Genomic DNA, 121,896 nt, shown 5'->3' with positions numbered 1-121,896 from the left:
TCTTAAAAAATTTTACTTTGTTTTATCATCTGCTTCCAAATCATGAATATAATACAAGAAACCTTAATTTGAATTTCTCACTTCACAGATTGTCTCGAATAGAGAGAAGTCCATTGTATGCATGTGTTAAATTTTACAATCGTCTACCATCAAACATTCAACAGAAAACACACTATAGAGCTTTTAAATGAAAGGTTTTTAACACCTAGTTAACATTGAGCCCTATACTGTGGTACATTTGTAATGTTAATATATTTTAATCTGGGATTTTAATATATATTTTTTAATCTGTGATTAATAATGTGATGTTTATGCAAATAAAAATTTAATCTACTCTATAATAGTCGACTCTATGGAAGGAGTGAGGGATGAAGACTTAGATATCACCTGTGAAAAATACTCACGCAAGACTTACGCTAAACCTGTATTTGCTAAATTACAACTGATCTCCTTTTACTGAACTACAGAATAAATTACTACATTTCCATTTCCCATTATAAAGCAGTGGCGAGCACGACTCTGTACTAAGGTCATGAGTTTATTAAAAATGTTATCGTATAATTTTACTATAGTTATTCCAACATTTTTAATTGTGTTTGAATCGAGTAAGGATGTTTTCTAAACCAAAATTGGTTTTAAAACACTTTATATTAACGAAAAATGTTTGTAAATCGTCGACAAATGTCTTGAAAACAAACGTAGATGTTCATTCTCAACAGTTCACGGTAGGTTTTATTTAAAAATTGATTAAACTAACAAGTTTTTATACTAACAGTTAGCCTTGAAATAATCTAAAATCCATGGGTGTAAGTGAGAACTGCATTAGGTAAGAATCAGTGGCGTTATTTTAAAATTTAATCCAGGGATGCCTTAAATAAAACAAATAAATTACCTACTTGACTTATTATACTGGAATAGAATTGTTTAAATAAGAGAGTTTACAAAATAAAATTCTTGATTGTAGGAAAATCGTGAGCGTATGATCAAACTAGTTGAAACTCTCAGAAGCAAAACCAGCGATGTATTGCAAGGGGGAGGTAAAAAATCTGTCCAAAAACATACTGCTAAGGGCAAACTATTTGTTAGAGACCGAATAAAATTGTTGTTGGACCAAAATACTGCCTTTTTAGAACTATCTGCTTTAGCTGCAAATAACATGTACGAAGGAAATATTCACTCAGCTGGAGTTGTGACTGGGATAGGAAAAATTCATGGGTAAGAATGTTAATAATTTGTTTATAATTATAATGGTAATGCAACAGAGGGTCGGTTTCTTATGGTACTATTTAGATGCTGATATACAACGTAATAATGAAACCCCTTTGGTCATATGTTTCGCAGGTCTGGGATTTACTAGCAAATCTAATGTTATGAAAATACAAAGTTCTATGAACAATCGCTAATGCCCCTTAGTATTCCTAGAGTGATGCCTTGAATAGATATCTGAAGGTACTTTAAAGAGTGAAAAAAAATTCTGAATATATATCAGTATCAGATATCAATATCAAAATAGGTTATGTGCATCCTAAAACCCTTTAGTAATCCTCGCGCAGTCTCAGACAGGAACTTGTGGTGAAATTCTTTAGTATTTAATATCTGGTTCTTCTTCTTCTCGTGCCACTAGCCTAGCGGAGATTGGAAATCATCATGGCCACTGTGACTTTGTTAGCAGCGCGCCTAAAAAGTTCAATCGAACTACCTGGTTACATAGTGTTAATAGTACACGACGGTATACTACTAACGATCTGCTTGGAGGCAGATAGTCGATCAGATCAAGGTCCATCTTGGGCTCTAGCTTCTTGGAATAAGTTATAGCTGAAAGGAAGAACGACTTAACGGAGGAAGAAAGGCTTGAAGAAAAAAACAAAGTTAATCAAATGTTAATCACATCCATATATTACTTATTTCAATATTTTTTTTAAATATGAATCATTAGTATTTTTATATATTTGTTGAATAACTTAATCTTCATTTTCCAGGCGAGACTGTATGATAGTAGCTAACGATGCTACAGTGAAAGGAGGCACGTACTATCCCATGGGTGTTAAAAAACACCTTAGGGCCCAAGAAATCGCAGATCAAAACAATTTACCCTGTTTGTATTTAGTCGACAGTGGGGGTGCTAATTTGCCGCATCAGTCTGAGGTTTTTCCAGATAGAGACCACTTCGGAAGGATATTTTTTAATCAAGCTAATATGTCTTCTAAAAACATCGCACAGGTAATATTTTACAGTTTGTATTAAACTCTTCTCTAAATTCATCGCTACTTGTAACGGTATGATGTGTTTTGGGAATGTTGAGAATTACTGCATGCAATTCTATACCATTTGTATACAATAAACTATGTGTTGTCAACAAAAAATAATCATTAAATTGAAATAAAGATGGGGAAATTATTTAGCCTTGATTCTAGAGAAGGTCCACAAATGGCAATCTCGGTAGTCAGGTTAGCGTAGACTGAAATCTATTGGCAGGTTACCAATCGAAATAAGGATATTGGCGGTGAAAATTCGTGGAGCACCGGTCGAAATTAAGAGCATTGTCGCGAAGATTTACAGAGCATTGGTCGAAATTAGGACCCTGAGGATATGAGAAATGCAAAAATAAAACAGGTATTAGGTTCTCTAGACGAACAGAAATGAATTATATTTTCTTCAGCAGCAGACAAAAATGAACAGATTAAAAATTTACGTATGTACGTACAGCGTTAACAGGCCTATTAGTCCCATTCCTGGATGGATAATTTATATCGTTTTCTGTTCTTAGCTATTAGCTTTCAATCTCTGATTCCCATCTCTCTGACATCTTCCATCACTACATCTCTCCATTTCTTTCTTGGTCTTCCTCTCTTTTTTGCCCTCAAGTACTTTCCAAGCAATATTCTTGACTAGTCTATTACCTTGCATTTGTTCTAGATGTCCGAGCCATTCTATTCTACGCTTTTTCACCACTTTTGTTATTGTAGGGTTAACATACAAATGGTACACTTCTGCATTAGTTCGTCTTCTCCATTCTCCCTCTACTACTTTTCCACCGAACATTCTGCGAAGTATTTTTCTATTCCATGCTTCCAATCTGTTCTGTATGGTTTTGTTCATAGTCCTATAGCATCGTGGGCCTAATTATAGTTTTGTATACTCTTATTTTTGTATTATGAGATATATCTTTGGCCTTAATTATTTTGCTCATGGCTCCAGCACACCTGTTGCTCTTGGTCAGTCTCAGATTGATTTCAGTTTCTTCCTTACATGTCGGATCAATGAGAGTACCTAAGTACATATATTCATCCACCTGTCAAATTCTACAACTGATCCATCCTCCACCTCCAATTTAAAGGATCCCCTGGTGTTTATACCTTTTTTGCTCGAGATTCCCATGTACTTGGATTTATTAATATTAACTTTCAGCCCCATTTTAGAGCTTTTCCGAATGAGTCCTTTTGTTATATTTTCCAGTTCTTTTCCATTTCTTGCAATGAGAACCACATCATCAGCGTATGCTAAGCATAGGTGCTTCTTATATAAAATAGTGCCGGACCTATTTATCCCTCTAACCGTTGATCGTTGTTGATCTTCCCTTGCGAAATCCTTCCTAGTATTCTCCTAGATTCTTCTCCACATATATTTCTAATCGTTTTTTAATTAGTATGGCGAGAACTTTATGTATTACCTCTAATAAGGATATTCCTCTATAGTTTGCGCATTCAGTTCTTTGCGCATCTTTTTCGTATAGGAATTATAATGTAATTCTTCCATAATTGAGGTATTTCTTTGGCATCCCACACTTCTAGTATTAGCTCACTATAGTGTATTTTTATGTATGAGAGAGTAATAAAACAATAAATTATGTATGCAAATCCCTAAACTGTTGATACGGGTGACTCAATGAAAAACAGATATTTGTCAACAAGTTTACAGAAGTATATAGGAAAACAATTTTAAATTGAGTATGACCACCAGGTATAAAGGTTGGAGCAGAATAGAATACAATAGTTGTGAGGATTACTAATCCCTAAATAAGGTTGCCAGTGTCGGAGTGATGGGGGTTAACAGGTACTAATGAATTTGCAAGAAATGTAAGATGTTTATTTTATTGGTTATATATAACCAATAAAAGTTTAATAAGTACCTACCTATTTGCAAAATAAAGTTTAATTCTTTAGATAAAATAAAACGTTTTATTTTATCTATTTGCAAAATAAAGTTTAATTCTTTGCCTATTTGCAAAATAAAGTTTAATTCTTTAGATAAAATAAAACGTTTTATTTTATCTGAAATGAGTGCATTCCACGAAGTAAGGGTTTCAACAATCAAACATTTAATTCTTTAATTCCAGGAATCTACGACAGTAATTGACTAGATAATTACCTTCTAAACTTATTCCACAGAAAATGTGATAGTGGGTATTTCCATTTTGTATATAGGAAGGTCCAAGTGGCGTATTCAAAATTCTTAACAGTTCACTAAAAGTAGGTACTTCAGTTGCAAGGTGCAGTTTATTGTGTATACTAGTGTTATGGAAAATTTGGAAGTGCCGTGTAAACGCCGAAAAATTGGTCCTCTAACAGTTAATGAAAAAACATTAATATTTAATTGTTTTAAATCATTTACAGACAAACGTTTATGTGAAAGTGTTGATGAGACCGTTGAGTTAGTTAGCAGTACACTTTGTGTTGGGAAATCTACGATTTACAGAGTTATTAAAGAAGAGAAATGTGGTAGTTTTCAAATGCCACGTAATGCTCCAGGGAAACCAAAATTTCAAATAGAATATCATTTTAAAGAAGGACTTCGACGGAAAGTGCATGAATTCTTCTTTAGACAAGAATTTCCAACATTGGATAAAGTTCTTGTCTCAGTTCGAGATGATAAGGATTACCCAGAAATGAGTCGAAGTACGTTATGGAAACTTTTAAAAGAAATAGGCTTCCGCTGGAAAAAGAATCCCAGAAAGTCTATTTTATTAGAAAGAAGCGATATTGTCATATGGAGAAGACATTTTCTAAGAACCATAAAGGAAATGAGAAACCAAAAAAGAAAAATATTTTATCTTTATGAAACATGGATCAACGAGGGTCATACACCAAATAAATTTTGGCAGGATGAAACTGTTACAAGTCAAAGGCACGTTTTTGTAAATAACTTATCTACTGGTTTAAACCCACCATCAGGAAAGGGACGCAGGCTGATAATAGTACACATTGGCAGTTCAGACGGTTTTGTTGAAGGTGGTTTATTAACTTTTGAATCAACTCGTACCGGTGACTACCATGAAGACATGAACGCTGATGTCTTTCAAGAATGGTTCGAACAAATGATAGATCTTCTTCCTAAGAACTGTGTAATAGTAATGGATAATGCAAGTTATCACTCCAGACTTATAGAAGGACTGCCCACAACCAAGTGGTTAAAAAAAGACTTGCAGAATTGACTGAGTTCAAAAAATATTACGTACCATCCCAGATCTATAAGAAAGGAACTTTATTCGTTGTGTGCCCTTCATAAAGAAAAATTTAAAAAATACGAAATTGATGAAATTGCCAAAAATCGTGGAATGACAGTACTTAGATCCCCACCATATCATTGTGAATTAAACCCGATTGAACTGGTATGGGCACAGATAAAGAGTGAAGTTTCAAGAAAAAATACCACTTTTAAAATTCATGATGTTAAACAGTTGTTTTTGGAGGCCGTAAATAATGTAAAACCTGAAAACTGGTAAAAGGCAGTAAATCACACTATTAAAGAAGAGGAAAAAATGTGGAAGCTGAACAATATTACTGATAAAATGATCGAGCCAGTTATTATAAATCTTGGTTCTGAAAGTTCATCTTCTGAATCTGATTTGGATTTGTAACAAGTAGCTGTAAGTTTTATATTAATATTTTTATTCATCTATTTAACATACCTTAGACGGTTTTAAAAACTCTTTTTCTCTTTTGTAATTTTTAAAAATTAAAAAAAATGTGAATTTTTTAAAACCCTTTTTAATGTAGGCCAGTCAGTTCTAATATAGTGTGTGATAAAAGAGGTCACTTTTGTTTACATACACATAACACTTTATAACACTGAAATAATTCATTTATTTTTTACAATTATTCAAAGTAATTTTTCAATTAATCTTGAGCACGCCCATGGAGTGGTCGGAGCTACCAGTTAAAATTATGCTAATTACTCTCTCGTTCATAAAAATAAACTATAAGTTGGTTTATTAAAGCCTCTTCTTCATATTTTAAGTTCTCTGCCACAATGCCGCTCTCCCTGGGGCTTTTTTGATTTTTCGATTTTTTTTTACTAAAAAAAAATTACGTAACTGTATTAAATGTTGACGAAGAAATTAGTTTGAAATAACAAGTTTTTTTAAAGCAATTGGACATTGTTTGTAAAAACCAGATCTATTGTTTAATATAAAATTAATTTTTGGTGTAGCACGTCTATACTTTATTGTTAAATTTTGCTCTGTTTTTGGCATTTAACTCAACTTGCAGTTATTTTAAAAAATTAACTTGACTAGATGTCTTGTCATCGACAATGAATACATTTTTTGTTATTGCTGCTTCTTTGATATCGAAAAATATATATATATTAATTTATTTTTTGAAGATAGCAGTTGTAATGGGTTCTTGTACAGCTGGAGGTGCCTATGTACCAGCAATGGCAGATGAGTCTATAATAGTCAAACAACAGGGAACTATATTTTTGGCAGGTCCGCCCTTGGTCAAGGCAGCAACAGGTGAAGAGGTAATCATTTACAAAGAATTATTTGATTGATTATTCAGCTCAACAAAATGAAAAGCAAATGGTACAGGAAAAGTAATAACAATTTAAAAAAATTTTACTAACCGATTTTAAAAAGTCTTTATTTTTTCGTGGTAGCTCTAGTTTTTTGGAATCGATTGTAGGGTTTTAATAAAAGGTAAGAATAATGAAAATCGCCATGATAGTTAAACTCAAATTTCCTATATCTGTCGAATCCTCACGATCGACTTTATTTACCCAGGCTTTATTTAAGTTAAATATATAGTCAATTAATTTAATTTATTAAGATAATATTTATAGATTCAAATAGACAATTTATTAATTACAAAAAAAAATCATTAAAATAATTTTATTTTATTCTGGGTGGTATTAGATTTTATTATATTTCGCATGTGCTCTAATTTCGGCCTAACTCAAATTTAGCTTGACAAGGTATCTACAAAAAAAGACTCAATTATTCACATTTGATTTTTTTTTCAGGTCAGAACTAAAAAGCTTAAGCCAATGCAAAAAAAATATTCACAATACCTACTGAATCCGGCCCTAAATGACATGAAAAGTGGCATGTCTGCCTATAAAGCATCCAAGATGAATGATATACCAAAAAGTACATTGAAAGATGTGAATGCAAAAGTATGTGCACGAAAATATTGGAAGACAACCAGTTTTAATTCTTCTTCTTATAGTGCCGTGCACCTATAATGCGTTGGCGAATTATCTTAAGGCCAGACCTCTGTCTTTTGCGGCATGCAAAAGATCGCCAGTGTTATTTATGCCTGTCCAGTTCTTTATGTTCCGTAGCCACGACATTTGTTTGCGACCTACTCCTCTCTTGTCTTCAATCTTTCCCTGGATGATTATTTGAGGGATTGCGTATTTTTTCCTCGCAGAATATGGCCGAGGTATCCAATTTTTCATACCTTGATCAAATTGAGTAGTTCTCTCTCAGTATTTGCCTTTCTTAAGACTCCCTCGTTTCTCATCCTATCTGTCCATGGTATGCGGAACATTCTTCGCAACGTCCACATTTCGAAGGCCTCCAACTTATTAATGGAAGGTACTCTTAACGTCCATGTTTCCATGCCGTATAACAATATGGACCATACATAGTATTTAACGATCCTGTAGCGAAGATCGAAGGAAATTTTAATTAGTGATGAGGAAAAACTAATCGTAAAACAGATTTTTTTGGGCTGTCGCGGATTTTTCCGTGACACGCTGTCAGCTTATTAACACCGTAGCAGTGCTCATTAAAAGTCTAAAGAGAGCCAATCCATTAAAGAATGGAATTTCTGGCAATAGATGGTACCAACATTTCTTAACACCGCATCCGAAAGTAAGACCTCGTGTATCGCAAAATCTGACAGCTAGCCGTTCCTTCGTTACAGAGGAAAGGATAAGAAATTGGTTCAAGAAAGTATATAACTATTTCAGTCAAAATGGCATAACAGATGTGTTGGAAGATCCAAGCCGAATATTCAACTGTGACGAGACAGCCTTTTTCATGTCTCCACAGGACAAGCAAGTGTTAGTTACAAGATGGTTTAAAACTGTATATAACAGAACTGCTAACGAAGAAAAAGAATGTCTGACCGTATTAGCAACAATATCCGGTAGTGGAGATATCACATCACCAATGGTTTTGTTTCCTTATACAAGGCAACCAAAACATTTAGTTCTAACTATGCCAATAGGTTGGGGTATCGGACAATGAAAGTGGATGGACAGAAACGAAAAAACATTAAGCGACCTGTCGTGTTATTTTTTGATGAATATGTTAGTTATATATCTCTGGCATTGAGCCAGTTTTGTCGTGAAAATAGAATTGTTTTGGTAGCACTTGTTCCAAATTTCATACATACCATGCAGCCGCTTGATGTTCCTATAGTCTTATCTGTCAAAGCTACATGGCGCAAAATAGTTCATGATTTCTGAAAGTATTTTGAAAATCAGTCTCCCATAAATTCTACTGAATCCTATTTTGTCACTTCTTCAAAATTTCCAACGCCATTTAAGAATGCATTTTATTTCCCCAGAAAAAAATCTCAAACATCAAAAAAAAAAGGATACAAAAAAATTAACACCTGTAATAACGATTGCTGATGATTTCGTGGAGTACCAGAGAAGAGCAGGAGCTGAAAAAAATAAAAAGGAAGTAAGGAAAAAACAAGAAAAACAAAACAAAGAAAAATGCAGAATCTGATGGCAAGAAAACAGAAAAGATTAAAATTTTTGAAAGCTGTCAAATTAAACCTAAATATTGAGAATGAAGAAAAACAATGAGGAGGGGTAGATGGAGCAAATAAAACAGAAAATGAAATTTAAACAAAAATGTTGGTTCTGGCAGAAAAACCGGTGAAAGAACTAGAAAGCCGAAAGTTAACAATTCTATGGATTTAGAGGTGGGCGACTACTTGATTGTAGTTTACGAGGAGAAGCATTTTCCAGGAGTAGTAGGAGAAATAATAGAAGGTAAATTCAAAATCAAAGCTGTGGAAAACATAGGATATCATTGGAGATAGCCAGAGGCAGATTATATTATTTGGAATGATCCAGAGGAAATTCTTTGTTTAATTGCACCGCCTCAGTACATTAATAATAGGGGTCTTTTTCCTGTACCTCAGATAAATAATTTGTAGGTCTTTCATAGCTCTTTTCTTTTAAGCAATAAGTGGAAAAAAAGACTAATGCTAAGTAACTTATGAAAGTGTTTTTTTTAGGTCAAAATCTATTACGTATGTACATCTTTTTATTTTATTTAGTTTTTCTATGTATTTTTTATGCCTCATCATCATCCACCCTCAAGAGTCCACTGCTGAACATAGGCCTCTTCCTCATGTTTCCAACCCCGTCTATCTTGCGCCGCTCTCATCCAGTTTTTATTGAGTCTTCTTAAATCGTCAGTCCATCTTGTAGGTGGTCGACCGACGCTTCTCTTGTCTTCCCTTGGCGTCCATTCCAATAACCTCTTTGTCCATCGCCAATCTGTCATTCTGGCTATGTGTCCTGCCCATCTCCATTTTAGTCTGGCTATCTTCTCGATGTCTCGATGTCAGTCACTCTTTATGCCTCAGTCAGTCATTTTTTATGCCTACTTTGAAAATATTATAAATATTTACATTTTTTGATACGCAGGCCGAAATTAGATTACCATTAGGCCGGAATTACCACTTATTTTTTAACATAGGCCAGAATTAAAGTTTTTTGCATTTTAGTGAAAATAATTTTTTTTTGGCGAATAAAAAACACATTTTTTATTAGTTATTTTGATAAAGAAAACGTCAAGCTATCAAATATACTTTAAATCCGTTTTCTCTATTATTTCGTTTCCTTAATATTTACGTCTAAAGTCAAAATATTCCTTAACTGGGCCGTAATTAGGTCGGTTTACCTTAGCAAAAGAATATATATTTACATTTAGTTCTTACTTCTTCGATACCAAAATGGATGTTGTGCTGTGTTATAGTTGAGTTTTTGACAAAAATATTTTTAAAATCCTTTGTTTTGAAATTGTAGGTTTCAGCTGAAGATTTAGGAGGAGCAGATCTTCACTGCACAACATCTGGAGTCACCGATCACTACGCGCTTAACGATGAACACGCCCTAGATATCGCCCGCGATCTGGTGAAAAATTTAGGTCAAAAATCACCCGTTTTATTTGACGAACCTTTCGAAGAACCACTATATAATCCAGAAGACTTATACGGAATTGTAGATACTGATGTAAAGAAACCTTTTGATGTTCGTGAAATTATATCAAGAGTATTTGACGGGTCAAAATTTACGGAATTTAAGAAAAAGTATGGTGACACTTTGGTGTGCGGGTTTGCGAAGTTGTATGGGAAGACTGTGGGGATCGTAGGGAATAATGGAGTGTTATTTTCTGAAAGTGCTATGAAAGGAGCGCATTTTGTACAACTCTGTTCACAAAGAAAAACTCCCATTATCTTTTTACAAAATATTACAGGTATTTTTAAATAATTTTTTCTTTGTTTAAGTTAATCCATATTTACTTCGATTTATACCAGTTTTTTTTTAAATAATAACCTAACAACATTAGTTTTTTGTTTTGTTCCATTTTTTGCTTTCTTCATCTATTGAAGTTTTCATTTGAAGTTGCACTTTCTTCATTTTACGAAAATCTTAATTTTTATTACTGTTCAATTATATCTTAGGATTTATGGTTGGTCGTCAAGCAGAAATGGGCGGAATAGCCAAAAACGGAGCCAAACTCGTCACAGCTGTGGCTTGTGCGCAAGTTCCGAAACTCACACTCATTGTGGGTGGTTCATATGGAGCTGGTAACTATGGAATGTGCGGAAGAGCATACTCTCCTAGATTCCTCTATATGTGGCCCAATTCCAAAATAGCTGTGATGGGAGGACCTCAAGCTGCTGGGGTCTTGTCACAAGTTGCTAGTCAGGGGAAAGGATGGACTGAAGAGAAAAAGATGGAGTTTGAGAAACCTATTAGAGAGAAGTTTGACCATGAGTCGTCCCCCTACTTTAGTACTGCAAGGTAAGACTATAAACAGTTTATTTTTTCACACAAAACAAACAAATGTGTGTTGAAATTTCAAATAATTTCCAACAGATTCTACCCTAATCTTCTTCAAAATTCTTTACAGTTTTATAATTTATACGTTATTTGCCAGCAAAACATTAAAGATATACGCCATTCATTACTATTATCATCATCTCAAAAACTTTTCTGAGATCATTTAGAATCCTATTTTTAATTCACTGTTCCTATTTAGAAAACGCTGGCTTCTCTAAAACTTTCATCTCTTCTTGTGTCTGTTCACTCTCGTCTGCAGTGTCATCATGTTTCGATCTCGGATCGTGGTTCTACATTCTTCTCTCTTTTGGACTGCCACATTGTTTTGTAGAGAAGCTTCCTATACTATACACCACAACCAATTATTTCTATGAATTGATTTACCCAGTGTGTGGAAGATCTTCCTCGCTGTTGTTTGCCATTAGTTTTACTTTCGACGATGAGTTTTTCTATTCCTTCAAATACCAATTGTGTTCTTTAGAATTTTTCTCTTCTTCTTTTTCTTCCTTCTTTTATGTAGGCTTTAAAGCCTGTTTCTTCTTCAATATTAGCCTCCTAAATTGTTTAAATTATCGCACACTTTTTCTTCTTGGTCTGCCAATACTTCTTCGTCCATTTGGTTACTTATCTCGTGCTATTCGTACTATCTTATCCTCTGCCATTCTACTAATTTGTTCGTTCCACTCCTGTTTTCGTTTTTTTCACCCATCCATTTATGTCTTCTATATTGCATGCTCTTCTGTTGCTCTTCTCTCCCTATCCAATAGACTTTTCCCTGATATTCGTCGAAGTATTTTCATCTCTGTTGTTTCTAGTAGCCGTCTCGTTTCAGATGTGCCAGGTCTTGTCTCCGACGTGTATGTTAATATAGGTCTAGTTACTGCTTTATGGATTCGTGTTTTTGTGTCTTGTCTTAGGTGTTTGTTCTTCCAGATTGTGTCATTAAGAGATCCCGCCGCTTTACTTGCTTTTAAACTTTGTTGTCGTACTTCTTCTTCAACATCTAAACCTTGCTTCCTGCTTTATTATTTTCCATCAATTTCGATTTTACATCAAAGTGGGTATTTAGATGTTGTCATACATTTGGTTTTTTCTGCTGATATTATCATATTGTATTTCTTTTCTGTTGTATTGAAGATTTGTGTTAATCTTTGGAGCTCGTCTTCTGTCTCGGCGATTAATGCGGGTCGTTTGCATAAAATAATATTTGGATTTCTTTGTTCCCCGTTCTGTAACCATGACCTTTACGTACTACTTGTATTATTTTACCCATTATTATATTAAAGAGAAGTGGGCTTAACGAGTCACCCTGTCTGACTCTGCTTTGTACTGGTATACACTGTATTAGTTTTCCATTTATCTTTGCCTGTATTCGATTATGGAAGTAGATGTTTTCGATGGTTTGTATAATATTGATTGGTATGTTTCTTTTATACAGTAGATGTAGGTAAGACATCTTCGACTTGGATGCGATCGAAAGCCTTTATTAGGTCTATAAAACATAGATATGCTGGTTTATTGTACTCGATGGCCTTTTTTATTTTTACTCCATTTTATTCTACCTTTTAAAACTGCAATTTATTGGGAATAAAAATACATCCATCCATAGAGGTGGACTATTCATCTACTCTTGAGATATGTCCTATTACTTAACCAAACATCTATTTCTTTTATATAAACTTATTGTAATAGGTACTGATAAAAGCCAATGTTCATAAAATCAATTTTTTAGGATATGGGATGATGGTATTATAGACCCAAAAGATACCAGAAAAGTACTGGGACTGAGTTTGGCGGCAACTTTGAACAAAGCAATAGGAGATACTACGTTTGGAGTATTTAGAATGTGATAAATTTGTTAATAGTTTTCGATATTTGTATTAAAATGTTTTATAAAAATGGTTATATGTTATCTGGTAGTGATTATCATTATTTTTTTGCCAAAGAAACAAAATACCTTGGGGTATATTTTGATCATAGGCTTACATGGAATACTCACATTCTGAAAACCACACAGAAAGCTACTATGTCCCTGGGCAGATGTAGAAGAATTGGGGACTTAACCCCAAAATGACTCTATGGTTATACACAAGGGTTATTATACCCATGATAACCTATGGCTCGGTGACGTGGTGGACAAAGACGCAGCAAGTGGGATCAATAAGGCTGCTAGGTAATACACAAAGGCTAGCATGCCTGCCATGAAGCCAGATCAGTGATGCACAGATTAATCCATAGTCAGCGACATATAAGCCAGATGCATGGTACTGACAATAGAAAGCTAATCGAGGAGCTAAAAGCCGATATTGTGATGGGGAAACCTATCGATGCAACAGCTAAGAGATATAGGTTTAACAATAAGTTCACAATTAAGATACCAGGCAGGGGAGACTAGAATAAAGGTGTTCCATACAAGCTGCTGCTACCTGGTACACGGATGGCTCAAAAACATCGGAGGGTGTGGGAGCCAGCATAGTAGGGACAAATCAAGAAAGAATGTTCTGTTCAGTTGCCATCTTCACAGATAGTCAGGCAGCGCTTAAGGCACTCAATTCTGTAAAGGTCAATTCTAAGCTAGTATGGGATTGCGTGTGTGCCCTAAATAAACTAGGAGACCGTAGCAAGGTTACGGTAGCCTGGGTACCGGGGCACGAGGGTCATAAGGGCAATGAAAAAGCAGATGAAATGGCCAAACAAGGCTCATCAATGCGCCATTCATTGGAGCGGACCCTTCTGCGGCGTTGCAAAGTCAGTAACAAGAACGGCTACAAGGAAGAGAGTAGCTCACAAATCTCTGGAATGGTGGAGGAATTCACCAGGACAAAGACAGGCGAAACAGTTCTTTACAGAACATTTTCCAAAGCTATATTTACGGCAGACCTAATAAGCAAAGACAGGAAAACAGTCAAAGCTATAGTATGTCTTCAAACAGGGCACTGTAAGCTGAATAGGCACTTGAAACTGATGGGATTATCAGATGATGACCTGTGCAGATTCTGTAACCTCGAAGAAGAAACAGCAGAGCACATTTTATGTCAGTGTGACAGTCTGGCAAATGTGCGGTTCTTTGCATTAGGAGAAGAACATCCACTGGCAAATAGCTACATGAAAGGTACAGTCTCGAAGCTACTAGACTTAGAGAATGTTATCTAGGACTAGAGGACCACAATATATCTGAAAAGGTCGCAGTGGAATAGGCCGAAAGGCCACCTCTCTTAATCTAATCTAATCATTATTTTTTATGTAGGAAAATAGCAATAAGTTACTTTGGTCTAAATTAAATACAATGGCAAATAGAGACATAATAAAACCAATTGACAGACTAAATAAAGAGAAGAGAGAGAAAGATCCGAAGATACTTTCTTAATGGTTAACCACCAAAATATTAAGAACCAGTGTCCAGTGTGTAATGAAGAACTACCTATATAAGAGGTAAAATCTAGAAAAGACGACAATTAAAGTTTACCATCATTTACATGCATTTTTGATTAGTAGATAATGAATCCATTATCAAAATTGCTCTAGCTATCCTAGTTCGTGAATAAATATGTTTTTTCTAATTTAATTGGAACCAGAATTAATCTTCCAGTTTAATATTTTAAACTGCATAACCTTTAACAGTAAATCAAAATCCATTATCAGTTTTTTCTCTGATATAATGCAGTCATTTGATGAAGTATATGTATACACCACGTCATTATGTACATTGCAGAAATAAAGCCTGACACAAGTAGAGCACAACAAACAGTACAAACAAATGATATAAAAATATTAAGAAGAATACCAAACACAACTTTATATAATAAAGAAAGAAGTGAAAAAGGGAGTACAAAATAAATCCAGTTGATACATAGAAACAAAAGAAAAAAATAGAATGGAATAAACATATTGATAGAATTGCTCAAATTAGAATACTAAAAAGAAAATCTTATGATATATCACCCATTTGGGCGCCAACGTTGACGATAACTGGGATATGAACAAAAAAATAAGAATATACATTGAAAAAGCCAGAGCCACCGTCTATATACTAAAGAAAATTCTCATTAATAGAGTTATTATATTAAACCTTAAATTCATATTAATACAATGCTATTTGCTGTGTATTCTTCACATTGCTGTCTGGCATGGAAAGCTGGACAGGGTGATTTGAAAAATGCTGGTGTGATTATTTCGATATTTAGATTTCAAAGCAACAGGCACTTTGCATATTAAGAATAACAAAGAAGATGAATCAATATATCAGAAAAACAGTTAAAAGCATCATCAAAAATGGAAAAGAGATGTAAATTAGTTAGATATAATGAATCAAATTTAAATAAATATATCTATCCAAATATAAGGTACACACATACAACAGACTATGAATCTACTTGACAAGTTGTAAAAAGTAATAAGGTGCATAAACCTTGACAATAAGGAAATGATCAATTAATAGTCTTCTAGGAGAAAAAAAAACTATTATAGCTGCTAATAATCTATCTTCATCCTATTTATATATTTAGCTACATTTTATATAGTATGAAAAGAAAGATAATATTCAGTTTTGTCTGCTAAATGTGCACAATCATGTAGGCATTCCCTGCTTTTGCTAACATAATTGGTTCTACATAAAACTGCAATATTTGAAAAATGTTTCAAACTTTTCTATATTTAATTCAGTAAGTCCATTTTGTACAACTCACCTAGTAAAGCTGTATGTAACAAACATTTGATATTATTGCAAAACTTGCTACTTAATTCAACCTACAAATATTACTAATATAACAAAATATTTCTTAAAGAAATGCATACCATGTGTTCAGACTGAAAGAGAAGAATGTAAATATAGAAAGACAATTTACATAATCATGTATGAATCCAATGTGTGGCTCAAACTGGAATTAAAATGAAGTAGGTATGAGATAAGTATATTAAAACTGATAAAACTACAAATAATAACTAGTTTTATAGTAGATTGTATGTACATCAAAACACTAAGTGAAGAAAGATCATAATTGCTTAGACTTACTCCTTAGATTATCAGAAGGCAAATGATTATGGGTCAATATAGAAGAATTCTTAGTATTTCGATGAGCAGTAATTTCAGGAACAGTATATTAATGTTACATCTTAATCCCTACATAGAGTCAAAGAAGGAAAGAAAAGCAGTTGAACAATTTTGACCAAACAACACACTGATTATCTAATTAGTTTTAATAATTAAGTAAACAAAAATATACATTCTTCTATACAACTTATTTAGACACAACAGTAGTATCTCTTTTCTCAATGTTCCTTAGGTGTTTCTTCTTCGTTTTCTTCAGTTTCTTAGTATTTGTGATCACTTGTACCACTTCCGATTTTAACCTATTCTCTTCCTGCTTCTTTAAGTTTGCCCTTCTCCGTTCTTTTTTCTTTTCCTTTTCTTCTTGTTTTGCTGCTTTCAAGGAATTCGTTAATTCTTTCACTTGCTTCAATTTCTGTCGTAGAGCTTCTTTCCTTTCAAATGAACTTTTAATTCCTTTAGTTTTTATCACTGACGAGAATTTTTTTCTTTCGGATTTCCAAATTCTGCCTGACTTTGGTTTACCTCTTGGAACGGCTTCCGGTTTGGACCCACTTCTAAAATCATAGGAAGATATGTTTCATATAACAGTGAACATAATAGTTATGGATTTTTGCTACATTAATGTTCATATTCAGGAAACAATTTATGTGAAAAACAAAAACGTACATACCTGGTTTTTCTCGTTTTTGCACTTAAATCATTTGTATTTATAGCAGTAGCTTCTTTTTGTTCCGATTTAGCCATATTTTAGTAATATAAAACACGTTTAAATATATCAACAAGATCAACAAACATACCTAAACCTAACCTAACTTTCGCTTCTTTTTTATTGTAGATTGTAGGTATTGTAGCCACAATCCTCAGTTGTCACTATTTTTTAAGATCCCTTTTGACTTAATTTCATACACGTAGAATAAAATAAGCAACAAGAATATAAAAATAATTGTTTCTATTTTTTTTATAGTATAATTACACACCCAGTTGGGTGGTGTATTCTGTATTCTGTCCTGTGGTTTATTTTACATAAATTTTTAGATTGATAGAAAGATAACACGTTATAAACAGAAGGTGATGTTCTTAGGAGAGTGTCGGCATATTTTTTTATATTGAGAGAAATATTTAACTTTTTTGTGGGTTTAAACGTCAAAACACAACAAAAGATGTAATTTTTATTACAATTTATTCTGGTTTATTCCGATTAAAATAATATTCAAAATTGCGTGTCTAAGTTTTATTTTTTATTCAATTTTCTTTTCTACTAATTTGCTTCAATTTAAAGAATTGAGTAAAAGAAGTGCCGGAACCTGAGTACGAGGCCCAAAAGGCATAAGAATATGGCAAGAAGTCCAAATTCCTTATAACAAAACGAGCCTATGTACCAAGCTTCAAGGCTCTAGAACTTTTCCAAGGAACAGAATAAGAAAAAATAAATATGGACCAAAATTAAAAAAGCGAGAAAATATGAGGAGAATCTCTATTCCCCTAAATCCAACAAAGTTGTTCTTTTTCACTTTCTTTCTATGTACCTACCAAATTTCAAGATTCAAGTTAAAATACCAGCAAATATCATGTAAGGTTTATCACACCGATTGACAGTTCAGATTCTTAATAATTACAGTTTAATAATTTATCAGAACTGAGAAGAATTCATGAAAAATGAAAGAGATTGTTAAAAAATAGGTAATTTATTTTAATAATTAAATAATCACGAAGTTACGCGATTTGCGCCAAATGTAGGGAACTTATATTACAATGTGTACAAAGTTTAGGCTGACTCCATTCCAAATTGAGATATTGTCCTTATTTAAAAAAGTATAGGTATTTTTTAAAGTCTATTAAAAACTGAAAACAACACAAACACCAATGCGACGAAATTCGCTTGCAGTGTTACTGGGAGATAAGATTAAAAATACTGAAATAAAACGGAGAACAAATTCAAGGCTATCGTGGAGGAGCTGCTAAAAATGGAACGGTGATGGACCAGCCTTTTAGTAGATCTAGATACTATGATAACAGGCAGACACGAAAAATCCTGGAGTGAGGAGTGGAGATCGAAAGAGAAAGACACACGAAAAGTAGCTTAGGGATACCTCATGTGTATACAACATAAAAACAGTGACCGGTAAATAGTGAATAAAATTGGCACATGATAGAGAAAGATAAAAGCAATCGGAGGAGGCCTACATTTAGGATTGGATGGATAAAGTTTGATTTTTCAAGACAGAGATTTTTCTTAAACTGTCTTTAGAAGCTTTCACTTTGAGAAGAAAAAGGCACAAAAGAAACGTGTGGTAAAAACGGTATGAACATAATTTCATTTATGATGAAAATACAGTACACCTGCCAAAATATTATTTTTATATTTTAATTTATTATATTTTGAGTTAAATTAACTGCGTATATAAAACCACCCGTACGCCAATGAATGGTCGACTATAATCGTGAAATGTAAATGAACTCCTGACTCATCAGAGGAATACTTTTGAACCTGTCACAACTCGAACTCACGTCACAACTTCCTAAGTTCATTATTGTTGTGTTGTAGTTATGTCCGTAGTCCGTATGTTTCGTCATTTCGTCTCGCTCTTTTAACACATAAGTTTTCGTCCTCACTTTTCTAATTTCTGAAATGGTCCAGACTTGTCGTTGCGGAGGTATTTCATTCTTAGAACTTGAAAGCAGTGAGAAGTCGCGATGAATCACCAAAACGGTGTTATTGTTAAAAAATGTATTTTCTTATGTGCTTAAATGTTCCTCTCAACCTTTTGTAGTTCTTTTATTTATAACAATATTTATAAATAAGTGAAGATAGTGTTTGAATATTATGAAAAAAAGAACTAAGTGCAAGGACAATATTATATGGGCACTGCATGAAAAAAATGACCATTTTGTATCAAACCAAGATGTGCAACTCTGAACGGGACGAAGTCGATAGGATACCATCCAAAGATAGAGCTACAAATTGGGATGTTGCAGGGTTTGTGTTTTCCATTATCAGCCACATTGCAGATATAGTTTTCGACTGTAATGTAGCCTACAGATATTACGCCAACAAAGAATTAGCCTATTTCTTTGCCACTTTATCCTTCATTATAATACCTGCCATCATCAACACAGCTTTTAGTGTGCGAATGTATGTTCTAGACAACGGGAATGGAAATAGGGGAACGAATTTAACCAAAAGATTTACTAGGAAACGAATGTGTATTATTTTTGTTCTGATATTTCAATTGGCACCTATCCTAAGGTACTTTGATGCCTTAAAATATGCCTTAAGATCTCAGAAGGCGGAAAAAGATCAAGATGTAGAAAACCAAAGGAAATATTATGAACTTATGGTCAAAGAAGATTCAGATGTAGCTTTGTTAAGAGTCTTAGAATGTTTTTTGGAAGCTGCCCCACAACTTATACTCCAGTTAGCCATTATATTTCAGAGCCATGGAAGAGAAATAGAGGGGAATACATTTACTAGTAAGTGGTATCTATTACTTATTGTTTTATAAGTACAAATATTTTGAAATTAAAGATTGTAGGTGATTATTCAAGTTTGATTGACAGAACATATGATTTTTATTTTATGAGTTGGATTTTTCTATTTTTACAATCTCTGCAATCTTAATGTTGCCAAATTAATTGGCTTACACATACTTGCAATTACAATCTAAGTTGATTTCCTGGAAAGTTTATCAGTTACATAAGGCTTACATTCAGTAGATTAAATACTTTTTATTTGTATTATTGTATTATATCAAATTTTTAGACTGTTAGAAGCTTTCTAATATTATATAAAACAATTTTTCTCAGTTTACCATATGAGTTATCCTTGCAATTATTTTTGACAAATATTGTTCTTTTGTTTTATAAGCTGCACTCCAAATTAGAATCAGACAATTTCCTGTTTTTAATTTACTGTTATCTCAGTTTAACTTAGATATTATTATGTGATATTTTTTGTTTAATATTTCTCTCATCATTGTATCATATAAATATGTCAATTTTATAGTTTATTTTATATTTATTTATTTTTTCCTTATTCCTTCTTTTTCTTGTATGTCACTCTTATTAAATAAAATTTTATTTTTTTCTTACACTTAGTAGTGTTTTGTGATATTAAAGTTTGGGACTGAATCCTAGAATTTTTGAGTTGAAGTGAAAGACATTTGGGTGATGAACTTGCTGTCCAGCCAGAGATAAAATTTAAACCTATTTCTTACTAAATCTTGGACATAAGGTATTTGACCTTCACTAATGTAAAAAGCAATATTTTATTGTGATGTACAACTTTAAATTAGGAAATCCACTTTTGGATGTTTAGGTGGTCATTTTAGAATTCTTTTATATAGCTTATTTTTTTTAAAAGCCCTTTTTTAATCATCTACTTGTCAAACTAGAAATATTATTTGTGTGAAATAAGAAAATCGATTCTGCATTTATCATACCACTGCAAAAGACAACACACATTCAAACTGAGCAAAAAACATTAATTTATACTGCAGAAGCTTTTGCCATCATGAAAGCTATAAAATTTATAACAGAAAGTAATATTCCATACCCCGTATTTTTTTCTGATTCCCTTTCTGTGTTAAATAGTCTACAAGAACATTTACAAATAATCAACTCCACATATCTTCATCCTTATCTGGCTAAAATAAAAACGTTTCTCCTCAAAATTCTTCTTTTGGTGCCTGTTCGTTTCGAATATTGGCGATCATTCTGGCTATAATTATTTTCTTAACTGATGCTTTAAATAGATTAGTTGTTGTTGTGGAGAATCATTTCCTCATGTTTCTAACCATGATATTCTTCTTCTCCCAATTCCTCACTTTCCGAATACTTTGCCTTGAAGGATTATTTTCAATAATCTGTATTTAGTGCCGTTTCCACATCTCGAAGGCTTCAAGTTTTTCCTCCAACGCTTCAGTAAGTGTCCAGGATTCAACTATGTAGTATAATATCGAGAAGATATTATAACATCGTAAAAGCCTTACTTTTATCACCAGATTAAGGTTGTGGCTTTTAAACAGTTTGGCCATGTTGTTGAATGCACTCCTAGCCTTCTTTATTCTACATTTTACTTCTTGTGAGTGATCCCATTGTTCGTTTACTACTGTTCCAAGATTATTAAATTGTTTTACTCGGTCCACTGGTGTATTCTTGAAAGCAGTTGGATGCCTTAATTTTATTTTTGCTGATGACCATAAATTTAATTTTTGATACGTTTACTTGTAGTCCAAATCTTTCACTTACTTCATTTACTTTGTTTATTAATTGCTGTAAACTGTTTAAACTGTCTGCAAACAGTGTCATTTTGTTTTCGTTTTGTTTTGTTGTCGTTTTGGCGTTCTCCATTTAAAAGGATTCCATGTTTGTAATTTTTTAAGGCTTCACTAAATACTTCCTCTGAATATAGGTTGAATAATGTAGGTGAAAGTATACACCCTTGTCTAACGCCTCGCAGAATCTGGATCGCTTCCGTCGGTTCATCTCCTAGATTTGTTCTTATTGTGGCTGATTGGTTCTAGTATAAATTTTGTATTATACACCAGTCTTTATCATCTATTTGGGCTTTTGTTAGAACATCCATCATTTTTCAGTGTTTGTAGTCCACAAAGTAGGTGTTAGATATCGCAAGTCATATCTCTGCATTTTTGGAATAATACCTGTAGACTAAACAGTGCATCTCTCGTACCTACGCCTTTCATGAATCCAAACTGTGTGTCTTGTATTCTCTCTTCGCATAGCTTGTATATTCTGCGATGTATAATTATAAGAAAAAGTTTTAGTGTATGGCTCATTAGACTTATTAGCCTATATCGTCCACACTTCGGCGAATCTATGGAGCGGTAAATGAAAATGGTGTCTGGAGAAGATGATACAACTTCGAACTCTATAGAATATACCAGGAACCAGATATCGTAAAACACATTAAGATAGGACGTCTGAGGTGGGTAGGCCATGTAATGCGGATGGAGCAAACCGACTTAGCTAGAAAAACGCTCCTTGATAGACCTATTGGTCAAAGAAGAAGAGGAAGACCCAGAACAAGATTCCTAGATAACATAGATCAAGATATGAGAAATATGGAAATTATGTGCTTGACGGAGGAAGGCGATGGATAGGGACGACTAGAAAAAAATTCTTGGGGAGGCTAGGACCCACACAGGGTTGTAAAGCCAAAATGATGATGATGATGATCCTCCGCACTTTTTCGCTACCTGTTTCTTTGGTAACGTGTCATAGATATTATTGAAGATTGTACATAGTATTCTTAAAGATTCAACATCAAGAAGTTTAAGAAATTCAGACTGTACTCCGTCTGGTCCTGGAGCTCTCCCTTCTTTTAGCTATATTATGGCTGCTCTTATTTCTGCCACTAGTATAGGTGGTCCGGTTTCCGTAGGTATTGGGGACTGGTTCTCCCTCTCACCAAAAAATAAATTTCGTATGCAATTTTTCCAGGTATTATCAATACTCTCTTTGTCCACGATTACCTCTCCATTGTCATTAACAAGGTTACTTACTATTCTGTTTTTCTTTCTTCCATCAGCTGCAGAATCTTTGTCGTCATCTATGCCTTATTCTTACATTCTTCGTTCTTCATCAAATTGTCTTTAATATCGTCTATCGTTTTATTAAGGGATTCTATCTTCTCTTCTGTGCTTTCCGTTGTATTATCGATTTCTTTGAATTTTCTATTTATTGTTTTGCTGACTATTTCTTTTATTTCACTTCATTTCAGTTTTCTCATGTCATGTTTTTTTACAGTTTTTCCGCGTGTTTTCTTTAACTTGGTTCTATATACACGCCCACTAAAGGATTGTGGTCAGATTGAATATCAGCGCCTGGGTAGGTTTTAACACTGTTGAAACTATTTCGATATCTTTTGTTAACAAGTATATAGTCTATTTGGTTTCTTATAATAACGTCTTCTCCGTTGTCTCGTAAAACACCAAAGAATTATTTTTTTTGAGCAAAAGTGCATTCGGGCATACAGTCAGGAGAAAATGTTGCATCACTGCAAGTAATAATCATTAATATAAAAAATGATCTAAATGATATACAATTCTGTTGGACCAAGTGTACAAGATATACTTTGTTAGAACTCAATAGACAAAAAAACTATTGGTTTGCAAACTATAACTACCTATAAGTTCCACAAAACTTCACAACTTCAACAAACTTCTATAGCACATCGCTCCTAATTCCTTTTTTACACCAGCATTAATCAATTTGGTATATTATAGCAGTGCCATTTAAAATATTGGAAGAGCAATTTTGGGAATATGCCTCAACATTAAAAATAGCCTGTAAATGGCCTTGCAAAGAAAACAGTTTCTTTATTTGTGTTGTAAATGTTTATGCTACACACTTCTTTGGAAATCACGCCCCATATAGAGGAATCTTGCTAACTTAAATTTCAAGGAAACTGTAAATGAATTTTCAGCTTAACGAGTATTTTGAAATACAATTTATTAGTACCTTTTTGGAGTTGTTAAGTAACATTAAAATAAACATTTGATTTATCAAGAAAATTTATTTTACCAAATTAAATAAATGACATACAACTTACATATTATATTATAATGGATTCTTAAAAATACATATAAACACTCGGTTATTTGTTTTATAGTTAGAATGTAAGGCTGTATAATGAATCTCGCTTTACTTTTTTATATTTGGAAGTTTAAAGTCAATTCAATAGCTGACTACATCCATGCTTCTTATTTCTTAAGTCAGAGTTTCCCAAACTTATCTAAACCGCGACCCCTTTTTGCTAAAACATTTGTTCGCGACCCCCCAATTTCCCCCCACTCATTTATTCAATATTATTTGACAGAAATAGCGTGCCTAATTTACAATTATCTGATGGTTTCTCAAATTTAATTTTACTTTACTGTTTAAGTTTAAATCAAAAACAATTATTTTATTTTAATACAATTATTTTAATGATTGCGATCTGTTCCACTAGTAATTAGTAGTAGGTACTTCTGCCAGAATAGCATTTACAATAAAAATAAATAATAAGAAGTCGACTGCACATTGTACACCGCGACATATTAGCTTGTGTCTACATCGCAAAACTCTTCCATGATAATCGCGAAAGCGCTCGCTACTAGATGGCACTCTGGAACGTTCTCGTAGCCTCGTTTTGGCTTTATATAAGCGTCGATGCGCAACGAAACCTCAGTTGGAAGTTGGAATCCAAACAGCCTATGGTGGCGAACGCGGTATTGAGTAATGAGTAAATATTTTACGACTTACGTATTCCCGTTTACGTATTTACGTCTACGATAAATTATAAATTATGGATAAGTTTTTAAAAAGAAGTGCACAACCATCTACGTCTGAAAGTGGCAGTAGCACAATAAAAAGAAAAACAGATTCTACATTGATGAATATCTTAAATATGGTTTTACCGTTATTTCCAATAAACCACAATGTGATATTTGTGGACAAGTCTTGTCAAAAGAAAGCATGAAGCCATCAAAGTTACTTCGACATTTAAATAGCAAACATCCAGATAAAAAAGACAAGCCCGTAGAATTCTTTGAAAGAAAACTGAACGTCCTTCACAAACAGCAAGACAGTTTTCCCTTGGCAACCACTACTAATAAAAAAGCCTTATTAGCAAGTTATAAAGTTGCTTATCGTGTTGCCAAAACTAGTAATCCGCACACAATTGCTGAAAATCTGATTTTTCTAGCAGCTGTTGAAATGGTACATATCGCCCTTGCGCGTGCAAACGGAGATAAGTCCAAAATTGCCATTTTGAGATATAAGCGTTTAAAAATTTTTATGAATTTATAAGCAAATTTTAAATAAAACAACTTAAATCTAATTAAAGATGAATTAAAAACTTTATTTAATTTTACAAACTAAATGAAAATATTACCCTGTAATTTTGAAAATCATTATAACATGAGAGAAAAAAATAGTTATCTCCAAATGCACAAAACTTTAGCGTACATAACCCTATCTGCACTAATCGTCATCTAGTATATCTTCTTCTTCTTCTGAACAGTAGTCTGCAACATCGGTCTGCGTAGGTAAGTTTTTATAGAAATCGTGAAATACGTCATCTATGTATGGTAATAAATCCATTAGATTACTTTTTTTTTCTGAAGAAATTGGATTTGGATATTTACATTTTGGTAGATTTAATGGAGGAGATGAGAAACCTCTTCTAAGAAAATTCATTGTTTTAAATGGTTCATCTTCTTTGTAACTATTTTTATACGAAAACAGTCCAAATTCTTTTTGATATCTAATCCATTTGACATCTTTCCAAATAAAGCGGTTACCGTCATTATCTACCTTTCTTACTTGTAATGAACTCTTTAGTAAACTTGCAAAATCAATAAAATCATTTCTAGTCATTTCTTGAACCTTAAAGGGATATCTTTTACCACACAGTCGAACAAGTTGATACCAGTCTCTTGGATGTTCAATTCGGCTTTCATATTTTTTCTTTTTTTTTTCAATTATCGAATGGTCGCTATCACACTCCATTCTTGTGTGTCCTGGAATTAAAAATTTATGATCCAATGTATCGAGACCAGAACTAACCATTAAGACCATAAACATTGCAATGAGATGAGAGTTTTTATTCTGCCCTCCACAAGTGTCAGAATACAATGTTATTTTTCGTACTTCTGGTGGGATTTCTAAGAGCTCTTTATACAAACAAGAAGCTATTTGATTGGCTCCACGACCAGAAATCGTTTCATACCACATACAACAAGTAGTTTTGTTATTACCACAATCATGAATTGTAAGGTTGTACGTCCAGAGTTGCCTTTTATAAAAAGCTATTGAAGTGTTTAGGCTGGGCGTGGGTAAACACTGCTGCAAATCAAAAGCAAAAACTCTCTGGGACTTGTCATCTTGACAAATTATTTTATCTTTTCTTTTTGCTGCGTATGCAGCTTCTGCTTCTTCTTGATGCCGATTTAGTTCTCTTCTTATTTTTTCCTTTTGTTCTTCTTTCTTTTCATTCACTATAGTGTTATGTAACTTGTCACAAGTTTGACATGTATCCTTACTATATTTTTTTATTGAAATGTTCATTGTATGAAAAATAGTCTCATATATCTTTCTACTTACGGGACTTTGAGGTTGGATCCAAGCTTTATATTCATCATACATTCTGGTCAATGTATAAAAAGAAGGCAAAAAACGTCTATCTCCAGTTTTTTCACGACAATAATGACTTTTGTATGTAGGTATAAGACCTATATGTTGCTTTATCATGTCAATTCTGTCTGAATTTATTTTATTCGCAGGTATATGGCTTCCTCTTTTATCTTCTGTTGTTATACCGGAAAAGCTAGTTTTTGTAATAACATTTTCTATAAACTTATTCGACAAATCAAATGTTTTTTGAAAGCACTGTTTACAAACTTCAACGAGCTCACCTGCGATCTTGAAGTGATACTGATAGCTACAAGCTCTTGTTTTTGATGAATTAAGTTTCATTGTCTTTTTTTCCTGCCTCAAAATAAGACTTGAACAGTAAGCAACCCTTTTATTATAATCCCCTAACTCCCAAAATTCTGTAAATAACTGTTTACGTACTTCGGTATCAAATTTTTTACCGCATCCTTTTCGGCAATCTCCAAGTACCTTACATTTTTTGCCTTTCATCAACTTATTTTTTAGAGTCATGTATTCTTTACCTGCATTTCTTTCCATTTTTCTTTTTTTCCTCATTGCTCTAGTATCACCTTTTACCGATTTTCTTCCTTTTTTATTTTTATTCAATTGATTTGGATCTATTGTATTTTCAAACGAAACCAATGGAATACTATTCGAGTCATCTGATTCAGGAAGTTCATAATCTGGATCCTTGTCACTGTCGTCGATATCGCTTCCAAAGAACTCAGTAATCCTTTCACTAGGTGCATCTGCAAAAACATTTAGAATAAATTAATATTTGTTATTTTCTAAAATGTAACAAAACTGACCTCTGCTACAACCAGCTTCAGAAATATCAGCTTTACAAATATCAAAACGAGAATCGATATTTTCTTGTTTTTTTTTCCTGTTTTCTCGTTGTTCACATTCCAAATTCGAAAACATGGCTGTATCACTTTCTGGTGTAATGGACTGGTCAGTATTTACTTTGAGCTCAGCTGAAACAATAAGAAACATTGAAATATAATTTATTTTATAAAAAAAAATTCTAAAATTTCATTAATTTATTTATCATAATTTATTTTATAAAAAAAAATTCTAAAATTTCATTAACCCCCGACGAAATATGAGCTCAACGCCTTAATATATCTTCATAAATTATAGTTAAAAACCATCTAAATAATTTATTGTGCCGACATCAAACAAAAAAAAAACGTATCATAATTTGGTTCATTTATTGAGGAGCTACAATGCCACAGACAGACACACAAATACACAAACAAACAAATTATACCTAAGAGCTGTCTCGATTACGTCAGCGGCAGCTTTAAATAAAAAAACACATCTCGGCACAATCTTTGATGAGCTACGATGTCTTAGACACAGACACACACATATTAAACGTATAACTGGTAGTGATAACACTTCTGTTTTTGCGTCGGAGGTAAAAAATAGTTATTACTAATTTTAAACTAAAATAGTTTACTTACCTTCTGAATTTAATGCCCGTTCTTTCAGAGCGGCAAGAAATTCTCGTCTTTCTGCAAACATTTTTACTTATGATATTAATGATATTATTCTCTAATACGAGTAGTAGATCTCACAATATGTGCACGTCTCACCGTAAAGAACGCAAATGAAAACAAAATACCAATAAGCCACTCAATGTTATTCAGCTGCGAGTCGAAAACACGTGATGAGGTGATGCATCGTGTTTAGTGCAGATTTAGGCAAGTTCCGAAAAATTGGCGCATTGTAATACAACTAGACTTAACTCCATTTGCACTGACCGACATTATAGTGTCAACAGAGTCTATTTGACATAAATTCCTTTAACACATTTCAAAATGAGTTATCTTCGGTATCACTAATAAGTTTTGCTCGTAAACGTAAACAACAGAGATAAATCCTTTTGCACAATAAAATTTCGATCTAAAACGTGTTCATTTATGAAGTTATCTCGATTTGGACATTTTCAGACTTAACTCCGTTTGCACGCGCAAGAGCGATATAATGTGTGGGGAAAGAGAGGCTGCAAAATTAAATACAATACCTCTGTCAAATAATACTATCCAAAGAAGAATTAGTGATATGGCAGAAGATATTCAAGCGCAAGTTGTGGAAAATCTTAATAAATACACGTACTTCTCTCTTCAAATGGACGAATCCACAGATATATCTAACTGTGCCCAATTCATTACGTTTGTAAGATATGATACAAATAATGGCATTCAAGAAGATATTTTATTTTGTTCCCCATTGGAGACCAATACCACTGGAAAATGTTTACTCGACACTTTTGTGAAACGTACAAGTAAATGTGATATTGACTGGGGTAAATGTATTGCTATATGCACAGATGGCGCTAAAGCTATGACCGGACATAAATCTGGTCTTGTCGTCAAATTACAAGAAATAATGCCAAATGGAGACATTGTTTTTTACATCGAGAAGCTCTTGCGTCCAAAGCTTTACCTCCTGAAATGGACTGTGTTATGAAAACCATCATTAAAGTTGTAAATTCCATTAAAGGAAAAGCTTTGCAGACCCGTATTTTTAGAAAAATTTAAGAAGACATGGGTGCTTTATTTGAAAATCTTCTCTATCACACCGAAGTAAGGTGGCTTTCAAGGGGCAACGTCTTAAAAAGAGTATTTCACTTAAGAGCCGAGCTTTTAATGTATTTGAAAGATGAGAAGTCCCCATATGAAAATCAATTTTCCGATCCTATTTGACTTCTGAAACTAGGTTTCCTTGCTGATATTTTCGAGCAATTAAATATTTTGAACAGTAATTTACAAGGTCGCGACATTAATATAATTACAGCCACAGATAAAATTAAGGCGTTTCTAAGAAAAATCGATTTATGGTCGACCTTACTTGGCAAAAAACAACTCGATTCATTCTAATAGTGCCTTCAGGAAATTATGGAAAATGTATCCAATTACAGTGCTACAAATTTTGAACAAGTTTTTGCTGACATGCATGTTACTTTGCTCAATTTAAAACAACAGCTCTGTGATTATTTTCCCGAAGAAATTCAAAACAGTTACGACAGTTGCAGATGGATACTAAATCCGTTTTTAGCCGATTCCTTTCAGCATGTTGAAATACAAATAAACATGAAAGAAAAACTTATTGAAATATCAAGTGATGGAATGTTGAAGCTCCAATTTTTTTCCCAGAACTCGGACCAATTTTGGACCGAAAAGATGCAGGAATACCCCCAGTTGGCGAGTGAAGCTGTAAAATGTTTGGTTCCATTTGTAACATCATATTTGTGTGAGTTAAGTTTCTCGTCTATGACTGCCATTAAAACAAGAGTTAGAAATCGTCTCGTACTTGAAAATGATATAATTGTGTGTGTCTCAAATACACAGCCTAGATTTGAAAGATTAGTTTCACAGAAACAGGCGTATAGCTCTCATTACGATTATAATATTTGACTTTGTTTTACTCTTTTATTTTTACGGACTTTAATATTTAGTTTTATATTTTGTCTGATAATTAATTGTTAATTTCTATTTACGGCGTTGTTAAAATAAAAATACATGATCTAACAAAGTGGTGCTTTTGTCTTATTTTGGAAATGTTCGGCGACCCCCCTAGTACCTCATGGCGACCCCCACTTTGGGAAACACTGTCTTAAGCCATAGGTTGTCAAGGCTGAAGACACGAGAACAGTAATTATCTGTTTTGGGGGTGTCATTAGGTGGTAACAGAAGGTGTCATTCATCAGTTGTCTGATTGGTCCTTTCCATGGATTTGTGTGATTTTCTGTGACAATTGGAGCTAGCAAAACTGGTGTCTCTAGAGTTTTTTTTAATTTTATTCTGATGTTAGTCTGCATGTTTTGTTCAGGATGATATTAACATTTCTGGTATGGGTTATTTCTGACGTGTTTATCTTAGTGGTATCTCTATCTAGCGTGACACTCCAGTAGATTTGTTTGTCTGTGTGTTCGAGAGTAACGACTTTCCATCAGAATTGTTGGTCTGCTGTTTGCTTGGCTGGTACGGACATGGGGAAGGACCTTCGGGTTCAGTTAAAGTGAGTTGTTTGTTAATCCTTGTTACTGCAACTGTCTGCATTAGAATCTTCTACTGTTATTGACTACGATATTTAATCTACATGCCTATAAACACATGCACTTGTTTATTTAAATACAATTTTTAAAAAATGATCTTATCTCATAGATACTTATTTTTTATTACAATATGAATATTAAATTCTTATCGTTTCATTAGAATATTTCTTTTGTCACACAAATTAATGTTTTGTTTATATCGCAATTGTTTTATTTATTATACTTGAGAAAATTTGACCTACAGTAACAATATATGCTTTAATAATACGCATTTATATACAATATGCGTCTAATAGACATTTTTTCGTTAGCATATTGAGAAACATCCACAGATTTTGCCAAAGTATAATAAGTTAGATGAGCCATGTATTAAAGATCTTTCTGTACATTATACGATAGAATATATTCAATCCTCGAACACCATCGGCACGAATTTCAGTTTGGATTTAGAAATGGACTTGGAGCTAGGAAAGAGCACTATTCAGTCTACAAAAGTGTTATTGATTCAAAGAGCTAGAGACGTAAATAATGATATTTGTGTCAGGATCATAGGAAATTTATATATACAACAAAAAGGCAACGATAAGTTAACGATAACAATTATTCCAAAACATTCAAAATCCAGAGAGGAGTTCGGGAGGATTGTGTCAACCTTAATGTTCAATATTTCCGATACGCTGACGATACTGTTCTTCTTGCTGATAGTGCAGAAGGCCTTATAGTGCTAATTAACCGAATGGAAAGAACTAGCAGAAATTTCGAAAAAACCTAATGTAAACCACCATTTATTTATACACGATAAACTAGAAAGAGTCCAAAATACACATGTCTAGGGTGAAACTTAAATGAGAATTAGGATCACTCTAGAGAAATTCATGTTAAAATTAAGAAACGCAGAAGTATGTTTTATAGAATGAAAGCTGTTCTTTGCAATGCGGGCCTTAATATATTGGTTAGACTTAGATTACTTAACTGTTATGTATTCTCTCCTATATGGAGTAGTGGCATGGACCCTTACAGAAACAAGCAGTAAGAAAATAACAGCAATCGAAATGTGATGTTATACTTAATTAAAATTAAATTTAGTTCAATAAAGTCCAAAAGGATTAAGTTTAGAACGTTTTTAGACAAATCAGTACATCTTTAGTGAACTTTTGTAGTACTTGCAAAATAACCTCAAAACCAAACAGTGGTTGGATCAAGATAATGTGTATCTCGTGGACGTATCGAGTAACCAACGAAAATGTTTTACAAAGACTAGCTGATCAAGACCTGTGAACATTTGCTCCTGTACTATGCATTCCCTGAGCGCCATGGTGTTATATCTCGGGAATGGGAGCGCAGTAGTCGCAGCTCAAATCTTACCGTGTGACGAGTCAGTTGTGGTCCGGCTGTATGGAGATATGCCTATTCAGCATGGGTTAGGTGTGCATGGATATTTTGTGTTTGGTTGTGCGTGCGCGCATTTTTAGATGAGACCTCTAAATCAATAAATTTATGTTTAATAAAATTTAGAATGTGATCTCGTTATATGCTTTTATAAAGACAGAGATAATATAATGACGTAAATCTCACGTATTGACATTTTTAATTTTCGAAATGGATGAATTACCAACCAACATCATTTATACAATGATAAACAACTCTACTCTAAGTTTGCTTTTCACGGTGCGCGGTAGCTCCATACATTTTCACTCAAACTTTTATTGCAATTAGGCATGCTACTGCATTGTTTTTTGCAAAATGATGTCAAGATAAATCAGTTGAAGTATCTGTTATCTCACGATAACTATTTTAGCTACTACAAGAATGCTTCATTATTATTTGAGTTTGTTGAATTTAAATTTATTAGTTATTTATCGGAACTGCAACAAAAACATTGAGTATTTTAATAACCAAGAAACACTTGAACGGCCTAACAGTGATAACTTTATTTAATAAATGCATGGATGAATGAGGCAATCTTTTAAATAGCAGTTCTACGATAAGTTCGTACTGCAGTTGAAAAACATATGAAACTAAATCTCTTAAGAGAAGCAATGCCTCTTTACATCCAGACATAGTTAAATTGCACGATGATGATATAGAATCCATGTTCCTGGCCTCCAACTGAAATCTGCACTACATACAACTGTAATGTGTATATTGATTTAAGTTTGAATTTATTGTCTTCTGTGGTGTATTTGATAAATCTTCTCCTCTTCTTTGTCAACCATTTTCCATCCACTCCTGAATGTAGGTCTCTCCCAATTGCTTCCATCTTTCTCTATCTTGCGCCAATCTAATCCACTGTTTGCCTGCCACTGTTCTTATGTCATCTACCTATCTTTTTTGAGGTCTTCCCATGCTTCTTGTTGTCGTCCTTGGTCTGAATTCTAGAATTCTCCGTGTCCACCTGTTGTCATTATATCGGGCTACGTGACCTGCCCAGCGCCATTTCATTTTTGCAATTTCTTCCACAATATCCCTAATCTTCGTTCTACGTCTTATCTCGGTGTTTCTAATCTTGTCTCTTAGTGATATTCCAAATATGGGTAGCGGGTAGGAACTCCTCTGGATAGTCCTATCAGGGAAAATCAATAAATCCCTGCCCTCCGCAGATTTCAGGGGTTTCCTGACCCGGGAAACTAGTACCTGCTTAGGGTCACTTATCCAGGGTCACGGATGAAGTCCACAACTGCAGGCACGGCGGAGAAGAATACCTTCGGTACGGCGTGGATGGCGGAAGTGGCAATTCCCTGATTTTAGGGATTGTATAGAATCACTAGCCAACCCGCTCGGCAAGCGTGGCGTTTTAAATATGCTAAAACCTCCCAAGTTGAAGATGTCGAGTATCAATACGAAATTACCCCAGGTGAGTAGAGTTAAACACTCAGAATCTCACACTGAACAATCAGTCAGACAAATGGATTCTGGGGGAGGCAAATATTCGACTGAATCAAATAAGAAAAACTACCCATCATTGCTTCGTATAGCCACTTACAATATAAGAACTATGAGGACCCAAGAACACCTTGACGAACTAGAACAAGAGCTCTCAAATATCAAATGGGATATAATTGGACTGTGTGAAACTCGCTTACCAGGAGAAGTATGTACCATCTTAAAATCTGGTCACCACCTATACTAGAAAATCTGCGTAGAAAATCATTACATAGGCGGTGTAGCGTTCCTGATAAACAAACGAGCTTCCTATAATTTGATAGATAATACAACTTAACTACCGCTTTCGGGTCCACATTAAGCCGGGTTTGTAAGACTCTAGTCTAACACAAAAAGTATCAACCAGTATCCATTTTGTTCATAGTAGCATGTGGATGCATGTTATTTAAAAAGCTTTTCTTAATTTAATGGTATTTTGAAAAAAATAGGACAGATAAAAATTTTGTTATCAAACGTTGAAACGTCATATTAAAAAATGGGACGCAATTCAAAGGTTTAATGTTGAATCATTCCCTCGTAATAAGACATACGATAAACCTATGTCATATCTCGATGCAAGATTATAGAGTAAACAAAAAAAAACAAATTAATTCTATAAAAAATATCTAATATCTGTGTACATAAAATATCTAATATCTCGAAAATGTTTATATAAATATATACAAAAAAATGCAAGTAGTTTACCCTATACGATACGATAAATATATTTATACATAAAATACACAAGATCGTAACTAGTTTTGAGAAGGTCACGAACAATCCGTTCACAAAGACCGAATCCTTTCGAAGACCTGTGATTGATACAATCACGTTCGGTGACTCTATCGTTCGAATGACCCTATGAATGACGCTGTCTAGTGTTTACGAATGAACGTTTGTAATGAACGAATCTCCATGAACGGGTCCTGCATTATCATTAATTCATATACTCTCAGAAAGATTCATAAACAATATTAAACTCACACTTGACCTTTACACAATAAATTTAATTAGTCGTTCATATGAACGGGTCATTTTAACGATTGATCTGGATCACCGAAACGAACCAGGTCTTCCCATCACTAATCGTAACTGAAATGTACTGTACGTACAGTACTAAAAAAAACAAATGAGCATTAAATCTGAGATATTTCTTGTTAATTAATACTAATCACAATCCATATCTAAATCGTCCTCATCCTCTGAATATCTTTCTGCAAACTGTCCACCGCAAACATTTTTTCTTCAACTTTCTTGACGTGGTTCACATAATAATTATGCCACTGCTCTTTAGATACGCGTTTGTAAGCTTTTTTTATCAACCGTTCTACCGTTTTTTCTTTAAAATCGACGTTGCTTGAAGCCACATACCTTTTCACTTGACTCTATAGCATCTCAATCGGGTTTAGCTCGTAATGGTAAGGCGGCAGTCTCAAAATCTTACGCCATATTTTTCCGCAATTGGTGGTTGGCATATCCACAAAGGAAATGTGTTAGACTTATAGTTTGACTATGCACAAAAACTCCATTTTCCCGAAATTCACGTACAAGATCTCTTTTATTTAGTCAATTGACTGTAAACATATGAAATATTCAACATTTTAAAAGCGATGAAAGTTTTTTTTGCATATAACTCGAGGACAACGGTAGTAAACAAACGAACACTTTTGCTGCACTATATAAGAAACTATGTATCAGTTAGCGGGGAGGAACTCATATTATTTTGTGACAATTACCTTGGCCAAAATAAATACAATATAGCGATTAGGATATGCTTGACGTTAGTTGAAACAATATTTAAAATAGTAGAATATATTTATCCCACTCGTTTTTTCTCTGCCATAAGCATTTTGGCAGTGTAAAAAAAGTTGGAGGCGCTTCGACATAATTTTTTCTGTAAGAGAGGTCATCAACTTGATAATTATGTCAAGTGCGAGTAGAAAAATCCTTATAACGGAAGTAGAAAACAATGACATCTGACTTTTAAGAATTGGTTGACCAAATTTTATAATTTTATTATTTTATATGAAGAGCATCGTTTCTGTTGAGACAAGCAATAGAGGCACACCACGAAATGGAAAACATTTGTTAGTTTTAACTTTAAGCATGATGTTTCTAAACTTGGAAATGTTAGTCATTCTCTCTTTGTCAACGGCCCTTTAATGTAAACATTTTTCGCCTTAAAATTCTTAATGCTGGAAGTGTATGATGGTCTTCAAATAAAACACAATCAAAGCAAGATTATAATCTATATCAAACTTGTGTTTTATATATTTTCTTAAATATTCAGGAAAACCATAAACAGTTTTATACATAAACATAAATAACTCTTACTCTTACATTTGTGTTGAGTTTGTTGGCAATAATGACCATAAGTGACATATAACACAGCTATCATGGGGCCATTATGGCTAAATTCAAGGGTGTAAAATGTCAATTATATATAAGCAAAAATTTCAAATTGTACAATATCTGTTTCTTGTCAAAGTATAAATCTCTTTTTTTTAATCTAGGCTAACTTGATAAAATAATAACAAGCGGCTAATTTTAATCTTTATACAAGATCTTGAAAAGCTGGAAAAATCATGCTTCATTACTTTAAATGAAATTGCTACATAACTACTCAAATTCTGCATTAAATCTTTTACATATGTTTTATCGAGTCAATAATGCAGCTCATTGTTTGTAAATAGTAAAATATTGTTGACTAACTATAAAAATAATCAATCTGCGTTTTTATTTTATTTATATTGATTATATTTCAATCATAGTTGTAATAAATATAAATAAAGATATTATTTTTTGCTGTAATTTTCCAAATTAATTGCAAAATGTTTTTTTCATTACTTAATTTAATCAAGACGCCCACTTCGTGGGTGCTCGGGGACTCAAGCATTCAGGAAAGGCAAATAGTGAACTCTATTCTGATTTTAAAATCCTGTTCGATGTATATTATTGGATATCATACTTACAATTGTAGATTGCAGATAAAGAGCTCGTTTGGTCTCGCGGACAATTCCACAATGACCTTATTATATTTCCTCTTATAGGGTTATGTCAAAAGTATTGTATAAAAAACTAAATCCGTCGACTTAGCTGACTTAGGAAGACGAAAAACACTGGCGATTTTGACGACGAATAACACATAATATCCTGAATTTCCGCAATCAAATAATTTTCTTTATTTAATATTAATTTTTACAATAAATCTGAAAACACGTATTTCCGAAATAGTTAAAGCTAGGTATGGGATATTGAAGAATGTTCTGAAAAATTTAAACATACTATGGAAACCAAAAGTAGCAAATACAGATACGCAGATTGACCACAAATACTTTTTTTTGTACTGGTGCGGAAAAGAGCTCGCATTATAAGATCAACATCGTGATGTTGCGATGGAACTAGCTATATTATTTGGATTTTTATGACTCATAGTTTAATGTCATATGAAGTAAGTTCGTAAACTGCTGAGGACTGCTTGCGTCCCATCTTTTTCATGGACTGAACACCATTTTTTTTAATCAGTTGTAGGGTCAAGGCTGAAATCCCAGAATTCATCGAGACTTCGTGTGTCATCTCTTAGGTAACACTTTTCGTCCTGTGCTACGCATCTCCTGGACAAGATGATCATCATCATTTGGCTGTAGACTCTATGTGAGTCTTGGTCGCGTTTACTATTTCCCTTCATTGTTGTCGGTCCTGAGCAGCTATTTCCCATTGTTGTATTCCCATTTTGCGTAGATCACTGGCTACTGCATCCTTCCATCTCTTTCTTGGGCGACCAACTGACCTTCTGCCATCGGGCCTTTCCCAGAATGTGGCGTTTAGGAGTCTTTCGTCACTCGATCTTAGTACGTGGCCCGCCCATCTTATTCGGTTTGTTTTAATGTAGCGTACTATGTTTGCATCTCCATATACTGTCTGGAGTTCATCATTGTGTCTTCTCCATTCTCCCGTTGTCTCTTCTCTGCAAGACCCGTAGATAGTCCGCAGTATCTTTCTTTCCAGTACCACTAATTTTGTCTTTTCCCGCTGGTTCAGAGTCCATGTCTCGCTTCCATACGTTATTGTGGGACGAATTATTGTCTTGTACACTCTTATTTTTGCTGGTATTGAGAGTATTTTTGATTTAAGTACGGTCATTAATGAGTAATATGCCCTGTTTCCTGCAATGATCTTGGTTGCCACGTCATTTTCATATTTATTTTCAGATGTTATGATCGCTTCCAGGTACTTCAATTCTTAGACGACTTCAAAGTTGTATTCATTGATTGTTACGTTTTGTCTAACCCTTGGTCTTGGGTTCTTCGTAACCACCATGTACTTGATCTTGTCCTCGTTGACTTTCAGACCAACTTCCTTGGCTCCGTTTTCGAATAGGGTGAAAACTTCTTTTGCATCTCTGGTGGATTGTGCAATTGTGTACACGTCATCCGCAAACGTCAATGGTATTTTTGATCCTTGGGCGGCAAATCCGTTTGTCAGTTGTGGTTGAGCTTTCCTTACCGCATGTTCCAGTGCAAAATTAAGTAGCAGGGGGGCGAGAGCATCTCCTTGTCTATGCCCGGTGTCAATGAGGAATTCCTCCGACGTGGTGCTGCCAATTCTGATCCGTGCGGAACCGTTCTTTGTGCTCACCTGTGCTAATCATACCAGCTTTCCAGGTACTCCCATTTCTACCATGGTCTCCCACAATGCTTCTCTGCTAACAGAATCGTAAGCTCGTTTAAAGTCCACGAAGATTTGGTGTACATCGCGGTTGAATTCCCAGTTTTTTTCCAACACCTGGCGTAGGACGAATATCTGGTCTATGGTCGACCTTCCCGGTCTGAATCCGCTTTGGTAGTTGCCTATTTTTTACTCTGTGTATGGAGTTAGCCTTCTAGACAGTATTATGGATATAATTTTGTACGTTGTATTAATTAACCATATTCCTCTATAGTTCCGATATATTTGTTTGTCTCTCTTTTTGTGGATAGGTACTATATGGCTTTCATGCCAGTGTTTCGGTATTTCTTCTCTTTCCCAGACTTGTCTTATAAGATGATATATCTCAAGGTGGAGCTTTTCTCTCCCTTATTTTAGTAGTTCCGCCTGTATGCCATCTAGGCCTGAGGCTTTATGGTTTTTTAGGGACGAAATTGCGGAATTTACTTCAGCTAGTGTGGGCCCTGGTATTTCAGGTTCGGCTAACTGGTTCTGTCTTTGTTGCCCTGTCGTTGTGGGTTTTTCTGTATTTAGGAGTTGCTCAAAATACTTTCTCCCTTGGCGGCTTATCTCCTCGTCGTCTGTGAGCAATTGTCCTGCATCGTCTTTTATAAATCTTGGGCTGTTGGTCGTGTTGCCCTTCATTGTTTTTAGGTCCTTATAAAACTGTCTAGACTGACCGATGTTCCTCCTCCAGTTGCTGTATTCGCGCTTCTAGGTACTGTTTCTTTTTTCTTCTTAAAAGTCTTCTCGTTTGAGCCCTTACTCTGTTGTAGTCTTCCCTGTTCTCATCTGTAGGGCGTGTTAGTAACTCTAGCCTGTTGATTGCTTTCTGATGCAAGCTTTTTTCGCACTCCTGGTCAAACCACTGGTTTTTCTTCTTGTTATTCCTTTCTTTTCCTATAGTTTCCGCTGCGGCACTTTCTATGGCGTTCGTTATATTTTGCCATTTCTGGTCTATGGTCAATTCTGGCGTTGATGTTTATTCTTCTTCCAGTGTCTGCAATTTGTTTTGGATCAGTGCCTGATATTGGCGTTCATTATCAGGTAAATCGAGCCTTGAAATGTCCCATCTGTTTCCTTGTTGGCGTTGCTTTGGCTGTCTGGTCTTTAGCCTTGTTCTCATTTTTGTTCTGACCAGGAAGTGGTCAGAGTCACTTTCTGCTCCCCTCAGACTGTGTGCGCTGATGATATTGCTAGAATGTCTTCCATCGATAAGCACATGGTCTATCTGGTTTCGTGTGATTCCGTCATTTGACTCCCAGGCTACTTTATGTATATCTTTTCTTTGGAATTGTGTAGTTTTTACTACGATATTGTTGGCTACATCGAATTCTGCCAGTCTTGATCCGTTATAATTAGTGTTATCATGTAAGCTATGTGTGCCGATCACCGCTCTGAGATGGTCCTTTTTACCTAGTTTGGCACTGAAGTCTCCCAGTATGATTTTGACGTCGTATCTGGGTGCCGTTGTGTACTGTTGTTTTAACATTTCATAAAAGGACAAGATGGTGTTCCGAATCAGGATTGGGGAGCGCAGTAGTAAAAAAATGTTTATTTTGTCTCGTGCTTCATGTAGAAAATATTGTTTGCAAAATGTTGGTCCTATTGGTTATTTATCTTTGAACACATTAAGTTTTTTATATATCATTAATTTTTTAGTTAATTACGCTAACAACAAAAATAGTTCTACCTATGTACTTTAGACTAATTGGTTCAATAATTTTTTTCAACATGTTAATTTCGACCAATTATTTTTTTAAGTACTCGCTGATCTTTGCTATTGCAGGTGAAAAATACACTGTTATCTTTTTATATATGTAGTAGATGTTTTATACAGGATTAGCTCTCTCGGCATTTATGTAAAATGTCTATTTTACTACAAATAATTCATTTACGCTCTTAAATTCTGACACAAAACCTTTAAACAACTTAAAAAAAAGTGTGTGGGAATCCTCTCTAATGCAAAAAAAATCCTAATTTTGATTTCGCTAAATTCTAAAGCATCGTACAAGCGTTGTACAGAAGTTACCGAGCCTGTGGCATTTTATCAAACAGAAAAGTAAATACCGGTGGGTTCGGTATATTAGTAATGATTACTTTAAAGATAATATCAATTTTACAATATTTATTTTTGGTGTTTATTAATAAATATACAAGATAAAAATAACAATTAAAATGTAAACAAGTGTATAAAGTAATTTTCGTCAGGCGTATATATCGAAATGAATTCATTTGGGGTAGGTTATACTTTGATCACCTAAGGCAACTTAAAACTTTTTTTCTGCAATAAAAATACACTATCTAAAGGAACTGCAGGTGCCATTTAGCATTCTCTCTCTCTTGTCGTTTCCTCATTGCTGAGGATCGTGATTTCCTACAATGCGGGCTGTCAATTCTCTCCATCTCTTGCGATTTTGGGCTGCTCTCATGGACTCGGAAAACGTCTCTCCAGTGGCTTTCTGTACTTGATCTGACCATCGGATAGGTGAGCGTCCTCTGCCTCTACGTCCTTCTACGTTTCCGCATACAATTAGCATTTAGCATTAACAGACTTAAATTTAGTCTATGTTTCTATAGCGGCTTAAAGATGATTTGAAATTAACGTATAATAATAAATTGGGGAAATAATTTAAGAACTGTATTATTATCATCATTCTCTTCTTCATCTCCTACTCCTTATCCTGATATTTATCCTGGTTTTGTACCAATTGAGTTTTTTTCAAACATACTCCATAACTGCCAAGAAGAACTTACGTGACATCGTGTATCCTTCATTATCACCTCTTTCCAAAGGGAACTTGTTAGTTTTTTCATAGAGTTGCACACCTGCTGTTGATTTTTATCCAGCACTGGGTTAGATGCCTGATTATTCCTTTCGATTTTATCCTATCGAAAGCCTTTTGGAAATCAACAAAAACTAGTACTAGTATCCCGTTGTATTCTTTGGTTTTCCCTATTAAAGTTTTTAACGTTATAATATGATCATTGTTACCGAAACCTGAGCGGTAGAGGATAGATCTACTACAGGAATAGCAAACCTGCCCACGCGACCTCATGGATTTCCCCAACCACCCATCCCCGGGGAAACCATGTCCAAAAACTCTGCATCCTCTCCTCCCTTCACATACAAGCCAACTAGCCAATACGCATTAGGCAACCGTGGCGTTTTAATGGCTAAAACCCCTCCAACTGGTTCTAAAACAGAAGTTATAACCCAAGTAAGTAGGGCGATTTTTTTAGAAACTCGTCATCGCCAAAACTGTAATTTTAATTGCTCAATATTCATTGCTTTCCACCGGCCAAAACTGTAATTTTAATTGCTCAATATTCATTGCTTTCCACCGTAGATGGTTTTACGAGAGTCTTACAAAATTTACCTTTTGGTTTCATTTGGATTTGTCTTTCATATCATAAGACACTTGTTTCCGTCAATTTTGTCCATCCATACATGAATAGTAATGCAATTTTCAAATGAGCATTCTAGACATTCTGTTTTTGTTCCACTAGGTTTTACACCTTTTTCTTCAAGGGCCTGTCTCCATTATACCATTTTTTCTTCTAATTCAATCCAATATCAATCCGTTTTATAGATGTTATGTCGTAAGATTCTCGTACCAGGTCTTCGGTCTTCTGTCCTTACACCTTCCAGGAACATGCAACTTAACAATGGTCCTGTAGTATCTGAATTGTTGAACATCCATGTTTTTGTACATAAATACTAAGATTTTAAGGCTTATTTACTCTATAATTCTATTAAATACAATGTTCTTTTGTAACAATGTTTATAACTTTTGACTTAGTTTTTTATAATATAAAGTAACTAAAATGCGTTTATTCTTTTTCAGTTATCCATCAACTGTTGTCTATAGGCAGTTCCTTTGTGAGCATGGCCTGGGCAATGGCATCTTACCAAAGACTTCTGAGGGTGGCGCTGAAAACCAAAAATAATATTTCCTGGGCGGGAACCTTCGTACAGTTCATGTGGCACTTCTTAGTCACCGGTGAGTGATAATATAATTATTCTATTCTCATTTATCTATATGTATAAAAACGAGTGTTTGTCTGTATGTCCTTTAGAGAATCGTAAACTATTCATTCTGACCAATAAAACGGTTCAACTGGCTGCCTACGCCGATGATATTAATATTATGAGTAGAACATCAACAGGGGCACAGGAAGCATACGCAGAGTTAAAAACACAAACGAAAAGGCTAGGTCTGGAAATTAACACAGAAAAAACAAAAATAATGGTACAGACGAGAAGAAATATAATCCCACAAAACATTATGCATGAAGATGACATTGAAACGGTTGGAAAGTTTACATACCTGGGAGTAGAAATATATGCCGATGGAGCAGAGGATGGAGAAATACGAAAAAGGATAACGCAGGCAAACAAAGCTTATTTTGCCCTCTCCCATATATTTCGGTCTAAAAGTGTCCACCGAAATACAAAGATGAGAATCTATAAAACTTTAATTCGGCCAATAGCATGTTATGGCAGCGAAGCATGGGTCCTGAAAGAAACATCCAAAAACAAACTCGACACATTCGAAAGAAAAGTACTGAGGAGAATACTAGGACCTGTGAGGGGAACCTTCAGAATTTCCATATAACAACGAGCTCTATCAACTGTATAAGGAAACACCCCTGTCAGACTTCATTAGAATACAAAGATTGCAATGGGCCGGACATGTGATACGAATGGGAGAGGATAGGCTACCAAAACGAGCACTGAACGCCAGAATGCAGGGAAAGAGACCAGTTGGAAAGCCAAGAAAGCGCTGGGAAGACACAGTAAGCAGCGACGCACAAGCACTTTTAGGAGTCCGTGTATGGAGAAGAGCAGCCACAGACAGACAAGGGTGGAGGCAAAAAATAAAGGAGGCCAAGGCTCATTTTGGGCTGTAGTGCCGTAGAAGAAGAAGAAACTATTCATTCGAAATATATTTTCTTACATTGAAAATTTGCGTACCCTCAATTCTTCTTCGAAACATAAATCCACCACGGCTTTGTAACGGAACCCGGCTCTCAGTCAAGAAATTGATGAACAATGTTATCGAGGCAACAACAATTTTGACTGGAAAATTCAAAGGTGAAGACGTACTGTTGCCACGTATCCCAATAATCCCGACATATATGCCATTCAAATTCAAACGTTTACAGTTACCAGTGCGACTCACAGTGCAGGTTTAAGTCACAACGCAAAATTTGCCAAGTTGTGGTCAGAATACCTCAGATTCTCCTGCATTCTCCACGGACAGTAGCGATGTTTTCGGCAGATCTCGCGTTTCATCGGCGAACGGGTGTTGTTTGATTGATTACTACTAAACTAGTGGACTTACGTTTATCCTCCACACTGCGATAGCATGTCTTCTCTGTAGAACGATTATGAAGGCCGTAAAATGGGCGAAGCCCGCTGAACGTTATCCGAACAGAATAGACATTTCTATAAAACAATTTTATATCCATCCATGGTGATTTGGTAAACACAACTAAAAAAAGGACAGCCAATTTGACAGATAGCTGCAACAGTATAGCTGCTACCAACTGTCAAAGTTCGGAAGTCTGTATTCTAAGATACCTGCGAAAAATGAGAAGGTGTTTACTCTTCTATATCAATTCCACGTTTTCTAATACTGAAAATTGACTTCTTGTTTTTATTTTTTCTGAAATATATTTTTATCGAAAATTTACGGTTTGTGGTAAAGCCGAAACCTCAAATTTATAGAAATATCGGTTGTAACTAATCTCAATAATACACTAGAAGATTGGGGGCAAACCACATCCATACACTATAACTGAAACCAAGTATGTCTTAAGAAATACCACAAAAGAGATACATTTTCGAAAATTACGATATAAACTGTTACAGAGAAAATAAAATTCGGCATAAATACACTAAATCGTAACGAATATGCATCATCGAATTGAAATAACACAACAATTATTTCTTTTGTCGATGGGCAAAAGAATTAATTTATAATTGGAAATCTATAAGCCAGTCCAGTGTGCTGCAACAGCACACGACATTATTTTACTAGGCTTGTACGAGGATGAGACAGTATTTGATCACAATACTGTTGTAATACAATAGTTCATACTACACTGGAGTGCAAAATTAACCGGATACCTAGATTTTTCCTAAAAACTGGCGATTCAAGCAGTTTAAGTTTAAGAATTTAATAATAAACAAAATTTAAAAAAATAATTTATTAAAAATCAAAAATTTACCAAACAAAAATAATAAAAAGTTCAAGAAGTTTGAAAATCTGCAAAGAAAAACAAAAATTCTTTTTTTTTTAAACATTTTTTAATGAAAAACTATATTTAGTAGAGTGTATTACCTCAACGAGTCCTAATTACGGCTCCCATTTGATCAGGCATAATACAAATTAAGGCAGCAAATTCTTCCTGAGGAATTTTGCTCCCATTCGTCACGAACTGCTTGCTCCAAGTCATTAATCATTTGAAACACAGTTACGTCGAACAGGTCCCGGAATATCCCATGCATGCTCTATTGGATTTAAGTCTGAACTCCCTGGTGGCCATGGTAATAAAATTTCATCTAAGTAATCCCGTCTTATTCTTGCTTCTTCTTCCTACTTTATAAATAGGCAAAATGCCTGTTTTACTTCGGTTTTTAGCCTCAATTGACGTTGTCTGACCATCTTTTCCTCGGTCGTCCCAATGATCTTCTTCCATTTGGCGATTTGTCTCTTGCTATTCGTACTATTTTATTTTCTGTCATTATTTCGATGTTTCGATTCCATTACACTTTTCTTCTTTTGGTCCACGCGTTTATTTCCTCTATACCACATCTCTCTCGTATTTCCTCACTTCTTACTCTGTCTCTTAGAGTTTGGTTTGTTATTTTTCGTAAGACTTTCATTTCTGTTGTTTCCAGTAGTCTTTGTGTTTTCGCCGTATCTGCTCTTGTTTCCGCTGTGTACGTCATTATCGGTCTTATTGTTGATTTATATATCCTGGTTTTCGTTTCCGTTGTGATGTATTGGTTTCTCCAGATTGTGTTGTTGAGGCGTCCTGCTGCTCTGTTTGCCATGTTCACTTGTTTTTGTACTTCTTCCACTTTTCCGTAGCTTGACAGTTTTATTCCCAAGTATTCAGTTTCCATCACTTGTTCTATTATTTTGTTATTTACGACTAGTTTACATCTTCTCGGTTCCGCTGATATCACTATCGCTTTAGTTTTCTCTGTTGAGATCTCCATGTTGTATATGAACGCCGTATCTTCGAATTCTTTAATTGATCTTTGTAGGTCATCTTCATTTTCGGCTGTTATTATGGCGTCGTCGGCGTAGCATATTATTCTTGGAGGGATGCCGGTTTTCAACATCCCTTCAGGTACATGCTTGTTTGCTAACAGTGTCTCTTTCAGCGGTTTGTACTTGCTAAGTCCAATTGTTCCGCTAGCCTTCGAATGCTCAGTAATAGAAACTTAAGTGGACTCTTAAATGTGATTAAGTAGTGATGATAGTCTGGCCTGTTGAATAGATTGATAGAGTGAAATAAAACAATAACTTGTTTAGCTAGAACTGTAATTGAAAAAAAAAGGACAAGAAATAGAAACTTATAAACTGTGAGTGAATAACTAATCGTAAGGAACCTAATTAGAAAATTACAGTTTACGAACGAAAACACCATAACACTTCACATTACGGGTTCCCGATATATTGCGTAACTTGCGATTGCGAACGTGAAGAAAAACTCTCCGAAACTTGAAAAGTAGGTCTAAGCCCTACGACGATCGCTAATTCACTGGCTTCCCCTAGCCCCTCCGAAAGACTTGTCTATGCATTTTGAAGGATCTACCGGTTTAAGGTCAATATGGGCGGAGATTAACATTCTAAGAAATAAGTCAATGCAGACAAGGGATTTATTTAAGTAACCGATGCGGCGGAAATATTTTTATTTGTTTTTAAATAGAATTATTTGGTTGGAGATTATTGTTCTCCAACAATCCTCATTTCCTTTTCTCCCATTCTATATCCTCTTCTTTTTTTAACTTTCTTTATGATTTCATCCATTATCAGATTAAATGTTAATGGGCTCAGGGAATCTCCTTGTCTAATGCCAGTGTCATATTTGATAGGTTGCGATAGTTTTCCTTTACATCTTACCATAGCTATGTTATCTTTATATATATTCTCAATGGTTTTTACTTATTCTTGCAATGTAACGAAAGTTTTCTCCAACAAATGAAGCAAATGCCATTCTATGATTTTCCAAGCATTATTCAATATACCTCTCAGTATTTAAATTGCCCACTTGAATTGTAACAAGTTCTAAATGAGCCTCTAGGAAAATGTTTGATATCTCCACAAAATTGAACTCTGGGAATAAAATAACATTCATGGTAAAACGTTACCATCAATGTTATTTGCTCTTCTTTACCAGCTCTTCTCCAAAGCCTAGGCCGATGATTATCTGTTAAATCTTGATTCATCTGTGAAGAGCACCGCACCCCATTCTTTAACCCCCGAATTAAAACGTTTAAGTGTAAACGTTGCCTCCGATGATCTGCTATTAATAGAGCTTCCGTGACTGGAATAACTGTTTTACCAATTGGTTTGACGTATGCAAAAGTGTATCGATCTTGGTGGGATATATTTTGAAAAGTAATAAAGTACTTTAAGCCTATATATTTTTTGTCTTTATGGCTATATGCAAAACTAAAAACACAAACCTCGTATATGAATATTATCGTCTATGTCACTATCGTATTCATAACTTTGCTCAATCTTCTGTTTCTTGCACTATTTTTTTTGTATTTTACAATTCTGGTGGATTTACGTGAGTATGTCGATTGAATCGTATACTATGGTACTCTACCGATTTCCAGTTTATAAGAAAGTTGTCAATGTACATGTTGAAGCGGTGAAGAAAGGCAAAGGACCTTTCGTCACTCCTTGGTGGGTTTTTTTTATCTAAAAAAATCGTTGGTTGGTTTTTCAACTAACCATCTTTTTTAATTTTGTGTACATCTGTATATTCGTACATATAACAGTAATTTCTGTAAAATATTCTGTTAAGTAAATAAACCTAATAAAAAAATAAGATAATTCATTCAATTTGTTTCACATCTTCGAACAAGTGTCTGGATCTGTCAGGTGGCGAGCATACGTCATAATGTCTACCGCATATGTGTAGTGGTTAATGCAAATTTCAATTTAATAATTAATCTTGTCGTTGTCTGGCAACTAATGTGTTGAACTTTGTGCTATAAACTGATTAAGACAAAAATTAACTCCATTTACGTTCATTTTGAAGGCTAAGCGTGTAGGCATACCTTAGACTAGTGTGTTCTAAACACAATTGTAAGGCGGCAATTTCATATTTTTAACAAGCTGTAAACTCTAAACAAACATTTACTTAATTTACGAGGACTATACTGTAAATGCTTAGTAAAAAACTGGAACTGAACTTTTAATTTTTTAAGTGATGGAAATTCATTTATCTAATAATAAAACACTGAAATCTTTTGTTTTCACAAACACTTTCACAAAATTTAATATAACTTCTTATCACTACAGCAGTTTCGGCCGAGTGTCTTTTTCAAGTGATCTACACTGAGGGTCACGAAAAAGAGGCCACCTACAATTTTTGCCATTTTTTAATTTTTAAGAATCATACCCCAAAGTGATTGTCTATAGATGTTTGTGTAATGTCTAAGAATATGTTCTAAAGCAGTATGCAATCATTTTTTATATAACAAATGTCAAACAATAACTTCTTCCAAAATAATGATTTTATTGAAAAATAAAAAAAAAATACAATTAAGTCGTGCTTATTAATACTATGTATTAACCATTAACCACCTCTATTGTGAATTACACTCCTCATTCGATTTGGCATTGAATTGATCAAATTCTGCAGGTATTCTGTTTTTTACCCTTCGTTTGAGTTGGTCCCAAACATGTTCAATCGGGTTCAAATCTGGACTTTGAGCCGGCCAGTTCATTTTTGGCACACCGACAGTTTCCAGATTATTGCGTTTCATCCTGGCTACGTGTGGCTGCGCGTTGTCTTGCATAAAAATAAAGTTTTCGCCGACCAACCCAGCAAAAGGCATTACATGCTCGTCTAGAATTTCGGTAATGTATCTGTGTGCTTTCAATGCTAATCTATCAATAAATACGAGATCAGTACGGCCCCCGAATGAAATGCCTGCCCAAAACATTACCGAACCTCCTCCAAAAGCAACACGTACTCGTCGAACACAAGCAGCGTGTCGTTCCCCACGTCTTCTGTATGTTTTGATGCGACCATCTGAGCCATAAAGAACCATCCTGGCTCATCACTAAACAAAACATTTTTCCAATCTTCTATCGTCTAATGCTCGTGGTCTCTAGCAAACTGTAGTCGGCGTTGTCGATGTGCTGCTGTTAATAAAGGTCCTGTTGCTGGACAGCGAGCCCTTAGACCAAATTCCCTCAACCTTCTTCTCATGGTAGAAGTGCTTAAAGTCCACCCGTGAGCATTTTGAAAACGGTTTTGGATTGATATAGCCGTAAAGAACCGATTTTGCAAAGAAGTGCGTTGTAAAGAACGGTCTTCTCTGGCTGTCATGATTCTTCTGGGCCTGATCCTGGTCGTCGTTCGTGAGATCCAGTCTGTACGAATCGTTGGTAAATTTTTTGGACCATACAACGACTGACTCCAAGCTGTTGTCTGGTCACTTCTCTTTGACTCATTCCATTATTAATCAAAGTAACAATTTGAACAGATCTAGGAATTTTCTCAGCCATAGTTTTAAATTTAAAAATTGCACAAGTTTACTCTTCGAACAACTGTACACTAGTGAAAGGTTTTTGAAAAACAGAATAGCCATTTTCCAAGAAAAATAAGGTACAAAAAACACGTGCATTATCCGAAGTCGTAAAACTGATATCAATTCTGCAAACTTATTACCCTTAATTGACCTGTCGGCGCCGTTTGTTGGTGCCTAAAAGACGCTAAAAGTGTTTCTGCATTGTGGAAATTTAGTTACAATAGAATAAATTGTATAAACTTAAAGTTATTGAAAAATTCTTACAAAGTTCTAGGTGGCCTCTTTTTCGTGACGCGCAGTGTATTTTTGGTATGCGTTTACGAATAATTTAAGGAGGGGAAACTGTTTGTTTTAAGTTGGTCATTCAGAATTATATCTGTATTTTTTAATTTGTTAATTTCCATAGATTCTAACAAAGAGAGCTTAAGGGCTTCATTTTTAATGTGAAGAATTTGAAATTGGTCATTAAAAGAATCCTTATGACCTAGAAGGTGAAGTGCGTACGTAGAATATGTTTTTCTATTATTGAAAGCTCTTTTGTGTTCAGCTATACGGTTGTTAAAAGTTCTACCAGTTTGACCGATGTAAGTTTTTTGCAGTCGCTACATTAAGTTTTTATACACCAATCTGTAAGTGTTTTTTTTCTTTTGGCTCTGTTATTCTTAATATAGTCGGTCTAGAAAGTACTTATTCGGAAAAAAGAAAGCAGAATTATAATTTTATGATATTTATTTCTATCACTTGAAATATAAAATTTCAACAAATAATTCATCTCATTTACTTATACAACCTCCATTTAAATCTAAACACTTAACTAAAAGTCCAGGTACACCCGAAACTAGGTCAAGGCCATAATATTCGGTAATGGTGTTCCATGCCTGTAAAACTGACCGAATCAAATCTTCTTTATCTCGTGGCGCTGCTCGTTCCACTTCAATCTTCATCAGTCCCCATATGTTTTCAATGGGGCTAAGATCTGGAGATGCTGCTGGTCACGGAATTGTTGCCAATTCGTGTTCTCGTGCATCCAAGCTTGAGTATAAGCAGAAGTATGGCATCTTGCATTATCTTGCTGAAAACGCTACCCCTCTGGATATAAAACATGAGCCGTTTCAAGAAGAAAACCATTTAGGATGTCACAATATTTCGCACTATCAACAGTACCATTAACTATACAGAGAGGTGTAGCACCACGCTGAGATATTGCTCCCCAAACCATTATTTTAGTGGGAAATTTTGAAATTTGAACGGTAACATTTTCTCTTGATAGGACTTTTAGACGATTTGCACCAAGCTGAAAACAACTTTCATCAGATATAAAGACATTATTAATATTATCTTCTCGAAAACGTTGACAAAAATCTATTCTTCTAGACGGACTATATATTTGCTTAAGTTGTTGTTTATGTTGTGTATGTATACGAAGTATGTACTGTATATGAAGACGAGCAGAAGGTACTTGGTTTTTTTCTGGTGGTGGAAATACTAATTTCAGGGCTTCCTTGTGTAGTTTTTGTTTTAAAATTTTGTTTATTGTTTATTTTTTGTACCCATTGTTTATTTCTGCTATTTCTTAATGATATTCAATTAAATTTTTTAATTGATTTAGAAAAACTGAATCATCCCTCTCCAACGCATCCTCTTCTTGTAGATTTCGGTCCAATCTTTATGCTCTTTTGACCATCTTATTTTTCCTTTGTTGTAATGTTATAAGTGATTGTCCTTAGCCTATAATAAAATGAAATTTATTAAAAACAATTCGTACTAATTTTTTCAACTATAAAATTTATTTTGTAAGTACCAAATCCTAATTTGTGGGCCTTTCGGTGACATGTTGATCTAAAAACGTGTATTCCAATAACGTCACTTCATAAAACGCTTAACTCCATATAATTTGCTATAGATAAAGTCACGTTGAGATGGCAGTGTACGGATATAGGATAACAGCGTTGCCAATTCTACTGCCATTGTAAGTTTTGCTACTTTTGTAAAATAAGCAGGGCCAAACTCACGGTAAACTAAGATATGTTTAGGTAAGCTAAAGTTGTTAATAGAAAATTCGTGAATGAAATAAATGGTAATAATTCCTAAAATGCTTTTATACATAATACCGCAGTTAATAGGGAAAAAAATATAAAAAATATTCTACAGGTTTTTTAATGTTCTAAACGGTAGATAAGGGATAACTGATGATAATTCCTTGAAGACTTACAGCCAATTTTGCTTTGTTTATTTTTTAAAGAAAGATGAAGTTTGGAAAAAATCATTTTTTTGCCTATTTTGTTCCTCGTGCATTTTAGGGAAAAATGTTTCAAATAAATGTTGCAGATCTTAAACAGTTTTTTAATTTTTTAGTTTGTAAATTAAAATACATAAACAAATGACTGAGATAATTGCAAAAAACCCCTAATTGAGTCCCCTCGAACACAAAGGTGTAAGTGCAGTTGCTTATCACTTAGCAACTGATATCTAACAACAGGCACGTACTTTTGGCTTCAAACTTTCTACATTAACAACAATAACACCATCAAAAATTACATGTCATTGAAAACATGCTGAAAACTGAAAAAGTGCTACCTAGGTTTTTAAATTTATATCGAACTTTGAACAAAGATTTTTCAAAACTTTGTTTTTGGCACTTACACCCCTTGTGTTCTAGGGGCCTCAATTGTGCACTAATTTATTAAATGTTCATAACTTTATTTTTTGCATAATGACGTCTAATATAACTACTTGAAATTATGTCGATTAATGAGTTATTTAAGTGTGCTACATTTCAACCAGATCAACTAAATATTTTATTACCTTTACTGAGAAAAGAATACCCCCGAAAAACAATTTTCAATCATCTTCATTTTCATAATCTAGTTGATCTTCACAGTCATCGTTTAATGAAATTCTAATAGGTTCAATGTCATCTTGAATGTTGTCTACTGTCCAAAAATTATTCTCCAATTTTATAACATGGTTGACGTAATTTTTCCAATGTCCATTGTTCTGTACTTTATCATAACCTTCATAAATCAATGTTTTAACGTCGTTTTGTTTGAAACTTGAATTCTTAGAGGACACGTACCGTTTCACTTCACTCCACACCATTTCTATTGGGTTCAGTTCACAGTGATAAGGCGGAAGTCTTAAGATATGTACATCTACGCGGCATTGTTCGTCACTGTGATTCCTGTATTTTTCACCAATACAATCAATTTTGTATTTGTCATAAATATTTTTAAATACATTAGCAGTTTCCAGAAGTTCATTTTTTAAGTAATCTTCTTCAAAATAAATGTCCTTTTCATAGAGCCACTCCTTAATTTGACGTTTCACCCAATATTGTTTGGGAAAATTTAATTTCCTAGAGTGATAAGATGCATTGTCCAAGATAATGACATTCTTTTTATTTTTTGGGAGATTCGGTATTAACATCTCTTCAAACCATTTTTCAAATAGATCTCCGTCCATCTCTTCATGGTAATCTTCAGCACCTTTTTTGGCAAGAAAAGTGATGTCAGCACCTTCAACAAATCCGTCTTTGTTTCCTGCATGGACTAAAACAAATCTTGGTCCTTTTCCGGTCGGAGTTTTTAAACCTGTGGTAAGTCCATTTACGAAAGCCTGTCGGCTATTTTTTATTGTTGTATCTTGCCATACTTGCCCATTGGTTATTAAAGTATTAACCCATGATTCGTCCATATAAATGATATTGGCTCCTTCGTTCCTCAGTTTCTTTATTTCCCGGAGATAGTGACGCCTCCAAGCGACTATTTCTTGTTTTTCTATTAATATTGAATTTCTACCTTGTTTGCCATATATAAAACCCATGTCGTGCAATAGTCTTCTCAACGTACTCTTGGAAAAATTCGGAAGATGCTCCATTTGCTTAATTTTTTCTAGTACTACGTCAAGGGTTGGAGGAGTATTGTCCATAAAAAAACCGTGCACTACTTGTCTTATTCTAGACCGAGTTGCTTCATCATATCTATTCTCACGACTATTCAAATAACCGGTTATTTTTTTTCTTATAGGAGTTACGAGTGGACCATTTTTACTTTCACTTCTATATCGGAATATCGTTCGCTCAGAGACTCCAGTCATAGCAGAAACTTCCCGCACTATTGTTGATACACTTTTATCATTATTACTGTTTGATAAATAGTTAAAAACATTTAACACTATTTTTTTGCATTCACTATTTAACAAATTACCGTTTTTGAATTTTATTACACTCGCGGCCATTTTGACACTGACACGACACAAACGTCTGATATCAACTGAAAATTCTTTTAATGACTCTCAAGTATTTACCTGAATTTATAATTGCTGGCATTAGACAATAATTTTGAATTTATAAATAGGTATATTTTTTTAATTCTAAATTATTTTTTAATGTCTGTATCTGTAAATGCAGGTAGAGAAAGTGTGTCATTAAAAGGACATTAAGATCAAAAACGGATTATACAAATAATTATTTCATTTCCACGAATTGTAAACAATTTTGAACAGAAGATATAATTCCGAAAAGACCAGATTTCCGAAATATAACTTTCTATTTTTAAAATACCAACAGAAAAATTATATAATTAAAAAAATGTAGTATTTTTCCGTTTCACATTCATAAATATTTCCGAAATTATAATTCTTTTATAGGAGCCGGCCCATAACGTACGATTGTAGGTACGATTAAAAACTGACAACAATGTAGTTATTTCTGGCATATAGAAAGTACAGGCCTATCTCTGGAACGCTACCATCTGAATGTGAATTTATCTATAGTCGATTTTCACTGTAATGCGTCTTAATGCCCTTCTATCTGCTTCGGTTATTTTACCTTTTCGTACATTTCTAGGTTTTGTGACGACCGAACCTGTAGTTTTGTATCTTCTGACTACATTTCTTACACTATAGCGTGACAATTGCAACATATTCGTGATTTCCGAATTGGATTTTCCAGAATTAAAAAATCTTGTAATGATTGAACAAATTTTCTCATCGATAACTTTACCTCGACCCATTGTATATTCCACAAACAGCAAAAAGCTTTAGAATACTACAAAATACATTTAACATTAACTGAGAATATTATTGTTTTGATGTTATTTTTCCATAGCTACCTCTGGATTTAACGTAATTATGAAAAAATCAACGTATGTTGACATAAGTGAATGCATAGCCAGGGTTTAGTGAAATTTTTTTTATTGTTGAAAATAAATAAAAAAGCATAAGGGTAATGTTTTTAATAAATATTAATAAAAATGCCATATTAATTAATACGGGAACTTAAAAAAACATGCAGAGTACAATTTGTTTATGATAATCGACTTAAATTGCAAATTCCACAGGTGAGCCGACTGATATGGGAAGGGACTCGTATGCTTCAACTTTGGACTTAATTTTCCCCAAGTTTTTAACTACTTATCGGAATCAATCAATAAAAACCAAATAGGAAATACATACTCATCAAAAACACAATAAACTCTTATTGTTTGTCTTATTCGGTCTAGTCTTTTATCTTATCTTAATCCCCATGTCTATTATATATAATCCGATCGAGTAAACCTGAACCCAAATGCAAATTTATGTAAATTGTCCAAACAAAATTCCCATTGTGATTTAATTCCTTTTGTTTTTGTTGAGATTTCTGTTTTATTGAAGGTTTTAGCGCATTAAGTTACTGTTGTACCACGTGCCAGTCGTGCGAAAATGAAATTTTACAAAGCTATTAAGTAATTTGCGATTTCAACTGAAAGGTTTCCATTGTTTGCGATAATTATAGATATAATTAAAATCATCATAACTGTTTCAATATTTGAGGAGCGTTATTCCAAAATGTGATGTTTGTTGTGTCTTATCTATCACAAACAAGATCTTCTTCTATCTTGTACGATCGTGTACGATTTTAAATTCTATAAATATTTTTACTGTAGGCGGCAATATCCTTTTCTATATTTGTATTTTTCTATCGCTTGGGTAGCGCAATCTACAGCATCTTGCTGCATGTCTTCGCTCATATCAGCATTTTTAAGAACTGCTTTGCGGTCAGTCATTTTCTGTCCCTTAGTATCTGGAGAATTTGACGTGAATTTTACGTTCGTTCACAAACGGAGAAGTAAAAAAAAAAAATTATTTTATTATTTTGTTGAATACTATTTTTAAAAATATTAATATATTATTTAGAAATATTTTTACGTTGTAAACATAATCCAGATAAAAGTGCAGTTTTTACAGGATGTCCTACGGGACAAAGCACCAGTTCCGTTACGCAGCAAAGTCGCTATCCCGTCACGCGTGCATCCCTAATCCTTGCCGTATACCTTTTTTTGGAAATCTCCTTCGACATTTTGCTTTCCACAATTACTTAAGCAATCTGATGCCAATACAGTGCTGTTATGATTCGAAATTCATCATAACCCGTTGCTCTGAGTATTTCTGATAGTTTATGGTGTTGAATGTAATCAAAAGCTTGTAAAATTTATGTCAAGAGCTCTCTGTGACAATATATTGAGTGAGAATAGAGCCTAACAAGTTCCCATTCCGTTTATGAAGCCGAATTGGGTCTCGTCCACTTGCTGCTCGGACTTCTTATATACAGATTGAACGAATTTAAAACGGAACATACAATTTAATATATGTCTGTTTGAACTGCATTTGAAATAGTTGACCAATATAAAACTTAGACAAAAATAAATCCATACCCAGTGATAGACATTGTATAAAATATCGTTCAACTATCTGTCTCCTTTAAAGGAAAGAGGAGCTTGCCTAATAGTCGGAGAGATAGAGCCGAAATTTTGAACTGATCAGTAATATGACATTTCTCTATTGGAATATATTCATTGTAACTGGGTTAAGACTTTGCCTTACAGGCGGACGCCTCTCGTGGTACAGGGGGTGGCTATACAGGGATGAAGTTGTAATTTTTTTCGGAAAAACTAACGATCGATAATATGGCTGAAAATTTGCCCAGAGTAAGATCTTGGTATAACTAGACGAAATCCCAAAGGGCGGACGCGAGAGTGGATACATAAGGGGTGGCGGACAGGGGTGAAATTGCAATTTTTTGGGGAAAAATTAACGATAAGTAATATGTCCGCCATTTTCATGGCTCATTATTTAGCCCCTAAAAACTCTAAATCCAAAAGAGCGGACAGCTGGATTGGTACAGAGAGCCATAAAACGGGGTCAAATGTACCACTTGCCTGCGCATTTTAGGTCTCGGTAACAATTTTCAAACTGATTTTATTATGATATTTTTATACCGATTGATTTGAAAATTTGTATGCTCATTTCTGTTACTATTCTGAAAAGCGTCAAGTAGAGTTTTCCTCAAAATTTTCCAAAAAAATTTCCGTTAATGAAAATTTTCGTAATTTTTTGAGGTAAAATCTAATTTGTAGAATCCTTTCGATTTTCTGTCAGTTATACCATGATTTTTTTCCAAAAATTTTCAAACGATTTTTCCGATAAGAAAAAAACATTAGAAAAACTTTAAAAATTTCGTCATTTTTCTCACTCTCATTGATGTCATCACATTCATCATCTTCGTCACTTTCACTTTCAATAATATCACATTCATTATCTGCTTCATTTTCAATCACTACTTCTCGAACTGATTCTGGCATCTGAGGTCCACTAAACCATTTGAATTTATATGTTTCATCTTAAAACTCCCAACCATGTTCTTCAACAATCAATTCTGTTGGTACTTTTTTATAAGCATTTGTCCAAATATTTGAAATATAATGGGCTCGCAGTAGATGTTGGTGTAATTCATCTTGACATGGTGGTAAGCTTGAAGCATCGAAATTTTTTAGTTTTTTTTAAAGGCTCGTTTACATCATGCAACTTATACTGCCGGTTAAATAGTGAAAATCTGACATCGTTTACTTTTCTTTTTGGAATTGTTCTCGTCAGTCCTGTTCCATATAAGTGACATATGAAAGTTTCTAAGGTTTCAAAAACTTCATTACAATCGAAGTCAGTTTCACCAAGTTGGATAAAAGCATCTTGATACTTATTACATTTAGCGCATGCGTCTAGAATTACTGATCTAAATGGAACGCGCATCATTATTATTTTAATATTTTAAAATAATAATGATGCAAAATTAATGTCCAAACAGAATTTGTAAAATTATAATTAACTAATGAAAAAAAATTCAATCAATTTAAAAGTTAAAAAAAATATTGAAAATATCTACAAAGTAAATTTCAAAACTTAAAAAATTGATAATTCCACTATTAAATTGATTTTTATTAATAATTATTTGTAAAATGTTAAAGGAATTCTACAAATTGAATTTTACCTATTGATAAATAGAAATAATATATTTTGTATTTGATTATTAATGTAATAATAAATCAAATTTTTCTTATATCTGAACAACCATTATTTATGCAATATAAATTTAAAAACCTTTTTATTGTAATAAAAAATAAGTAAAATTACTATTTGTTATACAAAAAATATTTAATAGTTAACATTATAAAATTACTTTAATTTAATAAAATATCAAATATCAAACATTTATTCAATTAAAAATTAATTCGTAAAATATTTATATTTAAGAAAAAAATGTGATTTGTAAAGTAAATATGACTTTAGTTTAAAAAAAAACATTATCATAATATCATTTTAAAACTACAAAATATTCTATAAAAGATTCAGACGATGACGTAGAGTTTTATCAAATGTTTTAGAAAAGTTTTTCTAAATTTTTTTTCTTGTCGGAAAAATCGTTTGAAAATTTTTGGAAAAAAATCATGGTATAACTGACAGAAAATCGAAAGGATTCTACAAATTAGATTTTACCTTTAAAAATTACGAAAATTTTCATTTACGGAAATTTTTTTGGAAAATTTGGAGGAAAAATCTACTTGACGCTTCTCAGAATAGTAACAGAAGTGAGCATACAAATTTTCAAATCAATCGGTATAAAAATATCATAATAAATTCAGTTTGAAAATTGTTACCGAGACCTAAAATGCGCAGGCAAGTGGTACATTTGACTCCGTTTTATGGCTCTATGTACCAACCCAGCTCTCCGCTCTTTTGGATTTAGAGTTTTTAGGAGCTAAATAATGAGCCATGAAAATGGCGGACATATTACTTATCGTTCATTTTTCCCCAAAAAATTGCAACTTCACCCCTGTCCGCCACCCCTTATGTATCCACTCTCGCGTCCGCCCTTTGAGATTTCGTCTAGTTATACCAAGATCTTACTCTGGGCAAATTTTCAGCCACATTATCGATCGTTAATTTTTCCGAAAAAAATGACAACTTCATCCCTGTATAGCCACCCCCTGTATCACGAGGGGGTCCGCCTGTAAGGCAAAGTCTTAACCCAGTTACAATGAATATATTCCAATAGAGAAATGTCATATTACTGATCAGTTCAAAATTTCGGCTCTATCTCTTGGACTATAAGGAAGCGATAAGTGGTTTGACAGCATAATAACTGCTTGTGTAGTCTAGTTTTTTCAGTGATTCTAGGCAACCTATTTGGGTGGAGTTTTAACTTGTTCTTGAATGAATTCAGAATCCAGCAGCCTGCTGAAGTATTGGATTTTTATAATATAATTATTTGACAACCTTTTGTTGGCCAACCATCTAGAGAGGAGTTGAGCCGAAATACATTGATTTCGTATGTTCCGTTTTAAATTCGTTCAATCTGTATACTGGTGTGTATGACTCTCAAGAACGTTTATAATACGTGAGACATCAAGCTTATCATGCGGTAATCACATTTAGATCCATCAGCTTTTTTGGGTAAGATGATGAAAGATCATTTTAGCTAATCTGAAGGTATTTTCCATATCTGTAGATAGTGCAGAACAAATCTGTCAGAAGGATTATCCCCAAACCGTCTTCGTTTACCAGTAGCTTTAGAGTTTCTTCCTATGGCTTTACAATCTTTCTGTAATTTGACAGCATGTTGTACCTCTTCTTTAGTGATGACAGGATTCCTTTCATTGATCTAATTGGCGTGGGAGGGTGGCTGTGGTTGTTCGTCGTTAAATGTGTTCATAACGTTTTCTTTGCAGCAATTAAGTTTGTTTTCAGTTCCTAAAACGATGTGATTTTTGCTATTTTTCAATATTACGCTGTTCTTTTTGTAATTTCTTCCTGTCATTTCCTTGATTGTTTTATGTACGTTGTGGAAGTCGTATTTTGCTGTAGTTGTTCAATTTCTCAGCATCTCTGTGTCATTCATTGCTCTTTTGCTTCTCTGCACTTTCTACTTATAGTTTTATCGAATTCCCTGTATATATCAGCATTTTTTGTTTTTTCTTCCCCCCGTTTTGTCATTAAATTTAAAATGTCGTCGGTCATTCAGGTTTGTTTTTTGTCTGTGTTTCAAGACCAATATCTCGCTTCAGCGTTTTATGGAGTGCTTCTTTCATCGGTATCCGTTTGTCCTCACCTAATGTTTAGTGCATTAAAAAGTTACATTGAGATTACATTTTTGAAAGGACGTAATTTTATTTTTTTGATGTGTTGGGGTGGTTAGTATAAGCTTAGGTTTAAGTTTGTGGTGTCGCCACCTTTCATCTTGTAAAAAGAGGGCAAAGGGTTTTCGCGCTGTATCTCGTAAGTTAACAGCCGTACAGAAAATTTTCAAAAACATTATTTGTAGCAAATTAAATTTTCTACAACTTTCATTCATCGATTTTTCTAAAGGTTTCCTTCCCTGCTGTTTCTAGCTTTCTCTTTGTTTTCTCTGTGTAAGGTCTTGTTTCTGCCGCGTATGTCATTATTGGTCTGATGACTGTTTTGTAAATTCTGCCTTTCATTTCTTTCCTGATATATTTATTTCTCCATATTGTTTCATTCAAGCAGCCTAAGGCTCTGTTTGTTCTACTTACTTGATCCTCTACTTCAGTTTCGAGCTTTCAGTAACTATTCTCCGTTCATAAATTGTTGAGAGTACGAAATGTGCCTCAAACTCATAAAACGGTCGTAAACCATAGGCGTTCCTGAGGTGTTTATTCATTAAATAATAATATAATATTTTTTAATACTGTTATATATATATATATATATATATATATATATATATATATATAATATTAATAATATTTTAATACTAATATATTTAGCAAAAAACAATTAAAACTTTCACGGCTAATGTTATGTAATTATATTATATTAATAAAAATAAGAATTTAACCATTAACAATTTTGTAAATAAGAATACCTTATCTCTTTGGATATTTCAATACTAATCTTCGCGTTTAATCACTTTACTAGAAAACCTGGAATTCATATCCGAAGGTACTATTCGTTGCAAGATAATTAGGATGGAATTCCCCAGATTTTTAATAATATAATGGGTATGCTTTGGCCACGTGCCTCGTTTGTTCAGTTTATATTCGAAACTTAACTTAAAAGGGTGAAGTTATTACGAACGAAAACAATTTTTTTGTTTAGTACGTTTTTGATTGCATGTAATTTACGGCTCGTCGGTGTGTCCGCGTCTACGGCAGTAGCGCACCTAGAATTTGCCTCTGGGGGGGGGGTTTTGGTTGGTCACCAAAATTTTTTTTATGGTGTTGCCTCCATTTTGAGTCCTTAAAATGTGTAAGTAATAGTGTCGGAATAGGGTCCTGGGGGGGGGGGGTTTAACCCCCAAAACCCCTCGGTGTGCCACTGGTCTACGGCAGTAATTAGCGTCTCGAATATTTCTTTTGCGAATTATATGCAGTGCGTGAGTGATTTTTTATTTCTTATACCTACGAACATATACGTACCTTTCGCTCGTCCTCGTTTTGTTGGATTGTTTGTGATGGCTTCATCATCAACATCATCAAGTTTTACACCGGTACTGTTGCGTACAGTCAGTAAGTCTGTCTATTCACCAAGAGAGAAGACTATTGTCCTGAATGTTCACGATGCTCTGGTTTCTCAGAATCCCACAAACACTGTTCGCAACATAGTCGAAAGTTGTGCCAACATGACTGGCGTAGGAGAGTCAACTATATATAGGTTCCTATCAGAAAGAAAAAAACACGGTATAGCTAACCCAAACACAAACGAATACTTAAAGAGAGGGAAAAAGTCTATTGAAATTGATGAATTTGCCAAAAATGGTATTCGAAGGAAAATTCATGGATTTTAATATTGTTCTGAAGCTATTTTCTTGTGGCATTTTAAATTAATCAATATTTAAATGGGAATAAGCCACAATTAAAGGTTAAAATACATTTATTGACGTTTCAATTTCCACTTCGGAAATCGTTCTCAAAATACAAACATTAGTTTGTATTTTGAGAACGATTTCCGAAGTGGAAATTGAAACGTCAATAAATGTATTTTAACCTTTAATTGTGGCTTATTCCCATTTAAATATTAATTAATTCATGGATTTTTTTTCAAAAAAGAAATACCAAACCTAAACAAAATTTTACAAGAAGTTAGAGACGACCCGGATTTGCCTCATATCGGACGAACTAAATTGTGGCAAATTTTAAAAGAATTAAATTTCCGGTGGGAGAAATCAGACCGAAAATCACTTTTGATTGACCGGGAGGAGATAATATGTTGGAGAAGAAATTATCTAAGATCCATACGAAAATTCCGGGCTGAAGGAAGGTCCATCTTCTACCAGGATGAAACGTGGGTATACTCAGGTCATACTCTAAAAAAAATTTGGTCAGATAAAAATATATTAAGCTCCAGGCAAGCCTTTATGGAAGGTTGGTCTACTGGTATCTCCCCAGTAGATTAATAATTTCTCACATTGGCAGTGAAAAAGGATTTGTTAAGCATGGTTTGTTGGAATTTCAGTCCAAAAGCACAAAAGACTATCACGAGGAGATGACAGCTGATGTTTTCGAAGAGTATTTTGAGCAGATGATTGAACACATACCACCAAATTCAATTATAGTATTAGATAATGCACCTTATCATTCACGACTAGTAGAAAGACTTCCAACGACTGCGTGGAAGAAACAGGATATTCTTGACTGGCTGCGAAATAAGTATCTGCCTTACGAAGATGGAATGGTAAAAGCAGAACTTCTAAAAATTGCCCGGCAACACAAATCTAAGTTCAAGGAATACGTAGTTGACAAAATGGCGGAAAGGCGAAACATTACAGTCCTTAGACTTCCACCCTACCACTGCGAAATAAATCCAATTGAACTTTTTATTTTTGAATAAAATAAATAAGTTTTATTAAAAAATACAATTTACATAAGTACAATTTAAAAAATATATTTATTTAGTTCAAATAAATGTTTCAATCATATACTCTACGACACTGGTCGGTAATCTGTTAACCATTCAAAATACCTTCGTAATAGGATTATAAGGTATTGTATTCCTTCAGATACAAGGTGGGTTAGTCGAAAACATCTTAAACCGTCAGTTTCAGGTTGGTTTTTACTATTATATCGTATTACCTATCCTCTCTGTATTTCAGGTCCCTAATTAGGGTTAAACTTGTAGTGAGCTATCAACAAATTGTGAACCGACTGTAGATAATATGATGCCACATTAAACGGTTAAACTCCATCATTTTTTCTATTATCTGACTTTCCAGCTCAAATTTACATCTTAGTAAATTTGCTTTTGTATCCATGCATTTGGTCTTTTTTTGGGGGAAATTAACATGTTAAAGTTTCTGGTGGTTATATTAAATTGGTGCAGCATACGTTGTAAATCATCTTCACTTTGAGAGATTACGTCGTCTGCTTAGCTGATTATTTTAACAGAAAGTCGGTCTTTGACAGAAAGATGGTCTTAGATTTAATTTCAATGCAGGGCATCTGCCATCCGCTTATACGTATTTCAACTTCATTAGGTGTCATCAAAGCAACATATGCTGAGGCTCGGAATCGAAATTAAATCTCTTCCGTCATAGTACAATAATTATTTACAGACTTTACAATGCCCTCTAATAACAACATTAGAAATCCTAAGATTTGAAATTTTGAATTTCATTTTTTCATTCAATTTGAAAATTTGAAATTAGTGTCGTCAAGTAGGAAATCTTAGGATTTCTAATGTTCAGATTATTTAAATTTGATTTAACGCTCCAACACAACATGGTAATTTCTACAGAAAAAACCAAACCGATGATTATGTCAGCGGAACCAAGAAGGTGTACAATGGTTATTAATATCAAATTAATAAAGCAAGTAGTGGAATGGAGATATTAGAATCTGACAATGAAATAATTGTGGTCAAACGATGACTAACTAGAATGCATCTCGATTTTTATCTTTTATTAAACTGCAATTTATTGATTTATATTTATATTGTTTTGGCTAATGAATAAATTCGTAGTTACAAATCGGGAGGAAAAAATTGTGTCGTCGTCACTGTCATCTGGCGATGTATACAGGATATGACCGCACAAGGACAAACGAGCCAAAAATGTAATTTAAATTTTTATGGTCTCTTCTCATTTTGATATATGTATTTTCTACTTAAATAGAAATTATAAATTTAGAAACCTTTCTCCGTTTTTTTTGTAATGTTTACGATGAGTTAATACATTATTTTTAATTTCGTATCTAATCTTAATCCCGCGTCTTTTTATAATTCAAAGAAATAATTATATTTTTAATATCAAGCGAATCATGGGTTCACGGTTTTTTCAACAAAAAAACTTGTCCAATTGTTGTTAAAAGTTGAAAAAAAATATACAAATTCTAGTGTTTCTAAATTGTAGTGGAAAGTACTTACTGAAAAAATAATAAAAGTAACACTCATATTTTTTCTGAATGAGAAAATTAAAAACATTACTTTTACAGTGTAATCAAGAATTATAGTGTATCTTTATGTATGAGAGAGTAATAAAACAATAAATTATGTATGCAAATCCCTAAACTGTTGATACGGGTGACTCAATGAAAAACAGATATTTGTCAACAAGTTTACAGAAGTATATAGGAAAACAATTTTAAATTGAGTATGACCACCAGGTACCAGGTATAAAGGTTGGAGCAGAATAGAATACAATAGTTGTGAGGGTTACTAATCCCTAAATAAGGTTGCCAGTGTCGGAGTGATGGAGGTTAACAGGTACTAATGAATTTGCAAGAAATGTAAGATGTTTATTTTATTGGTTATATATAACCAATAAAAGTTTAATAAGTACCTACCTATTTGCAAAATAAAGTTTAATTCTTTAGATAAAATAAAACGTTTTATTTTATCTATTTGCAAAATAAAGTTTAATTCTTTGCCTATTTGCAAAATAAAGTTTAATTCTTTAGATAAAATAAAACGTTTTATTTTATCTGAAATGAGTGCATTCCACGAAGTAAGGGTTTCAACAATCAAACATTTAATTCTTTAATTCCAGGAATCTACGACAGTAATTGACTAGATAATTACCTTCTAAACTTATTCCACAGAAAATGTGATAGTGGGTTTTTCCATTTTGTATATAGGAAGGTCCAAGTGGCGTATTCAAAATTCTTAACAGTTCACTAAAAGTAGGTACTTCAGTTGCAAGGTGCAGTTTATTGTGTATACTAGTGTTATGGAAAATTTGGAAGTGCCGTGTAAACGCCGAAAAATTGGTCCTCTAACAGTTAATGAAAAAACATTAATATTTAATTGTTTTAAATCATTTACAGACAAACGTTTATGTGAAAGTGTTGATGAGACCGTTGAGTTAGTTAGCAGTACACTTGGTGTTGGGAAATCTACGATTTACAGAGTTATTAAAGAAGAGAAATGTGGTAGTTTTCAAATGCCACGTAATGCTCCAGGGAAACCAAAATTTCAAATAGAATATTATTTTAAAGAAGGACTTCGACGGAAAGTGCATGAATTCTTCTTTAGACAAGAATTTCCAACATTGGATAAAGTTCTTGTCTCAGTTCGAGATGATAAGGATTACCCAGAAATGAGTCGAAGTACGTTATGGAAACTTTTAAAAGAAATAGGCTTCCGCTGGAAAAAGAATCCCAGAAAGTCTATTTTATTAGAAAGAAGCGATATTGTCATATGGAGAAGACATTTTCTAAGAACCATAAAGGAAATGAGAAACCAAAAAAGAAAAATATTTTATCTTGATGAAACATGGATCAACGAGGGTCATACACCAAATAAATTTTGGCAGGATGAAACTGTTACAAGTCAAAGGCACGCTTTTGTAAATAACTTATCTACTGGTTTAAACCCACCATCAGGAAAGGGACGCAGGCTGATAATAGTACACATTGGCAGTTCAGACGGTTTTGTTGAAGGTGGTTTATTAACTTTTGAATCAACTCGTACCGGTGACTACCATGAAGACATGAACGCTGATGTCTTTCAAGAATGGTTCGAACAAATGATAGATCTTCTTCCTAAGAACTGTGTAATAGTAATGGATAATGCAAGTTATCACTCCAGACTTATAGAAGGACTGCCCACAACCAAGTGGTTAAAAAAAGACTTGCAGAATTGGCTGAGTTCAAAAAATATTACGTACCATCCCGGATCTATAAGAAAGGAACTTTATTCGTTGTGTGCCCTTCATAAAGAAAAATTTAAAAAATACGAAATTGATGAAATTGCCAAAAATCGTGGAATGACAGTACTTAGATCCCCACCATATCATTGTGAATTAAACCCGATTGAACTGGTATGGGCACAGATAAAGAGTGAAGTTTCAAGAAAAAATACCACTTTTAAAATTCATGATGTTAAAGAGTTGTTTTTGGAGGCCGTAAATAATGTAAAACCTGAAAACTGGGAAAAGGCAGTAAATCACACTATTAAAGAAGAGGAAAAAATGTGGAAGCTGGACAATATTACTGATAAAATGATCGAGCCAGTTATTATAAATCTTGGTTCTGAAAGTTCATCTTCTGAATCTGATTTGGATTTGTAACAAGTAGCTGTAAGTTTTATATTAATATTTTTATTCATCTATTTAACATACCTTAGACGGTTTTAAAAACTCTTTTTCTCTTTTGTAATTTTTAAAAATTAAAAAAAATGTGAATTTTTTAAAACCCTTTTTAATGTAGGCCAGTCAGTTCTAATATAGTGTGTGATAAAAGAGGTCACTTTTGTTTACATACACATAACACTTTATAACACTGAAATAATTCATTTATTTTTTACAATTATTCAAAGTATTTTTTCAATTAATCTTGAGCACGCCCATGGAGTGGTCGGAGCTACCTGTTAAAATTATGCTAATTACTCTCTCGTTCATAAAAATAAACTATAGATCCATACTCATGATTAATGTCGTTGGTATTTTTATTTGGATTGTAAATGATGATTGGGTTAATTGGTTCGATGAGATTTTCACGCACCCAACAATCTTCGATTAACTTTTCACATTTTCTCACACTTTTTTACGAAATTGTAGGAATAGTATTATTCGATGGTTCTTGCAATGTTTCCAAAACTGCTGCGTCACTGTAACTGTTAGGTAGAATATAATAGTTATCGTAGTAAGTTTTGCATATTCCTCAAATATGTTCAATGGAATTGAATTCACATAACATTCACATCATGCTCCAACAACGGAACATCCGGATGAGCCGATTGAAGAATTCTACGATGATATCTCAACGGCACTGAAAGAAACACCAACACACTACACGATTATATGCGCCGACTTTAACGCAAAGACCGGTCTAAAGCAGGATGAACAGGAAACAGCACTAGGTAAATTTGGATCCAAAGGCAGAAACGAGCGTGGACAAACAATACTAGAATTTCTATTACAACAAGATCTATACCAGATAAATAGTTTCTTCCCTAAAAAAGACCACAGAACATAGACACGGAAAAGCCCAGGTGGCAAGATCAGAAACGAAATAGACTACATAATCAGTGACAAAAAACATATATTCAACGATGTCACAGTCCTTAATAGCTGTACCACAGGCAGCGATAATAGAATGGTAAGATCAAAACTAAAATTAGACTTAATAACAGAAAGATTCAAAATGATTAGGAAGAAAGCAAACCCTATACGGAACGACCCAACGAATTTAAATGAATACCAAGACAATATCAATAAAATCCTACAAAAAGAAGGAATGCATAAATAATGTAAATACCCTAAACGAAAATATCGTAGAAGCTATTCGGGAGGCTCAAGTAAAATGCTGCCTTAAAAGACGCCAAGACGAAAAAAATAACCATTGCAACCAAAGCAACTAATGGAAACTAGAAGAGAAATCAAAGGAAACGAAATCATTGATGAAGAAAAACTATGAAAAATAAATAAAGAAGTATCAAAAGCTATAAGGAAAGAATTAAGAAAATTTAAGAATGAAAAGGTCCACCGAACTATAGAAGAGAATAAAAGTCTGAAAGTCTTGAGAAGGCGGCTAAACAATTGGAAATGTTAAATACACAAACTAAAGAACAAAGAAGGAGTCCGTATATTAAATAGAGAACTACTACACATAGTTGAAAACTTTTATCAAGAACTGTACACAAGTCAAAGACAAGACCAAACGAACTTGGAAGCCGCCGCATCACGTAAAATCATCAACCAGGGTTCAGAGCTAATGCCAGAGATCACACTAAGCGAAATCCAAGACGCAATGAAAAAGATGAAAAACAACAAAACACCAGGAGAAGATGGTGTTGCAATAGAAGCTATAAAGATGGGTAGACGTGCCCTTTTCAACCAAATAAAAATTTTGTTTAACCTTTGTCTAACAGATTGTTGCATACCGGAAACAGAATAATGCAGCAACAATTTTTGTTACGTCCCTCCACACATATTCTTAGTTTTTATTAATAATTTTTATTATTTTATTTTTATATTTAATTCTTTTATTAACGTGTGTATATGTCTTATAATCGTGAATTAATACGGCCCTGTACACAACGCCCTATGAGACTTAAGTTAAGGGAAGCGAAGCTACGAGACGACACGCACTTCACACAGTCTTGTATAAATCAGCGCGCTAAACACTTCAGTATTTTTTTGTGTAAACCTGACGACGCGACTTTAAGAAGATTCTGTCCCATCTGAGTCAACCCCAGTGCACTGTGGAAGAAGAAGAAGTGTTAGATCAACATCACAGGTACCGTAATTTGATTACATACACACACAGTATTTATATTAATTGATAAATTTACATATAACTTATTTTCATATTAAAAATAATACCAGCACCTAAATAAACAATTATGAGCGAGTGTTACTCTTATAGAATTTACAGCCTGTTCAATTTTACTACACAAGAAAGGAAACAAGGCGCACCTAGAAAACTATAGACCAATCAGCTTATTGAACAACATCTATAAAATGTTTACCCGAATAATTACAAGACTAGAAAAAAAGTTGGATTTCTACCAGCCCCGAGAACAAGCTGGCTTCCGCTCAAAATTCGGAACAAACGATCACCTAAAAACAGTAAAAACCTTAATAGAAAAATCGATAGAATATAACAGATCACTGGTACTTATCTTCGTAGACTTTCACAAAGATTTACCAGACGCCACAATGCGTGTAAAACTACATGATACCACCAGAGAAATTCATATTAAGCGAGGTGTGAGACAGGGCGACACTCTCTCACCTAAAGTATTTATAACGGTTCTCGAATACTCCTTTAAAATGCCAAAGTGGGAAAATAGAGGAATAAAAATAGACAGAGAAATGCTCAATCATCTGCGTTTTGCCGACGATATAGTACTTATTACCGAAGATCTGCGTGAAGCACAACAAATGCTACAAGAATTAGAAAACGTATCTTCAATAATAGGTGTAAAAATGAACATCAGTGTAAGACCAAATTTATGACAAATTTGGTTCCCAGCGAACACATAACCATCCAATATCAAGTGGTAGAATTGACAGAAATGTACATATATCGCGGGATAATCAGAATAAGCAAAGATAATCAGACCTGTGAATTTCAACAACGAATAACACTTGCTTGGGCGGTGTATGGTTCACTAAGAGACATCTTTAAGAGCAACATCCCGATAGCTATGAAACGGAAGACATTTGACCAATGCGTTCTTCTTATTATGACATACGGAGCAGAAACTCTCACGCTCACAAAACCAACAGCACTAAAAATGAGAGTGGCACAAAGGCGCATGGAAAGATCAATTCTCGGCGTGACAAAAAAAGACAAAATAAGGAATCAAAACTTAAGGAAAAGAACAGGTATCAGTGATGTCGTCGAACGTATAGCCAAGCTGAAATGGAATTGGGCAGGTCACATAGTGAGACTGAAAGACACAAGATGGACCAGAAAACTAATTGACTGGCGCCCACGAGAAGACAAACGCAGCAAGACGCACACGTCTATCCAGCGTGTTGGTGGTAGAGGACGACCACCAACACGCTGGATAGACGACATTAGATGAATATCCAAGAAATGATGAACATTCACATCACATATTGAAACATAAAAATTAAACTCAAAACCTATGTTTCAGTGGGTGTTGAATAAATCTGCCAATGCTTCCAAGTTATCCTCTTCCACTAGTTTTAACAGTTCTACTGGTATTTCATCTCATCCACCTGCCTTATTGTCTTTAGAGTTTTTGATAGCATATTTGATTTCATCTATCGTGATCTTCTGTCTCTCTAAAGGATTTAATTCTTGTATTTTCTGCATTTCACCTCTTTCATCTTGGAAAAGTTCTCTAACGTACTCCTCCAATCGTCTTAATTTCTCTGATAAATCTATTAGTAGTACTCCTTTTTTGTCTTTTATGTGTCCTCTTATTTTTTGTGCATATTTCTCATATCATATTTTGTTTCTAGTTCTTCTATCTCTTTACATTGTTTCATCAAATAGATTTCCTAAGCTGTTTTGATTTTTTCCTTAATTATTCGTTGTATTTCTTTATACTTTTGTAGATCTTTTCCTTTATATTTCCTTCTTTCTTCCATCTGTAATAGTATTTTTTCTGTTATCCACTGTTTGTTGGCCCCTGACCTATGTTGTATCAAACTTTCTTGAGCTGGTTTCAGTAATGTGTTTTTTATATTATACCACTTTTTATTTACGTCCATAATTTGTTTGTTGTCAGTTAGTGTTTTGTGCATATTAACATTCACATTATTATTGAATCCGTTTTTTATTTCTTCATTTTTTAGCATTCTTACATTAATTTTTGGTTATTGTTTTATGAGTTCAATTCTTTTTAATTTTATTTTCACGTCAGCAACTAACGGATTGTGGTCTGAGTTTTTATATCTGCTATTTACGAGTATAAAGTCTATCTGATTTCTGACAATGTGGTTTTCTTTATGTGATGGAGACGTCCATGTATATAGTCTTCTCTTCTTATAGTGCCGTGCACCTATAGTGCGTTGGCGAATTATCTTAAGGCCAGATGTCTGTCTTTTGCGGCATGCAAAAGATCGCCACTGTTATTTATTCCTGTCCAGTTCTTTATGTTCCGTAGCCACGACATTTGTTTGCGACCTACTCCTCTCTTGCCTTCAATCTTTCCCTGGATGATTAGTTGAGTCTTCTCTTAGGAAGCTGAAAAAGATTATTAGTTAACCCTTTCTGCAAAAAACCAAGCGATACATACTATCGTATACAAACAAATATATACCGTTCCTAAAATATTTATGGGAGCATAAAACACCTTTTCATTCTCGTTTATTAGAAAACCGAAAATAACTTTCCAATTTTGGGAAATCCTCTTCCATTAGTTAATCAAGCCATATTTCTTTAAATATCTAGATCACACGCCTTTTCCCTGTTAGATTAAAGATAAATATATCGAGACAGAACAACGTATTAGGACGTATTTATTTTCAGTTTAATCCAAAATATGGTCTATATTTAGCGACCTTACGTATTCTATTAAACGAATAAAGAGTTTTCGAACTCATCCAAAAATATCTTACTACAATTTAGATGAAGGATTGGTATTTACTTCAGTTTACAACTATAGACATACATAGGTACACTAATAAGAATCTTTATAATACAAAACGCCTTTCAAGAAATGAAAAATTGTCCGTACGAGATTAGGAAGTTTGTCAGATATATTGCGAAAAGGGCATGACTTTGCCTTCAACAAGGTGTTGGTAATTTTGATCAATTAAGTACTTTAGTTTTGATAATAGTTATTTTTCTGCAAATTTTCGATGTATTTTTTTATTTTTTAAGATACTTCGTTGATTTAAGTTATGTAATTTTTGTGGACCCTTTATTCTTTATTCATTAATTAAAGATGAACATTTGTTATGAATTATTTGTCGCACATAATAAAAAACACTTTAATAATGGTATATATATTTAGGGATTCTACAGTATTCACTGCCTTCCCTCGCTCAACCGTTTCCATCTCTCTCTGTTGTTCCATTCTCCATCGTTTAGGCCTCTCTTACTCATGGCGTCGTCTACTTCGTTCCTCCAGGATTTTCGGGGTCATCCTCTTTTCCTCCTTCCTATGGGGCTCCATTCGATTATTCTCTTTATCCATCTGCTGTCGCTAGTTCTTCTTACATGTCCATACCACTTTAGTCTTTTTTGTTCTATATATGTTAGTATGTCTGTTTCTATTGATGTTCTTTGCTTTATTTCGTCATTACTTCTCCTATCCATTCTTGTTACTCTGCAGCATCTTCGCAGGCATTCCATCTCTGTTGCTACTATCTTACTGCTGGTTTTCTTGTTTATGATCCAATTTTCAGCCCCATATGTCATAATACTTCGCACTAATGTTTTATAAATCTGAGTTTTTGTCTTCATATTTAGGTGTCTATCCCACCATACTGAGTTAAGTTGTCGGATTGCTGTTCTTGTTTGTCCTAATCTTTGTGTAATTTCTTCCTCTGTTGTTGCCTTTTTCGTGATTATAAACCCCAGGTATTTGAATTTATCCTTTCCTTTGATTGTTACGTTGTCATCAATCTGTAGATCTTCTATGTCTTCTTCACTTGTAGATAGGTACTCTGTTTTCGCGAGGTTAATATCTAGGCCAGCCTTGGTATATTCTTCTTGTAGTTTCTTCATCATGTGGCTGAGGTCGTCTTGGTCTTGTGCAATCACTACTTGATCGTCTGCAAAACTCAATGTATATAGGTATTCGTTCTGTACCGGTACTCCCATGCCTTCGCATTTTCTTTTCCATGTAGTCAAGGCTTTCTCTAAGTATATTTTGAATAGGGTTGGAGATGTGGAACAACCCTGCAGGAGCCCTTTTGTTGTGGTGAAGTCTCCTATGATTCTTGTTCTCATTTTAATGGACACTTTATTTTCTTTATACAGAGCTTTTGTAGCTTCTATGAGTTCCGTCTGTATTTCTAATTTGTACATTGCCTCCCATAGTTCTGACCTTGGTACAGAGTCATACGCCTTTCTCAGGTCCACAAATGCCAAGTGTATATCTCTATTTTTTGCTTTTTTCTTTTCCAACAGTTGTTCCAGTGTGTATATGTGGTCTATGCATGATCTTCCTGCCGTGAAGCCTGCCTGATCCTCTCCGATTTTGCGTTTTATCGCTTGCTCTATCTTTTCTCGCAGTATCTTCCCATATAATCTTCCTATTGATGATATTACGCTTATTCCTCTGTAGTTTTCGCATCGTTTTCTATATCCTTTCTTAAATATAGATGTCATATATGCCGCCGTCCATTCCTTTGGGAGCTGTTCTCCATTTATGGCTTTCTGAAATATCCATTGTATCATCCGGTGTAATTTTTTTGATCCGTATTTTATAAGCTCAGGTGAGATGCCTCCAGGTCCCGGTGCTTTCTTATTTTTGATTGCTTTTATGGCCGTTCTCATTTCCCTATCTGTTATTTCTATTTCTTGTTGTGGGAATCTGCTTCGTCTTCGCCTGTTTTCTTTTCCAATGAATTGTGGTCTTTGTTCTGTTAATAGTTCCTTGTAGTAGTCCTTCCATTCTTTGTCCTGTATATTTCCCAATTTAATTTTTTCTTTTGAGTTTTGTTTCAATCCTCTCAGTACTTTCCATGACTCCGAAGTTCTTGTACCTCCTATATATGTTTCAATATTTAAGCAGATTCCTTCCCATTCTTCATTCTTTTGCTGTGTTTTAATAATGGTATTAATTAAAATTAAGTCGCATTTAAATTTTTTTTCTACTTAGAACGCTCGCAATTCATTGATTTTAGAAGTCCAAAGTAATGCATGGTAATAACTTCGCATTTTTTTCTCTAAAGAGTATCTACCATTTTTGTTCGTGATCATTTGAACCTGATAAATATTACATTGTAATTTATATTATGACGCTGAAATAAAACGTCCACATTATTCAAACACGACATGTTTTTAATGGATTAATAATTGTTTATTGTACTCGTTGGGAATATAATGATTTATTGGACAATAAACTATGAGTTTGCTAAACAATTTTCCGGATATGGAACGTAAAAAAAATTCATATAAAATATTAATAAATCTCATTTATTTAATAGTTTAGTTGACAGAAAATAAAAACAATTTACATACATCAATTCAACATCATCATTCTGTTTATCGTTATCCCTATGAGGGGTCGGCTTCCTTAATAACATTACTCCATAAGTTTTCATCTTGGGTTATTCTTCTTCTTAGGGTGCATGCCCGTTCCGAACGTTTTCGATCATTCTGGCTATGATGACTTTGTTGGTTGCTCTATGGAATAGCTGTGTTGTGGTCTTTCTATACCATGCTCTCAGGTTAGCCAGCCAGGATATTCTTCTTCGTCCTGGGACCCTGTTTCCTTCAATTTTACCTTGCAAAATGCATTGGAGTAACTCGTATCTGCCTTGATTTCTCATTATATGTCCCAAGTTCTGCAGCTTACTTACAGACTTTGTCTGTCCAATCTTCAGGATCCTTCTGTATAACCATAGCTCAAAAGCCTGAAGTTTTGATAGAGTTTCCGCCTTCAATGACGTTTCTACTCCGTACAGAAGCACTGAGTACACGTAATATTTAAGGAGCCTTATTTTTGTTTCTAGGGTGAGGTCACGACTCTTGAACACAGAGCTCATTGTCAAGAATGCACTTTTTGCCTATCCGATGTGACATTTAATCTCTTGGGTATTGTCCCACGACTCATTGATTATAGTTCCCAAGTAGTTGTACTGTGAGACACGTTCAATTCTCATTTGGTTCACATACAGATTTGCTCCAATTGTTTTCCTTGCTGATGATCATTAGCGTGGTTTTGCTGGTGTTTATATCCAGTCCTGTAGCACCACATCTCAAAGATGATTTGAGATGTGGTGCTACAGGAGAATCCACAGAATATCGTGGACTGAAAAAGTAACTAATATAGAGGTGTTACAAAGAATGAAGAAATAATGTGAAGTCATAAAAACTGTTAAAATTAGAAAGATTCAATATATGGGTCATATAATGAGGGGCGAGAAGTACGTATTACTTGGATTAATTATGCAAGGGAAGATACAAGGGAAGAGAAACCCAGGACGACGCAAAATATCCTGGCTAAGAAATTTGAGAGAGTGGTTCGGTTGCAGCTCATTAGAATTATTCAGAAGCGCGGCCAATAAAATTAAAATAGCGATGATGATTTCCAACCTCCGATAGGAGAAGGAACCTGAAGAAGAATATCCAGTCCATATGTTCTACTTGTTTCCGTTATTTTGTTCGTGACGTTTTGCAGCCCTTCTATGGTATTGGAAACCACTATTGTATCATCTGCATACCGCAGGTTATCGAGCTTGACTCCATTTATTGAGATGCCTTCAGCAATATCTTTTAGAGCCTCTTCAAAAATGTGCTCTTAGTACAGATTGAATATCAGTGGTGAAATTATGCACCCCTGTCTCACTCCCCTTGGGTTATACCATTATTAATCCCCTTTACCTACATGTTCTGCTTAAGCGTACATCGCCATGTCTTTTTTGGTCTTCCTTTCCTACCTGGAACATGTAAATCAGCTCAGGTCTATGCTCTCTCATTTTGGTATCAATTAGTGCCACCCCTAGACTTCCCTTAATATAATCACTCTTAATTTTGTCCTTTTTTGTCACTCCACTCAAATAGGTCATCCCAAATACTTTAACTAGCAAGTTGTAAATCAAATTGTTGAGAGTGAAACTCAATCTGATGATCCAGTTGAGAAACAAATACACCATGATGAAATCACTTCACCTGCTTCAACATCTAGAGCTGATTACACAGAACAATTTCATTTAATTATAAGTAGGTTACCTACAACTAATTCACCTCAAACAGTTGCAGAAATGAGTTTTGGCTATATCTGGAACTGATTCTCTGTATTGTAGAGACGAACGTAGTGCCCCTGTAACCACACCATTTTCAAGAACAGTTGTTTTTTAAGACAATAGTGATGCTAATGATGACCCCAACTTTTCGTTATCAGGTGCATCCAGTGTATCTTCGTTATTGACAGATTTCGATGAAGTAGAGGGGTAAGAAAACGAATAAGTAAACCAACAACAAAAGACAGCATCCCGTGAAATAGACTGGAGATCTATCAGTGAGGTAAATTACGTCGACTATGATTTTGGAGAATACCAACGGTCAGATCACTTTTCTCCCAACAATGTTGACATAGGGGATCATTATTTTTAACGGACGAAGTACTTCAGCTCATGGTAGATGAAAAAAATTAAGTTTTATGCTGAACAATGTATTTTGCAAAGATTGGGTAGGCAACAAAAATACGATTGATTGAGTTGAAATGAAAAAGTTTCTTGCAGCATTAATTCTTATGGGTATAATTAATTATCCTGAAAATTATTTTGGTCTAAGCAAGATCGTATCATGCAACCTCTTCTGTTCACTGCTGGACATAGGCCTCTCCCATTTTTCGCCACTCTTCACGGTTCTGTGCATCTTATTGCCATTTCTTGGATATTTAATGTCGTCCATCCAGCGTGTTGGTGGTCGTCCTCTGCTGCGTTTGTCTTCTCTTGGGCACCAGTCAATTAGTTTTCTGGTCCATCTTAAGTCTTTTAAGACGACATCAGTGATACCTGTTCTTTTTCTTAGGTCTTGGTTCCTTATTTTTTTTTGTCACACCGAGAATCGATCTTTCCATGCGCCTTTGTGCCACTCGCATTTTTAGTGCTGTTGTTTTTGTGAGAGTGTGAGAGTTCTGCTCCATATGTCATAATAGGAAGAACGCATTGGTCAAATGTCCTTTGTTTAGCTAGTGTTATTCGTCGTTAAAATTTACAGGTCTGATTATCATTGCTTATTCTGATTTCATGACCGAGATATATGTACTTTTCTGTAAATTCTACCACTTGATTTTGGATGGTTAGGTGTTCGCTGGGAACCAAATTTGTCATAAATTTGATCTTACTGATGTTCATTTTTAGACCTGTTGTTGATGATACGTTTTCTAATTCTTGTAGCATTTGTTGTGCTTCACGCAGATCTTCGGTAATAAGTACTATCGTCGGCAAAACGCAGATGATTGAGCATTTCCCCGTCTATTTTTATTCCTCTATTTTCCCACTTTAGCGTTTTAAAGGCGTATTCGAGGACCGTTATGAATAATTTAGGTGAGAGAGTGTCGCCCTGTCTCACACCTCGCTTTATATGAATTTCTTCGTATCTTCGGTATCATGTAGTTTTACACGCATTGTGGCGTTTTGGTACAATGTTTGTACTAACTTTGTAAGCCGGTAGTCTATTCTACTATTGTTCAGAGCAGTTATAATGCTGTCCAATTCCACGGTATCGAAGGCTTTGTGAAAGTCTACAAAGATAAGTACCAGTGATCTGTTATATTCTATCGATTTTTCTATTAAGGTTTTTACTGTTTGTAGGTGATCGCCTGTTCCGAATTTTGAGCGGAAGCCAGCTTGTTCTCGGGGCTGGTAGAAATCCAGCTTTTTTTCTAGTCTTGTCGTAATTATTCGGGTAAACAGCAAAAGCTGATTGGTCTAAAGTTTTCTAGGTGTGTAGTCTTGTGTAGTAAAATTGTTACTGTATTCTTCCATGTTTCGGGTATGCAAGAGTCTGTTAGACAAAGGTTAAACAAAATTTTTATTTGCTTGAGAAGGGCACTTCCGCCCATCTTTATAGCTTCTATTACGACTCCATCTTCTCTTGGTTCTTTGTTGTTTTTCATCTTTTTTATTGCGTCTTGGATTTCGCTTAGTGTGATCTCTGGCATGAGCTCTGAACCTTGGTTGATGATTTTGCGTGATGCGGCGCTTCCAAGTTCGTTTGGTCTTCTCTTTGGCTTGTGTACAGTTCTTGATAGAAGTCTTTAACTATGTGTAGTAGTTCTTCTCTATTTGATATGGGGACCTCTTCTTTGTTCTTTAGTTTGTGTATTTCACATTTTCCATTATTTAGCCGTCTTCTCTTTCAGACTTTTATTCTCTTCTATAGTTCGGTGGACCTTTTCATTCTTAAATTTTATTAAATCTTTCCTTATAGTTTTTGATACTTCTTTGCAAAGAAGTACTAACCGAGACAAGTATGGAAATATGTTCTTGAAAAATCTTTTTCCAAGAGATAGACTTTTACAGATTTTAAAATTTCGGCATTTTGAAGATAACGAAAAAAATGACGAATCGTCGCTTAAACTCATGATGAAGTTGTGATAAAGACAGCAGTAAAGGCTCAAAGTATCCTATGATTGTACCAAGTAGAGGGAAGTGCGCTGAGTAGAAAAAAACTATCAAATATAGTGATGAGAAAAAACAGTAAACGAAAATTCCCAAAAATAAATTTTAAGGCCTTTACTAAAATACTAAAGATCCAGATCTGAAAGAGAAAAGCAGAAAACAAGAAAAAGAGCCCCCACATTGTTACGGAAGCCTTGAACAGTTTACAGACACGGCAAATGCACAAATAAAAACAAAATGCTTTAAGTATATGTCATTTATTATCGACTATAACGGTCGTTAGATTTTGTAAGGTGCAATATTCTTTTGTAGAAGCATTATTTTTGTTATTTTGCAGCTAAAATCTCGTGTAAATGTATAAAAAATAAACAGAGCTGAAATAAATTAAGTTAAAATTACGTATTTGCTCGTAACTCGTTTGCAAATAATGATAGGTTTTTGTTACAAAATTACATCGTTATCACATTAATACAATCACAAAATAATATCAAACGACGTAGGCGGTCAAAATAATAGCTTTAATGTTATAATAAATCGCATAAAAACCATATGTGCATATTCTGTAACAGGTTTTACAAATTATATGCCCGTAAAAAGATATCGAAGAAAGTTTCTAGTTACTGATTTATCACAAATATCACAATTTGTACCGAAATCAAAACACTGGAAAGCAATGTCCAAATTGGAAAAAAATTATCTACTCAAGACTACGAAATCTTCATTAAAATTGGAACGGGAATCGTCAAATTCCTTGTTATTGCTAAGCGATAGAAGCATGGACAGTTTGGACAAACAGCAGATGTAAGGAACTGGGATATTTACTAAGGAAACGTGACCACTTTAATGCATACAACAAGATAAAGGAAGTCACAAATATGAAGAAAATATTCACTAAAACAACTCTAGTAGATGAATCAATTAGTATCAAGCCCAGAAAATGTAGAAAACATATGGGAAAAATAGATTTAAGACCTCTTTGATAACGAAAGAACAGAACCACACATGAATACAGATCATATGGGATGTAAGGGCTTGTCAAAGTATGGCCACTTATACACTCCCTCGGTGCCTTACAGAGGGTCTTGGACCAGTCTATTTGAAGAACTCTCTGCGTATCTTCCATCTTTAGTTGGTAAGTAACATTCTTACACAGGAAGTAAATAAAAACACAGGAGTAGCAGGGGGACAAGGTCCAACCACAGTGTCTAATGTAGTAAAATCGGAGCAGAGCCCCTACATTGGACTCCCAGGGTACAGGGACCCTATTTGGGAACCGAGACCAAACTGAGGCCGGGAGCAGAAAATGTCGCACATTTATAATGTCGTACGGTCGTAGCGTCCTCCTGGTTTTCAGGGGTTTCTGGACGATCTACGGCCGCCGCTCTTGAAGAGGATCTCAGGTTTCGAGAGTCCATCTTCGTTATAAGGAGTTAAATTGAGATACCGGCCTCTACGGGCAAGAAGTTCCGCCGAGCCTTTGTGGTAGGTGAGGGGCCACCGGCAATCAGAATTTTCTAACAGTTCGAACTTTCTTACAGACAATATTTCTTACAATGACTTAATTTGTGTTAGAATTCTGATGCGTAGTGTATACCTCAAATTCCACAGAGATGTCGGCCTTCTCACTTCGTGTAGCCGCGTTCCCTCTCCTCAAGAGAGGTACAAGAATGCCGGCAATGTCGACTCTTCCTGTTGCCCGTCGCTTCGTATTGCTACCTTTCGCTAACAGTACTTCTTATAGTTACTATTTGCATAAGGTTCTGGAGACGAAGTGTTATTGCAACTCAACCTGAACGGAAAAGCAATTACAAGTCTCCGTCGGGGCTTTCATTCGCTCTTTACCGTGACAGGCGCAAATAACGCTGTGGTCAGTTCGACACAATTTGAAATAGTTCTAAGACCAATGTCTTTTCTATCTCAGAAAGTCGTGTTCTACTGCAGGAAGCGTTTTGTAGTCGACACGCCGGGTCTTGCACACTTGATGATTTAACTTCTAAGTTAGATAACTATTCTTGGATAATTATTCTTGAATCTCGACGTCTTCGACGATAGCAGGATATTGGTTAAATAATAAAACTCAATGGTAGCGTAGTAGCACACCGAGTCAACAAGGTCTAACGGGGCTAGTAGTGAAGAACGACTGGATCCCGATCGGAAAATGTGCTGCTCTTTTATACACATCGTGTTTGAGCATTTGCAGCACATTTCCGCCGAGAAGCCAATGATGGCGCAGTTAATAACGTGTGCTGTGGTTGGCCGGCCAAAGTAACAATCTTTGTCGTGATTGGTTACCTTGGCGACAATAAGTATATTTATATGGCATTTTCAGATCTCTCGGTCAATAGTAAAATTAAAAGCAGTTTTAAGGCGGGGCGATGCGCATCAGGGTGCGTATTAGTCCATGATTTATGCACCAGGATGACAAGGTCATGGTTACAGAATGGGGAACAAAGAAATCCAAATATTATGTTATGCAGACCACGCCGCATTAATCGCCGAGACAGAAGACGAGCTCCAAAGATTAACACACATCTTCAATGCAACAGCCAAGAAATACAAATTTGATAATATCAGCAGAAAAAACCAAATGTATGACAACATCTAAATACCCACTACGATGTAAAATCGAAATTGATGGGAAAATAATAAAGCAGGAAGCAAGGTTTAGATATCTGGGAATAGATATAACTAGCTACGGAGATGTTGAAGAAGAAGTACGACAATAAATGCTTAAAAGCAAGTCAAGCGGCGGGATCTCTTTAATGACACCATCTGGAAGAACAAACACCTAAGACAAGACACAAAAACAAGAATCTACAAAGCAGCAATTAGACCTATATTAACATACACAGCGGAGACAAGACCTGACACATCTAAAACGAGACGACTACTAGAAACAAAAAAAATGAACATACTCCGACGAATATCAGGGGAAAACCTGTTGGGTAGGGAGAGAAGCAAAAACATAAAGAGCATGTAATATAGAAGACATAAACGGATGGGTAACAAAACGGAAACAGGAGTGGAAGGAACGTTAGTAGAATGGCAGAGGATAGTATAGTACGAATAGCACGAGATAAGTCACCAAATGTACGAAGAAGTATTGGCAGACCAAGAAAAAGATGGTGCGATAATTTAAACAATTTAGGAGGCTAATATTGAAGAAGAAACAGGTTTTAAAGCCTACATACAAGAAAAAAGAAGAAGAAGAAGAAAGTTGGTTATTTATTATTATCATATAAGACTAAGAAATTGTGAACCTTTATAAAATTGTCAATTTTTATGTACAATCCAAATATAGAATGTCTGCAATAAAAAAATTATAACTTTAATCGGTGACAGTTTTTTTGATCACCCTGTACAAAAAAATATTTTAGCAATATTCAATTTGCCAAATTACATTACTGTTGACCGCCCTCAATTCTAAATAAATTCATATAATATCCCGATAAGAGAATAGCCCACCGCGTAAGCCTCGGTAGATCGCTTTGTATTTTTCTATCATAACATCTGGTGTTGGTCATATCAGTATAATGACACTATTTTTGTGTAAAATGTAATTACTCTTAATCGTCCAAATAAACGACTATTTAAACTTTTTATACACTTTTATCTTTTTTAGGTTTAATACGTATTTGTTTTTCTTATGGTGACATCCCAAACAACAGTTCGGCGAACGTGTTTCGCAAAATATTCCATGAATGTATATATTTAACAATTTTTTATCTTAAGCACTATTGTTTGTATGAGAGTCAAGGCGACTTCTGGTTTGCAGCCTTTAGTAACAGGAATATTAATTCACACGACTGACAAAGAATGATATAGATACAAAATTAAAATCTTTAAATATTATTAAAAGGTCTGGTTTGATGAATACAATTTTTCGGAAAATTATGGCGAATATAAAGTATCAGGAAGGAGAAACTCAGGAAGACAAAAAAGAAATCTGAGGGAATAGTGAATTTTTATTTGAAAATGATTAATAGGTACCAATTTAAACTTGGTAAAATATGCACGCAGATATGCATTAAAATGCCTGAAAATATCACTACATAATATAACAAGACGACTCTATTAGTATTAAAAATACACAAATCCAAATTGTCTTAGAAATATTAAAAGCATAATAAAAAATATCATCATCACCAATCAGTCCTGATTTGTCCAATGTTGAACATAAATCTTTCCATCAGTGATGGATTTGACCGATACTTTTTGATTGAATTCATATTATCTAACAATAAAATACTGAAAACTTTTCAACAGTTCCACAAAATTTAATATAATTTATTATCAGTACAGTTGTTTCGACAGAGTGACTTTCTCAAGTGATGTATTTTTACTATGCGTCTACGCTTTATAGTCTTTTATTGAATAATTTGAGAAGGGAAAGTTGGTTATTCCGAATTATATCTGTATTTTTAATCTATTAATTTCCATAGATTCTAATAAAGACAGCTTAAGACCTTTATTTTGAATATGGAGAATTTGAAATTAGTCATAAAAATAATGATTATGATCTAGAAGGTGAAGGGCAAAGGGTGAACAGTATAATCTGTTTTTCTATTATTGAAAGCCCTTTTTATGTTCTGGTATACGTTTGTTAAAAGTTCTACCAGTTTGACCGATGTAAGTTTTTGGGCGTTCACTTGTAAGTTTGTATACAGCACTGTTAAGTGCTTTTTATTGTCTCTTATTGTTCTTAATATACTTGCTTAAGTTGTTGTTTGTTCTGAAAGCTGGTGTTATTCCTTTTTTGGGTATGTTTGGATATTTTCGTTGATATCTTGCCTGTATATGAAATCGAGCCGAAGGCACTGGGTTTTTTCACTCGTGGTGGAAAGATTAATTTCAGGGCTTTCTTATCCAATTTTTGGATTAATATTTTGTTTATTGTTTGTTGGTTGTACTTATTGTTTACTGCTATTTGCTTAATGATATTCAATTTTATTTCGAAGTTATTTCGTGTAAAAAAATTATGTTAAATGTTAAAAACAAAAAAAAATGCTTTGTTTTTTTAATTGTTGCCCAATATGCATTTGCCTGTACAAGTTGTGAAAATATGTAAATGCATGTATGTAAATGCATAATTATCCGAACCCTAATATTCATGTTCAGTAATTCACCTACTGTCTGTGTCAAGTTAAGAATTCATAAAGGAGCCTTATGGGAAGCGGTGATGCCAGAACTACCGATAGACTGAGATAGGCGAGAGTAGTGGAGTTGCAGCGAAAAAGCAGGGCCGAACTGCATGTTATATTGCACATTAGACGTTTTTTCACTTAGGTAACTTTAAATTTTTTTTGTTTTTTTGAAAAATAAAAATTAAAGACATGTCTTTTTCTCACAACAGTTATTTATTAAATTTCGGCTTAGGTCATCATCAGACTCTTAAAAATATTCTTAATTGTTTAATGAACAAATTGAGTGAGTATTGTGGTAGATATTATTAGTGTCAGTAAAAAACATAAAAAAACAATAAAAACTTCTGTATATTTTAAAAAAAATACAACAGAACCATAGAAATGTAACAAATTATTTGGTTTTTTAGTTTGACATTTATATATTTACAATATTACAATTATCAAAAACTATGTACATTCTTCGTCCATATCCAAATCGGAATTGTCACTACTATCATATAAATCTATAACTATGGGAGTTACGTCTTCCATTAGACCGTCCACTTCCCAAAATTTTTTCTCCAGAGTCATTACATGTTGAATATAGTTTTTCCAGTTATCAGACGTAACATTTGAAAACGCTTTTTTTATGAGGTCCTCCATATCCTTCGCTTTGAAGGTGCTGTTATTTACGGCCACATGCCTTTTTACTTGGCTCCATACCATTTCAATTGGATTTAATTCGCAATGGTATGGAGGCAAACGAAGCACTTTGACATTATTTTGTTGTTTACAAAGTTCTTCAATTTTGTAATTATCAAAATTTTGTTTAAATTGCGCGACTACCTCCAAAAGCTCGCACTTCAGATAATTTTCTTCAAAAAATATGTCTTTTTGTCTTAACCAGTCCATAATGTTATTCTTATTCCACGATTGGTTAGGCAACAACTCGGTTTTTACACTATGATATGGAGCATTGTCCATAACAATAACCGTTTTTCGAACTAAGTTGGGCAACAGTTTGTTTTCAAACCAGTTCTCAAAACACGGACCGTCCATTTCGTCGTGATAATCAGCGCTGTTTTTTTTTGCAAGGAAAAACATTTCAGCACCGTTTACAAAACCATTTTCACTTCCGGCATGGACAAGGATGAAACGTGGTCCACGCTGAGTGGGATGCTTTAGTCCAGTACTTAGCCCTTTTATGAACGCATCTCTTGCCGAGGTGACGGTTTTGTCTTTCCATTCTCTGGAAACCGAGTGCCCCACATTGACCCATGACTCATCCAAATACACAATGTCATAGCCCTCAGCCCGATATTGTTTAATGGCCCTTAAATATCCATGCCTCCATGCAATTATATCAGGACGTTCTATTAGCACGGCACTTTTATCACGTTTTGCATAAACAAAGTTCATGTCTTTTAACAACCTGTACATTGTACTGCGGGTAAAATTTGGCAAGTTTTCGTCTTGGTTCACTTTTGGCAGAAGACGATTCAAAGTAGGAGGAATGTTTTCAAAAAAAAAAACTATGCACTGTTCGACGAACGCCGATACGAACACCTTCATCGTAAGTATAGTCTCTGGAGTTGTTTCGGCAACGGGTTCTTTTTCTGTTTGTTTTTACCTCAGAAAGCTCACCTTCTTTGTCTTCCTGTACGATTTTTTGAATCGTACGAACTGACACTCCTGTCATCGCGGATACTTTGTCGAATACAATACGTTGACTTTCATCTCGAAGCAAATTAATGTGGTATCTCACTACGTTTAAGATCACTTTTTTAGCACTCAGATGTAAAATTTGACCACTTTTAAACGGCAAAACTGGATCCATTTTAACAATATAATTTTTTACACTTGAGATTTGAGTGCGCGATGGTTATGCCTTAACCCTTGTCCGGGCAGAAGAATTTAAAAACGTAATCGGGCAGTTTGGGCTTATGTATACAGACAAACATATAATCTCCACTTCACCTAATTACACTATTTTGAAAAACATACCGCTCATTTATCTATAACTCATAAATCTGTCTGCTTTCCAAATGTGCTTTCCAAATGACACTATTGTTTGGAATGACTAAGTACATAAAGAGAATTAGAAAACTATTAATAGTCAATTATAAAGTAATCAATATTGTTTACTGTTAGGGCCTGTTAGCCCGGCTTGCCCGATAATGGAAGTTTAAGCACAATATCTTAATTATTATTGCTTTCTATTTATTAACTATTGTGAAAGTAATATTTTATAAATAATTTTGAGAGTTGACACCTAAGCTGTCAGAATTACCTGTGCCATAATAATTAACCAATTGCGTAAAACCTAATATTTTAACCACTAATAAAGACATTTTTCTAATAATCTTTAAAATCACTTCCCTGAAAATGTAACCATATTTATAAGTAATTGTAGTCGTTAAGCTTATTAAATAGATACGTACCTATCTTTTTAAAATAAATTTGATTAACATTGGAAAATATAAATAAAAATTTGAATATAAATAAAGAATGGGTTATTTCGGCCGGCCCTGCATAGTCCCGTGAACTATTGGCAACATACGCCCGTAAGAAATGCACTGGCCTATCTGTTCAGTTGTGAATTCTTAACTTGAAACAGTCTGTAGATGAGAATAGAAAGCATCTCAAATTGAACAAATTTAATATAAATATATGTGTGTGTGTAGAGAGAGGTTTGACTTCGAACTGTGTTCATTATCCACAGATCATATTAATGAAATATTACTGAATTAAAATTAAATAATGTATTGTAATATACCTGAGCACCTCAAAAAAATTTAAACTTTTTATGCTTAAATATTTATTTTTGTTTTCGTGAGAAATTCAATTAATATGTCACACTCATCACGGTATCTGTATCTGTATAGTAGGGAGGGCGAGAAGTTTCACAGCACTTAGGCCACAATTGACCCATTCTGCATCCTCCCAGGTAGCTGTCACCCCTAGCTCATTGTCCATCTTGCCATTTATAGGAAGGTGGACAAATCACCAGGAGACATCTCTCTTATGTGGGCAGGTGTGGGCCAGGATTCGCCGAACGCGTACTCTCGTATTAACGATAACTCCGGGCATTCATATAGGACATGCTCTACAGTTTCGTCTTCTCGTTCACACTTCCTACATAGAGGTATGTCTGCTAGCCCCAGTGTGTGGAGGTGTTTGCTTAGTTGACAATGACCAGTTAAAAAACCAACTGTCAAACGTAGGTTTTTCCTGATCATTCCGAAGTACTTCTTTGATGCTGACTCTTCAAGGTTACTTAGTGTTACCCTGTGCAAGTTTACATCCTTGCCCTTCTTCCCATCTTATTTCGGTTTGCGTATGGGAGTGACATTTGACAATTTCCGCGATTGTTGTAGTTTACCAACCAAAAAGATCCCCAGGTCCTAAGAGTCTTAGGCCTGCCGTCTTCCTAGATAATTTGTCAGCAATGCGGTTGCCTTTATTCCTATTGTGTCCTTTAAACCACCTCAGGATGATGGTATTACCATCCGAAGCTTGAGTTAGTGACTCGTGACACTCCATTACTAACCCTGATGTGACACGTGGTCTATTCAAGGTTACTAGTGGTTGTCTGCTATATGTGCAGATCATTATAGTTTTCCCTGCTATACCTTTTTGGGTTATCTCATTTGCGGCTATGGAGATACCAGTCAGTTCTGTCTGAACTACGCTGGCATTTTTGCCCATACCCCACTTTATTCTTAGGTTCAGTGATCTGGAGTATATCCCGCATCCTGAGCCTTCTTTTATTTTATAGCCATCGGTGTATATGCAGTAGGTATTTGCCACGTTTGTCTCCCTATACTGTCTTGTTTCGATTTTGTAGGGTTTGTTAAAGACAAACTTTGGTTCAATTGAGTCGCAGCCTGCATGTAGCAGTGGTAGCGCATCCAGCTCTCCCCCCTAGAAACGAGTTCTCAATTGTCCCATTCCTACATCAAGGTTTGCACCAGCTAAACGCAGTCGAATCATTGTCACTAGCGCCACCTCTTTGACATATATATCTATTGGCGCGATGCCAATGATCAACTCCATTACAGCAGTTGGTGTTGTTTTCATGGCACCTGTTATATTTATGCAAGCCACCCGCTGAATATGGTTTAGTTTGTTAATCGCTGTTGCCTGTAGCACTTTTGGTACCCAAGCAATAGCTCCGTAAGTTAGCATTGGCCTAATGAAAGCAGTGTAGACCCAGGCGATCACCCTGGGCAAAAGGCCCCAGGTGCGTCCGTTTCTATTAGTCGGAGAGCAACTTGTAATCTCTCACATAGTGTGTTCTCAAACTTACCGCTTTGCAGGACAGCAATATCGTCTGCATAAGCTATTGTGTAGAAACCGTTGCTGCTGAGTTGGTCAACCAGGGTATCTAGAAATATGTTCCAGAGGAGTGGTGAAAGCACCCCTCCCTATGGACACCCCCTTGTAACCATGCCTCTAACAGAAACGTCTTCTACATTTATGCTTATTGCTCTATTAGAGAGCATACTGAATATCCATTCGCTTACGGCCAGGGGAACATTCCTGACGTTGAGCTGTTGCGTGATGGTTGGGAATGTGGGTTTATCAAACGCTCCGTCAATGTCTATGAATATACCCAGGGTGGATTCTTTATTATCCAGCTATCTTTCAATTCTTCCCTTTATCTCTGCGGTGCAGAATCGGCAGATCTTCCCGAAGTATATGCATGCTGATTTGGGTGAAGTGGGTTATGGAGCAGAACTTCATCCCTTATGTACTTCTCGCATAGCCTTTCCATCGTTTTCAACAGAAAGGATGTTAGGCTAATTGGTCGGAAAGCCTTTGGTAGGGTGTAGTCCATCCTACCTGGTTTTGGTATGAAGACCACACGTACCTCTCCCCACTTCCTAGGAATATATCTTGGAGCCAAAAAGGCTCTTAATATTTCCACGAGGTGCGGCAGAAGGATATCCAGTACCCACCGTAGTAGGTTACCCACCGATGTGGGTCCTTTGAAAGCGCTTTTTGTAGCCTGGAGACCTGCGGGAAATCTTCAATTTCCTCACAGAAGGTTCTCCAAGCAGCTTTTTGTCTTTGTCTGCAGACTTTTTTAAACCCTCTGAGATTGTATTGATAAGAATCCCAATCCTTTTTGGGTTTGGTGCGTTTTGCTCTATTAAAAGCTGTTCTTGCTATCTTCATAAGGTGTTCCAATTCAGTGCACCACCAAGAGTTGGTTTGGCGACTTTCCTGGACCATCCTTATACTCATCACTATTGTCTCATCAACTGATTTTGTTGAATGAGACAATTAAACAAGATATATTAAATTAACCCGCAATGTTTAGTTTATACAATTTTTATAATAACTCTTTAACTGAGCCCATACTCGAAAAATATGTGGTTTAAGTCTCCCACTGAAGTGTTGTTACACTCACAAAAGAAGGCTATTGACTTCTTTAGCTGTAGAACATGTGTTTTAATAAAATCTTTTTGTTTCAGTGTCAAGAATCCTTTGTATCAGTGTGATAGCCTCGATATACCCCACGGAGACCATTTTGATTATTATAGGACACTGGTTTGTGATGACGCTGTGGTTGGCGTGTACCAGCGCTAAAAACAATTTTTGCAATCACAACTCCCTGTACGACTTTCTGTTCTACTGTATTTTAGGCGCCGTCTATATATTTACACACGTCGTTTTGGTAAGTAATATCAAAGATCCTATTAGTACATACAAGATTACTTGTTGAAATCTATAGATTATGAACATTATTGTTCAATACATGTTCAAGGAAGTTAATCCTTGTCGGGATATACTTCCAGAATTTCTGTTTTGAAACTTTTTCTTAACCATTATCTTTAGATTATATGGTAACTCTGTATAAAAACAATATCCAACCATGAGGTCATATCTTCCAACATGCATCCATCGACCGACCCTATTCAGCCGCAACTAATTATGTATCTGTTTTTCTATTGCATATTAATTTGTCCAGTATTGCATGCAAGGCTGTTCTTATGTCTTCCATTTTTTTCTATCTCTTGCTACATTCATTCAAATGAGGCTTGCAATTTTTTTGGGTCGTCTGACCTTCACATTAGTAGTCTTCCGTATTATCTCTTGTTTTCCCAATATAATAAAACGAGCGGTTCTAATTTATTTAAAACTATTTATTTATAAGCTTACAGCGCGATATTATCTTATCGAATAAACTCACTCATAAGAGCACTACATGTATATACCGAAACTATTTACTAGAGAATCTTCTCGATCAGCCCATCTTTGTTCTATGTTCTTGAAGGCGACGGGCAGCTATTGATAACGCCGGCTATCGTATATTGTGTGGTCATCCTTCGAGAATTGTGACACGTGATCCGTCGGAGGTACGATGTTTCGTTACACTATTTTTCTTCTGACACTATTTTAGGATAACTTTTGATTTAGTTATTTATATACTTATTTCTTCATATTCTCATTCATAAATAAGAGCCATACATATATACAGACATATATACATACACATACATGATCGGTTAAACATTATTTTTCCGAAAACGTAGCATTAAAACTAAACTTGAGATCAAATCTCACATTGTACGTGAAAACAACACCTCACAGTAAATATCCTGGCAATAAAGTTCCGAGAACATTGGTATATGTTTATTTAGCAATTTTTTATTTTCCACCTTCAGTATATTCTGCTTCTGCATCTCTGTCACACCATACAAACCTTCCACTGCGAGAAGCAGTGGTGTGTGTCATCTTCCGATAGGCTGTTGAGTAGCTGCGCCAATTTTTGTTTTACAGTGGACTCTCGATTATCCGAGTCCCGATTAACCGAGCCTCTGGATTAACCGAGGTAGTAATTGAAAAGAACAAAGTGTCATTAGCGAGTGTTATTGTTCCAGTGACTATGCTTCTACTGGCCGCCTCACCAGCCACTCCTTTACCCGTCAGTTTGAGTGATAACAGCTAGCTGTTCGGTTCGTCCTACTGTAAGCTCTTACAAGTTCATTCATCTCTTCTCTTTGTGTATTTTCTACGTAATTTGAAGTGCAATATAAGTTTAAAATGTAAACTAGTTGTGGTTTCTTTAGAAACAAAATTAAGTGCTATATAACGCTTGGATAAGGGTGAGTCAGTAAATAAGGCTGCTGCTGATCTAGACGTCGAAGAAGTGACTGTGGGAGATTGGAGACGTAAACAAAAAGATATTGAACAATGGGTTAATAAAAGTGTGAGTAGTGGAAGTGATTTGTTGCGGAAAATTATGAGGAAAGGAGAATACGAACCGACTTCTAAGGCCTTATTTTTAGTGTTTTTTAATCTTCGAGGGTTGGGAAGTCCAATTAACGGCCCCATGCTTCAAGTTAAGGCTGTCGAACTTCGCAAACGGTTTAAGGATGGAGAGGAAAATTTTACTGCAAGTGATGGTTGGTTCGACAGATGGAAGAAGAGGTATGGCATCCGACAACTGAATATTTCGGGTGAAAAAGTTTCGGCCGATTCAGCTGAAATTAAGTCGTTTAATTTAAAATTGAGGGCCAAATCTTCAATTGTGACGAAACGTGTCTCAATTTCAGAATGCTTCCAACCAAAACACTGGCAGCTCAAAGTAAAAAAACTGCGCGTGGATACAAAAAACGCAAAGAACGAGTAACTCTTTTGATGTATAGCAACCCTTCTGGATCCTTAAAATTACGACCATTGGAAAATTGAAGAATCCAAGGGCTTTTAAAAATATTTAAGTAAACTGCCTACCCACCATCTACAGGAATTAACGTAGTGCGTGGATGGATTGCCAAATTTTTAGGATTGGTTTTTTGACGAGTTCGTTTGCATTGTTGAGGCCTACTTAAAGAAAAACCTACCAAGAAAAGCTATTCTTCTTTTGAACAACGTACCATTTGATCCAGATGGATGTTCGTTGGCTAGCGGTGAAATTAAAGACACTAAAACTGTTTTATTGCCACCAAACGTTACATTCTCATTTAACCTCTGGACCAAGGAATTTTAGAGGCTATGAAACGAAACTATCATAGAATGCTTCTCCAAGTGTTGTTGACCTGGCTGGATGAGGGAATGACTGTGACAGCAGCCCTTAAAAAGATCACTGTTAGGGATGTGTCTTACTGTATAGCTTCAGCGTGGGATGATGTGACAGTAACAACTTTGTAAAAGTCATGGCGAAAGCTTTTTTAAATTGAAGCGACAAGTAATGGAAAAGATAACAATAACTGTATTGCTGAAATAGTAGACCTCGCTAATCAGTTACCAACTGAACTGCCGATAAATGATGAAGATGTCAACGAGTGGATTATGCAAGATCAGCTAATGGAACTGACTGGTGATGCAATCGCCGACATGGTTATCAACCCACATAATGTCACTGAGCATGACACAGATGAGATAATCGAGAAAATATCTACGAAGGATTGAAGGTGATTGGAGCTGCCCTCGCCTACATTGAGCAACAGAAAGTCAACCCCTACCGATGTCCTTCATCTTTGGCATTATCGCAACATCGCAGCGTCAAAAGGAGGCCAGAAGTTGACGCAGAAGACTTTTTTAAAACATGAAGATGATCCAGTACGTAAATGTTATTCTATCTGTATATTTTAACTATGTACTCTGTATACAGGTTCACATACTTCAATTGTACATAATAAACTAATATCATACGTCATAACTTTAAATTTTTCGTTTATTTTAAGCAAATACCCGATCTCGGCGTTATCCGAGTATTTCGGTATTCAAGGTATGCGCGGTCCCAATTAACTCGGATAATCGTGAGCGTACTGTACTTTCTCTAATGAGACGTGGCGGGTTCCTTTCAAGCACGATTTTATTTCTAGGAACAGGTAGAAGGGGGAGGGTGCAAATCTGGCAAATAGAGCGGCTCCTCTATGATTGTGGCCTGTACCAAATAGTCATTGACCGAGTACGCGTTGTAAGCTATCGCGTTGTGGTGATGAAGGATCCAGGCTATCTATTTCCACATTTCGGACGTCCCTTTTCAAACCTTTTCTTGAGGTCTTCGTAAAACCTTTAAATAGTAATATTGATTAACTGTCTGACCTTATGGTACCATTTCATGTGAACTACGGTATATTGAAGAAAACAATCAACATCGTCTTGAATTTGGACTCGCTTTTTTTTAATTCCGGAGAATTTAAAGTCGTCCACTGCGTGGATTACCACTCGATTTATGTTTTATATTTAAAAATACATGATTTATCACAAGTTATGACCCATGACAAGACGTCTGATTCCTTTTCGATGCATTTAAAAGAGTGTCAGAGCAAATATTTATGATGCATGTTCTGATCGATGTATGTTAATCGACGGTCTTTTCGATTACTTTTTTGAACGGTCAAGACACTTTTTGATGTCACAGGCCATCCAGGTTGCTCGTCATCTTCAACATTCTATCTCCTTTTCTGACAACGTTTGTTCTAAAAACTGTGGAACGGGATTTTCCGGGAACTTTTTTTTACCTTCATTATTTGGCGATTACGACGAAACCGTTTATTGTAGCTGCTTGAAAATTATGTATATATGAAAATTACTAAGTCCTCGGGAAGAATCACGTTGAGAATTTAATACTCGACGTTTCGGCACTCATTTTGGATCTATTATCAAGAAGACGATCATCTGCCTATTGCTCTCTCCCGTGACGTATCAGTATCATGTTCTGTATAAATACAAGAACCGTCAAACGGCACTGAGGTCTCAATCTGCCTACTCCTCAGTGTCGAGTGACGACCGGTCTTACCCTTTGTACCTGCTTTTATACTCTCAGTATGCGCAGAGACGGTCTGAGCGGGGTGCGTTGGGGTGGGGGTCGTTGAAGCAGCAGTTACCATTTTGCTAGCAGTCATCGCGCGCGTTTAAGCTGTTAGACCGTTTTTCCTTTTTTTTTTGGCCGAAAAAACCCCCGTTACAGCTTTTACCGGTAAAATTCAGACCAAACGAAATTTTCCTTTGACTTTCAACTTCTGCTCGCCTATTCTGATCGTTTCATTCGAATAATATTTTAAAATCATGCGAGATGGGCAGAGAAAAGAGAAATAAAAAGAAATATAGCGCTGCTTTTGTTTCGCAGCATTTTCTAATGTAAATAAACAATTGGATTATGGTTATTCTCTTCGAAGATTTTAAGACGCAATTCGAAATGTTAACCGAAACGTTAACGAAAACCCTAGGAAATTTTTATATTATACAAAGTGGACAAAATTATATATTCTTTACTTATCCATCTATGAATTATTGTTCTCCATATTTTCATCTCGTGGCTAAGTATTGTTATGACATGATTGCTTGCTTGTATATGTAATATATATTTTTTATAGGTGGAGGGTCCCACGTGCTGCAAATACGTAATCTTCTACTGCGTCCTGTTCGCAGAAAACACCATAGCCAACGTGGTCTGGATCGTCAGCGCCGATCAAGAATTGCGGGAAAAAGTCTATTATCTACCCATCATACTCCTGAACGTAATTCCGTTCTTTCTCGGTCTAATTTTCATGTTACTGTACTATAAAGTTTTTCATCCAAATCTTAATACAGGATATAAACCACAAAGGACTGCAGTCGTCACTCCCGAAGCTGCTACTAGCTAGTGGTTATTGTTGGAACATGTAATGAAGACCTCGCCGGTATTGGTTGGTAGAGAAAATACCGTTTGATAAATGAAAGACACGAGTATTTTCTCAAAAATGTTAGAATCTTGCTGATGACGCACACGCATGTTCCTAGTAGATCATGTAGGTACATCAACATACTCATTAAAGAACAATTTTGGTTATCTATATATTCACTTTCGTGTGAAATGTATGTTCCATCATTACTATAGGTACAGTACATACATTTATTACAAAGTTGTGGTTACAAAGTTGTGGTGCTGTAACTTTTGTTTTTTGGTAGAATCACACCAAACGCTCATCAACCAGTGACTTTTCTGTATAAATACCGTTTCTAAACCTATTAGGGTTTATTATCAAAGTTATAACCATTGCGATTGTACGGGGTGATCAACTTATACTTCGGAGATCCTTATCTCTGTCATCAGATATCAGAAACCCAGTACTTTAATTGTGTTAAAAAATATTAAAAAAGCATAAAAAATATAGAAAATTTAAGAATTTATACAACATTTATGATTTTTGCCCAACAGTGTTTCCCTGTGTATATCCTGATATGGAAATATAAGTTGGTCACTCTGTATAATAATGCATTTGTCTTTCCAGTATCCATCTCATATGATATTCTAGTCAATTTTTTTTTATTTTATAATTTTTTTCTGAATTTAACGTAACCACAGTACGAGGGTGGTCCGATAAGTACTTAGCATACAGAAGCCTACAAAAGTTATCAAAAGTTCCGATTTATTTATGAACAGTCTCCTTTTAACTGGATACACTTGACCCAGTGATTCTCCACCTTCTTTAACCCGTCTGAGAAATAGGTTTTGTCGAAATCTGCAAAGTACCTACTTCCCCGGGCGACGGTGACCTCATTCAACTCTAATTTCTGCCCGGTGAGTGACTTTTTCAAGTTTGAAAACAAAAATAAGTCGCACGGGGCCAAATCTGGAAAATACGGTGGAAGAGCACTTTTTTCTTCGACAAATGGTGCCGTTTTTTCTGCAATCCGGCGTCGAATCGGTTTAATAATTCCGCATAGTAGAAACCTGTAATCGTTTTGACCTTCTCCAGGTAGTAGATGTAGATCATACCTACAGTCTTCGCCTTATTCGGAGCACGTTCGCCGGGTGAAGGTCACTGTTTTGAACCTTCCTTGATCTCTGGTGTCAACTAGTGGATTCGTTTCTGTAGTAAATATCTTGCGATAGTGGCGCCATCGGGCGATGAGGCTAAGTACTTATCATCGGACCGCCGTCGTACATATTAGATAGAACAATTTGAGTATAAAGTATATAAAGGGCTTCATTCTAGATGTGGAAACGTAAATTAAAGTATTTTAAACTTTGCATAACTAGATACAACTTGCGCAAAATTGATGATGATGAAATTTTGCATAGAACAACATCAAAAGATATTTTGAAAGTGAATGTATAAATGATCATAATAATGAGCATGAAATGACAGCTATTACTCAATATTAGGTACAAGATTCTTCTGGTGTTATTTTTATAATTAGTCTAAAGGAAACAATCCGAAATTTTATGTAATTTATTATGTCCGCATCTTATATGATCTAAATAACACTGGTGGAAAGTTAAAAAGTAATTTAGTAATTGTAATATGTAAGTGTTGGAGTAATATTCCGCGTTTTAGTCATCGATACTTACAGAAATTTGATTATTTTCTCTAAAATTTGTGATCTAATAAAAATTTCACCGGACCTCTAACATAAAATTCTGGAAGCGTTCAACACATATAGGATTTCTTAACATACTAGATTTTGAAAAAACATCTCTCTCTCCCTTGTAGTTTTGTTGGTTTCGTAGGCACTGGCATCTCTTTCCCACTCAAGCTTCTGACTGAACTCTGAAAAAATGTAATAATGCATTTAAAAAAGTGGCTGAATCTGCTAAGTGAATGATTTTACAAACATTCATGTACTAAAAGACAAAAAAGCTGTAAAATAGGTATTTCATTCTATTGACATCCCGTTTTTATTTTATATATCCAATATTATACTACAGAAGAGTTAGCGGAGGAAGGTTTGGAGACCCACTAAAATCTAGAAAAGTGGAGAAACAATTTTTCCAAATTTTCCAAAATGTTCAACCATATCTTACTGTCTTTCTTCTTCTTCTTCAAGTGCCCTGTCCGTTGCGAACGTTGGCTATTAACATGGCAATTCTGATCTTATTTGCGGCGCTTCTGAATAGTTCGACTGATGTGAGCCCGAACCACTTTCTCAGATTTTGGAGCCACGAGTGTCTTCTCCTGCCTGGCCCTCGCTTATTGTCTATTTTTCCCTGGACAATCAATTGCAGTAGACGGTACTTATCGTGTCTCAATATGTGGCCTAGATATTCAAGCTTTCTTTGTTTAATTGTATTCACGATTTCTTTCTCCTTTCCGATTCTTTGGATTACCTCTGTGTTGGTGACATGCTCGGTCCAAGATATACGAAGAATGCGTCGGTACACCCACATTTCGAATGCTTCTAGTTTTCTCGTGAGCGTCTCCGTCAACGTCCAGGCCTCCACACCATACAGTAAGATCGGAAAAATGTAGCATTTAACTAGACGTAGTTTTAGGGGAAGAGACAAATCCCTGCTTATGAGGAGCTTTTTCATATTGCTAAATGCTGCTCTAGCTCGTTCTATTCTCGCCTTAATTTCTGTGGCCTGTTCCCATTTTGCATTTACGTTGGTGCCAAGGTACACATAAGATTCTACATGGTCAATTAGTATGTTACTTATCCGTAACTGTCGAGCAGGCTGTTGCTTCCTGCTTATCAGCATCCACTTTATCTTCTTGAAGTTGAGGCTCAGGCCGTATTCCTCACTAACTGAATAAACTCTTTCCATTACCTGCTGTAATTCGTCTATGGTACTGGCAAGGATCACCGTGTCGTCGGCAATCTTATATTGTTCGTTAACTCGCCGTTCGTTATCTTACTGTCTTTACTACTTCTATTTGTTGTCATTCTGCTTATATCATCGTTCCATTCTACTCCGTTCCATTTTACTAGCATGTAATCAATCTGATTTCTTACAATCCTTCCTATAGAATCCTGTGGAGATTTCCAGGTGTACAATTTCCTTGGGTGTAGCTTACACTAGGTGTTCATTATTACTTATTGATTTGCTTTCGCACAAATTTCCAATGTATCTTCCCGATCGTTCTGGTTTCTTGGTCCAAATGGTCCAACTGCAGATGATGTTTTGCTAGCTCCAACTTTGGCCTTGAAGTCACCCATGACAATTTTTAGGTCTTGCTTTTTCAACCTTTGTCTGCCCATGTTTCCTTCTAAATGTGTTTCGTTTTTGTTAGTTCGTTCATCTCTCAAATATATTATTGTAAATTTATATTATATTTTTGGACAAAGAGAGTATATGTTATAGTACATGATAAGCTTTTATTCGTTATTTTACGGCTATATTGATTTTTCATTGCATTCAAATGATATATAATATTATATTATTCAGAACACAAATTTTGAATTTGCCGCCAAATATTAATGGCGTACACCCCAAGCACAAGCGACGCTAAAACATTTCTCACTTGTTAACACAGCAGTGCCCTTGCTGAGTATGTACCATAGACGTAAATATTAATATATACTGAGTAGTCTGTAGAGCTAAGTGACGACGATATATTCTTTTTTCGTTCATTATGGTGGGGAATGAGAGTGAAGAATTTGAATACGCTAGAGAGAGACAGATAAAACAATCGGAAGAGATCTTGTCGTCAGCAGACTCCGCCGGTATGCTCGGTCTATGTTAATATATACGTATATGGTATGGACACTAAAAGAATACCGTTCTTCCGTTCCAGTGATGTGGAAGAGAGAAAATATGACACAAACTAAATGACACTAATAAATGGGACCACTTTATGCGACACTGTGTTATATCCAATATGGCGACGGGCAGGTACGGATTCAAATTAATTCAAGCTATATTTATGATACCGTTATGTAAATTTCCATCAAAACTTTCAACAAAAAATTCCGATTCTTCAACTTAGTTTTGGTTAATATATTAATACTTTGGAGTTAGTGTGATACTACCAAATATGACAAGGAGTACTATCCAATATGGCGGAACGCGGAACCGAGCCCGTCTACTTCACCTTATGTCATATCCCCGACCGAAATCATGACGTAAATGCGGAATATTGTTTGAATGCTTATGTTTATATATTTATTTAAATTTGAGTTGTCAAATATTTGGTAATCTCATGAAAAGCTTGTATGTGATATTATTTATTTTTAAATCTTAAAAACAAATGATTTACAAATTGATAAACTTTGATGATTGATAAACAATGATTTTTATAATAAAAAATTTAATGTACTAATTAATGATAAGAAACATTTAATTTATATTTAGTTGTTGCTGAAAAATGGAGAACATTGGTTTTAATGCATGTATACATTTTTGGTTATATAAACAAAAATATTGTGTATAAACTTCTGAACAATATTAGCGCACCATTAATGGGAACAAAACTAACTACAGCCAGCTGTAGCTCTTATGCTTTCGTTAAACTTCACTACACGAAACTCTGTGCTTTCGAAAAGTAGCAGAAGCTTCTTATGAGAACTTTAAAAGGATTTCTCTTGGCGCAATATTTGTTTTACCAATATATAAACGACCCATGTTACCAAGTATTCATGTAAATGTCAAGCAATTTTGTTCAAGCTCTTCAAAATAGTGGGAAGATTCGTCTATATCATCATTAGCTCGATAATCCTTTATAACTCTTGGCTTGTTCCAGGATTTTCTTACCTTCGGAGTTGCGCTATAATATCATTTTTTGACCAACCTTATTTCTATATTTCATAAATATAACAATTTAAATACTCATATTATTGCTCAAAGTCACATACCGAAGCGAAATATGGACGCTAACACAAAAAGAAGTTGTAACAATTAACTCAAACTAATGTTGGGACTATATTGTTAGACATTGGTGCCCAACGTGGGGCTCTAAACCACGATCCTGAGATTAAGAGTGTCATGCTCTACCGACTGAGCTAGCCGGGCCCCACATTGGGCTCCAATGTTTAAAAATATAACCCTAACTAACGTTGGAAGCCAATTTTTTTGGACTTCGACTAGCTCTAGCCTTCGAAGTGTAGACACGTTATATCTTAAATGCAAATCTAAACAAAGAGAAAAGTTTTTAGTTGTTAGAAAGTTATATATAATAGAACAGAAAGTTAAAAAAATGAATAAAATCAACAGAAATTGGAGTAAAATACGTATTTGAAGAAAAATAACAAACATGTGACGTTTATAACGTTACAAAATAAATAAATTGCTGGTGTGGGAAGGTAAAATCATTCGAGTAATGTATGACCCTTGCAGAGATAGCGTAATAAACGAATGAATAAGCAGCACAACAACGAGTTAGAGTCTTTCTTCGGAAAGGAAAATCTAGTGAGGTATACAAATGCCAATAGACTAAGATGGATAGAGCATGTAATACGCAGTATTGACAATCGCCTTATAAACAATGTGTTTTGGGAAAGACCAGTTGGGAGAAAAAAATCTATAGGACAGCCTAGAAAAAGGTGGAAGAGAGGATCTGGAGAAAATGGGAGTGAGATTCCCTTAAAATATTTTACTGATGGGAGGATTTATCGAAAACAGGGCGTAAGTGTCCGTTAGATCTTGAAGGCTATAATTTCATCCAATTTATTTAAAAAAATGTTAATGGTGCACTAATTTTGGTCGATGAGTTTATTTAATTCATTTTAACATTTATTTATTAGCCAACTTACATTAAATAGTGTCAAAGTAAACAGTGGCGGATCCAAGGGAGGGGGAGTCACGGGGGTTGTGACCCCCCACGAATTAAAATTAAATATCAATCAAATAATCCTAAAAAAAAATAATTTAAAACCCATCAACCCTATAAGCAGGAAGTCAAGAGTTAAAATGATTCAAACCCATTTATTCCAAGGGTAAGTGTAGAATTATGCAGAAGCCTTTTTAAATTGCTCTTTAAAAATATCAACAATTCTGAATACAGTAATACCTCGACTAACGCTACCCAGAGTTACGCGATTTTCAAATTTTGTCAATTCGTCATTTGAGTGCCAAAGAATTGTTCGATTATCGATGAGATCGAATTACCGCCCACACATTATTCAATGTACATGACATGACTTTTCGCACGAACTCAGCACATTTTTATTTTGTATTAGGTATTTCTTCAGTTTTGTCTATGAATTGGTTGTTTGTAATTTGAATATGTATTATAATAATTGTTGAGACTATGTGCTACATTTTACAATTTAGTCTTTGTATGTGGGTATATTTTATTTTATAAAAACCCTTAAAAGGGCAACATTACAAGCACGAACGTTTTCGGAACAACTGTTCCATCATCAGGTTAAAATACAGGTTACCATGCCTGAGCCACCAAAATATTTGGGTAAAAACCCTTTAAAATGAAAAAAAGTTACCAAAGATTGTACATGATGTTGATAATATTATATGATGGCATACGATATTATATACGGCTGGCAACTGGCCAGTTGCCAGCCGTAGTCCGTTTGAAGAGGTTTACTCTCCGGACACTGGAACTCACTTAAGCATGGGTGTATGTTACCTGAAGTAAAATCTAATTAAAATATTAAACATCATATAATATTATCAACATCATGTACAATCTTTGGTAACTTTTTTCATTTTAAAGGGTTTTTACCCAAATATTTTGGTGGCTCAGGCATGGTAACCTGTATTTTAACCTGATGATGGAACAGTTGTTCCGAAAACGTTCGTGCTTGTAATGTTGCCCTTTTAAGGGTTTTTATAAAATAAAATATACCCACATACAAAGACTAACCTCTTTTGTTATACGTGGTATACAGCCAGCTACAGGAATTATTTTCCTTGTGGATTTTATTTTACAATTTATCTATAGTAAATATCAAAGTGAATATTGTTGTTGCATTAGCTCTCTCTGATACGTTAGTGAATGCAAATAAAGGAACTGGGGGCTGCTGTCCAAGGTATTTGTGAAACTCGTTGGGTTGAAAGGCATGAAGGTCATCTTCAGTTCACGGCTAATCAATTATCAAAATATACAACGCTCGTGAAACATTTTCTACGTGGAAGGACAGTAAAATCTCAGCTGATGCATTTTCATTAATGCAAACTAAGAATTTCCCATTTCAGTATTTTGTCTTAGTGATCTTTTAGGTACAACTGTATCACTGAGTCGTCTTCTTCAGTCACCAAAATTAGATTTGAAGAAGGCTACTGAGGCCATAGAGGATACTAAATGCATTCTTTAAAATAAAAGATCAAATGCTGAATCGGTTTTTAGCAAACTTGTTGTTTACACTTCTTCTTAAGGTTTCTTCTTCATTACGGAAGGTTGGCTAGAACTATAGCAAATTGCTCTTTATCCTGAGCTGTTCTTAATATCGAATGTGTGTCCATGCCTGTCCAGTTTCTTACATAGCCAGGAGCATTTTCTTCTTCCTGGACCTCTTTTTCCTTCTACTTTCCCTTCCATTATGAGTCGTAGAAAGTGATATTTTTCTCCTCTGTAAATATGTCCTAGATAACTCGTTTTTCTGTTGTTTACCATATTTAGGAGTTCTCTCTCAGTCCTCATTCTTCCCAGCACCTCATTTCAAAGGAATACATGAATGTTTTTACAAATTGATATCGGATATCCAACGATAAGATAGAGTTTATTAGGAATGTTTAATACATTAATTAATGTTTACACTTACATTGAGTTATTGCATTTAAATTACTTAACTTTGGTTTATAATTATTTATTCTTAGTTTGTTCTTGATTTTGTAGCCATAGGATCGGTGGGTTTAAATTAATTGTCTTTAAAATACCTAGTGTAAATTGACTGTCCTTGATTTTACTACTACTACTACTTGTCGGTTTATAACGTTCTCCGCCGTTTTCCGACTTCCAATCGCCACTTAGACCGGTTGTTCCATAGATCTTCTTCTATGGCCCTCTCTCTCAGTTCTTTATTTATTCCTTTGCTCCAACTTTTTCTCGGTCTACCTCGTTTTCTCTTTCCTTCTGGTTGCCACTTTAGTATTTCTTTTGGCATTCGTTGTTCGTCCATTCTTTGTAAGTGTCCGAACCAGATAAGTTGTTTTGTTGTTAGGTCATCTGTGATTGTTCGTTTGATTCCCATTATTTCTCTAATGCGTTCGTTGGTAATCCTTTCTCTTCTAGATCTTCCTGCGGCTCTTCTCCAAAAATCCATTTCCGTCGCTTGATTTTTCAGTCCTTGATTTTTGTCTGTCCTTGATTTTTCAGTATTTATATTTTAATAACTTTCCTTTGGTTTAATAGTCTTGTACACTTGATTTCACTGTCATAGAGTATGTGGGTTTAAATTATTTTTTTTTGGTTTAAGTTTAAGACCCCTTAATGTTGTACCCTTCTTTGCACCCCTAGGGTATTTGGGTTTTAATAACTTCTCATTGGTTTAATATATTGCTTAAAATAATTATTGAGAAAATGGTTCCCTTACATGAGGCACAAATCATATCAATCGTAAAGGTGCAACAAAAATCTAAATCCTGTATCAAAATCACCCTCAAGAATCATGACCCCCCTACAAAAATTTCAGGATACGCCACTGAAAGTAAACTTGGTAAATCACGACAATGCTATTGTTTTGATTCGTTTGTGAAAATATTAAAATAGTTATTTATGTTTAGTTTTTGTTTAAAGGTTTTGCTATTTTAGGTTTTATTTTACAAACCGAAGCAACTAGGTAAATTTTAGATCAATTTTGTAAAATAACATGATTGATATTGTTTGTTTTTCTCTTTAGTTAAATTTTTTAACGAATTTTACTTGGATCTTAATCTATTTAGCTTCTAATCTAACTTATTTTTAAACATATGGAAAAGAGCATGATAATTTTGTTTTATTACTTTTTCATAGGAAGAGTTATACCTGAATATATTTTCTAGGCCAACCTGTATTTATAGTAACAATTTTCGGTATATTTCTATGGTTCTACAACGACTTTTCTTCTTTCAGAGTTTTAGTGTTTGTTCTTGACAGAGTTTAGGTACACTTTAGAAAGAACATACTGTGCTTTAGTCTTATATTTAAGTTATTCTTATATACAGTAAGCGCCATAATATACAGCACTGAAAAGTATTTAGGTAAAGGGATGATAATGTAAATGTTCTGGTTGGTTGGTTTAGATTCCCGACAATCTTTTGACCTAATTCAGTCACAGTTTTGGGTGGATCTGGACAGCTAAAATTTTTTTCTTTAACATTCCTCAGATGTAAGCACCAGGCTCAGAATATGATGTGTAGGGGAAATCAGCCCCATGGGCAATGACTCGTCCTGGAAAGGTTTTGCAGTATAGATCGCCCCTTCATGTTGGATCCACTGTCTATTCATCAGAACGTTCTTGACACGACAAAATCTTAGATCTTAGATCCTGAATAAATGGCCCGACCACCTGTTCCTGGGTAACAGTAAGACAGCGTTCAAGTATTACTTAACGCAATTTTTAACGCTTCCTTCATCTATGTAACGCACTTTAACGTTTTTCTGTACCCACTACCTAAATGTTACGTAACATCCAAGTGGTCATTTTTACTTAAAAGTGACAATTATGTTGCGAAAAGCACCGGAAAGTTGGTAATATATTTTTTTTATTGTTTTTTTTATAGCTTTTGTTTTACACTATTGGCACTGTGTCTTTTTTTCTTCTTCTTTTAATTCTTTATGTAATATTTTTATTTCTTCATGAAGATCATCCTTCACTACATCAGTGTCTCTTCAGTAAGGATATTTATTCTTTGTTGAATTAGTTCAATTTTCTTGTTTTTGAGCCGCTTGTTAGTTTCATGTGTAATTTCTTACAGGGGATACCCAGATTGTCCACCATTTTCCCATAAGTAATCTCTGGTATAAGAATAATGTGGACACCGCTCATTTTTTCCTTTGGGAGCTCTCGCTTTCAGCGACAATTAATTCCGTTTTCCATAGCTGTTTTCCAATTGGCATATTTGGGCACAGTTGTGCTGGCAAGTCAGCATGAGAGCTTTTATAGGTCAAGAACAGCTGATGATATAAATCTTATGTATTACGTGTTTAAAACACTAACACTAACTTAACAGAATACTGACAATGAAGAGAAAATAAAAAAGTAAACAATGTTACAGATTGCGTTACGTGATACACGAATGGCCTCAAAGTATACGCACGATAACGTCTGGCTTCTAAAAATCAATAAAGCGAGTTGTTTGCCGATTGATAATTTCGTCGGAGAACCACACTTTAAGCAAGAACTCTGGATTCTCGTATAGTATAACCAAAAAATTTGCTTAACATTCAATCTTGAGATTTCTCAGGATTTAATTCCAGTACTGTTTGTCGAAGTCGTCGGTTTGGTATCGCCAATATCTGATTGAGGATAAGTCCATGATTTTGGATTGTATCCCACATGTTAAATACCTTACTCGTGTTATATATGGGATATATATTTAACCCTCTCATGCATAATTTTAAGGAAAAAATTTTTTTTCTTAGAAAAATTATTTTATTGCGAAATATTATAAATTAACATTAGAAAATAGTATAGTAAGTGTAAAAACATGAAGACTGGACAGGCATGGACACACATTCGATACATGGTATGGTCAGTTACTGGTATGAAAATGTTCAAAGCACAATGGACACAGCGGCTCGTTGCACCTTTTGCAGATGTATTTTGTTTTTCTTTTGCAAACTTTAGAGTGACATCTTAGAGCATTTGGTATATCAATTACTTGTGGCCAGTGCCCCCAATTACTTTGTCTAATTTCAGGGGGTGCATGATGATTCGGGTTCTTCTTCTTCAAAATGGGAGGTGGTGTACCAGACGAAGGTTTACCTCGTTTATTTCCTTTCTGCATTCCAAAATTTATTAATGCTCTGGCAATACTTGCTTCAAATTCAAGTAGATCTTTTTTTGGATTTCCGTTTTTCTTGTACAAAATCCATGCATTTACAACAGAAACATCCACAAAATGCATAAAAACTCTTATGTACCAGCGTTTATTTCTTCTCCTTAGAGGAGACAGATGGTGTTATTGGTGTTATTTTGATTTAAATTATCATTATTTACGAAATGTAAAAACCTCAAAATAGATTCAAATCCATTAACAGGCATAGCATATCACTATAGAATAGAGAATAAGGTTCATCCTTAGGCCATTATCACTTGACCAGTAAAGCCGTATTCTGGGATATCTGACGTTCGCCATCACTAAATTTATGCCCAAGAAAGCATATAACTAATATATTGTGAAAACAAAATTTAATTTATTGTTTTGGCCGGCATATTAATTGGTCTGAAAGACGATATCATCCATTATGTTTACGGTGAACAGTGATAAAAAATAATCAATGGGATTGTTTCCTTGAACATAAATATTTTCTGTTCCTCTAAACTGTGACAAAGTTGCTGGCCCATACATGCATTATTGCACCTTTTCCAGTCTTTTCTTCAGCATTTTTTGGTTTTTCCTTTTGATTTTTATGTTTTGATGACAATGCCAAAATACGCTGAGCCAATGGAATGTCATCTTCACTCATATCATCGCCATTGTTTTCTGGATGTATTTCTTCTAAGTCACTTTCAACAATTTGGTCTTCAGCCGTTACATGTTCGAGCGAATACTTCTTTTCGTCATTGTAATCAGATTCCAAATCTGAACCTTCTATGGTTTGTTTTTTAACCAGAAGGAGTAAACTAAAAAGACAGATTCACACCCAAGAAAGTTACTAGAAAAGTCACCAAATACATCTTCTGTTTTGGTTGATTATCTCGGCCTTGCGGTAATCCAGTAATCGATTCTAACCTAACTTTGTTTGTGTTTGAATAATAATTTTTTCCAATTCAGTTCCAATATATATTTTTTTGTTTTTCTAATCACAATAAAAAAATGTTGGATTGTTATGAAGAAGTTGAAGAATTTTTAGAGTTTATTTATCACATTGTAGAAAAAATCGTCCGGAACGTATACGAAAGCGATATATTCACGATAAAATTATATCTAAAATTCAATGGAATCTTACGATATTTCATCAGCGCATTACCTTAAACAACAAATATTGTATGCTACTTTATAGGAATATAACCAGTTTTTATGGGATTGCCCATTTTTCAAATATACAGGTATAGACATATGCTCATATATATTGTTTAGGACAACTTGTTCATCATTATTCCAGTCTGCTTATATTCCTTAATTCTTTCACAACACCTAAAATTAGCACATTGATTCTTGATTTTCAATAACTATTCTGCAAACCTAACCTGTTGCCTGTTTTATTTTTGCTAACATGGCTGTTATTTTTATTTGAGGATTATCAATTTTTATTTGTTTGTACATGTTTTTATGTGGAGAAGGATAATTACCACTAGTACTTGGCATTGAATCCATATTGTTATCTTAATAACACTAATACGTCCCTAAATAGTACTGAAAAGAATTGTTTTTTATATAAATACAAACGAAAAATCTAAAAATTAAAGGAATAACGCAGAAAATACAAAAAATCGTTGATATAAATTTTTAATTTTCATAAATTTCATTAGTGTCAAAATGTCATAATTTAGTGGAGTAAACTTACCCTCAGTTGGACCAATTACAAACAAGCATTACGGCGCGGTGAATTTGAATAACTCCTACTGGTTAAAAAAAATCGGTTGCCTGTAAAGTCGGTTTTACGGGCGAAGATTTTACGTGACAACGTCTTTTTCTCGGTAGAATATTTATTGATATGAATATTATTAAATTGCACAATAGGAACAAGGAATTGAATGAAAATAAGAATTGCACAAATTTTAACTATAGAAATATATTTTGTTTACTAAAACATTGTACATGTAAACTTAAACTTAACTAATTTCTATTTGAGTGATTTTGTTGAGGATAGGACGATGATAGGAGAAATAGCATCGCACCAGCGGACCGATCATGTTTGAGTGGGAGAGAGACGCAAGGCATTCGCCGGTCCGGCGGGCCTCTCTCTCGTTCGGTGACTCATCGTAACAGACGTGAGCGGGCGTTACACTTTTTCATGAGTGACTCCGAGCCACAACCTAATTTAAGACGTTGTCACGTCAAAAACAAACCATAGTAAATCATAAATAATGACATCATTGTCAATACCTATAAATTCTTCATTTTCTGGTAGACATAAATGTATTTCATCCCTATTGTCGTCTTCATCGGTAAAAAGTACTTACTGAAATAGCATAAAATTTCCCATTGAAGAAGTAATATCATGTCAATAAATAAAATTTATTTATTTCCACTAAAATAATATAGGTAAGTACATAAAGAAATGCACTTGAAAATCCCTAAATAAATAATAAATCTTTGACAAGAAAATAACAAAAAATATGTGCACAAGAAACCTACTACCCCTCTGAAAATAAAACTCATGAAACATACTACAAGAGTGGAATTCTAAGTTACATATTCTCTAGTGGACATGGCTTCAAGGTGATATTTTCAGTTAGTTTTTCAATTATAACAAAGGCTAATTGTGTAAAATACATAATTTTGAAGCTTGAGTTTGTCTCTTGTCACTTCTTGCCACCGCACAATAATATACAGTCCATCTAATTTACAAACCGTTGCACATCATCGGCGTCATAGCCCGTGACGTCACATGATACCAACACGAAATATTTAGGCGGTAGGTGTGTTCTTTTTTAGAATCCCTTTGCCGATTACACTGGCATTACAGCCACTAGACATATTTTATTATATACGCGTAGAACTAATATTTAACCCTTTCGCTACGGGCCAAGTATCGGTTGCGCGTTGCTCATATACGGCGCCGGGAAAATTTTGCACTTCGCGATCGAGACGGCCACTCAGTAGTTTACATTCTTTATATTGAAGTGGTTGAATCGTTTTTCCTTTGTCGGCAGTTTGTTGATATTCGTTTTATCGAAGTAGTGGAATTGTTTTTCGTAAAACTTCAAAAAACGGTACTCAGAAAATACGGCGCTAGGATGAGTGATATGCTGCCGTGTATGTACGGCATCAGTTTGGTGTATTTGCGGATCGTAACGTACATGAACGATACTAGTAAGCAAGATGGACAATGTAGAACGTACCATTACGATTATAGCTCTCCAAAGATGTAAATACTTAAAAAAATGTACGGTGACAGAATTTGAACGATGGAGATTAATTTGCGTAATAGTACGCAACAGTATCGAAAGGGTTAAAAATTTCTATTAATGGTAACTTAAAGAAATAGACATCAATATGTTTCATTTAATTTGTATAAATGCATTATAAAGCGTTTTTATGAAGAACATTTGTTCGGAACACACTGTAACTGTAATCGAACGAAGGTGAAATTTTGGCATAAATTGGTAACACTTATTTGACAGTTGCGGTGTTGACACTTTCTGTACTTTATTATTTTAAAGTGAATACCTCTTGTTTTATATTTTTACCTATTTAATAAAATCTGTTCTTTTTAGAACAAAATTAGTGTGTTTTCTTTCAAAAATGTCACGTAAGAATTTAAATAGTCATTGTAAAGAGTATAATAATAATTATGTGACCTATTTGATTTAAAATGGATTCAGGATTTTTTTATACTTTGGCAACTATGTCAACTTCGATCTCTGACGTAGATAATGACGTGCAACGGTTTGTAAATTAGATGGACTGTAGTAACCAAACATCCTAACTACATGATACTATGACTAACAAGATAGGATCTTCCCGTAGCACAAAATCGGTCGTGTTCGCGCATGCCGTCATTGGAGAGTAGAATTTGAATTCTTGTTAAAGTTAAATGGGATTTTTATGCATTCTGTGATGAAATTATTCAATTAGCAAAATAATAATATAAAATAAAGGTTTAATAATTACAATAATCGTACACAAAAGGATATCTCCAAACTATTTATTAAAGATTATTTATTGACACATACAAAAAACTGACATTACGAACGTGCAACTCTCCAATTACGTCACGACTTATGCGCAATATCTTATCTTCTTAATCATAGTATCACGCCTTACCATACCTATAATAAACATATGCAACAACTCGTACTACGAAATTTTGTACCGATAGTCAGCATAACTGTGTTATTAAAGTGTTCTTGATAATTGAAAATAATACTCCACCATGAACACTTTCCGATTCCTTGCGAGACCCATTGTTACTTCAAACCACAGAGCACAACGTTCGTTACACAACTAACAATTAATCATGGCAATGCAATACCAGACACGCGCGAAAAGCAGTACTGTATATATTGGCGCATATCGTATTTCTGAATTTTCTTTATTAGACTTATGCTTATTTTTTTTTTCAAAATTTCTCGCTCTTCTCAATCTCTTCCAATTAATTATATTGCTAGTACGAAATACCCAGATAAAATATACTTTATAGTTTAGGTGGTGCTCTTTTTAGGTGGATTATGGCATTGTGATAAAACATTATGTTTATTTTTGTAAATATACCAATATTAGTTAATATATAGTCAGCATAGTAAATTATACATGTTAGTTTGAAATGTTGAAGGGCAAAAGTACTAATCAACAAAAAGTAAGCGAGACTTTATTTGTTTATAAAATAATACGTTGAAAATTGCTATTTTCCAGATTTTTTTAGTATATTTATATGTACGAAACTGACTACAGTTCTTTGGATTCAAAGCAGCTTTCACACTTACTGTTTACATATTTCATAGGTTTCTGATTAGTACTTTACATCCTTAGATCTAAAAAAATGTTTTGAATTTCTTTCAAGCGGCTTAAATAAAATAGTTTGTTTAGAAGTTTAGATATTCTTAATATTCTAGTCTTTTTTCAATAATATATCTGTCCAGAAATTGTAGTTCTCAGTTTGAACACTATTCTAGGCATTTATTTGTTGTGTATGTAATTGTCTTCCGGAAATAAAATGTACTGTTCTTTTTATCACGTTCGCCAAAATAACCAGTAACATAAACAAAACAAAATTATATTTGCTGATTATTTTTTTTACCAGTATATACAGTATTTACTATGAAAATGTAGTTTTGTAATTTTTTGACATCCATGTGCACCAAAATTACTGTTGACTTTTAACATTTTTATCCATTTGATTTTTAGTCGAATTGCCCGTTGTATCAAATGAAATAGGGATGTTCAGTAATTTTTAAATATTGTTAAATTCAATAGGTTATAAAATATATAAAAACATAGCAAACATAAAATTGTTTAAAAATATATATTTCTTAAGATAAATCAATTCTGATGGAGGCTAGATGGCGTGTGACATCACCAGTCGTATCGACAACTTGTTTTGTATACGTATTTACGAAGTGTGACCAGTTCTTTAAGTACTTAATCACTGATAATGAAGCCAAATAAGTGGTGTTTTGTTCCTGGGTGTCTAAATATATCTAAAAACAATTCTGAGAAGATTTTTATTACAGTTCCAAACAATTTAACACCATATTCACTTAAAATTGTCAAACCACAGGTTTTTATTTTATTTTTTTATTATATATATATTTTTATTATATATTATATATATTATTTATTTTTTTTCTAACTTGCATAATAACTGCCTTTTCTAGTTTTTCTCTCTCTCTGTAGCAGAGTGACCCACTCTGTCCCTTAGATTTTGCCACGTTTTCTTTCCAAAGGTCTTTCTGAACAATTTTCTTTTTGGCGCCTTTTGACTCCGCGTTTTCTAAAATAGATTCACGACTATCAATTGCGTTAAAATACACTTAAACTTACAGTTTAAAATGCAATATAACCTCAATCACATTATCAGAAATTCACCAAAACAGGGTTGATTTAGAGGCACAAATCTTTCTCAGCTGTGCCAACACTTCATTAAAAAAAGTTTTGTACCAGTAAAAGATAGACTGACAGAGAACAACATAAAGAGTTCAATTCTGTGTTCTCCGGAAGAAGAGACCTATATGCCCTTATTTGTTTGTTACTCTTTTTTGTTGCAAAAGTTTTTCCGTTTGTTGAAAATGTATGTATGTGTAGTGTACAAAAGTATGCATCATGTGATTCTAAATTCGCAGAATAAGATACTCGAACTCTATTAGGCGAGAAACCAGAAATGATTCTCTTACCAAATTATTCGCGCAGAAATTTTATATAGTTTCAGCTCTATGGTTCATTGCAGCATTCTGCTGACCACGTGTAACGTGTTTTCCTAACGTATACTGTCTTTCTTTTTCGGTGTGTAACTGACTTTATTTTCTACATCCAAGATTTTAATAAGATATTTACGATATCGTTTGTAAAATAGGTTTTATTCCTGGTCTACGTATACAGTTACAATAACGAATTAAGTAGCCAATTTAAGATTGTGTCGATCATAAATGATCGTCATATACTCAGTGGATGGACGGGAATGGCGCACAAGTAATTCAACCGCTATAAATGTTCCAAACGGGGTACATGATATCATTTTTACCTTTATGAAAGACTCAAGGATTTGAACTGAAAATTGGAAGCTTTTCTTATCGTCCTGCCAATCCAGCTCGAAGGAGCTGTAGTACTTCAGTAGTGGACACTAAAGGCTACGTTATGGTGATACCCAAGTTATTGTCGTTTATTTTTGTGTTAAAGATTTGAGGAACATTCGGAGAATCTCTTCTGTTCTTGACAATTACATTTTAAATTTCTTCTCTCTAAATTAAAAAGGATGGGACTGGCTATCTATGTGAAGCACATAGAGAACAAATCCTTTAAATGTGATTGAAAACACGCACAATTACTTCCGTAAGTTTTATAAATTAATGTTTAGAACTAAAAAACTTACTGGACTTGTTAATTATGTGATTATACAGATCTTTACAGCCATTTTACTTTTTGCCTTCCAATATTGCCAAGATGTTATCAAAATAAAAATATTTATACGATTATAACAGTTTCGTACACAAATAGATGCCTTTTTAGTTGTCGTAAATTATTAGAGGCTATTAAAACAATTTTTGTACCAACTATCAAGTTGTTAAGAAAACCAGTTGTCATGCATACATACATAGAGCTGTTTAGATTTTAGTGTTTCATCTCTTAGTTGTAATCAGAGGCAGTAACTTAAGATTTGCACATGTATTTTAAGTATGCTACATTTATGATGATGTCACACTGGCCTGTTTTGTCCAGATCTCGATTCTGGAAAAACAAAATTGTCTATTTTAAATTTTTGCTTGATATAAACTATTCTTACTATTCAATAAATGGTTGAAAACTTAATTGGTTTTCGCTAAACTTTCCGAAGAATTCACTAAATAATATTTAAAGAGCTCACCTAATACAGTACTTTAATATTTGGTTTAAAATTTGTTTTAGATTTGAAGAATCTGAAATGTACAGCTTTATTATTATTAATACTTATACCTAACCTAAAACATGACCGCGTGACGTCATAATAATGTGATATATTCAATAATGTTTTTGATATAAAGAAATATTTTGTAAACTTATAATGTATTTAACTTTCTTTCAAAACTGTAGTAAAAACTAAATTAACACAACTTGAAATATGACTGAAATACATAAAAGAATAATGAATCTTGGTGTATAAATATACCCTTGGACTTTAATATCAAACTGAGAACATCTAGTGCCTTTCATATAATGAATCACCAAGAATATATATTTTGATATTGACATTTGATATGAACTTTATTATAAATATTATTTATTTATTGAATGTATATGTATATATTGAACTATTTATTATATTTAGAAAGGAATTATACTATACACTGAAGTTTGTTTCTTTTTAACCCTAAAATGTCTTAAATCCTTAAAGAAGAAAGCGCATATGGCCCCCTGTTACTGACAGCTGATAGAAAAGGGTGCATAGAGTAAATTAAAACATCTGAAAAACATATTATTTTTTATTAAAATAAAACTTAAAAACATATATAATATATACAACTTTTAATAAATCGGCCCATCTTCCAAATTATCATCTTCATCCTCATACCCTTCTCCATTATCAAAGTAATTATTCGCATAATCAGTCCCATCGTCCATTTCTTCATCTTCCTCATCTTCTAATCCTTCGAATTCCCCCTTGTCTTCATCATCGTCATTCTCTTCCACTTCAGTTTTAACTTTGGTTGTTTCGACATTTTCGGTTTTAACTTCTAATTTTTCCAGTGCATTTAATCTACAAAAGAAAAGTCTTAACAACAGTTCCCACTATTCAAATGTACACTTTTTACAATTTCAAGGAAATTGTCAAAACAATAACGAATTTGAATGATGTGCAGAGCCGATACAGATATATAAAGATTACTCAGTGAAGGTAAACATTCACTGCTCCATAGAGAAGCTGAAATTCTTATTACACAAATGAGAACACTCAGATAATTGTTTGAAGCTATTGCTACTAATATTTTGTGCTCGAAGATACACTGTGAAACTGATAAAAAAGTTGCTATGATCTGCATTCTTGAAAGGACATTTGAATATTGTACTTTCACTAACCTACTATACAAAATACTTATCAATTCTTATAATATATGATGTAAATTAATATGTGGTATATAAAATTCTACTAACCTCTGCTCTATATTGACATTTTTAGACTTTTCGCTCTTTGGAACCCTTTTCACTAATACTTTAGGTCTAAGTTCAGAGGGAAACAACCTCCAATCAAATTTTTCTTTAGCACTAGGCAGTTGGGCCACCAATTTATCTATTTCCTGTTGAGGTTTGTGTTTACTTTCAGGCATTTTCAAATAGGATCCTGAAAGTTGCATGTGATCTATAAAATCTTGTCTAAGTATTAGAAGGTAATCCATCTCCAGAGATTGCTGAAAGAAAAATGTGTTTTATAAGACAATATCTCTCAAACACAGAGTTCTTGTGAAGGCACATCAGCATTATTTATCTGTAGTCATTACGTACATGCATTAGAAGGGTAAGTAAATATATAACAACTCAAATTATTAGAGGGTGCCATTGAGAAATCAAATGTTGTACTGCGATTGACAGGTCAGCACAGCACCATAGTAGATTGGCCTACCTACGCTGCAACTATACCTGCTAAATCCAATAGCCAGGCTTGTGAAGTAGACATGGCTTTGTTATAGCATTACATAGGATAGACTTGGATGGTCTGAGTAGATGGGGGGTTATTACAGCTGACACAAAACCACAAAGCGATTAAAGTAAAGGGTTAATATGTAACATACTATGGTAAAAATATTTATGATCTAGCAAACAACTTGGCACCTACAGCAAAGTATAACCAAAATATTTTAAAAAATGATATAAAAAGTAATAAGCTGTATATCCCTCTGGTAAACCATTATTAGAAATCTGCCTTCTGACACCTGTTTGTCATATTTTTAAAGCATCTTCTTACAATAAATAACTTTTCAAATAAAAGTATGAACAGAGTGCATTATTCTTTTTATATGGCTTTTAAAACAACCTTTAATATTTTACTTAATAAAAATCAAAAGTACTATTACTTACAGAAAGTGGTGCTGGTCTTCTTTCCATAATTGGATATAAAAGAGGTGGTTCAAGAACTGGCCCGGGGACTAGTTCTTTGTTTCCTACTCCAAGAGATGCCAGCTGTTCCTTGTTGAAGGATTTTGATACACCACCTCTGCCCCCTCGTCCACCTCTACCTCTTCCAGCCATTATGATATTAGTTTGCTATTTCTAGTTTCTTTAAATCTTCTGATAAGCTTTTTACTTCACCGTTTTCTTTTCTAAAGGCGTCCTACAAAAATAATTATGCCATTTATGATTCAACAAAATGAAATCCTTCCTTAAATTACATAAATTTGAAGATAAGTATAGGATGAGGCAAAATTGAAGAGATTCTATATGTAAAAATATTCTATACTCTAGTAATGTAACTCATGTATTCTTTTGTTTAACAAATTTTCATGAATGTATCCTTATAATTAATAGATGTACATTTTAAATCTTTTACTCACCAAATCAAAAATGACCTTAACTATTAATGAGCAACTAGGGCATGTAGCAACTTCTTCACCTGCTAGCAATTCTTCCTACAAAATATCAATTAGACATAACCTAACATTTTATAATTTAAGTCGTACTTTTGTAATTTCAAAACGATCCCCACAAGGGCATGGGTAATGATAAACGCCTTCTTCTTCGTCAAACTCGAAGTCTTCGATTTCTACTTCATCGTGAAAAACACTCATAACTGTTCAATTATTAAAATAACAAAATTATAAATATACAATTTAGTTTATTACTCATCACCACGTGAAATTTCTGCTCAGTGTTGCCAATTCTGTAAATTTTCCTTCAATATTAGAAACAGGATGTATAAAAGGAAATTATTAAAAAATTTTTAAAAGAAAATCTATTGATACTAAGCTATTATTGAAATATAACAAAAAATATTCACAGGGTAATTTTTCTGAATTGCAAAAAATGTTCAGGATTATTTAAATAAGGTATGGTTATTAATGTTTTATATTTATAATTTGTAGTTATCGTGCCTAATACTTAATTGAAATACGAGAACCGAAACAATTCGGAATGCATATAATTAAGATATCATACAATTGATTGAAGCTCCTATTAGAACTAGAACACTATTATCACAGAATACTAATTTATTGTGATTAGTATTCTGTGCTATTATTATTAATGCTTACGTACTGTAGGGCTTTTTGTAAATTAGGTGGCAATGCTGCAAAAAGCCAAAAGTGACATTCCCAAAATTTCTTTACCTAGAGGCTCCAACATTTTGCATCTAATCAGTAGATGGCAGCACAAATACGATATATATTATTTTAATACTGAAAACGTAATTATGGCATTGTACTACAAAAATAACAAACTTTTTTTACAACTTCTGAGATCGGATTTTTTTTTATTTATTACAACTTTATGAAATGACTAGTTTTTTGCAGATTTAGGTATAATTATTAGCGTGTTGTAAATCATGTTGACATTAGATTGGTCCATTTGCTACAAATTATTTTTAATTTTATAAATATCGATAATTGTTTTAAATTTAAACTGTAGGTATAAGCAAATCGTATTTTACGTATTTTATTTAATGAGAATATGGAGAGCATCCATGATGCAACTTTAATCTAATCGTATTATTGTGGATAGTTACTTTTTAAAGGATACATTTTAGAGAGAGAGTGGTAATAAGAAATAAGGGGTATTTAATTGTTTATGGAAATTATGGTAACATAAGATAACAAATGTATCAGACTTTAACTCGATTGTGTAAACATTATTTAGTCTAATTGAACATTATGGGAACGAAACTTTATTTGATATTAAGAAATAATAGTGAAAGAATATACCTAAATATAAAATGCATCTAGGTACTTTGATGGGGCAAGGGACGGGAAAGTGATTTTTGTTGCGGGACGAGACAGCGATTTATCTGCGTGACGGGACTCGGGACAGGAGCACAGACAGGACTGGCGCTTTGTCAGTCGGGACGACCTGCATATCCCGCCAAAACTGCACTTTTATTATTATCGGATCATTTGGTCATTAAAGTTATACACAGGGGCGGACTAAGGCATAGGGGCCCGTAATTTTTGGGGTCCAAAAATTAGGTTTTTAATTTTTATTTTGATTTAACAGAAAAAACGTGATACTCATAATCACTGCTTTTAATTATGCCGAATCGTTGATACATAAAGTCGACAACACAAACTGTGGACGAGCGTTCCCGTGCATATGCCTCCACACTCGCGAGTGTTGTTGTGTCTCTAAATACGTTTGGGCCTCTCGCCTATCGAACCTTTACTATGCACGTTTTTACAAAGTAAAACGTAGTTATTTAAAATCAGTGTCTCCTAATCGTTACGTATTGCATTTTATGTGAGTTTTGATTGAAAATTGTGCAATTAAGACCTAAGTAACTAGACTTGATTGCGAATAAGATTGTTATGGATTTATAGTTAACGCTTTCTGAAATTCCTAAAATAAAAATGTTTTTATAAAAGTATTTAATTATTTAATTAATAAAATATATTATATAAAAAACCACGAATTGTGAGTTTCTATAAACATTTAAGTGGAAGCATGAAAAAAGGAAACCTAAAGTAGATAGAGCTAAAGTGACAAAACAAATAAAAAGATTAAAAAAGATTATAAAAAGATTGGACACATTTTTAACTGGAGATAGAGAACGATAGTACTTATAACAATCGCCACCATTTCACAAATTTTACTTGCTCAAACTCCAGAAAGATATTTGTGTCCGAAACTACTCTGCAAAAAGACCAGCAGAAAATATTAAACAATTCCCATTGTGAAGATGAAACAAAAAGAGAAAATATAAATTTAAATTCATTTTAAAGTAATGATGAAATTAAGAGTTTTGTAAACGGTCTTGCATTATGGCCAGAATATTTAACAGACACCATGCGAGAGTATTCTTCATCTTCTATTCAGTCCAACGAAGTGTCAAAACAAATTACAAGAAAATTGATTATTGCCTCCTTCTTTAGAACAATTAATAGTGGGGAAAAAGATTGGATATACTGAAATCAACAACACGTCTGTAAATTATTTTCCAAACTAACACCGCTAATGACAAAAGGGACGAATGATTGGAAAAGTGTACATAAAAAATTGTCAGAGCATGAAAACTTCAGTGACCACATTAATTCCAATGTAATTTTTATAACAAGATCTAAAATTTCCAAACGCATTGACATCGAACTGGAAAAACAAATGATAAAAGAAAAAAAATATTGGAGTATTATTGGAGTGTGATAGCGAGAATCAAATTTATTTCTTCATACTCTTTAGCATTTCATGGTAAAAATGAAGTGTTTTAGTGAAAGTAATGGTAATTATATAGGTGCTTTGGAATATTTATCTGAGTTCGATTCATTTTTGTGATAACACATAAAAAAACATGCAAACTACGACACCTATAGGTACAATAACCGATTTGTCGCATAACTACAATATGTAATGATTTTATTTCTATTATATCGAAAGATTTACAACTCACAATAGTGAACGAAATAAAGGAAGCCATATTTTATTCTCTAATTATTGATTCAACACCTGATATATCTCACGTAGATCAGCTAACCGTCATTATTTACTATGTTCTTCTAAGTGGCATAAAAGAAAGATTTTTGGGATTTTTACCTATATTTTCTCATACTGGTGAAAACTTAAAGAAAGTTATTTTAGAATTTTTAACTAATTTACAGACAGAGCTATGATGATTAAAGCTCGGATTTATAGGCAACAAAAATTGAAGAAAAAGGCGCCTATATAGGCAAAGATTTTTATTAAAAAAGACAGGAATATTAACATTTAGGCAAAATATAGGCAATAAAGGAATATAACTTATTATTTATTGTACAAAATGAATTAACGTAATATTAACTTAAGGCAGGTATATTTACACATCATAATCATAACATTAGTATAAATAAACTAGTAACTAAATAACTGTAAATTAATAATTGAAGATTGTAACCACTTAAAATTTTATCATTAATAGAAACAACTAAATGTTTTTCAATATTTTCGGTCTTAAAACTATGTCTTCGATCACTTAAAATTAATTTGTACATTGAAAACGAACGTTCGACATCGACAGATGTAATTGGAGCATATTTCAGAGCGGATAATAAATCTGGCATAATTTGAAATTCCTCAGAAAATGTCCCATTCAAAACTTTAGCAACATTAGATAAAAACGAAGAACCTTCATTCTTGTCGAAAACATATTTCATTTTTTTTTTAAATTAATTGACCGTTACTTCCAGGTGCCGATTTAATTTTCGTCTTTAAATTATCTATTAATTTTACTGACTCACATAAATTTATCTCTTGTTTTTCTAATAAGGTAATTGTGGTAGGTAACTATTAATTTATAATTGTCATTGATATAAGCGAGTTCCTGTTTCAATTTGGGATTTTTTAATATTTTTTTTGCTTCTCGAATGGCTTCGGAAATATCATCATCAAATTCTGACATAACTAATTCTATTTCATTGCAGTGTTCAAAATAAAAAAACTGCTTCGAGCCAGGTTCCCCACCTTGTAATTACTGGTTTAGGTGGCAAAGGGACACCGGGAAGTCTTTCTTTATATATTTGCACCCTCAACGGAGCATTTACAAAAACTTTTTTCATAAAATTTATAAAATTATTTACCAACGGAAACAGATTTCTTATTTCTTCAGCAATTCTATTTACCCCGTGGGCTACACAAGTGCAATGAATTAAATTAGGATAAAAAATCTTTAAATTAACAGCAGCTTTTAACATATATGCCGCAGCATCTGAAAGCATTAAAACTATTTTATTCACTGGTATAGCGTTGGGTAAAAAGAGGTTTGTTAAACTATCTTGTATAAATCGACTTATTGTTAAATTGTTTGTTTTTTTTCCAATTCTTTAACGGCAACTAAATAAGGTTTTCTCGCAAAGTTTTCGTTCAAAATTCCAATCATTAAATTAGCTATATACCTGCCGAATACATCTGTCGTTTCATCCACGATAATATACAAAAAATTGCCCTCTAACTCCCGCTTAATTTTTGAAATACATTCCACATAACATTTTTCCACAGTATGTTTTCTCAATGTACTCTCGTCCGGTAAGGATTTATTAAGATATTTTTCGAAAAAGCATTTAAAACTAGGGTTATTAGTATAAACTATCCCGCAGAGATATTTGGGCTAACTTAGAGGAATTTAATTTTTCCAAATTACGTTTATGAAGTGGGGTTCCACAATGCTGGTCAATAAAGTACTTTTTTCTACTTGAAATCTGAGTTAAAAAATAAATAATTAGAATTCTAAAACCACTTTAGAATTTAGTTATGTTATGGGACGAGAAAAAAAGAGAAAAAATAAAACTTACCGATTTGCCGCATGGTTTACAAAATGCTCCATCTCCTTCTAGAGAATGTTCCGAATAAGGTGCGATCCATAACCTTAATTAGATGTCATCTTTTCACACAAATGTCTAAAACGTTTTAAAACGTGTTCTTTGCTTTTCGGTATACGCATCAAAACTAAACTAGGATATAGCAATTTGTGACTAAACTCTGATACAGTAACCGACTGTAATAAACCAACTGATAATAAACTAATAAAGCTTAGGGATTTCCAAATAGTTAACCCTCAAGTCTCGATCAGGTACATTTTCCTAGAAATCTGTTATATAAACAAACCATTTATATTTTATTATTGACCCAAAATTTTATTATAGAATGGTTTAGTAATAGAATATTATCATGGGTAGCACCATGAAATTTTAAAAAAGGCACAAATAGGCGGAATTTACGAAAAAAGGCAAAAAGTGCAAAAAACAATTATAATAGGCAAAATAGGCAAAAAAGGCATTTTGCCTATAATCCGAGCTTTAATGATGATGTGTTAAATATGTCAGGTAAATATAAGGGACTCCAATCCAGAATAAAGCAACATATTTTTTCTGCCCATTGTATACTATGCGCAAGTAATTCATTATATCTAATTGAAAACGCTGCTGCCGAAATTTGCATAGAAATGATATTGAAAAAAACTTTTTTCAATATTGTTCAGGAATTGTATGTATTTTTTTTTCAAGTTACACATAGGTGGAATGCGTTAAAAAAAATGTGTACACTTCAGTATTAAACCTATTTGTGACACCAGGTCTGTTCGTTCCAATGCTGTAAAAGCCTTAAAAAAAATTATGAAGAAATTAAAGATTTTTTACGTCATTTTTCCTCAAACAAAGATGACAAATGACAAAGATGACATCCGGTCCCAAGCCCAGATAAAAGAGGAGGGTTGATGGGCCAGGTTAGCATCCTACCCATTGTAAAAGAAAACAAAGCTCAAAGAACCAATATAAAGCCTCGGAACTAGACGGAACCTAAGATGACGAACCACGCAAAGAAAAGGAAAACTAGAAGGAAAAATAAGCCCACAATCAGATTAGGAACATGGAAAATTATTTCTTTCAACAACAAAGACCAAGAGATAATAGAAGAACTGATAAATAAAAACATAGACATTTGTGCAATCCAAGAAACCAAAAAGAAAGGTAAAGGCCAAAGAGACTATAACCAATATTTTCTAGCATACAGTGAAGTGAAGAAAGAAGAACGAGCACGAGCAGGCGTAGGTATATTTGTCCATAAAAAATTTAAAGACAACATAAATAACTGACGTTATATCCCCGAAAGAATAATACATATGAACATCACAATGGACTACCAAAAATTAAATGTCATATCTATCTATAGCCCCGAGAACTGCAAACCTAAAGAGGGAGGAACGAGAGACATTCTACGAACAATTGCAAACCATCCTGGATGAAATACCTCATGAAGAGCCCTTAATTTGTATGGGTGACTTTAATGCACGAATCGGAAATGAAATAGTTCCAGGAGTAAAACAAATATTTAATGAAAACCATGTCAACGCAAATGGAAAACTCCTGGCTAATCTCTGTGCTTTTAATGAACTGAGAATCAATAATAAATTTTTCGACCATAAGCTCCAGTATAAATACACATTTGAAAACTCCAGGGGGCATAAATCTATGATTGATTTTATAGTCACTAATAGAAAAAAAAACACCCAAAGCAACTTCTAGATATCCGAACTTTAAACTCAGCAAACGCAGGGAGTGAACACAAACTAGTACTAGCAAAGATACGAATGAAAATAACACCAAGACATTTTCTACAGGAAATCACCGAGGAAAAATTCAATGTAGAATCACAGAGATGAAAATACTCCAACGAATATCAGGGAAAAGTCTGTTGGATAGGGAGAGAAGCGAAAACATAAGAAGAGCATACAATATAGAAGACATAAATGGTTGGGTGAAAAAACGGAAACAGGAGTGGAATGAACACAGCAGAATAGCAGAGGATAGGATAGTACGAATAGCACGAGATAAGTTACCAAAAGGACGTAGAAGTATTGGAAGACCAAGAAAAAGATGGTGCGACAATTTAAACAATTTGGGAAGCTAATATTGAAGAAGAAACAGGCTTAAAAGCCTACATACAAGAAGCAAGAAGAAGAAGAAGAAGAAAGATGACAAACCATTAACAAGGTCCAAAGCTGCGAATTTACATAAAAACCTTGATACATTTGAGTATGTACTGTTATTTACTATATGGGAAAGGTTTCAGAGAGAATAAATTCTTTAAACAATACTCTTCAAGAAAAAGACGAAATCCTAAACGCAGCAATTTAAATATATAATTCATTGATATATTTCACACAAACTGTTAGAGATGATTTTAACAATTTAGAAAAAGAACACAAAAAGTTAAATATATTACATATACTAATGATAAAAGACTGCAGAAAATACGAAAATTATTTTATAATGAAATTTAGGACATGAAATAAGGTTGAGTGGCAAAGAACATTATTTTAAAGTTAATATATTTTTTGTTGTATGCGATTCTTTAATAACATTAAAAAAATATCTGAGGGATATAAGACTATCAACAATAAATTAAAAACAATTGTTTATGATAGTGATGTTAGTGATTCTTTAATAGAGGAATTAAAATGTTATGAACAGGATTTAAACCGAGCAGAATTGAAAAAGATCTATAATAATCTTAGATTAGAATTGCACTGATATGTAAGTATTTTCTTTCAT

At 34.2% G+C, this 121,896-nt stretch overlaps 5 protein-coding genes and 1 non-coding gene across 6 annotated transcripts; 2 read left to right on the top strand and 4 right to left on the bottom strand.

Annotated features, from left to right (window-relative positions):
* Nucleotides 1–566: 566 nt before the first annotated feature.
* On the top strand, nucleotides 567–13,228 carry Mccc2 (methylcrotonyl-CoA carboxylase subunit 2). Its single transcript, XM_072534228.1, has 7 exons — nucleotides 567–725; nucleotides 965–1,215; nucleotides 1,980–2,220; nucleotides 6,604–6,741; nucleotides 10,276–10,726; nucleotides 10,935–11,277; nucleotides 13,049–13,228. Exons 1-7 carry the CDS (start codon nucleotides 612–614, stop codon nucleotides 13,164–13,166), a joined length of 1,656 nt encoding a protein of 551 aa, XP_072390329.1. The 5' UTR covers nucleotides 567–611; the 3' UTR covers nucleotides 13,167–13,228.
* A 3,266-nt stretch (nucleotides 13,229–16,494) lies between these two features.
* LOC140443142 (coiled-coil domain-containing protein 86) lies at nucleotides 16,495–17,198 on the bottom strand. Its single transcript, XM_072534231.1, has 2 exons — nucleotides 17,037–17,198; nucleotides 16,495–16,920 (listed from the first exon to the last, which is right to left on the bottom strand). Exons 1-2 carry the CDS (start codon nucleotides 17,108–17,110, stop codon nucleotides 16,554–16,556), a joined length of 441 nt encoding a protein of 146 aa, XP_072390332.1. The 5' UTR covers nucleotides 17,111–17,198; the 3' UTR covers nucleotides 16,495–16,553.
* A 1,683-nt stretch (nucleotides 17,199–18,881) lies between these two features.
* LOC140443141 (XK-related protein 4-like) lies at nucleotides 18,882–99,611 on the top strand. The gene is made up of 4 exons (XM_072534229.1): nucleotides 18,882–19,837; nucleotides 42,065–42,220; nucleotides 88,104–88,306; nucleotides 92,958–99,611. The coding sequence occupies exons 1-4, from the start codon at nucleotides 19,237–19,239 to the stop codon at nucleotides 93,225–93,227; spliced, it is 1,230 nt and encodes a 409-aa protein (XP_072390330.1). The 5' UTR covers nucleotides 18,882–19,236; the 3' UTR covers nucleotides 93,228–99,611.
* On the bottom strand, nucleotides 25,201–28,489 carry LOC140443139 (uncharacterized). The gene is made up of 2 exons (XM_072534227.1): nucleotides 27,331–28,489; nucleotides 25,201–27,270 (listed from the first exon to the last, which is right to left on the bottom strand). Exons 1-2 carry the CDS (start codon nucleotides 27,515–27,517, stop codon nucleotides 25,349–25,351), a joined length of 2,109 nt encoding a protein of 702 aa, XP_072390328.1. The 5' UTR covers nucleotides 27,518–28,489; the 3' UTR covers nucleotides 25,201–25,348.
* On the bottom strand, nucleotides 98,224–98,296 carry TRNAK-CUU (transfer RNA lysine (anticodon CUU)). Its single transcript has one exon. It is a non-coding gene; the product is annotated as a tRNA-Lys (tRNA).
* Nucleotides 99,612–112,154: 12,543 nt separating the features above from the next.
* Nucleotides 112,155–114,306, bottom strand: Polr3G (RNA polymerase III subunit G). Its single transcript, XM_072536509.1, has 4 exons — nucleotides 114,232–114,306; nucleotides 113,759–114,011; nucleotides 112,838–113,091; nucleotides 112,155–112,442 (listed from the first exon to the last, which is right to left on the bottom strand). Exons 2-4 carry the CDS (start codon nucleotides 113,927–113,929, stop codon nucleotides 112,211–112,213), a joined length of 657 nt encoding a protein of 218 aa, XP_072392610.1. The 5' UTR covers nucleotides 113,930–114,011; nucleotides 114,232–114,306; the 3' UTR covers nucleotides 112,155–112,210.
* Between the last annotated feature and the right edge of the window lie 7,590 nt (nucleotides 114,307–121,896).

The sequence above is a fragment of the Diabrotica undecimpunctata genome, chromosome 6 (assembly GCF_040954645.1).
Source record: "Diabrotica undecimpunctata isolate CICGRU chromosome 6, icDiaUnde3, whole genome shotgun sequence".
In the NCBI taxonomy this organism is placed as follows: Eukaryota; Metazoa; Arthropoda; class Insecta; order Coleoptera; family Chrysomelidae; genus Diabrotica; species Diabrotica undecimpunctata.
Note: the sequence above shows the minus strand (reverse complement) of the source record. Positions and strands in the feature narration are given on the sequence as shown.

Bases quoted from the DNA above. Each gene is read 5' to 3' on its own strand.
- Mccc2 (XM_072534228.1), top strand. From the start codon at position 612: ATGTTTTCTAAACCAAAATTGGTTTTAAAACACTTTATATTAACGAAA. The intron at 1,216-1,979 runs GTAAGAATGTTA...TTCATTTTCCAG, and splicing joins GGGATAGGAAAAATTCATGG to GCGAGACTGTATGATAGTAG. The intron at 2,221-6,603 runs GTAATATTTTAC...TATTTTTTGAAG, and splicing joins CTTCTAAAAACATCGCACAG to ATAGCAGTTGTAATGGGTTC.
- LOC140443141 (XM_072534229.1), top strand. From the start codon at position 19,237: ATGAAAAAAATGACCATTTTGTATCAAACCAAGATGTGCAACTCTGAA. The intron at 42,221-88,103 runs GTGAGTGATAAT...TTTTTGTTTCAG, and splicing joins GTGGCACTTCTTAGTCACCG to TGTCAAGAATCCTTTGTATC. The intron at 88,307-92,957 runs GTAAGTAATATC...TATTTTTTATAG, and splicing joins TATTTACACACGTCGTTTTG to GTGGAGGGTCCCACGTGCTG.
- Polr3G (XM_072536509.1), bottom strand. From the start codon at position 113,929: ATGGCTGGAAGAGGTAGAGGTGGACGAGGGGGCAGAGGTGGTGTATCA. The intron at 113,092-113,758 runs GTAAGTAATAGT...TTTTTCTTTCAG, and splicing joins GAAGACCAGCACCACTTTCT to CAATCTCTGGAGATGGATTA. The intron at 112,443-112,837 runs GTTAGTAGAATT...TTTCTTTTGTAG, and splicing joins AATGTCAATATAGAGCAGAG to ATTAAATGCACTGGAAAAAT.
- LOC140443142 (XM_072534231.1), bottom strand. From the start codon at position 17,110: ATGGCTAAATCGGAACAAAAAGAAGCTACTGCTATAAATACAAATGAT. The intron at 16,921-17,036 runs GTATGTACGTTT...CTATGATTTTAG, and splicing joins GCAAAAACGAGAAAAACCAG to AAGTGGGTCCAAACCGGAAG.
- LOC140443139 (XM_072534227.1), bottom strand. From the start codon at position 27,517: ATGTTTCTTATTGTTTCAGCTGAGCTCAAAGTAAATACTGACCAGTCC. The intron at 27,271-27,330 runs GTCAGTTTTGTT...ATGTTTTTGCAG, and splicing joins TGAAGCTGGTTGTAGCAGAG to ATGCACCTAGTGAAAGGATT.